Source organism: Sinohyriopsis cumingii, unplaced genomic scaffold, assembly GCF_028554795.1.
Source record: "Sinohyriopsis cumingii isolate HCF-2022 unplaced genomic scaffold, ASM2855479v2 utg000552l, whole genome shotgun sequence".
Lineage (NCBI taxonomy): Eukaryota > Metazoa > Mollusca > Bivalvia > Unionida > Unionidae > Sinohyriopsis > Sinohyriopsis cumingii.
Window position 1 is genome coordinate 1359772 of NW_028315908.1, and position 129226 is coordinate 1488997.

The following is a 129226-nucleotide window of genomic DNA, read 5'->3' on the forward strand; positions in this document are numbered from 1 at the left end:
TCAACTGTACTAAGTCTTACCTTTGAACTTTAGATTGTAAAATCAATAGAGAAGTGCATTTATTCAAGTGTAGTCAATCCATGAAGTCTGGTGAGGACTGGACACAGAAAACTTTATTTATCACATGGATGCTGAAACTATAACAAACTTCGTGCCCCCCCTCCCCCAAACAAATAGGGTTCTTCCTACCTAGAGTACAGAAAACCCCACTTTGAACTCAAATAATGTAAAATCCACCCCAACTACAAATGGATGGATGAATTCATATACAGACATTGCTATCACTATGCCAATATTCCCTGGACCTTTCAGTCTAGGTGGGAGATGAAGTTGGGGTAGGAGGAGTAAAAAAAGTATACATGACAAAAATAGCTATAGGGAACAATACAAAATACAAAAAGCAAACAAATGATATGTTTATAATTGTATGTTTTATAAAACAAGAGGCAAAATAAACAAGTCAATTATTTACAAATAATAAGCCAAAATTCATCTGTACATTAGTCTGATAGATACATATCATCAATGACCAGAATGTTCCATAAAAACAATCGTTAACATAATATAGCAATATAGTATAACATCCATGGCCTAACATCCCTTTACACGCTTTAGAGTTTGCTTTACAACATTTTAATGGCTTCAAATAATTTTCATTATTGTAATAAAAAAAGTCAATCCTCCAAGTACCATATATACTAACTTATTAGACAAAGAGAACTGCACACTGCACAGACCCAGACCTTCCACTGCATAACGCACTGGCAGATCTGCATCAATGCATATTTTTGGAGAATCAGTAGAACCAACAAAACAGACCCTCAGCTGTCAGTGCATAATACACGGGCAGATCAGGGTCTAGGTTGTTTGCAGCTGGACTTGAATTATAAGTGTGTATATATATGATAAAACATGCCCATGACAAATCATATGCAAAATAAGCACAGCTGTAATATTTGTCATACCACTTGGAACATATACAAAAACTGAAGCAAAGGAGACTGATTAAACCATTGTGAAAACAATGGAGGTCAATAAATAAAAAGTTTTACAGATATATATATATATATATATATATATATATATATATATATATATATATATATATATATATATATATAATTTTAGGACTGATAACAAATTTGTAGAATACAACTCGAAATACAAACATCTCTCTCTCCATGAGTCTCATATATATATATATAGAGAGAGAGAGAGAGAGAGACAGAGACAGAGACAGAGAGAAAGCTGTGGAGTTAAATGTTTTTGTAATACATGACTTGATGTAAAGAAAAGACACAAGCTGGCCTGAGATCATTCACCCAGGTGATATCAACATACAAGTCAAATTCAAGAGTAACTGGGTGAGTAGGTGCTTTCTGCACAAATTACTTCCAATATTACAAGATTTCTTTTTAGTTCTGATACCTCCATAAATTTTTGATCACATCAACACCATCTGTACAATACTCTGTTCAGCAACTTTCTAGAAACTGAACAAATTAGAAAGACCTTCATGCCAGGATGCTTTCTGTCAAAGTTTGTTGAATTTTGTTAGGAATTGTTGAAGAAACTGTTTAAAGGTTATTTTATTTTTAGCAATGGTAGCCATGTCTAATGGTGGATTGGCAACATCTGGAAATTTATTTTTGAAAGATCTTCATGCCAGGGTACTTTCTATGAACTTTGGTCAAATTCTGTCAAGTGATGTTTGATAAAAGGCTGTTAAAAGTTTCCTTTTTTGTTGCTTATATTAATAGTAATGGTCACCATACAAACATGAAAACTTTTGATGCCAGAATTCACCCTGTAAAATTATGTGTAAATAGCAACTATTGACATATTACGACCAATGGATTGATTGTAAAAGATGAACAATGGCCAACTGACCATAATATAACAATGGCCAATGGACCATACCATAACAATGGCCAGTGGACCATACCATAAGCTCACCTGGCTTATGGCCAGGATAACTGAACAAAACAACAAAACAAAACAAAATACTGTAACAGACGTAATAGTAAATGCCTAAGACAAATCTAAATTATGTTATGTATTAAGCTACATCCAGATGAAAAGAGCAAGGTTACACTGTCCACTACCATTTCAAAAACACTTGTTCTTTTTAATTTTCTTGGTTCTACATCAACATAATAGTAATGTATCTTCTTTTAATCAAACCCTCTGAAATATGTGACAAATATGAACAAGACAGACAAATCTTAGGCCTCCTTATGTATATCTGATGAATGAAATATAATTTGTTCTTACGGCAGATTTCATCGTACATCTTTGAAAATTACAATGAAATCACCTTGGGTAATTCATTTTGACTATTGCATCACTCCCTGGTTTCTGCAAACACTGCTTTCACCAAGACTTGTGACAGCTCCAACTTTAAACAATCATTTAACAGTTTTCTATTTTAAAAAATGTACACGAGGTAGGATGGTAAATATAGCAAAAACCTAAAAAGCACCTAACTTGTTACTGACCATAAATTTATAAAAAAAACTACATTACAGTATGTTTTGCTTTGATCAATTATATTATTTAACAATACAGATGACTGGCCAATCTGAACCATTTTCTATTAAGAACAATAAGACCTTTGATTTACATGATCAAAACAAGGTATTCAGAATGTAGTTTTTACTTTAACAAAAAAACAAAAAAAAACTTTTACAAAAATTTCCTTAACTGTTAAATATAGATGGAAATTATGAGAGTTGTTTAATGTAGATAATGGGATGTAAAACTGAAAGTTACAAATGTGTCCCTAGAACACAGCTACCCTTCCAATAAGTGCTTTGTTAAAATATGCATAAATCTAGACATGTTAGTAAGATCATAATGACAATCTACAAGTCACATTACTGAGTTTTTCATGATCATAATATCTAGGTTGTGCACCTAGGATTTTGTGACAGACATACAAATAGACAAACAGCTTTCAACCAAATGGTACATGCTGTCATATAAGTGGCAACGGCAAAGAAAAATCTGACATCTAGATTAAACAAAATATTCATGGAGCAAGATTACATCACTATAAACATTGCAATCATTTTGTTACTCCCCAATTTCAGATGCATTCATGTAATTATGCATATAATAGAGCCCACTTTTACAACAATAGTAAAATAACTATAGGATGATACCACCTATTCAATTTGTATCATATATACTCACTTATAAGTTGGATCCCAAATGCAAACTGCATAGACCCAGTTCTGCCATGCATAATGTGCCAGTAGATCTGGGTCAATGCAGTTTGTTAGAACTATTCCGTAGAGCTAAGAACATGTAGCCTGATCAACCAGCACATTATGCAATGACATACTGGGGTTTGCTGTTTAGCCTGATTTGTATGTGAGTATATATGGTACACAAAATTCAGCACTGGAAACTAATGCAAAATCTGGATATTAGATGCATACATAAAAATATGCAAATATCAAAATTAATCAATAATGGGACATTTAACTTGTAGGAGAAATACAGATACTAACTTGGTAAAATAAAATTAGCAAACATGTATCTTTTCTGCTAAATTCTTCTTATTTTAGCAGACATAACTCTAATTTCCCTATATATTCATATTGCTGATATTCACAAAACCCAAAAGATCATTCTTTATTGCAACAGAAAAAAAAATGCCCATCTAAACCAGAGGCTACCCTGTTAAGCTTGCCAAATACAATACTAATATGATTCTTTTTATATAAATTATATTGTGTTTAACATGAGAAAAGAATATGTGAAACCACCTTACAATTTCAAATACAAGTAGCACTTCTTTCTGAACTGTATGGCTGAACTTCAAATGGAACAGTAAAATTCTGTCAATGGCCACATTAGGTCACAGCACCCTAGATCTATTGTGTAAGACATTTCATCCAAATATGCACTCAGATTGCAAGTTTGAGTTCCATACATGTCCTGCTTTAATAAATATATTCTTTAACTTCCTGGCCTGGTAACATTCTCCAATTATACAAGAGAAATTTACACATGACTTTCATACACAAATTCAAATAAAATATATTTTAAAAATGTGCTATACTGTGAAGACTAAGAAATCAAACTTTAAAATAAAGGCAAACTGAAAGAAAAGTTTACTCAGCATTTTTACTGCGACAAATATGAATGAATATTCAACAAATAATGTTTGACCAAAATGATGTTTAAAAGTATGAAGCTGATAAGTGTAAAAATCAGTGTATATAATCACAGAAAATATGTATAATGGTACTGATGAACAGTGAATAAAGATGCAAAAAAGTCCCGCTTTCAGAAGCTTAAAAATGAACATCTAGTTATACCTTAGTTGTTTAACAAGAGTTGAAATTTTTGACTTAGTGTTCATCTTGCTACCAAGATCTCTGTCCATACCTGCAGAATATTTGTTTAATTTCTGTCAATATTATGAGATTCTAATTTTGACAACCGCAACATGGCAAGATTAATGGCATCTAGTAAAAATACAAAACTTTCGCTACAAATTGTTGTGGTGAAGGCTTGATTATAACCATATCCAAAAATAAACCTAAAAAGGTCAATTTAATATTTAGTTTCTCATCGACTGACAAAAAGAACATTCTCATATATTTGCAACGTGAATGAAAGATACTTGGAGATAATTCAAGGAATATGCCATAAAATATTAAATTGTTGGCAGATGAACTTCCAGCTAGACAAGCAAAAACAAGGTCTTTATCATGAAAGGCAGGCTTTGAAAATAACATTTGACAATGTTTCAACCACTGACAAAATCTATGAACATTTGTTTTTTAAAAACTAATTCCTGCAACTCTGGAATGAAGATATCAGTCAGTTTCAATGGCATCAAAATATTGCTCACATTACCATGGTGATGACATATAATTGAGGCATTGTAATGTCATAAACTTTGTATGATATTTTAATGTTATAAAAACTATGGGCAGTTAAAACATGATTATTATTTATATCCCAAATCTATATATGATTAAAAAAAATATAACTTAAATACAATCAAAATGTAAATTCCCTATCTTTCATGGGAAAACAGTATTCATGGACTTTTGGCTGCCACAGACCATTAATTAATAGGCTCAATCAAAGATGACCTTTCTTTGCAAACAATAGTATCCATGCCCAATTTACAAGTTTAAATAACCACTAATGCAATGGTCCCTGATATAATACAGGTATGGGGATCAATCCTATTTATACAGCTTTCCATCACCATAATGTGGTAGCCATGGTATATGACTTCCAACCATGTTATAGACCAAACCATGGTATAGTAAGATTGATGAAGAATTAGATGACTGCATTTATATCAGGAAGTTAAGAGTCTACGTTAAGTACTGAACCTGAAAAAAATGGGAGCGATGAAAAATTGCATGCATGACGATCCAGGGTTGGGTGGGGTGAATGATTAATACTGTTTTAATAAAAAAAAGAAAGATATAACACTAAGCTTCATGTTGTTTTCTTTTCACATATCCAATGGACCAATTCAAATGCCATGGTTTAATTTTTGTATAGAGAACAATTGTTTCTGGTGAAACTTCTGCATATTTTACATACCCAAACTTCTGCATATTTTACATACCCAAGAAAATATTTGTTATTCTCATTTAATTATTTGTGCAGCAGGAGAAATATCATTAAAAGAAAATGCTCAGATCAAAGTACTGAGAGTACTGAAGACTTGGAGGCTGAAGTAATATAAATTTACACAAGATGGAAAAACATAGTTCCAGAGATAATGATATTCAGGGTCCTTTCACTTTTATAAATTTGATGCTCAAAATAATTTGTACAATATTTTCAAACCGTTTTCATGTCACCAGAGAATTAATATTAAAATTTGAAACACTATCTGATAAATTATTGTGGTGATCTACTTTTAAAAAGCATATTCAACTACTATTTCAAATACAACCACAGAGATCCCTATCGGGTCAAAACAGTCACCAAAATTTGAGTTGGCTCCCTTGACATATGAAATTGCCCTGAAAGACCACATACTTTATACTGTGTTAATAATTTTAGTGGGAAGCAACAGCATTTCACCTGGTAGAGCATTAGAGTCTTCATTCAAGGGTTATAGGTTTGGTACCTGTATAGAAGAGCCTGGATTAGCAGCCTGTGTGCCCTTGGCAAAGCACTTAACTCTATTTCTTTGGCATGATACAGTCAACAAGGTATTAAAAGTGTCATTAAAATAAAAAAAACATAAAAATCTATTACAAAAATAAAATTAAATAGGACCATGAAGCCTGTTACTATTATTAGTAATGAATAATATATTTGGTAGAGATAATGGACACTGTTACAGGCATTGAGGGATTGAAATTTAAGTCAAAATTTAAAGACAATACTACTTTTTTCAATGTAGTGTGCCCAAGTACAGGGTTGCCCCACCTATAACACACTGCACTATTGTGGCTTCAATTGAACTCTGAGGAACCAATGCATGTGATTTTGTTCCATCCCCAACTTTCATTTCGTTACTGGCTCTCCAGGGTCAGTTGTTGCCTGAAGTACTTCCAGACTGTACTTATTTTTCTTCATAGATTTTAATGGCACTTTTAACACACTGTTGGCAATATAATCAGAGGAAACTGGAATAAGTGCCTTCCCATGGAAACACCAAGGCAACCAAGTGAGGCTGGCCTGGGTGGGTAGAGAACCTGCAAGTCTTTGATTATGAGTCCAAGGCTCTACTAAATTACCATGGTTCCCATAAAGTAAAGAAGGAGGACCATTCTAATGAAGATTTCATGCTGAATGTTGATCTCCATGGGAATTGGAAAAAGCCCAATCTGCAGCTGAATAATCTGAATGCAAATTTCCATTGCCACAGCTAACACACATTATATTATTTATGGACAAGGATGGTACACAGTGAATGAAACATTAGAGGCGTAAAGGAGAAATAACTTTACAAAATTTATTTTCTTCCTACTTAACTGTGGTCAGGGAGAAAAGGTCTTTCTTCTTTGTTTAAATATAGTAAGGCATCACTACACTAATTCAGATCCTGAAATATTTCTTTAATTTTACTAAACTGATGAAATCCAGTACATTATTTGTAAGTTCAGATGCATGAACAATATTATTTATGTTAGACACCAACTTAGACTCAACTTACCAAAAATTAACATGGGTTACATTACTTTTCCTGGAAATAGTTTTATTTGAATGAAATGTTGAGTGTTTTGTGCCAGTGACCATTCCTGAATAAGTCAAATCACACGTGTTCATTCTGTCATCTAACAGAAAAAGCAAAGAGGCAAAACTTAATAAATATGTCATTTTTTGGCTTGGGCTTTAATGCCCACTTCTACTGAATGCAGGTAGCATTCTTCACTTTTAGCAAACCTTCAAGAAAGTTCAAGTTTTTTTTGCTCTTCTTATGGAAAATATAACTCAATTCACACAGCGACAGCCAACTGACTCAATTAGCACACTCGGAGCTCATTGACTCAATTATCACGCTCACAGCTCATTTACTCAATCAGCAAAATGACTGCTAATAACCTGGAATATATGAACAGGACTTATAAAAAAAACTGTGTCAACAGAGCTGAAGAATATGAATAATAATTGTGTCACCTGCTCATTACAATCCACAGGACACAAGGCAGTATATTCTTGTCCAGGTCACATCAAGCTCAAAATCTCAAAGATCCTTATGTTGAGAACTGTTACACAAAACCATGATATATCTTTAAGTACAACAATAGGCACTAATATGTATTTCACATGTACATCAAAACCCTTGACGGACACAGAAAAAGCAATTTTTTTTATACTTCATATCCTTCTTACTCAACTGCAATCAAAATATGAAATAATGCAATCTTTCAAATGGAAGATAAGAAAATGCAAGTCATGTGAAGCGACATCTTTCTGGATTTGTCTGTTGTTTTTTCTGATTAAAAACATTCAAAACTTTAATAACTACCATGAATCTTCCCAAATAAACTAAATAACACTTACATGTTGCTTCTTCATTTTGGGTTATACAATATCTTTGAATATAAAAGAACATGCAAACAGTTTCAAAATTAATATATCACAAATAGCATATGTGGCAAAGTTTCAATGAAATTAAGTTACTGATATTGGAAGGGAACCAAAAATTGATTTTAGACAGAATGATTGGTTGGTTGTTGTTTGAATGTTACTTTCAACATATAACTGGTATATTAGGCATGGGAAACCTCTTCCAGCACACAGGCTGGATAAGTGATTTTTAAAACCACATCCAAAGAAGTCAATTACTGGATAAGGCCAGGTCAAGGGTCCAAATCTGACCCACAGACACATTGCTTGCCCACCACTGGGCTATATTATATCAAGGAAATGTCACTCTGAGCCTGTCCCAAAGATGCACAAATGCAGCCAACCTGATCTTGTCTGGGTGGATATGGAAACCTGCAATCATGAATTACAATCCCAATGCCCATCTAACCCAGCTACTGCAGCTCAATGAAGACTTTATTAAGATATAGTTAAAGCATTAAATATCAGCTTACCTATATTTACATGATAAAATGAATTTAAAGTTCTTATTGTTACACCCAGATCAGAATATCATACATTAGCTTACACCCACTTCTCATCATAAAATATTTATTTTTTAAAACACACACAAAGCCCAAGTTATGCAGCCATCTCTGGGAAGCAGACAAAAATGACCTTGAAAGCCTCTTGGCTGCATAATAAACTTTTTTTTTCTTAAAATTTAGTTTTAAAACTGAACTAAATAGCTGTTTAAAAAAGGGTGATTTTTCCCCACTGGCACAAGTGACATTTCCAGCAGTTTTAATTACTGGGCCAGCTACCACTATCATTTGGTTGACCATGTATGAAAAAATGTATTTTCACCAGTCAAGTCATCATTATATAATGAATGTAAATATTCTTATCAAGCAACTTCTAACCTTGAAGTGAAATTTCAATCAAGGAACTAAACACAAACAGCAGATGGACCACTAAGCCAGACAGTTTAGTTTCCATTCCAGATGCCCATTCTAAATTATGAACAAGCAATCAAAACTTTTGGTTAATGTATCATCATGTATGGAATGAAGCATAATTAATGCTGATTTTTTTCCATCATTTTCATCCTGTTATCTTGATCAAATCATTCCTTCAGAGTAATAACTAAATCCATCAATCATAAGTAATTTCCAAAGCTGAGTTTATTTTGCATCATGATAACTGGCACTGTGATGTCATTTCTAACACAGAAAGGTAGGCCACTTTCACAGAGTATCTATTAGCAAACATGTAGAAGAAAAACACCCAACAAACCAACAAAGTAAACACAACAAACTGTGTTTTAACCAATTTTTTTCCCTAATGATAAAGAGAACTCATTCTAAAATACAAATTAAATTATTCACGATTTTTGTTTTTAAAAACTCATGATAACTGGTAGCTGACCAGTATACATCAAGGACACATCATGAGAACTAGATAACTGGTAGGTGACCAGGATAAATCAACTATAGGCAATGATAACCAATAGCTGGCCAGTATACATCAACTATATGACATGACAACTGGTAGCTGGTCAGTATACATCAAGTATATGACATGACAATTGGTAGTTGGCCAGTGTACAGCAACTACATGTTATGACAACTGGTAGCTGGCCAATATACATCAAAGACTTGTCATGACAACTGATAGCTGGCCAATATACATCAAGTACATGTCATGACAACTGGTAGTTGGCCAATATACATCAAGTACATGTCATGACAACTGGTAGTTGGCCAGTGTATAGCAACTACATGTCATGACAACTGGTAGCTGGCCAGTATACATCAAAGACATATCATGACAACAGGCCAGTATACATCAACCATATGTAACACTGGTTTATCATGATATTATTAAAAAATAGTCTGTAACTATTGCACATCTTAACACCCTATCAACAAAAGCTGGCAAATAACTCCTCATCAGACATCAATTGTGTGAATATTCTTTCCTGGTTTTGGAGCCAGTTTTGGTGGAGGGTTTCCATCTTTACCTCTCGAATTACTTCGACTTAATTCTTTTTCACCTACATTTCCACTAATCAGAGATTTTTTCTGATCTTCAAACATTTTCCTTAATCCTGCTACACTAGCAGCCCCAGCATTTGCATCATCTTCAATTGACTCTGTGGATTCTTTCCTTGTGCTAGGCAGATTTTCATTGGAGTCGGAGGAAGATGATGATGATACCAGTGAACTCTGTCCCATTTTGGGAGAAGCCTTACTCAGTTTTGGGTTAAAAATAGGTTTATTTGCAATAGTCCACTGGCCAGCATTTGACTTTGGGTCAGATTTAATCTTAACAGCTGGTGACTTATTTACTACCTTAGATTCACCTGATTTAGTGGCTGAAGAGTCTGAATTAGTTCTAAAAACAGACATCTTAGGTAAACCTTTTTTCGACTGTGTATTTAATTTCATCTGATTACTTTCTGGTTGAGAGGTTTTCATCTTAGGTTCAGAAATTTCTTCCATTTGATTGCTTTCAATAGTAACATCAGTCTTCATTGGAGGGGGTGGTGGCCTCAGAGGCATCCTTGATGCATTGACCATAGATTTTCGATCTTGTTTAGAATCCTCTTCCACATCATGTAGACTCACATTATCCTGTGGAGGCAAGGATGTTGGTCGTGGGGGCAATGGTCTCTTTGACATGGACCTGTCTGACTCACTTCTATCCACCGTCTTTATATGAGGTGGAATGGGCGGGGGGATAATTTCATGAGCTATCGTGCCATCGACCTTGATAAGGTGTTTTGATCTACGATCTGTTGTACTGATCAGAACTGGGCTTGAAATTTCTCGCTTTAGCTCCCTCTTTTGAGCTGGTTGTGGGGATTCATCTGCTGTTGCTGATAACACTGCACTAAACTGTTGGGTCAGTTCTATTGCACCTTTCATTGGTGAAACTGGTCTGGGAACTGGTGGGTTAGGCCGTAATGGCACATTAGGTCGTGGTTTTGGACTTGGCTGAATGTCTGCATGGGAGTCCTTATTGGTACTGCCTGTTAGAACAGGGTCTGATATCTCAATGGAAATATTGCCATTTTTCATGGGGACCTTGGGTCTCTTGCTCTGTGATGTTGTGGACACATCTGAGGGTGCTCTTTCAGGAGTTCTTGTAGGACGTGGTGGTGGTCTACTGGGACGCTGAGGTCGACTAGGGCGGCTGAAAATATCCATAAAAAAGAGTTTAAATAACAGGGATAAATGAGTCATATCCAAGGATACCATGCTTACTTTTGCACTTAAGTGACATATGTGTGTGTGTATATATATATATATATATATATACACACACACACACACACATATATATACACACCTTACCCTCATACAGTCCACTAAACTAACAAGGCATGCCAAAAAAATAAAACAAGAAAATAGAACAAGAGCCCCATGTAGGCCTGGAATAGTTCACCTGCTTTACATATGCCTAAATGCCAAAAAAAAAGGGCAATAGGCCAAGTAATCTTGGGTAGTATGTTTCTTTCTGACACGGAATCTTTTTTATTTTTTACTATCAGCAGCTTTACTAAATGACAGAACTTTTGTGCAGACTTAAAGGGACTGATGCTACGAGGTTTTCTGTGAAATCTTGTAAAGTTCTCTTGATCTTTTTTGAGAAATTACTTAAAGGTTTATCTATTTGACAAAAATGCCACACTAAAAGCAGATCACATTATCTGTACAAACATACATGTCCTTCTTGCTACAATGTTTCTGGATAATTTGGTCAAATTATGTTCATCAGTTTTTGCAAAACTGATTATAAATGTTTTTCTATTATTAGTAACAGTGTTGATATTTGATAGCAGATTGGCATCATTTGTACAAACTGAAATGCTTACACATCAGAATGCTGAAAATTTTTCTCATATTTTATTCAACAGTTTGTGAGTTTTTCTATTTTTCGTATTGCAAGTTTATTTTTTATGACTGATCCACAGTTCCTGTATAAATTTAAAAGGCCTGAATACTTTCTGTCAAATCTGGTCAATTTCGGTTCAGTGCTTTATGAGAACGTCTTTTAAAAATTTTGTCTCAATTCAAGCAAGGGTGGTTTTATCTAAAGATGGATTGGTGTCATTTGTATAAACATTGAAGGTCTTTATGCCAGGTTGCTTTCTGTCTAATAAGCTTTTGAAATAAAGCTTTCTTTAAAAGGTTCTTAATTTTTAGCAGTGTTGGCATTATTTTATGGTAGATCAGCAAAATTTTACAAAGTTTACAAGACTTCATGCCTAGATAGCTTTTGCCAAAGTTGGTCAAATTCTTTTTAATGACTTTGGGGAGGAAGCAGTTTAAATATTCATCCATTTTTAGTAATGGTGTCCACATCTGAAGGTGGATCAACAACATTTTGTACAAAGCTGAGACGTCTTCATGCAGTCAAATTCTCTTCAATGGTTTTCAAGAAATTATTGCAACATTTTGTATTTGAAGTAAAAACAGCAATATCTGATGGCAAATACATGTATATTATATAAATCTTCATTGTCTTTATACAGAGATCACATGTCCATTTCAGTGAGATTATTTGGGTGCTACTTATGGTGTCCCCTGACAGACACTGCAGTCCTTTGCATCTTGCAATGCTTCTTTAAGTGACATTATCATTCCATGAAGTTTTCAAGCCAGTTCTTGCATTGGCATCCCCATTTCTTTTGCCACTGACAGAAACTTGTGAGAGGGAATTGGCCATTACTGATGATGATCATGTGATGTGACTAAACCAATGGAGCTTTCTCTTATTTATGACTGTTATGAGGTCATCATGGTTGCCAAAGGCTGACTGGATGGTGTCAAACACTTTCTTTGTTTTGCAATCAGTTGTATCTTTATTACCATGGTTCAAGAAATCTTCTTCTATCAGTGTCTTTGTTTATCATTCAGCACATTTACCTTTCAGTGTCTTTCTTTAAAGTCAGGTTTCACAGGCATATGGAAATACTAACAGTATTAGTGTCCATAAAAGTCTGACTTTGTTTCAGATAGTGATGAAAGACTTTGTTTTTAAGTAGTGATGAAAAGTGTGATCTTGTTTCAGGTAGTGATGAAAAGTGTGATCTTGTTTCAGGTAGTGATGAAAAGTCTGACTTTGTTTCAGCTAGTGATGAAAAGTTTGACTTTGTTTCAGGTAGTGATGAAGGACTTTGTTTTAAGTAGTGATGAAAAGTGTGACCTTGTTTCAAGTAGTGATGAAAAGTGACTGTTTTAGGTAGTGATGAAAAGTGTGACTGTTTCACGTAGTGATGATAAATGTGACTGTTTCAGGTAGTGATGAAAAGTCCGACTTTGTTTTAGGTAGTGATGAAAAGTGTGACTGTTTCAGGTAGTGATGAAAAATGTGACTGTTTCAGGTAGTGATGAAAAGACTGACTTTGTTTTAGCTAGTGATGAAAAGTGTGACTGTTTCAGGTAGTGATGAAAAATATGACTGTTTCAGGTAGTGATGAAAAATGTGACTTTCAGGTAGTGACGAAAAGTCTGACCTTGTTTTAGGTAGTGATGAAAAATGTGACTGTTTTAGGCAGTGATGAAAAATGTGACTTTGTTTCAGGTAGTGATGAAAAGTCTGTTTCAGGTAGTGATGGAAAATGTGACTGTTTCAGGTAGTGATGACAAGTATGATTGTTTCAAATAGTGATAAAAATGTGACTGTTTCAGGTATTGATGAAAAGTGTGACTTTGTTTTATGTTGCAATGAAAAGTCTGAATGTTATGGGTAGTGATGAAAAATGTGACTGTTTCAGGTAGTGATGAAAAATGTGACTTTGTTTTAGGTAGTGACAAAAGGTCTGACTTTGTTTTAGGTAGTGATCAAAAGTGTGACTGTTTCAGGTAGTGATGAAAAATGTGACTTGTTTTAGGTAGTGATGAAAAGTGTGACTGTTTCAGATAGCGATGAAAAATGTGACTGTTTCAGGTAATGAAGAAAAATGTGACTTTCAAGTAGTGATGAAAAGTGTGACTTTGTTTTATGTAGTAATGAGAAGTCTGACTGTTTCAGGTAGTTATGAAAGGTGTGACTTTGAGGTAGTATGAAAAGTTTGACTTTGTTTTATGTAGTGATGTCAAGTGTGATTTCCTTTTAATTAGTGGTGTGACTTTGTTTTTGTTGTCAGCCTTGCTTACTCTGTATCTCAGCCTGCAAATCCATCAATGCAAAATGGAGGCATGTGATGACTCATCCTCAAAAAATGCCACTTCCTCTGTGGCTACTCTAAGACCTCTGTTATGATGTTTTCAAGTATTCTGTTAAACAGCATAGGGTACAGAAAGCCTTGATGCACGTCCACTATTGCCAATAAAACAAACCCACTCCCCAACCATACCATTTATGAGGATTGCACTTTCTGAGTTTCTGTATAGTTCTTGAATGATATTTGTGAAATTATTCTCCATGTTAAACATGGTCTTTTCCATGTCAAACATGGTCAAGAACATCCCTAAAGTGTTTTAATATAAGGAACAGTTCAAATTGGTGTCAAGCATATTTGTCACAAATCAAAAATTTCTTGAATATTCATTCCACGTTGCTTCTTCCTACAGTCAAACCTTCATGATCTTCAGCAATGGCTTCCTCTCTCCATTGGGGTTTCAGTCTGTTCTTGCAGGGATGGTTCAGTAGTCTAAGCAGTGATGCCTTCATGATCTTTAGCAATGGCTTCCTCTCTCCATTGGGGTTTCAGTCTGTTCTTGCAGGGATGGTTCAGTAGTCTAAGCAGTGATGCCTTCATGATCTTTAGCAATGGCTTCCTCTCTCCATTGGGGTTTCAGTCTGTTCTTGCAGGGATGGTTCAGTAGTCTAAGCAGTGATGCCTTCATGATCTTTAGCAATGGCTTCCTCTCTCCATTGGGGTTTCAGTCTGTTCTTGCAGGGATGGTTCAGTAGTCTAAGCAGTGATGCCTTCATGATCTTTAGCAATGGCTTCCTCTCTCCATTGGGGTTTCAGTCTGTTCTTGCAGGGATGGTTCAGTAGTCTAAGCAGTGATGCCTTCATGATCTTTAGCAATGGCTTCCTCTCTCCATTGGGGTTTCAATCTGTTCTTGCAGGGATGGTTCAGTAGTCTAAGCAGTGATGCCTTCATGATCTTTAGCAATGGCTTCCTCTCTCCATTGGGGTTTCAATCTGTTCTTGCAGGGATGGTTCAGTAGTCTAAGCAGTGATGCCTTCATGATCTTTAGCAATGGCTTCCTCTCTCCATTGGGGTTTCAGTCTGTTCTTGCAGGGATGGTTCAGTAGTCTAAGCAGTGATGCCTTCATGATCTTTAGCAATGGCTTCCTCTCTCCATTGGGGTTTCAATCTGTTCTTGCAGGGATGGTTCAGTAGTCTAAGCAGTGATGCCTTCATGATCTTTAGCAATGGCTTCCTCTCTCCATTGGGGTTTCAGTCTGTTCTTGCAGGGATGGTTCAGTAGTCTAAGCAGTGATGCCTTCATGATCTTTAGCAATGGCTTCCTCTCTCCATTGGGGTTTCAATCTGTTCTTGCAGGGATGGTTCAGTAGTCTAAGCAGTGATGCCGTCATGATCTTTAGCAATGGCTTCCTCTCTCCATTGGGGTTTCAATCTGTTCTTGCAGGGATGGTTCAGTAGTCTAAGCAGTGATGCCTTCATGATCTTTAGCAATGGCTTCCTCTCTCCATTGGGGTTTCAGTCTGTTCTTGCAGGGATGGTTCAGTAGTCTAAGCAGTGATGCCTTCATGATCTTTAGCAATGGCTTCCTCTCTCCATTGGGGTTTCAGTCTGTTCTTGCAGGGATGGTTCAGTAGTCTAAGCAGTGATGCCTTCATGATCTTTAGCAATGGCTTCCTCTCTCCATTGGGGTTTCAGTCTGTTCTTGCAGGGATGGTTCAGTAGTCTAAGCAGTGATGCCTTCATGATCTTTAGCAATGGCTTCCTCTCTCCATTGGGGTTTCAGTCTGTTCTTGCAGGGATGGTTCAGTAGTCTAAGCAGTGATGCCTTCATGATCTTTAGCAATGGCTTCCTCTCTCCATTGGGGTTTCAGTCTGTTCTTGCAGGGATGGTTCAGTAGTCTAAGCAGTGATGCCTTCATGATCTTTAGCAATGGCTTCCTCTCTCCATTGGGGTTTCAATCTGTTCTTGCAGGGATGGTTCAGTAGTCTATGCATTTCATTATCACTGTTATGATGAGGAAGTGACTCTGGCCATTTCCCTGTCTTCCAGATTTCACTGCTTATTTGAACAATGAATCACTCATGGCATAACTTCTTGCTCCGATGAGATCTGCAGGAATGATGTCTATACCTGCTTAGCTTGAATGACTACATTGATGCCTCTAGCTCTTTTCTCCCCAGATGATGAAGTTTGTGTCTTTCAGTGTAAAGTAGGGTACACTGGTCACATATGAGCCACCTTTTGGAAACATGAGTGTAGAAGAATTAAAGCATTCATTCATCTCTTCAGTATCTCAACTAGTTCAGTTAGAAGGCTTCTTGCTTTATCCTGTATCACTGACTTTTTTAGCTGTTGCTTCCTTATAAATGTTTGATAGTTTGGAAAACTGTTTGCCATCATTTGTGTGCATTCCTTGTTTTAATTATCACATTTTTTGCTTATCAAGGTTTCTTTAGCTTTCCTCATTTTTCTCCTCATCAAGCAATTTACTGGTCTGTTGTCTGCTGCAGCTTGATGGTCTACTTTCTTGGTCTGATTAGATTGTCTTTTGCCACAATGGTCCAACATATCATTGTTGATCCATGTTTTTTTCTTCCACCTTCATTTCCAAGTAAGTGATATGCTACTAATGAATTGTCACATAAAATTCCTCTGTGAGGCACTTGGCATTACATGAAGGGCCTCGTTGAATCCTTCTGTGAGGCACTTGGCATTTCATGAATGGCCTCATGAAATCACCCTGTGAGGCACTTGGCATTTCATGAATGGCCTCATGAAATCCCTTCATGTGGCACTTGGGATTTCATGAATTGTCTCATGAAATCCCTCTGCGAAGCACTTGGTATTTCATGAATGGCCTCATGAAATCCCTCTGTGAGGCACTTGACATCCTCCTGCAGCATCCTCATAAGTAAAGTTCCAACCAATTTTTGGTGAAAGGCTTCATGTACCAGAGGGTTCTTCAGCTTCTCAAGGTCATACTTAATCATTTGGATTGAAAGCTTCTGTATTTTTTTAAGTTTCAGCAAAAAACTTAACATTAGCAAGGCATGGTCACACCAGTTTATCAATGGATTCACATTGTTTCAGAACCTGCAATTGACAAGAATGCAGTAAAGTTGGTTCTTATCTCTGGTGTCTGTTGAACGCAGAGCTGCCAACCCTCCAGACTCGCAATTAGTGAAACGTGGGATACAAATTAGTGAATTTTCAACACAATTAGTGAAAAATTATATCATGACACTAACTCCATCCACTTTGATGGTCAGTAATACATTATATGAAAATCCTCCCAAAAAACTAAAACATATTATTTACACTGAATACATGAACTACTATATTTGCAGCCAATTTACTGAAATTACACAACACACTATTTGTCATGATATGATGCTGTGGCAGTCTTGAACTTCCTCAATCAGGCTATGGTAAATTTGGTTTCAAAATAGTTTAGACTTCTAGTTAATCTTGGTGATTAAATTGCTGCAAATTTTCAGCACCTAAAGTTTGTCTTATTTTTTCTTACAATAGGAAATAATCTTTCACTGTCACTGTTGCTGATTTCCAACTAAGAAAGACAGCTTATGTTCACCAAGAAAGCTCACAAACAATGCTTCATCATTGGTAGCATGCAGGACTTGAGTAGGTGGCTTAAAGTACTCCAAAACTGAAATCTGCTGTGGGTACTATAGCTGTTTCACATCGTTCTGCCACATACCTCAAATGGCTCGTTTTGTTGCTTACAATTTATCTTTCATACATGTACTTATAATAATATTACTACATGTACATACATGACAGGTAAATTAAAAGCAACAATACCAGCCCCTGTGCATATTCCCAACTGTAAAATTCTTGGCACACTACTGTGTGAAAAGCATAATGTACATCAATGTTTGATGGCTGAACGCTTGGCCAAATTTTGGTGTACTCCAATCTATACTTCACTTTTTGTGGAATACAAATCTTTTCCCTTAGAGGTCAAAACATTTTAACTGCACTGTAGTTTAATTACTAAATGGTATTAATCCAGAAGATGAAACGTTGAACGGTGAACGATTAGTGGTGTCATCGCATGCATGGAAAACTCAAGCAAATTACAATATATGCTAATCTTTCAATCTAAAAACATTCCAACACTCAAAAAAGCTGTCTTCATAGTTTCCCAACTTTTAAGTGCTTTTTGCTACCAATGTGCTTCCTCACATTGTCTCTGCCACCACGCCCAGTGCTAAAATTTGTGGCACACTGTGTACAAAAAGCATGATGTATATTGGTATTTGATGGCTGAATGCACGGCAAATGTTTGGTATATTCCAAAGTAAACGTCACTTTTTGTGCAATACATTTTAAAGATGCAATGCCAAATAGTAATTCAAACCAGTGTTGGCAGCACATGCATGGAGAAAAAGTCCGGTTTGGCCCCGGTTTCTTTCAAAAGCATTTGTAAAACTACTTATACATATAGATTAAAATACGCTAAAATGCATGCTACCGGGCCAATGGTACCAATTGGCTATAGTTCTACTAATATCACGACTAGCAGTGCCAAACTGTTTTGGCAACGGCTAATATCACGACTAGCACTTAATGGGAAAATATAAAATAATTGAGAATTGGGGAATTTGTGATTTTTTGGCATGTGACGTGAATTCATGAATCCTGTAGAAAGTCATGAAATTCATGCAAAAATCATGAGGGTTGGCAGCTATGTGAGTGCCACATCCATCATCTGGATTTGAATGGCTTCCTGGAAATAGTGTGATGGCAACAACCAAGAGGTTACATTTGGCAAATTCCAATAGTTGAAGGCCTCTGTCATTTGACTTTTAGAATGCATAATGGCCATGAGTTCCTGCCAAAACTACATGGGATTTGGGTCGTATCTCAGAAAACCTGCTCCCTTGAACCATGAGGTTGTTCATCTTAGGAACCCTGTCAAGCAATTCTTATAGCTGGTGATAGAATTCTTTAATGTTTTCATCGTAATGTTTTCACACTGGTGCATGTGCCTGTACTATGGTGATGTTGAATAGTGTGTGTGTGATTTGGATATTTAACGTAGCTTTAACAAATTTTCAGTCATATCACTACAATGTCTGCAGTGTGGCAGTTTATAGTGATGTTTAGCACTGGGGAATCATGCCACAGACATGTGGCATGATGTCCCACCCAGTTACATTATCCTGGCACCAGGCTGAATAGTCCTAACACTAACCTATTAATGCTGAGTGCCTAGCAAGGCAGCTGTTAGTACCATTTTTAAGTCTTTGGCATGACTCGGCTGGGGATTGAACCCACGACCTCATGCATCTGAGGTGGATGCTCTAACCACAAGGCCACCAGAACGGTCTGTTGAATAGTGAGACTGAGAGAAGGATGATTCCGTTCAAGATTGGTCTATAGCCAATTTTTGGATTATTTATGTTCTCATTCACAAGGAAATCAACCCCATTTAACAAAATACTGTTGACACATCAACACTTTATAAGCCACCACAGACACATCATTGTCTTCAGTTTTTGGATTTATTCTGGGCTTTTATTTAATTTTATTTAGGACTTTAAATTACTAGGACTTGTGTCTGTAATTCTTGGATTATTTTGGGATTTAATTGGCAATACTGTAAGTTCTTTTTTCTTCTTTTCATTTTGTATTTGAGGGAAAAAAATTATTTGTTGAATTTTACAAAGCTTGTTGTCTTTCACTCTTTTCTGTTACTTATTTTAATACCATAGACTCATATCATGACCGTCATTGGTTGTATGGGTGTAACACTAATAAGGATGTATACAATGATATAACGGAATGATTTTAATATGAACAGTCTAAAAAAAAAAAAAAAAAATTTTAACTAAAGTCCGTGAATCAAAATATGGGTCACAAGAGATGGATAATTTTCATACATATTTTAAGTGACCTTGTGGTTCATTTCATTCAATGGAACCAAAGAGACACAACAACAACAATTAAGTTCAGCAGAGTTTACATAGTTTCAATTCATGTTTTGATTCAAGTAGCATCTTGTAGTCTAAAGGAAGATAGTTTGATTTACTGATGATCACATCCTATCAAATCATCTCTAATTAGTTTCATGATCCTGGACTCCGAAGGAAAAATTTCATTATTAGAATGAAATAAAAAGACAATCTAACCATCTGGATTTTTTTGCCAGCATATAGTTGAATGCTGTACTGAATTCTTTTATTTTGCATACATACGAGGCCTTGAACGTCATGATATGGACATTGCACCAGCTGCGAAGCTTCCTTCTGAAGTAATACACTAGGAATATGCTGATCCCCAGCAGTGGTAGCACAACCAGGAAAAACACCAGTAGTCCAACAAGCAGGGAATTGGAGCCTAAAATGTACCAGAACAAAATAATGTAACAACTGTATCAATTATATCGGATTCAAATCCACAAAGAATAGTTTGTAAAATAGTTACGATGCTTAATGAAATAGTAGATGCCATATTTACTCTTTTACATCCATGCATATAGTGACGGAGTTACCCTCTTAGATAAGAACTATTATTAGCATTAGACTATTGATATTTTTCTATTAAAAAATATCGATTGAAATTCTATCACAAACGACCGTATCATTCATTTCTTTATGTTTTAGTCAACTTAAAATTTTACAAAATTAGACCAAGAATGAATCTTGCATGTTATTTTGTTAGTTCACTTATGTATGAATGAAAAACGACCAACAACATAAGGACTGTAAGAAAAGCTCCATTTTAATATTCCAAAATAATGTTGGAATCTAATTCATTCAGACACAGAAACTATGTATTTAAAAGAAAAAAATATATCATATTCAAATACATTTAAACCTTTAACTATTTTATATGCTGATTTTGTAAATAAATACTAAGAGCAAAAGGTAAAAGGCATTGTATAATCTTAGATCAGTCCCAAAATCCCAAACTTCCTTTCTTTCATTACAAAATTCATCCAGTGTCCACTTTCCTCAATTTTAAACAGGAACAAATCTATAGATTATTTGGGGACATAAATTCTCACCTTTTCACTTGAATATATAAATATTTTCATATCTTTGTTTAATCAGAAGATTAAACATCTTAATGTTATAACAGCAGGGAGAAACTTGAACTAGCACCTTATTCATAATTATTGATTACTTCTTATTATATATTACTGTTACAGTAGTAATTATTTCAACAAACAAACAAATAATTTTATGATATATTATTAAATATCAGAGTCCACCATTCCCCAACAAATACTGAAGATTTTCAAGAGTAATGCATATTTATTTGAAACTAAATAAAAATATTTCAACTTCATAGGGATGTTTGTTAGTAGTCACCACAAGTTTCTACCTATACAAATCAAAATCAAATCACTTCAAACAACACTTACAAAGTTAGTCACTGCAAATAAAACTTTAAAAATTAAAATAGGTTATCACAGAATTAGCCTAAAAATATAAAGAGTCCCTCAAGGAACAAATGATGCTCTACTGGCTGAAAATCATTTGCAGGAAGTCCATTTCTTTCCAGAATTTTAACTGATGAGTATTAAATTAAGATATTCCAGATTTGCATCTGAGTTAACATGTTCACAAGTGCAGTACAAAAATCTTTGTCATCGCCTTTGGGGGCCCCGAGAGGCTGAGTGGTCTAAAGTGCTCTCTGTTACGGATCACTGCCATCTCACCTCTGTCTGCGTGGGTTCGAGTCTTGTATTCGGCCAATGATGGTATGTGAGAAAGCTTGCCAGTAGCTTCTTGTGGGTTGGTGGTTCTTTCTGGGGTTTTCCCGGGTTCTTCCTCCACCAACTAATACTGGCCACCATGTATAGCCTATCTTGTGCTGAAAAATGGCGTTAAACCCCACAACAACAACAGTCATTGCCTTTGACCGTAACTTCATATTATGGACAGAAAGTCTTTAAGCTTGTCGAAGCCTAACAAGAAGACATATCAGCTTAAATTTGGTTCAATCCATAATAGCATTTTTTATAAACCTAAGTTACTGAACTTGACTGTGGTGGTCATGTTTGATGCTTGAAAGGCACCATTTTCGTTTAGGACCAACTAGATCTTGGGAAACTGTCTATGACTTTCCTCGAGTCAGGTTATAAGGAGCAGCAACAGCAAACAGCTGTTAATCGATGGTGGACTCTGAATGCCTGATGACGGACATGGGACCCTTATCCTGTTAGAACTTTTTCTTCCTTCCTTTTCAGAGAGGGTGAAAAATGATGACTTCTTGAATTTGAAACAAATAAACTAACTGCTCAAGATTGATGAATTGATATTGTGGATTACCCTTTACTAATTCAAAAAACTAATATCAAGTTGATATGGCAGATCATATAAAGTACAATGTTCCAAAAATTCAGAGTTAAATTGAAAAGGCAGCCACAACTTATTACATACTGCTGGATATCCAATTTTAAGTAATCTAATCTTATATAAAGGTGAAACAAAGCAATTAAATTGAATACAAAGTTTTCTAAGCATTTATGTGTGTCTAGTCATCCCTTATATAAAGGTGAAACAAAGCAATTAAACTGAATACAAAGTTTTCTAAGCATTTATATGTCTAGTCATCCCTTATATAAAGGTGAAACAAAGCAATTAAACTGAATACAAAGTTTTCTAAGCATTTATGTGTGTCTAGTTATCCCTTATATAAAGGTGAAACAAAGCAATTAAACTGAATACAAAGTTTTCTAAGCATTTATGTGTCTAGCCATCCCTTATATAAAGGTGAAACAAAGCAATTAAACTGAATACAAAGTTTTCTAAGCATTTATGTGTGTCTAGTCATCCCTTATATAAAAGTGAAACAAAGCAATTAAATTGAATACAAAGTTTTCTGATGTTGCCCTATGTATGATGAAATTTACTAATGCAGAATTTAGCGAATATCAGTTTAATTTCTGAAGGTAATGAATCTAATTTTGTGTTAAAGCATTAAAATTGAATGCATTTTGTCCATTCTAAAAGTTCTCACATTGTAATCAGTAGCCCCTCATTGTAATGCCACCCATAGGATCCATCAATTGTTCTGCATTATAGTGAAACTATCTTATAAAGAAACACATTAAACACAATTTTACTGCCACTTAATAAAACAGGATCCATCACAATATCCACTTTATAGAGGAACTTGGTAATATGAACAGCCTTATTTCAGAAACCTTGATAATATGAACAGCCTTATAGTGAAAAAAGTACTGGTACCATACTGAGTAGTTTCAGCATCATGGACAGTGTCTTGAAGAGAAACTTTAATACTAAAACTAATATTCATAGAACTCTTCTGCCTTTTCACGAGGTTTTATTTACCAAACTGGGATTCATGAATCTTCTTCCTAAACTGACATTTCACTCAATACTCCTGAGGCATAAATTTAACAATTACAGCAAATGCAGTATTATGTTAAAAAAATTCTGGTTATAAAAACAGAAAAGTGTATTAAAACAGAAGAGAGCTAAGCTGCTATGAAAAGCTTCTGTTTATAACAAAGAAAACTTGAGTAAAACTAAGCAAACATATTAATATAATTGGATTATGTAGCTGAATATTGTTCAGATAAGTCCACATGAAATTAAAAAATGAGTTTGTGGATTTTCAAAAGTAATCCTTTCATTGCAAGCAATATGCTTGCTACACACACACACACACACACACACACACACAGTGTGAACCCTATAAAAAGTGCCTGCTTCTCAAAAATGGGTGTGAAAAAGAAAGAAAAAAACAGTGACAAAAACTGATGGATCTAGAACATGACCACTGCTTGTCCAGCCAGAAACAATCTCACATGACTTTGAAAAATTAAGTAAACTTGACAAAAGTCAGAATAGAAGAACCACATCTTCTGCCTGACCTACATGGCCAAAGGTAAAATGTTTATTAACAGAACCACCACAGGTTCTGACTGACCTAAATGGTCACAGGTAAAATGTTTATCAGAAGAACCACCACAGCATCAGACTGACCTAAATGACCGCAGGTAAAATGTTTATCAGAAGAACCACCACAGCATCAGACTGACCTAAATGACCACAGGTAAAATGTCTATCAGAAGAACCACCACAGTTTTTGACAGAACTACATGGCCACAGGTAAAATGTCAATTAGAAGAACAAAAGTAGCTTCCTGCTAACCAAAATGGCCAGAAGTAAAATGTATATTATAAGAACCCTACAGCTTCTGACAGACATATATGGCCACAGCATCTGACTGACCTGCATGGCCATGGGTAAAATGCCTATTAGAAAAACCACTGCAGCTTCTGACTGACCTACATGGCCACAGGTAAAAAAAATCAGATTAGAAGATCCACCACTGCTTCTGACACACCTACATGTTCATGGTAATAGGTTTATTAGAAGAATCACCACTGCTTCTGACAGACCTGCATGGCCATTTTTTGCTCTTAAAACACACCACACCACTGAAATGGGCTGATGTAGGCAGGATTAAAACCTGAGACATGTTGGGTTGCGAGTTTGTCGAAATAACCACCGAGCCATCATGGCTCCCTAACTTCAATACCTTGTTTTTACTACATAATCCTCATCCAACTGTCATAGGTAGACTCCTATCTGCCATGTTGTATAGTGTGTTAGCAGATCAGGGTCTATACTGTTCTTTTTATGCATAGTTTCAAGTAATCAGCTCTGACAAAGATATGCTTCCACATTATATGTGTCAATGCTGGTTGCAACTGGGTACAAATTAAACACAGATATTAAAATTAAAATAAACACAAATATTAAAACTGAAATTTTATAATAAATTAAGTTAAATAAGCAATATGCAACCACAATACTTTCATGTCACTAACATTGTGTGCCTTTTGTACTTTTTTTACTATGACATCACCTTTTAAAGGAATTCCAACTGTGATTTATATAGGATTTTGGTTGCAAAGGTGAAAATGATAAAAACATGGATTTTGCAGTGTAAATGCATTCAATAATAATAATGTTTTCCACAGCTGAGGCAGCTAATATTCATTTCTATTGAATACAGTGTTCAGGCCAAGAATTGTGTTTCTTTGGGTTAAGATTGCTTATAGGTCTAGAATAAAAGGTAATTGTCACAGCTGAGGGGCCAACAGAATATAATACTGCATCATAATAGTATAATACTGTAAATACATGCTTATTAGTCAAATCCAACTGCAAAGTGAACAGACGCAGGTCAGTTACCGTCTAATGCACTGGCAGCAAATCTGGGTCTATACAGTTTCTTAGAAGCAATCCCCAGAGCAAAACAGACCCTAATCTGCTGGTGCATTATGCAAGAGCAGCCCAGGGTCTTTTGTTGCTTTCAGTTGTACTAAACTTAAAAGCAAGCATTAATGGCAATGTTATTCTATATTAATGTCTTATACAGTCAGCAGGATCACCTAGTAAACTAGCTCAGAAATGCCGTCAGATATGGGGGAGGAGGTACCTCACAACTACCTCCAGAGGTGGGGTGAGATAACATTACTGAATGACAGCTGAAAGATGCACAACAAGCATTTAACGACTTTGTTCGCCTTTCACGTGTCAAGATTCTGAGATGCCAAATAATTTTTGCATCACCACATTCTGCTCTTTTTGTCTGTCTGGGTGAGAACATTCGATCTATGCTCCTCCAAAGTATTGTGCTCAAAGTATGATCTTCCTGTCTCACCCACTTTCCAAAAGAAAACTAACAACTTATCTCAAGTTTTGACATGACTCACAGCTACTACTGACCTTTCATATTCTGTACATTCCTTCACTGCTATCAGTGGATCAATTTGCAAAACCCACTCTGGTGGCCTAGTGGTTAGAGTATTCGCCTCAGATTTGGGTTCAAAACCCTTGCAGAGTGATACCAAAGACATAAAAATGGTACTAACAGCTGACTGGCTTGGCCCTCAGCATTAAAAGGTTAGTGTTAGGACTAGTAAGCCTGGTGTCAGGATAATTAAGTCAGGGTGGGACATCATGTGTATGTATGCAGCATGATGCCCCAGTGCTAGACATCACCATAAACTGCCACACTACAGACATCATACCGATATGACTGAAAAACTGTTAAAGCTACGTGAAAAGTCCAAATCACATACACACACATACACTCAATTTGCAACAACCCTCTAAAGTCTCAGAGTCTATTCAATTGGAATCTCCTCAATAGTTACTGCAAAAACCATACTCGTTTTCAATTGTACAAGAGCTTGTAGGCAAACATTAAACAACATGTCCTCCATGAGCTTAATAAAATTGCATAAATCTCATTCTGTGAGAATCTCATGATCTGAAGGCTTGGCAGCATCTCTGCTGACATCCTTGCTAGCCAAGGTTCTGATATAATAACCCTGCCTACACCTTGGCATATCGTGCAGATATTTCTGTGCTTCAGGTCTGTGAATTCCATTGGATGCGGTGGCAAGCCACCGCATCCAATCAAAATTAAGTTGTTCAGATCTGAACACTGTTCCAACATGATCGAGACAAAGGGAACACGCAGCTTGAATGGACTGATACATAAGCAACTTTCCACTGCTGTCCATGTTTGTACAAATACGTTTCACTCAAGTACACCTGTAATGGCTTCCCTTTAGTATGTAGTCACACTTTCGACGTTAAACTTACAAAGTACACTTTTTAGGTCAATTGCTTCCACCATTTTTGACTGATGTACAATATACTACTGTTACATGCTACTGGTTAGTTGGCATTACATACTGTGGGAGGCAACTCATGACAAAGCACTAAAATATCTGTTCAATCTGCCAAGGTGCAGATAGGGTTATCATATCAGAATCTTGGACAGCAAGATGCTCTGCTTATTTAAATAATACAAAAGTTCTGTGTAATAGTAACCACAACCACCACCTAAAACAGCTGCAGTGGACCTCTGTTTCATTGCAAACAATATGCTTGCCACAAAGTCCAGTTCTAATTGGTTCTAATAAGGAACTTTGCAACTGGATAAGAGCAAAACCAACCAACCAAAGGGATCAAATATAGACACAACTGTACTAGCAACTCCTACATGTGGTCAAGCCATGAACTTGCAGCTATTTTGTGAAAGAAATTTGCAACATACAAATAGTGTAAAGAGCAAAAGACTTGCACCTAATTTTTTGGCTGCTCCAAGTTACATACATATGAATAACTGTTAAAAAAAGGTGAGAATGATCTTGCCAAAATGTACTTTGTGCTGAAGCAACCATAGATGGTAACCAATTTAAGTTATGGAAAACTTAAATAAAAAACACCACTGTGAGCTTTTTTTTAATAGCTGTGAGTAAACTGTGGTATTAGAAATGAAGTACATTTTGTACTGATTCATTCTGACCAATCAGAGTTAAGGGCATTGAGTTATCTCCCAAAAAAGTGTGAATGGCACAAAGGCATGACCTGGCCTGAACACTGAACTGTCTGGTCTATGCAAGAATTTTCTAACATGGTATGAAAAAAATGCACAGAATTTTGAAGACAATGAAACTGAATTTCTTGTACATCAACTGAACAACAGTTATTATTTGCCTTTGTTAAAAACACACATTTAGTCCAAACAGTGAGAACAAGTTTAGAATAAGCAACAGGGTAACTGACATGTCCATGTGACAAGCACAGGTTCCCCACACCTCGGTAAAATGATCTGTCCTTGCACAAACTCTTCTGTGGTGACACTTGTTTTTAGCGTAATTTTGTCACAATGGGTGAGTTCTTTTGATTCTTATCTTTCATTTTAACAACTGAGACATAACTATCAAACAATCAAATTTTAACTGTAACATTATTTCTTATTGAATGCAGCCCAGTTAATGATACCAAGGCCTTGGAGAAAGGTGTTGATGGGATGAAGGTTGAGAAAGCAAAGCATTAGCTGCAGGTTAGCAAGTTCTGTACTTGCCTGACATGTCTCCGCCTGCTTTGGCAGCAAAAATATGACAAAGTGTAGAAGAGCAAAACAGTGTAGTATATACAACATGACAGTATAGTGTGTGTGTGTATGTATGTATGTGTATATATATATATATATATATATATATATATATATATATATATATATATGACAGTACAGTATATACAGCACAACAGTATAGTGTATACATGACAGTTTAGTCTATACAGCATGACAGTATAGTATATACATCATGACAGTATGTTTTATCCAGCATGACAGTATAGTACATTCAGCATGACAGTATAGTATATACATCATGACAGTACAATATATATAGCATGACAGTATATTATATACAGCACAACAGTACAGTGTATACATCATGATAGTATAGTCTATACAGTATGACAGTATAGTATATACATCATGACAGTATAGTCTATACAGCATGACAGTATAGTGTATACATCATTACGGTATAGTATATACAGCATTACCATTCAGTATATACAGTATGAAAGTACAGTATATACAGCACAACAGTATAGTATTTAAAGCATGACCATACAGTATATACTGCATGACAGTATAGTACAAACAGCATGATAGTATAATATTTACAACATGACCAAATAGTGTATATGTCATGACAGTATAACATATAGCATGACTGTACAGTATATACATGATAGTGCTGTATATACACCATGACAGTATAGTATTAGTCTATACATCATGACAGCATAGTCTATGCAGCATGACAGTATAGTCTATACATCATGACAGTATACTATATGCAGCATGACTGTACAGTATATACAATGTAACAGTATAGTATTTATGGCATGACAGTATAGTATACACAGCATGACAGTATAGTATATACAGCATGACAGTGTAATACAGAATAAGCGCTGACTTCAATAAAATATTTTATACATTATGCATATGACTTCCAATGATTAAGACCATTTCACATAACATTCATTGCCAGTTTGCCTGTCATTTACTTAGCCACCCCAATTAAAGCATATAGTACAAATTTCTTTCAGTAAAGACTTGTCAATAACAATACAAAATATAAGACTGAAGTAGTTGTTGGAAAAAAAGTCTATCTAACATAACATCTTTCTGGAATTATTAAAGAATTAAACTAAATAATTACTTTGTGTAATTTTGAAAGAAAAGAATACATAATTATTTATTTAAATTTGTGTCTTAAATGTTTTAGAATAAAAATGTCCATGTGCAAAACTCACTGTGCAAACTGATTGGTCCACTGTCTATACTGCCTCCATTTCCTGGAGTATCACAGTTTGGCGGGGCATATCCTTCATTACAATGGCAATGCCCTTTGGAATTGCAAACCTGGAGATGACAAAAACCAAGATAAATCTTCAATTAATCCTTATTTCATCAGCATCCAAGCAGTGTGATTTAAGATTCTGGAAAATGGACACAAATCTCTTTTTGACTCAGTTTTCTACAAATTTTTGAACAAGAATAGAAAAAGAAAATTATTGGGGTTCTGATGAATGGACAAAATGATTGATGTGAAACTGGTTGCAGAGCAAGGTTTCAGCTGAGAAATAAGACCATCTTCTATTTGAGTAAGGAATTTTAAAATGTTTGGGTCTTAGTCACAATGTATAGTCTATGGAATTCAAAGCCATGCATAGTACTATTTGCTGTTGTTGTTGTAGGGTTTAATGCCATTTTTCAGCACATGACAGGCTATACATGGCGGCCAGTATTAATGGTGAAGGATGAACCCAGGAAAACCCTGGGAAATAACCACCAACCCACGAGAAGCTACTGGCAAGCTTTCTCACATACCCACATTGGCTGAATCCTAGACTCGAACCCACACAGACTGAGGTGAGATGGCAGTGATCCGTAACGGAGAGCGCTTTAGACCACTCGGCCACTCGGGGCCCTGTACTATTTGCAACTTTAAAAAAGGTTTTAATAAACTTTAAGGATTATAATGCTGATGTGACTTTAATTCTTTGAAATGAGACAGACAATGGAACAAAACTGATTCTGGCATCATATGAGAGTGAGAAAGAATGCTATCCAATTAATACATCTGTTAAATCCATTCCCATGTCATGCAAATAAAAAATGTACCTGTGTATCTTCCATGATGGCTATATTTTAATTCTGGAAAATTGTATTTGTATACTGCATACTGTGAAGTTGGAAAGGAAGACGAGGAAAAAAGGCATTTATTCTCAACCATACACTTATTGTTCATCATGACCACTAATAGAAAAGTTAATTATCCTAGTTAAAACAATTCAGCATCTACACCTACACATGCCATCTTCTGTCTGGAGAACGGTCTCTTAAAACATGTGTTCCATTATTACAAATTCTGTATTAAAAAAACTATTAGAATTACTAACACATTTATAAGCTAAACGAGGAACAGCACCAAAAATATCACATCCTGCATTATCTGCAATTTTTTCCAAGTTTGCAAATGTTCTTGAATCAGAAAAGAAATCAACAATATGATGATAATATTATAAAATGTAAACATAAACAAAAGCCACTTGCTGCATCTATTATCAGTGTCAGAAGAAGGATTAAACAAAGGGAAACAACTTTTATGGCTGCTTATGGATTCTTCAGATGTATATGTTTCTTATTTTCTTCTTTTAAAAAAAAAATGAAATAGGTATTAAAAAGTTCTTTTATATATTTCTTCATATATATGTTCCAAATTTTTGTTTGAAATGATGATTCAGCAAATTACCATACATGCAAACTCTGAGAGATGTATAATCATAATTTTTGCTAACACAAGTTGCAAAAAAGCATAATCTGAACATAAAAAACAAAATTGATGTATTTCTATTACTAACATTATGGCCATTACTTTGCTGAGGTTACAATATCGTAGCTAATATATTACATGCCATAATTACAGTACACTCTATAAAAAATATAAATTATTTTTACTACTAACCTGGATCTGCAGGGCAAAATACTTGGCATAAATGGGCAAAATCCATGTGGATTAGAACCAGAATACAAACATAAAAATATACTGAAAAATTATTTAAATTTAAAGCTCACTTTAGCTAGTCTACTTGTCCATAACTTTTGCCGAATGAATGTAAAGTCCACAGACTCTGTCCTCAATCTGATTGCTGTATAGCATCACTCTTATATTCTTCATTACAAATTTCTAAAGTAGTAATGAATTATCCTTTTTAGGATAAGTTCTGAAGTTTAAAAAGACCCAACTGCCCTAAGGATTTTCACCCACAAGTCAACCTGTCAAAATCCATTTCACTTAATATCTGGCTCCATTTTCTTTACAAGAAAAGACTGGTCCGCTACATAAATGCATTATCACTATAAAGAATCTGTGAGGTAAAGTTTCAAATTAAAGAAACCTATCTGTTTTCTTGGAAATGGGTCATGTAGCTGCTATAAATAAAAAACTAAGAAAGTACATGTAGCTCTATGATGGACAAATTAGCTCTTATGCTATTCTTATGCATCAGTCTTTCTTTTTAGAATATTCTCAACTTTTTATGATGACTGGAATTAAAGATAATATAAATTACTAACACAACTTTTATTGCTTTATTTTTATTTATGAACATACTGGAAAAGCATAATCCACATTCAGGCGAGCATAGGATGAAATTCGGTGAAAAAAATGTAATGATTATGCCAAAAGTGTAATGGTTGGCATGTATGGAATATTTCTTATGAACTTCTACTATAATGTATCTTAAATGACTTGCAAAATTTACTATGATGTATTTCATGTTTTTTAAACTGTACTATTATGTATCCTGTATGACTTGCAATTATACTATGATGTATCCTGTATGACTTGCAAACTGTTCTACGATGTATCCTGTATGACTTGCAAACTGTACTACAATGAATCCTGTATGACTTGCAAACTGTACTATGACATATCCTGTATGACTTGCAAACTGTACTAAGATGTATCTTGTATGACTTGCAAACTGTACTAAGATGTACCGAATTTGGCATGCATTTAAGTAATTAAACTATTAACATAATGCCAGATTTTTTATGCACTTGAACTATAACATAATGCCAAATTTGGTATGAACTTGAACTATAACATAATGCCAAATTTGGTATGAACTTGAACTATAACATAATGCCAAATTTGGTATGAATGTAAGAAAACTAGAACATAATGCCAAATTTGTTATGAACTTGAATTATAACATAATGCCAAATTTGGTATATATTTTATCTGTAACATAATGCCAAATTTGGTATGAATGTATGAAAACTATAACATATTGGAAAAGTGAAAATTCAAGAGACACTTAACAGCATTGTGAATTAAATCCCAAATGAGTCCAAAATTATGGAATGTTCCAAATGATTTCCAGTATAAATCTTGAATGTCCTGATACAAGACAATGATTCAATCCAGAATGATTTTTGTGCAAATTCACAAAAATCTAAAGTAATGTACTAGTCCAAAAGTCAATAAGCACCTTTAGTTAGTAACTGATATGCACACTTTAAATAAATAATTCCTCTCAAATTATATGACAGATTGGTCTAAAACAGGACTGAATTATTAGTTTATCAAATTCCTATTTATACACATTTACAATTGGCCTAAATCATAACAGAATGTGAAGACTTCCAGCAGAATAATTTAACTATAAACAAGACTAGCCTTGAACTTTTGCTAGGTAAACAATCTGTTTACTACTTACAATCATTGACTAAAGTTAAGTACAAAATAAATATACTTAACAACAAAAGTTTTCAAATTATAACATAATACCATATTTTCCTTAACCCTAACCTCACATGGAGAGAAGTTATAGAGAAAACAATGTATTTGAAAGTTTATAACGAGTTCAGTTTCACTCAGTTTTTGTGTTCTGATGGTCTCCCCAACTACATGGCATGGATCCCAAAGACAAAATGATATGAGATCTGATATAAAAATGATACCACATTCTTGCTATCTGTAATAATGTAGGCAAACAAAAAGGATGTTTGAATTACACTTACCCCTTCATTACAGCCATTCGGGCAACTTGGCAAATTTAAGTGACTCAGGTAAACACACTTCTTGTCCTTGCAAATCTGAAACATGTCATGCAAAAACCTTCAAGGATGTTTTGTAAATCCATCTAACTTCTTTTATACTACTCAGTAAGCTCATCACATTACATGTGGTATGAACCTAACAATAACATAATCCCATTACATGTGGTACGAACCTAACAATAACATAATCACATTACATATAGTATGAACCTACCAATAACATAATCCCATTACATATGGTATGAACCTACCAATAACATAATCCCATTACATATGGTATGAACCTACCAATAACATAATCTCATTACATGTGGTATGAACCTACCAATAACATAATCCCATTACATGTGGTATGAACCTACCAATAACATAATCCCATTACATATGGTATGAACCTACCAATAACATAATCCCATTACATATGGTATGAACCTACCAATAACATAATCCCATTACATGTGGTATGAACCTACCAATAACATAATCCCATTACATGTGGTATGAACCTACCAATAACATAATCCCATTACATGTGGTATGAACATAACAATAACATAATCCCATTACATGTGGTATGAACCTACCAATAACATAATCCCATTACATGTGGTATGAACCTACCAATAACATAATCCCATTACATATGGTATGAACCTACCAATAACATAATCCCATTACATGTGGTATGAACCTACCAATAACATAATCCCATTACATATGGTATGAACCTACCAATAACATAATCCCATTACATGTGGAACAAACCTACCAATAACATAATCCCATTACATATGGTATGAACCTACCAATAACATAATCCCATTACATGTGGTATGAACCTACCAATAACATAATCCCATTACATGTGGTATGAACCTACCAATAACATAATTCCATTACATGTGGAACAAACCTACCAATAACATAATCCCATTACATGTGGAACAAACCTACCAATAACATAATCCCATTACATATGGTATGAACCTACCAATAACATAATCCCATTACATATGGTATGAACCTACCAATAACATAATCCCATTACATATGGTATGAACCTACCAATAACATAATTCCATTACATATGGTATGAACCTACCAATAACATAATCCCATTACATATGGTATGAACCTACCAATAACATAATCCCATTACATGTGGTATGAACATAACAATAACATAATTCCATTACATATGTTATGAACCTACCAATAACATAATCCCATTACATATGGTATGAACCTACCAATAACATAATCCCATTACATGTGGTATGAACATAACAATAACATAATCACATTACATATGGTATGAACTTAACCGCTAAAGCATTCGATGGGAGACACATGACAGCATTTCAGCTTATTCAGCAAAATATTTAGGGTACAGTTTTTTTCTCATGAAAGGAACAGAGGGACAGCCTAATAAATTCATTTAAAAAAAACTTGGAGGTGAGCTTATTATCAAAGGTATCCTTGGTAAATATTCTGCCAATATTTTGTAAAAGATTTTGCTTGTGTGGTGGTGGGGGGGGAGGGGTTATCATTGCTTGTGATGAAAATGTTTCATTAATGCACATGTCATATCAATTTTACAGAACCCATTGACTGATGTAGGGGCTTTGGTAACCAAAACTTACAAAAAGGGAGATTTATAAAAGTGTTTAACAAATTTTGTATGAAAAAAGCACCCACATAAGACTGTAGGACAACTCAGAATTGGATTAAAATATAATTTCAAATGTTATGTGCTCAAGCATTAGATATAAGACAATGATTTATCTTTGCTCAGCTAATCCTCAAAAATTAAATGAAGTTATCTGTGAATACTTTCAGAATTAATGCTTATTTGTCTGCATGCTTGAATATATATGGAATTTGAAACCTTAATTTATTATGGAACAACTGTTACAAAATAGAACACAGTCTGTGCATCCTGTGAACAACAGGTATTCACATGCACTGTGAACATTTTTCTACAGACCCTACAACTGAATATTTTACCAAATCTGCATTTCATTTGTGCTCATTTTGCATTTGTGTTCATTTTGCATTTCACTTATGTTTATTTGCATTCAATTTATATTTACGTTTCAGTTTGCATCTCATTTATTTCAACATTCAAACTAATGATTTATCATCAATATTACAAATACATTCTGATTTTACATTGATCACATCATCATTTCCTTTCCTTTCTTTTTTTCATTTCAAATGGGTTTAGCAGAGTTAGGATTTCTATTTTTCATAGCATAAAATGGAAAGAACTAATGTTTTCTAATTATGACTTATTAAATGTGTGCTTTAGTAAAACAAAAGTCTTAAAATTCAAGACATAATTGAATTTATGATAAATAAATATATAATTGCAACTGCAACAAATGTATAAATATAGCTGCAGAATGACTGTCAGCAAATTTATTTCTATTCATTCAAATAAACATTGTACAGATGACAACTACCAGTTATGACATCATTACATTAATTGTGGCTATTACAAAAATTTTACAGCCTGTTATGTTGGGGAAATAGTAGAACAGTATAAAGAACCCGATTTCGGATTATCATGTAAAAGGGGTTTCAGTTCCAGTCTGAAATACATGTAAAAATCCTTTCACTTAGTTTTGTTAATCATTCATCATTTTGCATTTTTCTTTTTCATTTGCATTACCTGTTTCATTTACCATTTTATTCAGAGGTCTTAGGTGGCTGAGTGGTCTAAGAAGCTCACCTTCACAGATCACTGACATCTCACCTCTATCCTCATGGGTTTGAGTCTTGTACTCAGCCAACGTTGGTATGTGAGAAAGCTTGCCAGTAGCTTATTGTGGGTCTGTAGTATTTATAAAGAGTTCTTTTCCACCAGATATAATAGTTGCCATGTATAGCTTACCATGTGCTGAAAAATGTTGTTAAACCCACAAAACCACAATTGCATTCTCTCTCCATTCCATTTACATTTCACTGGTAAAACTATTTCAGGGTATGTGCAAGAATATTAATCAGTGGAAAACAGCTGACATCATAAGTTGGTTTATATTTGAACTGTAACTTACCTTTCTGTCTCCACACTTGGCCCCATCAGGGACCATTCCTGGATCAGGCATGTCCAATCCCACATCCAGCATGGCCCCACGACATATGTATGTAGTGGATCCAAGGGTGAGGAAAGTGGCAGGGGTTGCATGGGCAAAGTTATCCTTCCAGAACATCAACTTTTCATTCTGATGAACACAATGTAGTAAACCACATTCCACATCACTGGAAATGAACACAACCATAATAATTTATGTCAGAGTAAAGGTTCAAGATCAATAGTTTTGTTCTAAAATTTAAAAATTGAAAAGAAACTAACCCAATATTCAAACAGGGGTTGTAAAGAGTATTGTATCTTACAGGTGACCCAATCAATAATGCATCACCCATGTATCTATCAAAACATCCTTGTCTCCTTCCAAAAGAAGCTGAACAACTCAAATACTATCATACTTGGAGGTAATCGAAATGGTACTTCACACAAACATAATGCTCTGGAGGATAAACATTTGGTCAGAACAGGTCATAAAAAGCTTGGTGTTGAAAATAACACTTAATAATGTTTCAACCAAAAATGAAATACTTTTGCACTTTTAATTTGTACTGTTGCTCCTGCAGCGTTTTAGTGGGGATAAAGCAGCAAAATAAATCACTGGCTTTACATTTCTAGTAGTGACGACACGTGCTAAAATCATTGTGAAATCAATGAAGATATTACAAATGATAGACTTGTGGACAGGTCAAAATGGCCACTATTTACATTTAGCTTTTATTTTAGCAAGCTATCAAAATGTCTGATGACATTCAAATCATCACAATGAAAATTAAGCCAGTGGAATGTTAGACTTTGTTCTCACTATGCCGTAATAGGAATGCAAAAAAAAATAAAACAAGGATCTAAATGCAAAGCAAACAGTGGTAGAAATTTACAGCAATTTGATACATTGGATAAATTTATAAGTGAACAAAACAAAATTGAGGGTCAGAAATCTTTAAGATATTTAACTTTTGTGGATAAATGTCTTGCTAGATGTGAAAAGAATAGATTTTCACTGAGAGATCAAACACATCAGTTTCAATAGCCACAAACTATTGTTTATGTTGTTATTAATGATGCCATGGCATCAAGTTGATGTGATGTCAGTGAATTATTGTGATAGCATAAATCATGGGCTTTAGGGTATTTCAAAATTACCACTAACTACATTAAGGTGACTTTCTAGCATGATGGACAAGGCTGATGGCATCCTAACTGTCACCCATGAATAGCATTATCATGATGTAACTTTCTATCTTTTCAACTAGACAGGAAATCCGAGCATATCTGAAAACCACCTTTAGGCATAGAGAAATATAATATCAAAGATTCAATTAAATACAACTGATGTATAAGATATATGACTTGCCAAGAGAAACGATTAAAGACAAAATCTGAAACGGGAACAATATAATCATTTTTTTTGTCTGCACTGTTTAAGAGTGGACTTTATTTTTTTATCTTTTCATATTTGTATCATTTTGCAAGATATCGTCAGCACAGGATTGGAAAGCTGTATATTACCATTACCATGATTGTCATGACCACTGTTCTATGAACGTTGATATATGTGTAAATGTAATCTTGAGTTCATTCTGAAATTTTCAGTTTAAACTTTTCACACTCTATCTTAAGGTATTGAAATTTTCAGTGGATGTTTTGCTATTCTAAAGATCCTTCAGTATTCCCAATACATCATTTTTATTTCCTGTCATCTTTCATTCCAGAATGTGAGAAGAAAATCCTTCATAAAGCATCAGTGTTGGACAAGAAAATTCTGCCCATGGGATCAAATACTGTAATATACACTTAGTATAAGCCTTATGTATGCTGCAAACTTTTGACCCCTGTGTGAACTTTTTCAATCCAACATGTACTATATAGTATGTATCTTTCTGTGCTATGAAATGTTTAGCCTATTTGGCACAATTTGAAAAATGACAAATTTATATTCTGCCCAATAATTTTTCTATAAAACTGTAAAAATCAACATACACTCAGACCTACAGATTCCATCACTCCATGGCCAAGATTGGAAATTTTAACAGAAGTAAATATATGCCCTTCATTCTTGATGAATTCCTTTGTCCAGTTTTGATGCTGTTTTAGCACTGCTCCAGTGGCCGAAGTGGTTAGAGTGCCTTGAATGTGGGAGGTCGTGGGTTTGAACCCTGGCCAAGTCATACCAAAGACATAAAATGGTATAAAATGGTATAAGCAGCTGCTTTGTTTGGCGCTCAGCATTAAGAGGTTAATGCAGGACTGGTCTGCCTGGTGTCAGGATAATGTAACTGGGTGGGACATCATGCTACACGTCTGCGGCATGATGCCCCAGTGCTAGACATCACTATAAACTGCCACACTGCAGACATTGTAGCGATATGACTGAAAATTTGTTGAAGCTTTGTTAAAAATCCAAATCACACACACACTCATATATGGCCTAGACTGGCCAGTCAATAACATAGGCCACTAACTATTAAAATGTCTTCTGACTGGTTAGTTAGTGACATCATCTACACAACAGTACAGACTATCCAAGAAACCCTTTCTGAAAATGTAGGGATAAAGCAGTGCTACTTTTATACATATAAAAAAGTGTTTTTTTAAAAACAAAGCACAGAAAATGTAGGGCCTAATAGTCACGTTTTATAAATAAAAATAGTTCCAATTTATGCAAATCAGAAGAAGGAAAAATTTCATGACTTACTTTTGTACACTTGTACAATAACATACTCTTATTCAGATACTGGCTATATTTTTAATCAAGGTTGCCTAAACTGTCTTAAAGTTCATGTGCCCATTTTGGTCACAATGAGCACAGAAGAAACTATAAACTGTAATTAACTGCAACTAATAAGAGTAACTAGATTACATTATTGTAATTATAACTATGTAAAAAATTGAAAACTCAACTGCCACTAGAATTAGAAATTTAATTTTGTTTAAGTTTCCAAAAACTTCACCCAAAATTGACAAAATTCACATTCAACTTTGAACTGTCCCCTAAAAATGTAGTTGTAAAGCTGAGGTTACCAACTTCAATATTAGTGACAATTAAGTTTTGAAACCATTATGATATGAAAATGTCTGTGCATATGTTCCCACATACATACACTGGGGGCATTTTCATAATATCTTTAAAATGTTTATACTTAGTCATTTTTTTAAACTGTTGTATAAAGCAAACAAACTTAAATTGCTGCTTCTATTGGCAGTTTATTAAATATTTGTATATTTTTTATTATAGATATATCTATCAGTTTTAATTAATTGCAATGTATAATTTCTTTTCTGCTCATCTGAATTCATATGGCCCAAATACATCATAAATGATCAAATCAGCACATACACTCAGCTCCACATCACAGAGGTCATACCTGAATTAATGTCACTATGGCCAATCATCCAGTATGCAAATAAATTTACAACATTAAAACGAACATAAAAACAGTAGGAACTGAAGGGACATTTAGAAAAAATGTAGAAAAAAACAGGCAGTCTGACAAAAAGTAGAAACAGTGGGAAAAAGTAAGGTCATTGGAAAGACCAGAGGTAATGCCATTCTCATAAATGACGGTTTGGAAACCACCCTGAATGTCAGTGATTGGTCGGCAGCTTCACACCAGCATGACATATAATAGTGAGAAAGTACAAAATGTTTGTACTTTTTTCAAAGATTGTGGTTGATAGTTATCTGTGGTCTCAAGTGCACAAGAAGTGTAAGGCATTTGTCAGCAAACGCTGTTTTTATGTTAAGCGGACTTGTAGTAATGATTGGCACTTTTAGAAATTAGCATGTAGTTCAAAATGTGCTTGAATCCATCTTCATTTGTGAAGCTGAGTAATACAATTATGCTCTTTGCCCTATTTTAAGTTTAATTAAAATTACAATCTTTGGGAATGTAGTTAAGTTTTGTGACTCCATTAACAGAATGTAAGCATACAAGCTGAATGTAATAGTGTCAACTGCCAAATTTTGAACTGCTATGATTGTTTATACCATTTGATTCCAAATCCATAAAATTTTCAGGCCATAAAAACACAATACTACGAAGTATGTAATGTCCTGGGGAAACCACTTGTAAATAACTTACTCTCTGTCACAACCCTTATATGTGTTGGTTGTCCAGTTGTAGCCACAGTTGCCATGCTTACTGCCATTGCCATTCAGATGTTTAAAACAGACTGGATCTGACACCCGTCCTGTTGATCCCCACAGTAACTTACACTGGCTTGTGTGCGTCTTGCACTCACCATTATAGCAATAGGACTGGATCCAGAAAAATAGTGAAAATAGAATATACAATAAAACAATAATTATCATGACACTGATTATCCAAGTTTTTAACATGTATGGTCTACTAACATGAACTCAGAAATGTTTACTTATTATAATATACATTTAGAATGTAACTAACTTGCTGATCAGGATTCCAGGAGAGATTAAAATAAGAGAAATTGGAAACAAACACAACTGAATATAATTGCAAAAATGGTATAATTACAATGGCATTATAAATAACTATTATCTTTTCAAAGAAAAAGAACTGTAACTGTAAATAGGTGCAAGTAAGTGATAGAGGGGGAGATACAGAAAGTGAAAATGTATTCTTCCAACCAATTGCTGTCAAGTACCAATATGGCAATATGGTAGTTGTCATAAAGAAATCCCAAGCTAATCGATCACGATTTAAGATGTATCATAACTTAAAAACCAGTAAGATTAACTTGAATGGACTGATGCTCAAATGGACAAAATGAAAACCTAGGAATTCAATGCAAGACCATTTCTTCCTTTGAATTGCTGAGTGTTGAAACTCTAATATTCTTCAGCAATAACAAGATTTTCAAATTAGCAGCTGTAGATGTCAGAATGGCACCATTTTCATTCAGGGCCAACAAGAAATCATAAAAGTCTTCTGGTAGAAATGGATAATGATATGGCATACCATTCTGGAGAAGTAATAATAATATGATTTACAAAAAGGCTGCCATGATGGCATTACTGGATATTCAAATTGGCACCATTTCCATTTCTCCATGCTGATATGGCTTTCCAGGTTACTACTGTCAAGCTTTCTCACACTGACCAAGCCCAAGACTCAAACCCATACAAACACAGGAGAGATGGCAGTGATCAGAAAAGGCAAGTACTTGGCCATCTGGGGCCCCTTATGGGTAGTGTTAAGATTTTCAAAGTCAATGTGGCTGCCATATTGGATATCTGAGCAGCAACATTTTCATTTAGGATCAACTAGATATCATAAGAAGTCATTTAGTAAAAATCCCCCTTTGATACAACCATCCTTTCAGGAGTAGCGATAACAAGATTTTCAAGATGTCCACTGTGGTGAACACATTGGAAATGCAATCAGCACCCTTTTCATTTAGGACCAACTAGACATCATTAAGAAGTTTTCTGGTGAAAACCCAGTGTCAATGTTGTTGCTTTTTATTCAAGATGAGTAGCAATAACAATATTTTCAAGAAGGCCATCAAGTGGACAACTAGACATGAGAAGTTTTTCAGTTAAAACTGTTATCATCATCTATTCAGGTAGAGTAGTAATAACAAGATTGTGGTGGCCATAGTGGATAATAGACTGGCACCTTTTTCTTTTTATTAAGGACCATCATAAGAAGTCATCTGATGAAAATCTTATGTCCATACAGCATTCCATTCTGAAGCAGTAACAATAAGATTTTCAAGATGGCCACCATGGCAGTCAGAGTGGATGTCTCATTAGCACCATTGTCATTTAGGACCAACTACACATCATACGAAGCCTTTAAGTTGTTTTTTGTTGTTGTGGAGTTTAACACCATTTTTCAGCACACGATAGGCTATGCATGGTGGCCAGTATTAATGGTGGAGGAAGAACCCGGGAAAAGCCCGAGAAGAACTACCGACCCATGAGAAGCTACTGGCAAGCTTTCTCACATACCCACATTGGCCGAATCCTATACTCAAACCCACGCAGACAGAGGTGAGATAGCAGTGATCCATAAAGGAGAGCACTTTAGACCACTCGGCCACTCAGGGCCCTCAAGCCTTTAAGTGAAAAACCCCATACTGATATGACCATCCAATCTAAAAAGTAACAATATCAAAATTTTCAAGATAGCCAATGTGACAGCCACACTGGAAGACAGATTGGCACCATTTTCATATAGGACCAACCAGACATCCGATGAAGTCTTCTGGCAAAATCCCATATCAATATGACTTTTAGTTCATTCTGAAGTAGCAATAACAAGATTTTCAAGATGGCTGCCATATTAGATGTGAGATCACTATCGTTTTCATTTAGGACCAACTAGACATCATAAGAAGCCTATCATGAAAACTCCAACTTAATATGACCATCCATTCTGAAGGAGTAGTGATAAGATTTTCAAGATGGTCACTGTAGTGGACATATTAGATGACAAAGTATCACCATTTTCATTAAGAACCAAGAAGAACATGGGATGAAATGTGTGTATCAAGTTTCATGACAATTGTCCAAGTAGTTTAAGAGAGGTAATGATAACAAACTTGAGCTAACAGATGGACAGACAATGGAAAATTGACCATCCCATAAATTCTTCTGGACAATGACTATTAGAGCTTAAAACCATGTAATACACATGAAGAAAGTTCATATTTATAATCCAACTTGAGTAAGTTTTAAAACTGGTAGGTTTATCCTATACTTTTCACAAGTTTTCACACTTATGGGCAGTAAAGGTATACTAAACAAATGACAGATATTTCATGTTGAAATTTTTCTACCAGTGATAAAGAAAATTCTACAGACTGATGTAATTCAAATGCCTTTTTGTTTCCTGACATGATGTGTAAATATGGGTGCAAGACCAGCTTCTTACCTGTCCTCCAAGACATGGCACACTATCCTGAACAAACACGTCATTTCTTACCTGTCCTCCAAGACATGGCACACTATCCTGAACAAACACGTCATTTCTTACCTGTCCTCCAAGACATGGCACACTATCCTGAACAAACACGTCATTTCTTACCTGTCCTCCAAGACATGGCACACTATCCTGAACAAACACATCATCAGGACAAAACTCCTTATCTCCCCAGCAAAACTCGGACAGATCACATTCCCCTTTAGATGGTCTACACAATGTTGCTGATGCCTTATACTGAGAATGAAAGAAAGAAGTGTCCATATTAAACTTATCAAGGACCAGGCTGAATTTATGTTAAAGACCTGGCTAAATTCATGATAAGGACCAGGCTAAATTCATGTTTTGGACCAGGCTAAATTTATGATAAGGACCAGGCTAAATTCATGATAAGGACCAGGCTAACTTCATGATGAGGACTACCAGGCTCAGTGGCTTCACTAGGGTTGGTGTCACCCAGTGCATTAACTCATGGTGTCACCCCCATGGACCTCCTTCCTGCACAAAAATTCACAAATTTTATAGTCATTTTGGTGTCACCCAGTGTGGTCCACACCCCTCCCAGTGACACCACTACCCTGGCTAAACTCGTATAATAAAATGTTACTTTTTTCACTTAACCTTTAATATGTTAAGTACTTTATGCACCTCTAAACTTATGTGAATCCTGAGGCCATCGAAAAGATCAGATACATAAAATTCAACAAGATCTTAGTAACCATTTTTAACAATAATTTTGAAGGCTTGTTCCACTAATTTAACTGAATTAAGCTTGACAAATACAGGAGAAGCCAGCTCAAACTTGCTTCATATAACACAAAATTATGATATAACATGGTGACGTCATGGCTTCAGATATGTTTATTTGTTTGTGATCCTGATTGCAACACTAATCATAATGATAACAAATAGATCATCAGCAATAATTTGTTAAAATATGAAAAATATATATCTTTCAGATGATAATTAACATTTTCTGCTGTCGATATTTACAGAGAAATGGCAAATTATTTTGGAGCTAGGTATTGTCTTAATCTCCACTGTCACATAAAATTAGCACAGTGACTGTACTCAATCAATGGCTCAGTGCCTCTGTACAAGAACTGTGCCAAAAGGAACTCATACAAAGTAACCTATCACACATTCTGCAAAAACAAGTTAACACTTGACACTCTCTGTGATTTCCAAAGATAATCCTTCTAAAAATGTCCTTCATATAGTGGACACCTACCTGACATGGGCAACAAGGTTTTTTTGGTCAACAAGCTATGTATAACTGACATTATTTCCACATGTGTGTGCAGATTTGTCTTGGCTGTAGCTTTTCAAAGGCAGTTTCAAATGTATGCAGGTTTGTGAATACAAGCTTTTTTCTACAATTAGAGAGTCCAGAAATGCCAACCCTGATGAGTTCATCTCAGTAAGGCAGTTGATTTTTTTCCATAAGTTTGACCAGTTTTCAGTAAGGTATAACAAAATATCCTAAACTGCTACTGTAAAGCTGGAAAACGAAATTAAAAGTTTGGTATTCAAAACATGCAGCAATGATAAACATTATGTTCAACTGAAAAGTTTGTAAAATATGTGTTGACTTTATTTACCACTAGTACAGTTGCACAAACTTTAGTTCCAAACCCTGTGCAGCTCAATGGCTTGTTGCTGTCTCTCAACTTGATGCAATTCTTGGAAATTCTTTTTCCATTTCACATGACGATGGCAATCATATCTCCTGCCATGAGTCATACTCAAATTGGCATGTGATGTCCAATAAACATAATTGTGTCCCTTCCAGCTTTATTCACAAGGATCTGAATACATTTATTCTTCTGTGTTGATTATTAACATTTTCAAGAGACTTATTTTCCCTTTTATCTTAAACATGCATCACTTGCTGGACGCCATTTAAAAAAAAAAGTCTATATCAACAGTTTGATCATGCAGACACTTCGCATTAATAAATAGGTACAGTTTAAAGTGTCTGAGGAACTGCTATAAAGTTAGTCTGGTTCCCTGGCTAATTTCACTATTTCTAATATGAAATTCGGATCCAAATCAAACACAGATACACAAAATTTTCGGATTTTTATGCAATGATCATTTCCCCGTAATGTTTGATTTTATGCCACAAGTTAGTATTTTAAGGGTAGTTTTCGTAAGACTTTTGGCAAAATCATAAGAGTTGGCAGGTCTGTTAGTCATTGGATAATAACCAATTACAATAGCATAACAAGAAACTCTGCACAAACACCATGGAAAACTAAATTATAGACTCCCTTCAAAATAAAATAAAAAGTTGTTTCATGGAAATGTCGGTCTCCCTCATTTTAAAATTACTTGCTGACACAATTCCAAGTTAGTTTATCATCAAAGTGGACTCCTGGGACTACATTAGATATGCAGTACATTCTTGATTATCCAAAGTTTGCAGGACCAGATAATATTGGGGTCTGAACAACCCAAGGTCATGAAGGTTCAAGTGTAAATCAATACATAGAAATAAAACAAAGTACCATTTCATTAGTCTTGTTTTCTGTTTCCTTACTATATCTCTATGAATTTTTTTGCAAAACATGATCATAATAAAGGTCATCATTTTTGTGTGCTCTCATTAAAAAAATGACAAACTTGCCCAACTTCATGTTCTTTATCACATCTACTTGTTTGCCAATAATATTAGTGGTGAAGTCATTTCATGTGCATACAAGTGTTCACACAATAATTAAGGCATAATAATTTGTTCATTTTTTCAGCAAATATTATATCACACATTTCCCTTTTCATAACAAGTCTATAAAAATAAAATCCAACAAATACATAAACTGTATACAAATATTCACATAAATTCACTTGTCTCCACATACACATGCATGAACGTATGCACGCACACACACACACGCACGCACACACACACATATACAACCTGTTGATAGAGATCTTGCTCTTTTTGCAGCCTTGGAAAAGATTTCTTTTGATTTCCTTTTTGTAACCACTGACTTCATTTATATCTCAGTGTTCAATTTTTTTCTTCTCCTTATTATGCACAACAAGGTTTTTTCCTTTCAAACTCCAACATGTATTGTCAACATGCATTCACATATTCTGACACAGGGTTGCATCTGACCTCTCACTTAAGAAATCTTTCTTTAAATAATGTATTTAACTTTTCCCAGCTGCCTTTAGGCCATATTTGATGTTTTATAACAAGTTTCTGACTTGGAATCAATAATACAATTTCTGACATTGAAGGATGATTCTTTTTGTGAGTCATAAAAACATGAATATCACTGATAAACAAGAATATCTGTCAACAATATCATCAGTTCCCCACCAGTGATCTATACAATGTACTTCCTTTAATTCTGGAAGGGAACCAGTCTGGAACCTCCAAACTTACAAATCGTACAGGCCCAACTCCTTCTTATTTAATACACATTAGATACCAGAGTTGTCTTTATCATATATAAAAAAAACTTGCTTTCACTGTGAAAAATGTAGAACAAAAAATACATATCACCAAGAATGTAATTTGTGCTTCTAGGTTTCAATCTGTCTGTAGGCAGCTTCTTTTACAGATACTGCTCCTAACTGTTCCAGATATGACTGGAGTAGTGAAATATCTTTTTAGCACAGATCACAAAATTATAGTCCTCTGGCATTCAGTTTTCATTTAAACTGACCAATGTGTGTTCAGCCATTGCTGAGAGAATAAAGTTTGGTTTGAAATTTATAAAGTTTGTAGGGATAATTCTCAGCTTGACTGTAACTTCTAGGGAAGTATTTTTGAAGACAGGAGGTGGAGTGCAAATCATAATGTACCAGAGGCAGAAACCTGGAAATTGGTATCTAAACCAGCATGTCTTATCAAATTAGAGACAGTGTGGTGACTGGTTAACAAACCAGGCTCACAACACAAAGAATGTGGGTTTGAACAATAAAATCAGCCTGGCTTGGATACTGTGGTGTATCCTTGGACAAGGCATTTTACTACAATGGAAATGAATAACGTATTAGTATTGCTGTGCCATCAAACGCCAAAAAACCAAACCAAAAGCTATCAAATGATTAACCCCAATCAAAATAACTTTATTTAAAATCATTTAAAATTCAAAAATGCCCATACTAATTGCTCCGACTCTGGAGGGAGGGGAGTACATAGCCTTTTATCTATGATTTTCTGATGGGGGTAAGCAACTCATATAAATGCTAGTTTCCTTTTTAAGTAGGGATCTGGACAAGTCGAAATATCAATTAATAAAATCAATATATGTGTCTCAGCAACTGATGATGGCCAATATTACTAGTTTCCTCATTAGGCACAGATATGGACATGTCCATAAATAAACAAACAATGAATATTTATGTCTCACTAACTGCTGATGGCCAATATTCCTAGTTTCCTCATTAGGCACAGATCTGAACATGTCCATAAATAAACAAACAATGAATATTTATGTCTCACTAACTGCTGATGGCCAATATCCCTAGTTTCCTCAATAGGCACAGATCTGAACATGTCCATAAATAAACAAAAAAGGAATATTTATGTCTCACTAACTGCTGATGGCCAATATTCCTAGTTTCCTCATTAAGCACAGATCTGAACATGTCCATAAATAAACAAACAATGAATATTTATGTCTCACTAACTGCTGATGGCCAATATTCCTAGTTTCCTCATTAGGCACAGATCTGAACATGTCCATAAATAAACAAACAATGAATAGTTATGTCTCACTAACTGCTGATGGCCTATATTCTCAGTTTCCTCATTTGGCCAAGTCTGCAAATAAACAGAAAAATCAATATCTATGTCTCACTAAGTGCTGATGGTCAATTTTCCCCATTTCCTCATTTGACATGAATCTGGACATGTCCACAAATACACAAAACAAAATCAATATCCATGGCTCACTAAGTATGGATGGTCAATATTCCTAGTTTCCTCACTCGGCAGGGATCTGGACATGTCCACAAATAAAAAATAAAATCAATATCCATGACTCACAAGGTATGGATGGTCAATATTCCTAGTTTCCTCTTTCGGCTGGGATCTGGACATGTCCACAAAATAATAAAAAAATCAATATCTATGTCTCACTAACTGCAGTTGGTTGAGTGCCTACCTTGCAGGTATTAAGATCACAGCACTGTCCCGTGGCACACTTTGACCCCGGGGTAAGCTTACAGGTTGTAGCATTACAGCACTTATTGTCACAGCTCTGTAACAAAATGTATTTACTATGAGATTACAACTGCATTTAAGGTACTCAATACAGAGTGAATCAGGAGATAAATTATGAGATCCATGTGAAAGCCTATATTTCAATCAAAAAAAACCCCACTCAACAGAGATTTATTTAGATACTGGTTATACAAAAAAAGCATCTGATCAACATTGCAGTCTCTCTCTCTCTCTCTCTCTCTCTCTCTCTCTCTCTCTCACATATACACAAATACATCCTTAGTCCAGCATAATACTTCACCCATGCCACCATAACACCATTTCCACATAATTGTTATTTAAACATATCAATTGGCTGAATTTGAATACAAAAGCCATTTTCCCATTACTCAGGCAGAGGTATGCACAGACTGACAAAACACATTACTACCTGGGGAATCCACAATCATATTCCACCCTGCCTCCATAGGGCTGTTGCCACACACTTGACTCCCACACATCATGTCAGGCCATTTAAAAAAACAATAGCCCTTTCCAACCTCTCATACACACAAACACATTAACACTTATAATCCAGTCACACTATTCCCCTATTCCTTAAGGCTACTTCCACACACTAATCAATTACATGCCTTGTCTGGCTGGTGCAAACACTTCTAGTCCTCCCCAACCTGTCAAACAAACAGATAAGCATGCACTATTACACTTGGAATCTAAAAATCACATTATTCCCATGCCACCAATCTACTCGTATCTCACACACCTTCTCTGGTAAGTTTCTATCATAATAAGTCCATCCCCATCTCTAAGTCAGAGAGTCAAGGAATCAAATACACTATTACTTTGGGCATTGAACAATCTGATGGCTTCCCTGACTGTAAGTCCATCTCTCTGACAAACAGGGATGGACTAATGTCTTCAAGGGTGGTTTGCATACACTTGAGGTTTAAAATCCATTGCCATTTCTCAGACATACATACATATACAGTGACAGACAGATACACACATTATTACCTCTGGGAGTCCACAATCACACTCCTCCCCTGTCTCCATGAAGCTGTTCCCACAAACTGGTCCCTCAAACACCTTATCTGGCCTATTCTGAAGACAATAGTCCATACCCATATCAAATGCCTCACTCAAGGCCACATGGGAACAGGATGACCAGTTGGTGGGACTTGTGTGCCTTAAATAAATAATGATTATGTCATTCAAATGTTGATGTATGTTTATCTATTTACTGTTTCCCTACAGCGAATATGTGAAGTCACCTGATGCTTGTTTCCATAGGAAATAAGAATTACATTTCAGGCACAGTCTCAAATCTTGTGCATAGAGGTCTTTATTTATAAATAGTTTAGAACAAGAAGAAAATAAACCATGTATCTTAAACCTTTTGTTCCCTTAAGGTACACCTCCACCTTGATAATTTGTGCACAGCACAGTTCAAACACACAGACCGCAGTATAAATGAAGGTACAAGTAATCAATGGACCGCTGAAAATTAAGGGCATGCCATCTCAGCTGGACATAAACAATGAGAAGACAAGGGGGTTGGGGTACTGTTTAATACTTATTTTATGACTGCATCAGGAATAATTTTCAATAAAAATTTGTTTCTAATGAATTTGTTAAATTTTCTGTATAAATTACCATAATTTTTAAGATAACCAACCTTGAAAGATCATTCAACACATTACTGCATGAAGTTTCAACAGACAAGTGCAGCTGCAAAAACATAAGTGTCCATGCTTTTTGCACATAAAATGTGGATATATCTGACTGTTGGTGTTCATAGTCAATAATACTTATTTTCAAAAACTAGGGATATTTAATTCATGAAAACAAATACTAATAAAAAGAGTGATATATCAAAGTTTCACTTAACAATTTTGATCATGATTTTTTTCACATTTAACAATTAGTGGTAAATTATTTTGATACTTTCTTGGGCAAAAAATGGGATCCACCTGTCATGTCTGCATGTTAGGTAGGTTTGAGAATTAGCCGGGCACAAGTTATCAAGTGAAAAGTGAAGTCTGCTTCAGAAAAATTAACCCTGACTGTGCAGCTTCAAATGATGTATAGTCAAACTCACTTATCTCAGCCTTGGTTACCTCGAGAACTGGAGTATGTCAAGTGTTTCGGTCTGGTCAAGAAAAAAAATCATTCTTTGTTCTGTTTATATTTCCCCACGAATCTCGATCCCTGCTAAGTCGATAACCCTGTCATCTTGGGTGTATGTTTCAGTTCTCAGTTACATCTAGACCCACTTATTTTCATGAAGTGCAACTTTTAATGTCCATCTCGGAGAAATTTTTACAAGAAATGATCAGCAAAAGCAATCTACTTTCATGCACAATTTTGGTCAGTTACAATTTGCTACTAGTCACAAGTCAAAATTAATTAAAAAAAAGTACTTTTAACTCTAAAGTTTCTAATTTGGCACGTAGGAAGAACCGGACAATGTCAGCATTAATCTTACATCCAAAGTCAGGCTGTCTTTAAAAATTCAGATCCAGTGCTGAATATCGTCAAGTGAGTTAAAATATACAAATAATACAGTTTTAGCCTCTTGAACATTCTTCTCCGTGACTCCCTAAAAATCACAATCCTGCTAACAAACTAAGTTTTCATTTCCTGGAACTTCATTGCCAGATTAAATATCTTAATTCACTCATAAATACTGACAAGGATAACTCATTTTTAAATCTGATTTTACTGAAAAGTTACACTTAATTGTTTGAATAGACCTTATTAGCTACATTATGCAAATAAACATCTCTTCTGGGGGGGCCCGAGTGGCCGAGTGGTCTAAAGCGCTCTCAGTTACTGATCACTGCCATCTCACCTCTGTCTGCGTGGGTTCGAGTCTCAGATTCAGCCAATGTTGGTATGTGAGAAAGCTTGCCAGTAGCTTCTCATGGGTCGGTGGTTCTTTCCAGGGTTTTCCCAGGTTCTTCCTCTACCATTAATACTGGCTGCCATGTATAGCCTATCGTGTGCTGAAAAATGGTGTTAAACCCTACATCAACAACAACAATCTCTTCTGGGCTGCACTGCAACAGATTACAGAAGGTAGCAGCAAGTACAAGAGACATGCTGCCGCTAATCCTTTCTGTGATCTGTTTCCATGTATTAATAACCACTGGTCGACAATATGCTGGTCGTCTGTAAACTTAGTGTGCTGTGTTTACAGAGATGAAGTCAATGATCTGCTGAGGTGGCTTTAGCACTAAAGGCAAATTTGACAGTCATATGTGCTTTAGCCAAATACAATAGCTGATAAGGACCAAGGACAAGTATGGCTTATTAGAGACATGGGTAACTTCAGGTGTTTCAAAACCTTTTTAAGAAAACAATATCTTACCTTTCCTAAAAACAAAAGTGGCTAATTGGAGCTAAATCGTAAAAACACTTTTTGGTAATGTCCAAATCAAAAACAGTTTCTTTTTCAATTAAAACATCTTAATAATAAATATAAATTTAGACCACATGTGTGCATCTCAGAACCCACTGGAAAGAAAAAAAAACTGATCATTTCATTTTGCCTTTACAGTGTATTAGGTAAGGTCCGATGTTCATTAACATGCTTTTTTTAAATTCTGAGTTTGTCTTCTGTCCATACAATTTTATTACATCGACACATTACAGTGTATCAATTTCCATGAAATAATATCTCTAGCAGCTGTAGGTACATGCATATTGTATTTTGTTCCCATAGGCAAAGACACAAGCAAATTCATTTTGCATACACAGTGGTGGTAAAGGTTAGATCGAATTTTTTAAAATATTTCTTAAGGAAGTAAGGTTATTTTATTTACTTAGGAATACTGAACAATGATTATTTTACTGCAAAATATACATTGACTGTAGAAGTAAAAGAGAAAATAGAGTACATAATTATTGTACCTTTATTTCAGAGAGCACACATACATGTACACGCATGGGAGTACACCTCTCCCTTGATAACTTGCGCACATCGGGGTTGCAAGTTACTGATGGACCCCCAAAAGATCTGCTAGACATCAAGAGAACCAGGGGTTGAGGAAGGGGTGGGGGAGGGCTGTTTAATGACTAAATCAGCTTTTTACAATCACGTTGAGAATAACTGTCAATAAAGCACTTTTTCCGATGAAGTTGTTTGTTCTTCTGTATAAATTACATTTATTTTCAAAATGTTCAACATCTGAAAGATCGATAACATGATTCCACCTGGTTTCATCAACCAAGACAGTACACTAATGTTTTCATGTATTACATCACGTCCTTTTGTTTTGTTAAATAGTCTAGGTGATGGAGTGGTCAGACTAACTGTCAGATACACTACCAAACAAGATTTCTTTTTATCAAAAACACGCAACATTTATTTTGTGAGACAATCGTCTACATTGAAACTCAATATTTTTATTGCTCAATTAGTAAAATATGATGCCGTAATTTCATTAAAACTTTTTATCATTCATGAAGATATCTCTATGTGTGAATTCAGGAATTCTCTGAAACTCATTTTCCCCACAATGGTCCATATCTGTGAAACAAAGTTCTTTATTTTACAAAGTTTTCATTTCACTTGGTTGTCTTGCTCTCTTTGATCACAGTTATAAATGAGTCAGTTATTTTAAGGTATTTTAATTAGTTTACATACACAATAACATTTATAACAGTGTTCGATTGATCAACTGAAATGAGGTAACTGACATACGACTGTGGCCGCTGGTTTTTATGCATGTAGGTATTGTATGCCTTTTAACGTTTTTTTAAATAAAAAAATATTTTTATTTTTTTCCTCCTTTATTTGATTCAAAAGACATTATTAACATGATAACAGAAAAGGAGGCCAGCTTTTTATTTAGTGCAACAATACAACAAATGCTTCCGCTAGTCCGATATCAAAACACGGTAGGTACTTAATTGGGTTCTCAGAGAAATGCTAGCAGAAAAGCTGTTACGGTAGATTACACATTTTACATTTAATTACAAGAGGACAAATTGCATTTATGATGATTACCTTTAAAAGGAACTAAAAGACAGAAAAAGAACACAATTTTCAATTGATAAAAAAAAATTATGTTGGTATTTATTTATTAAAGTACTGCCTACACAAGGTGAAAGTGACATTTTCGTTGATCAAAATTTCCTTGAATATCGATTAATTACTATATACACACATGTACTAAGAATGTCATTTGGGAAGAAAATGTAACAAATTATATGACGTGTTAAAAGTTGATATTTCATGATGTTGATAAAAATTTGCAGGTCCTTTTTACAATTTTCAGTGATAAAACGAGCGACATATCAAAGTTTCCATTTCCAATTTTGATCATGATTTCTTCAAGTTCAACAAGTAGGGACAAATTTTGATGGTATTTTCTGGTTTAAAAAATGGGATCCACGCCTGACCCCACAATATAAGTGGGTTCACGAGTCACATGGGCGCAAGTTATCAAGGGTATTGTGTAATTTGTTAACATCACTGATCTTTTTGTATTGTCTGCTATATACAGCGGAGTTGAAATTCTGTCCCAAAAGTTACAAAATACTGCTATATACAGCAGAGTTGAAATTCTGTCTCAAAAGTTACAAAATCACAACACACATTACTAAAGTAAAACTGTATTTAAAAAAATAAAGCAATAATTAATCTTGAAACTATGACCTACTTGTTGTGAACGTTCCAGTCAGCCGAAAAGTTACAGGAATAAAGGTCAAGGACATCTTTAAAACTATGTTACCAGTTTTTATGAACCCTGATATTTTCGGACCCGGTTATGTCAACAATTTTTTTTACATCCCTGACATAATCAAGATAACCAAGTTTGACTGAAATTATTACATTATGATGCCATCTACATGACCACTTTATTTTACCTACTTGTACCTTGGCAATGTGAACAGTAGGAGAGAATGATTGTGACTCCTGTCTCTTATAAAAATAATAAAAAAAGGAGTCCTGTGAAAGAAAAATAAAAACAACAAAATATATACGAGATATTCTAAAATATTTAGCAATTTATAACTTTTTGTAAATCAATCACACACGCTTTCTGCAGAAGAACTGATACAATCTCTATGAACACTCACTAACATAGCCTTTTCTTTGAGCAATTTTACAATTTTACATTTTTTGGACATGTTCAAATAAGACAGAAAAAATAAACTTCATTTCAGAAATTTTGAGGTCACTTGCATGTTGTTTTTTTTCTTCTGTGTACTTTTGATAAGATAATTTGGTGATAGGGGGTGGTTTTTTGGGGGTACGTGGCTGCATAAGAACATGCCTAATCATGAAAAAGGAAATAAAACGGACAAAGCTTACTGATAAATTACAGTTAAAGTAATAAAGAGAACCAAAAGTCAATGATTTGCAACCAAAAAAGGAATCAAACTAAAATGTTTCGTAAATATAATCATAACCAATGTCAAGAAGTAAGTACTTGGGTACAAGAAAATTCTTTCTTAAGTTTTAGTGAAAAGAAAGGGGCAGGAAATGTTTAAAAAAAAAGGAATGCATGGCCAATATCTCTGCAAGATGCATAAACATTTCTGTGATTTAAGGAACGCGTCTCCTTCATTATAAACCAACATCCTTTGTTGTTTTTCTTATACATGTTTAACGAGCAGTGGAAATACATGCATGTACAATGAAGCGATACTTATCTAAACACATCAAGTAATAACGATTCTGTCCAGTAAATCAGTCATTCTTATAACTGATTCAAATCAAAAGCAGATTTAAATTCTGGGAGAATAGTATAGTCTAAACAAACAACCCAGATTACTGGTGCCATGGTATTCAGCTCTCTACTGTAAAAAAAAAAAGAGGTCCTGAGCAGTACATACAAGAAAACAACAAAAAAGCTTTTCACATCAAAGATTATATATTTTGTGGATTCCTTTATTCAGCAATCTCCATGCATACAGTGAGACTTCATAATTCTAAACATATTTAAATATATCATAACATGCAGAAAGACATATTAAAGGATGTGAAAATATAAATAATGGAAGATGTAAAACTTACAGATATCTAAGCAGACACAAGTGAATCTAGATTTGTAGGACTCTGCAAGAGAACTAATACAGTTGCTTTTGGCCTGTATTTCATACACTATTGTATGCAAATGTGTCTGACAGGAAAATTATGGCCACATTTGTAGCTATGTCAACAAATTTTATGTACATGTACATTATATGAGAAGAAAAAAGTCCTTGACCTGCATATTTGTATAAAACAACTTTATTTACTGTTCATTTGACTACTCAACTCCAAATTCTTCATGTGTGTGTGTATTTCATATGACCAGTGTATCATACTATGCTACTTCAATGCAATGTTCATTCTCCTTCCTCACCCAGCCAGTATTTTACATCCCTCTGTTGGCTGCCTAAAGGATGTTGCAGTGTAATTACTAAAAAACAGTAAAATCTATCCATATGGGACATTTAATGAAATACAAAAATGTATCCTTTCTGAACAAAACATCTTTTATATTCATATGAAAATCAAATTTTAGAAAGGAGTTCACAAATGTCATTCCTCATGTTCCATTGATATAAGGTCTGAAAATGTAAGTGGAGTACGTACTCAAAGCTGAGATATTTCCAGAGCAGGACCTTATGGTAAAATATTTCAGTGTTTCTCTTGCATATAATATTCCATTTAATTACATTACTCCTGATGTTAAAATTTCAGGTAGAGTGAATGCATTTGTCTATTACTGAACTTGATTTATCATTTATACTGGATTATAATGGAAGTGATGGGTACACACTATTTCGTAATAATACTGAACAAAGATTTCAGACTAAAATTAGTTTTAATATAGAAAATAATCTTGTCTTTGTCAAAATAGTTCTGCAAGTTACACACACTGATGACAAGTTCAATATCAAAAGCCAAGCAATGTGTCTTTCATGTACCAGTTGATTTTTTAATTTTCTGAAGATGGGTGGACAATTTAAAATTTACTAAACCCTAAGCAGAAGAATTCCATGGAATACAATGTTTCTGCCTTCTCTGTGTGTTTGGGAATCAAAAGCTAAATGCTAACCTCAACGCTGACAACACTGAAGATCACAATGCCATTTAATCCTTTGCACCATGTATCATTATGATTTATGAGATAGTTGTTGTTGTTGTAGGGTTTAACGCCATTTTTCAGCACACGATAGACTATACATGGCGGCCAGTATTAATGGTGGAGGAAGAACCCAGGAAAACCCCAGAAAGAACCACCGACCCACGAGAAGCTACTGGCAAGCTTTCTCACATACCCACATTGGCTGAATCTGAGACTCAAACCCACGCAGACAGAGGTGAGATGGCAGTGATCCGTAATGGAGAGCATTTATGAATAGCATTCAGACCCATATGATATATACCAGGAAGATCTAAAAAGAAGTCAGGATTCAGACCTATTTCAGATGGGCCATGAGAAATACAGGATTCAGACCCATTTGAGATATACCAGGAAGATGTATGAGAAAGGATTCAGACCCATTTGAGATGAATCATTAAGATTTATGAGAATAAAGGATTCAGGACCATTTGGGATGTATCATGAAGAGCATGAGAAAGACAGGATTCAGACACATTTGAGATGTGCCATAAAGGATGATTTTTGCAAGCTGTTTCAGATAAAGACTTAAGAACCTTTCACACTGAAATCAATGTCCAAGTGCTGTCTATCAAGTGACTTGAATGCATCTAAACACTGAACATAAACATGCAGAAGGCATACTGACTGTTCCATGGTAACCATTTTCAGTTAGGACCAAAATACTCTGGGATGAAGGTTTGTAAAGTTTCAAGGCAATTCTCCCTATAGTTACCAAGTAGCAATACATAACTTGTATTTATGGATGGACAGACACTAAACAGGCCATCACATATGTTCTTCTAGTCTTCAAAAAGCAGAGCTCATAATAAAGCTTCTTATGAATGCATGTGTGTGAGTGTATGTGTGTGAGTCAGTTTATAGTGATACATAGCACTGGAGCATCATGCCACATCATGTCCCACCCAGTCACATTAACCTGACACCAGGCCAACCAGTCCTAACACTAACCCCTTAATGCTGAGCGCCTAGCAAGGTAGCTGTTAGTGACAGTTTTATAAGTCTTTGGTATGACATGGCTGGGGTTCGAACCTGCAACCTCCTGCATCTGAGGCAGACACTCTAACAACCAAGCCACCAGAGTGGTCTTTCTCACAAATGCAGAGAACTCAAATAATTGAGGTGTGAGAGTAGCTTGCACTGTTATTATGTTCAAATGTAACAAAAATGGTCATTTTCCAAAAAGCAATTTCTTAAAAGCCACTGATAGAAGGTTTTTTACTTTGTTTTCACTTGACTTTCTGCCAGTGGTAAAAGCAACAATTCATGTCTGCATCACAGAATATATGACAAATCAATAGAGAGAAGCAAGTATGTTAAAATGGGATGAGGTGTAGAGAAGGAGAGAAATAAAATACAAGTCCAGATGGGTAATGTGAACTTGATCCATATTCTGGTGAATTGACAGCATACATTTATGAATTAATCAGATTTGTAGATTAATATTGGTATGAAGTTACGTAAGACTGGAACAATACTGTAACGAGTGATGCAAATGGCACTTGATATGCAGTCTCTTGACCGTTTTCTACTAATGACCTTGACCTTTCAGATAGGGACTTGACTACTGTATTACAAGGTGCTGACTTGTTACAACTTTCATTCAAATATCTTTTGGACATACAAGTGACAGCCTGGAAAAGGAAAGAGGCCACTGACTTGTATAAACATGTGACCTTAATCCTGAAGTAGGTGGCATGACTGAAATACAAGACACTGTCAAGTCACAATATACAGCTGGCTATAGTTTCATCAATATATTTTAATAGACTCATGATTAACCAGCAGTGCATCATAATGGGGTTTGGGGTGGATATTTACTACTGCATGTGAATTCTCCATATGTTATTAGAGATTTTCTTTTAAGATATTAGTGATACATGTTTAGCTCATTGGACCTTGGGCAGTGCAAGAGCATGTAGTTGTGGCAAATTAGTTGCTTTGTGGTTACATGAATTTTAACATATATCTTCTCCCTATTTTAGATAATGCGCCACTTCATAGGCATGTTCTCAGACTACCTGTGGTCTATGCAGTCAAATTATACTGAATTACTAGTTGGGTAATCCCATATTTATTATGCCTGTTGGAAATCTCTGTCAATACGTTTTAGCTATTACCATGTTGAAATTATATTACACTTGGCTTGTCAAGATTTGACATTTGACATTTAGTACCGGTTTCTTGCACAAATTACATGCCTTACCTCATTTAATACCAAATGTGTTTCTCCATCATGTGGTTGCTTGATGAAAACATAACGACACGTGTACTAAACATGAAGTTTCAGGTTGTTCGTGTTTTGCGGTAAAAGAAGTTTTCAACGATCGAGTCAAGTTCTTATGATGCCATTTTTGTTCGTTTGTGACCCATGACCTTGATGGTTTGATATTACAGGTATGTGGATTCACATACATTTACACTCAGATGAAGTCACAGTGAACTTACTGCCAACAATAATATCTGAAATATACAGACTTTATACAAAAATTGTTACAGTTATTGAGTAATGCAATTTGTTTTGTGCATAGCTGAAATCTTCCTGGCAATCCTTTTAGTATCATTATACCCTGTCAATAGTTTGTCACAGTTTATCCATTAGAGAACTGTTGTTCTGCTACTGAAAATTATACAGACAAATTAGGATATAGAGTTTTTGTCTCAGAGTTTTGTACACAGTAAGATATAAGATGTGAGAATATTTTATATGCTGGAATATATTGAACCTTATTCATATGTGGTTGACATTGCAAGATTTGCGCTAGACTGAGGTTTGCCAGTTTGCCACATCTCATTCGTTGGCAGATTCGGTCAGCTAATTGTGGTTAAGTACTGTCACGTGGTATAAAATTAAAGGTTATAAATTGGAGTGAAAAACAGTACTTGTCAGATAACTGCAGAGCATGGTCACGTTCAAAACCAGAAGTCCAACACCCCTTTTAGGTAATGACATATAAATTGCTAAATAATAATAATAAATAATAATAATAATAATAATAATAACAATAATAATAATAGTACAGGACTGACAAAGTAATAATAATACTCTGAATTATTTGGACATTATTTAGGTGAAAAGCTAGTAAAATAAGCAATACTTCGAACATTTGAACGTCCGAGTTTTTAACAATATGCAGAGAAAAGCATTTTCGAAAATTACGTAGAAATGTTAAGTAAGTAAATTAATCTTCAGAATTATTGTGCAGTTATCTCCCACCACATTGGTAACCTGGGTTAAACGAATACAAAGCAAATCTTCAACTCTCATCTGTTGGGGTCACTCTATGATTTCCAATTATTATTTAATTTATTTAACATTGAAACAGGCTATTATGTGCTGAGACATTCTATTGAAATGATCCTGGAACAAGACATCGAAACTTATCAGTATCTAATTGTTACAATACAAGAGTGAAAGCAACGAGTGTTTCAGGAGTATATTTGTCTTATTCCAATGAATATTATGTACTGGTGATAGCTTTCCAGTTTCTTAGTTCTTTACTGTTGAGTGGAACTTTTTCAATGAACCCTCCCTAGCAGACAGGAGGTAGAGGTCACTTACAATATCTTCAATGGTTTAAAACTATCATATGTACATGGATTGAGGTCACTGATGTGTATTTTCTCTTGCCATGACATTGACCATGACGTTGAATGCGAGTTTACTACATCAGACATGGTTAATAACTGGTTCAAGTTTCATTAAAATCAGAGATGCTGTAGAAATTGTGTTATGGATAGGGGTAACTCATCTATCTCCAGAGGAGCAGAGTATCATTGGTAGTTTGGGAAGAGAGAACGAAAGAGAAAACATTTAGCAGCCACTAGAGTTTCCCTTCCAAAATCTGAGATGATGACCATTATCTGCATTACCATGTTCTGTTCTTTTTTCAGTTAATGTCCAACCATCCAATCCTCTTCCAGCATGTTAACATGAACTGACAATCCTCAACTTTCCCTGAGTAGTCAGTTTCAACAGTTCTGTTACTGACCTTTAGCACTAAATTTCCACACTGCATGATCAATTTGTTATACCTCTCTAGGACAATTTGTTATACCTCTCTAGGACAATTTGTTATACCCCTCTAGGACAATTTGTTATACCTCTCTAGGACAATTTGTTATACCTCTCTAGGACAATTTGTTATACCCCTCTAGGACAATTTGTTATACCTCTCTAGGACAATTTGTTATACCTCTCTAGGACAATTTGTTATACCCCTCTAGGACAATTTGTTATACCTCTCTAGGACAATTTGTTATACCTCTCTAGGACAATTTGTTATACCCCTCTAGGACAATTTGTTATACCTCTCTAATTTGTTATACCCCTCTAGGACAATTTGTTATACCTCTCTAGGACAATTTGTTATACCTCTCTAGGACAATTTGTTATACCCCTCTAGGACAATTTGTTATACCTCTCTAGGACAATTTGTTATACCTCTCTAGGACAATTCCATCATATGGCCATCAGACTATCTGCATAAATCACATCATAGCTAAATAATATAAGTGCTTGCATGCATTTTTTTTAGAAACCCGTGATCATGCAATCTTGTAGCATCTCTGTAAAATATCTTCAGTGGCTCAAAAGTTAAGTTCCACACAAGGATGCAAGTCAGACCTGCATCTGCCCTTAGTGTGACCTTCACCTTGAGAAAGGTAACATGGCTATGGTATGTAACACACCATCTAGTCATGAGAAGGTGAACAAAGTTTCATTAAAATATCTTCAGTGGTTCAAAAATTAAATAATGGACTAGGATGCAGGTCAGAATTACATTTTACACTGCAGTCAACTTCACCTTGATGAAGGTGAATGGCTGTGGTATGTGACCACCATCTGGTCATGATTTATATTTGGGCCAAAGTTTCATTAAAATGTCTTCAGTAGTTCAAAAGTTATACTCTGGAATGGAATGTAAGTCAGAGAATTACATATTCTTTTGCTGTGACCTTGACCTTGAGGCAGAAGATATGGCAATGACATGTGACACATAATCTGATCATGATCCATGGGCAATGTTTCATTAAAATATTTTGGTGGTTCTTAAGTTACACTCTAAAGAAGAATGCAAGTTGGAGTTACATCTTCCATTCATGTGGCCTTGACCTACAAGGATACTGCATGGCTATGGTATGAGACACATCATTTAGTCATGATACATATTTGCACACAGTGTGGATCTTATAACACATTCAAAGATAATCAAAGTACAAACCATCCTGACATTTTATCCGCCTTGCAGACTAAATTACTACATTCAAAAATTTTGTTAAAGTAACAAATTTAAAATAAAAAGTTCTATCTGTTTTGACAGTTATGGGAATAGAAAGTTATGACATTTCAAAGATAATAATATATTTTAAAGGTATCTCAAGGATGTTCAAGGAAAAAAAACTTACTTCACACAATTTAACTTTCACTTTACTTCTTTGCATCAATTTTACAAAAAGTTTTAGTAACCTAAATACATGTAATTCTCTAGAGTACAAATTTAGAACCATTATCTTTGTTACTTGGGGAAAGACTGACCAGAGATGGGCAATCAGTGGCCTTAATGAATGAAAGCATCAAAGACTAAATTTGGGATTTAAAAATGATGAGTCAGCATATTTATCAATGCCATGCACAAAGCCAAAATTGCAGCTGATGCAAACTGTGACACTGATGCAAAGAAAAACTAATCATTTTCTACTATTTCTTTTCTAATTTTCTTCAACTAGACTCTCACATGGCTCTAGATGTTTTCTGTCATATGAGGGTCTCAAAAAATGCTTCATTAATCTCTGTTACCAACAGAAGGCACTTTAGTAAAACTCCACAGAAGTGAAACAAGACATAATTATCTTCCTAACTCAAAATTTGTCTAAAATATTTTCTGAAATTATTAAAAACAAACTGTTAAGGAAAAACTTGCAAGGATATAGTTTAACCCCCAATACAGGAGGTGTCTCAATAGCAAATGAAAATGGCATCATTCTACCATCATAATAATGAAAGATATCACTTCATATCATCAGCCAAAGAAATCGCTTTTACAATTTTTGAAAAAGTCATTTTCTCACATAAAGAGAAGAACTCCAGTTTGTATCAGCCCATCATATGGTGGATATCTCAGGAAATCATGAGAGAGTCTGGTTCAATGAGACTATTTCTTTTCCTTTTACAATACACACACAGGATTTCTGTAGTCCAAATGCTTATCAAAGCATGTATGTTAATCAATCAAAGCTCATCTGCCAGGACAAAAAACATAAACATCTAGGTTACAGAGTGAAATAATTTGTGAATTCACTTTTAGATTCTTTGACAATAAACAGTGGAGAAGAAATTATCAAACAATGTTTATGTTGCATATGTACTATGACAAGTAATTACCTTTTGATGATGACAGAAAATTACATTTGAGGAATATGGAAAAGTAATTACATTTAGATGATGGAAAACTAATTACATTTAGATGGTGAAGGAAAAGTAATTACATTTAGATGATAGAAAACTAATTACATTTAGATGGTGAAGGAAAAGTAATTACATTTAGATGATAGAAAAAAGCAAGCTCATTAAGACATGTGGCATGTGTTTCAATGTCTTCATTTCTTAATATTTCCTCTTAATCTTAAATAGCTCACACAGGCATCAACAAAAATATTTCCATAAACGTTTTGTAAATTAAAAACAAATATCACCATTAATAATAGGAATTTTACAAATAAAATTTCACAAGATAAACACCAATTTATGATTTTGCTATTTGACCTCAAGAGTTAAGAAGAAATGGTATTCAACAAATAACAGTCCATGCTGTATAGCATTTGACTGATGATGAGGCACACTATACTGTATTTATGTTGTAAAGATGTATCCAACTGAAACAGACTGTTCCGACCAAGATTTCATGATCTGGAATGTTCCAATTTATTCACAAAACAGCTCTGGTGAAACAAGACAAGTGGTAAATTTTCACAACAACTTTTTATGTTTTACTTCTGGAAAGAAAAAAAAATATGCTGCATAAACTTTAATCATTTAAAATGTTTAAATATCTCTTTGACTGTTTGCAATGCGCTAGAATCCAGAATGCTCACCTACCCACCATCTTGTCATGTTTTCGTAACTGAGGGTAAGGCCCAGTTACACCTTAGTCAGAACGATGATGTCACACAACAATAATCAAGTTGCTAATGATGTCAACCAATGACAAATAGTCTGGTCAATCGTGTCAATGAGTGAAACATTGTGTATTTACATCATTTTAATTCCAATTTTCTTTTACTCTATAAACATGCTTGTAAGACAAGCCCGACTGGAAAATACAGAGAGGCAACTCTGCCATCTGCATAATACACCAGCAAATCTGGATTACTCCAATTTACAATGAGTAGTCAGTAGAACAAACAATATAGACCCTGATCTGCTGGTGTGATATGTTGCTTGCCGCTGAACTCAACTTACAGGTATGTATACACAGTACCGTATTAGTCAAACGCAAATATCATAAATAGGTATTTATACCATGAACTTCTTTTATTCGGAAATGGAGAAGCACAGGACTTTTTCCCATTGCAGTATAGCTTTATACTATTGCAGGTGTAAAGTTATATAACACAATTTGTGGACCGGCAATAGCAAATAAAACTACATCACATCTGATTGTTCACCTTTTAAATGAATATGTACACATGAAACCTGTTATTACAACAGACAATGTTTGTAAAACCATTCCCATAGTTAGAGACAAAATATATGTGAGAAGATGTTCAGAGGCATTGAAAAACATAACAGAAACTTATGGTACCCTTTCCAAAATAATTTTGGTACTTACACTGAATATTTTCATTGGGAAATTGCAGATGAAAATGCTAACTGAAACTAATGACATAACTTTCTGGTCAGAAGCAAGCAAAGTAAAGGACAGAAAAATCCCATTACCACTGAAAAAATGTGAATTCACAAATGATTAGATTCATTTCAGTTTCAAACATGAGTGTCAATCAAAAAAGCCTTACCGTTGGTCACTTTGGCTGAAATAAATTTAGGATGAATCTAGGTATTATCTAGGTTGCATGAACTATAAGCTACAAGTAAAAGCAACTTCTTAAAATACATTTTGAATGTATCCATTTTTGAAGTCTTTATGGAAATTATATTTTAATCAGAATGTAAATTTGTTTTCAAAGAAGGATTATTATTCATTTCTTCTTTAATTTATGGTTTTTATAAACTATAAAATACACGAAAATTGATACCCCCAAGAAAAATAGTTAATTTACAGTAAATCCATCCCATGTGTTGAGTATACTCTGAATTTAGTTTCCTTTGTTTTCACAATGGCTCAGAGGCATTGCATTAGTGAAAAGTTAAATAAATATTCAATAATTAAATCTTGTCAACGAAAATCTGGGGCGAGTTTTTTTATTTTTTTTAAATAGCAAACAAACTAGTTATTTTTTGATCTACAAGATATCTAAACACTGAGAGAGGATAAATTACTTGGACAGTATTGTACAGTTGACAGGATGCTCTTTAAAGGGTTTATCAATCTGTAATGAAACATTCAAATGAATCGCTCATTAGCGAGATGAGTGCTAATTAAGGAATCAATTTAGAACAACTCTAGACCTGAGTCTGTAAAATATGTATGCCCCAAACACCCACTACAGAAAGTCATTTAAAAAATGGAACAAAATGCTGTGAGTGGCATGAGAATCTATTCATGTACATACATATGCATATATACAAACATGCCTAACAAATTTAATTTCTGTCTGTCACTTGGTTTTTGCATAATAATGTAAACAAAGTTTTCACCAAAGAAACGTCTAAGTCCAAATATTTTCTAAAAAGAGTTTTAAAAAAACAACAACTAAAAGTAATCGTGTTTTAGTGGAATTAAAACTGAGTTCAGTTCCACATGAAAACATGTCAAAAAATCTCATTGTCACTGGTTTTGAGGCAGCTGTGATAAGCTTTCCACCAAAATATGTCAAAAGTTTAAAAAAGTTCAAAAATGTATTACAATAAGAGTTGAACGGCACCCACAGGATTAATAGTCCTCAACACAGACCCTAGTAGCCATTTCAAACTCTGGAGATCATGGATCAATGGGTCTCAATGATGTGGACCTTTGGTCAAAGTATATGGTCTTGAGCCAGAGTTACTGTGCAGAAACCATTGTTACCTTATCAGACTTATTATGAATGCCTGACCTCTTGATTCCAGAATCAATCTGTATTTTTTTTATTACCCTATGTGCATGTCATCCACAAACCTTGGTAAAGTTGTATGATTTAAAGTTTAATTTTTTGTGGAATTGTTTTCTTTCTTTGAGTCAGTGAACTTAAACTTTGATGACCTTCTGACCCTAAACAAAATGCTTCTTCCTTGCCCCAAGTGCAAGCTATCCACAAAATGTGGTTCAGATCTGTGATGTAGTACTAATGTCATTATGCTGAAACCATTCTTCTTTTTTCAAGGTGACCCAAAAATCAATAAACTTTGTTCTTTACCTCAAGAGCTATGCACAATGCAGCGTCCATATATGTGATGCAGAACTAATGTTATTGTGAAGAAACCATACATTTTCATTCAGTCACTGTGAACATTAACCTTCGACCTTTTGGCCCACAAATCAATAGGTTTCTTCCTTAGACCAAGTACAAATCATCCACTAAGTTTGGCCAGATCTGTGATGAGAACTTATGTTATTGTGTAGAAACCACATTTTCTAAAATCTGTCACAGTGACATTTGACCTCTTAACACAGAAATCATAGCTTCTATATGTCTTAAGTGTAATTACTCCATAAAGTCGGGTCCAGGTATTAGAGATAAGACCAATATTATTGTGCAGAAACCATTCCTCTCCTTTCAGTCAGTGACCATGACCTTTGACTGTTTCCATCTGAAATCAATACACTACTTCCACACTTCAAATGCAAGCTGTCCACAATGTTTGCTCCAGGTAAGTGGTCTTAATGTTATTGTGTAGAAACCAGTTTCCTCCTTTCACTCACCGTGACTCTGACCTTTGACCTTTTTGTGGCCAAAACTCAATAGGTCTTATCATTTACAGTGCTTGCAAGCTATTAACAATGTTGATCCAGATATTTAAAGAGTACCTACTGATATCATGCAGAAACCATCTGTCAGTTTTCAGTCACAGTAACTTAACCTTTGGGTCCTGAAATCAACTGACTTCTTCTTTACCCCACGTGTAAATCATCCACACTACCTTGTAACTGTAGATGTTAGAGAACTCAAGTTATTGTGCAGACAATAAAAAGTTAATGGACCAAGGGGCAAATAGATGGATAGACAGAGTCATAGCATTATACACTCTGCCCATAGGTAGGCTTATACAAATACAAAACAAAAAAAAATGTTGTAATGTCATGAAAATCTAATAAGGTCACACACACACACACACACACACACACACGCACATATATATATATATATATATATATATATATATATATATATATATATATATATATATATATATATATATATATATATATATACACACAACAAGAAATTTGTTTAAACAAGACTAATACACCAGCCAATATGACACAGCTGAAAGGCAATGTTCTATGTCAAACAGACCATAACATTTTGCCTCTAAACAGTATCTAATTAGGTTTGAATCAATAAAATGTTGCAAAATTACCGAAGTGGAAATGCAAATTTAAGCTGGAGCCATCACACTGTAAAATTCTACCAAAGACTGTTAAAATCAAATCAGACGTAGGTCATCCTAATGTAAAGCCAAATATCAACCTCTTTTAAATCCAAGAAATATTTCAAAAACTATTAAATGGAAATTGAGATGCAAAGCTCTTTTTCAAAAAGGGGTCTTCAATCTATGAGGATTTGTTAGAAAATCAAAGCTGACTTAAGTCTTCTCAATTTAAAGCCTCATGCAAAACTTTATTTAAATTGAACATCAAAAGTTATCAAGAGCAAACAAAATTCATGACAGGTGACAGGATGGATGGACATGGAGAACTCAGTAAGCCTTCTCCACAAATATGGCATAAAAATGACAACCAAAGTTCATTTATCTACATCAAGTACTTTTCATGCAATCATGGTAATGAGTTGTGGATAAATGGACAAAAGGGAGCTATCAAGCAGTAGGAGCATACAATCAAACAGGAATAATTATGCCCTCATGAAGATCACTGCCACAGATGGTTATACTGGATGTACAAGCTGGACTTTAATGTAACCCTACTGCCAATAGAATCTTATGGAACTTGCAAAATGTTCTTAAATATGGAATCATTGATTCTTTATGGCCATAACTTCTGTGTGGTTATGCAAAATAAGAATTTTTTTCAACCATGAAATCAAGCATAGTTCTATATTTTTAAAAATGGGCCTCACAGATATTTTACAAAAAGAAAATAACTGTTTTAATTACATATACAAAGATAACAGACGGTGTTGAAGCTAACAGTTTCACATTCTGGTACCTTTTTTACCTTTGCTGGAATGCTGACTTTAAGCTAAGCTACCAGCACAGCCAGGAATTGTCAGATAGGTTGTATCATAAGATGCATCAAATAAATGTATCCAACAACTGTCTTTGATACAATAATGTATTATACAATATGTATCATGAGAGTATCACATTCACAAATGAACTATAACAAATACACATGCCTCCAAGATGATCTTTTTCTTGTAGCCTTACTACTGGTCTATTTAAATATTTAAATCTGAAATTTTCTGGACACTGATAAAAGGCTTTTTGTGGATACATTTGGAGGGGGACATAAATTCCTTGTTGGATCATTAAGTTTGTGGTTGTAGCAAATTACAAATCTCATGGAAACAACCCACAAATAAAACAGAATCTATAACATGGTCAGCATTTTCAAACTTGCTTTACCTATACAAATTTATAGTGGAGCATGTTACTGGGTTATACAATTATATATTGTGCATGGCAGTCTATTCTATTAGGTGATATGGCTAGATGGGTACATCTCCTGTTATAGAAGTTCAGCCACTCTGCCCATTTGCCATGATAATACCACACAATGCAACTTACCCTCCACTAGTGGCAGCCATGATGCATTTCTCCTGTGGACATTTGCAATAGGTGTAGTTATCATGGTCCATACCAAAGTTATGACCCATCTCATGTGCAACTGTGGCTGCTGTCTGTACAGGTGTGCCAAGATTCTGACAAATTAAGAATTACCAACAATGAATTAGGCTCCAAAAACTCAATTCTTCATTGGTCACAGAGAGGTGTGATTAAATGTTATTACTAGACTGTGAGCTTATCAAAGAAAAGTAAATCTCACTGAACATGCAATGTCTGGAATGTATTGTCTTTCTTCTAATATTAAATCAATCAATAACACACTTTTCTTCTTCTTGAATTTTACAGCTGATAAGCGAACAATCAAGATAAAAATGTAGTTTTTAACTACAGCAACTCTAATTGCTTACTGCTGCGAATCACTACATTTTTAATGCTTGTTCCACCCTAACCCCAACCCAAACTCACAGACAGTGACAAAATCTGCCACATATATACTACATTTTCCCAGTGAAAGCACACAGATAGTTTTAAACAAATGTAAAATGACTTTGTAATTAACACTTTTACATTTCATCTTTGACCCCTTCACAGGAAACCAATGGACAGGGAGCCAAAAAGGAAGGATAGCAACACAGTTTCAGGAAGTTAAGGAGAAGATGTGATAACAGACAGATGAATGGTATCACTATATCTCCAAGTTCCATGCTATGGTATATAAATATCATAAACCTCCTTATAAGTTGTAATTGCAACTTGGAAAGGCATTGTTTTGCATCTATGTACTGTGAATATATTATTTTTGTAGATTGCCAATTTCTGCAGATTTTGTGGTTTCCTTATACCACAAATTTAAATATTCAAAAATAAATTATCCTTTTGTCCAAAACAATAGGACTCTTTCCCCAATCCATAAATTTAGATGCCAACAAAAAAGTCATTTTTCCAAAAACCATGGAATCTGATACTCACAAATATAAACAAATTTGCAGTAATGTCTTCAATCGTCATCTTCAACTTAAAAATGATCGGGGTCTTCAAATAAAGTATAAGAATTGCCTAACCTGTAGTCATCAATCTCTAATTGTGTTTAATATTCATTTCATTCAATCTGTCCAAAAAAAAGCAACAGTATCCTGTATCAGTTCTTTTAATTCTAACATACTGCCTTAGTCATGGATACAAGAAAATTATATATAACTCACAATGTTGACACCCCCTGAGTACTGGAAGGTACATATTGTTCCTTTGATGGCCTTTCCAACCACTCCATTTGTGAAAGTTGTTCCACTAAAAAAAAAGGAAAGGAATACTTTGAAGAAAATCCTACAAGCAAAGCTGGTGACTCCAATTAGTTCTTTCACTGGACTGCAGCAAATCAAAGTTAAGCTATAAACCATTCTTAAATCGTTTATATTTTTAGTTATTTTCTGACTTCAGTTGGATTAATGTCTTTGGGTTTCTTTTGCTGGCCTCTCCCACACACTTTTAAAATCTGGAATTAAATATTATTGTATAATAAGCCGACTTTAAGTTTTTCGATGTACTTCTGCTTTCAAGTAAGTAGAATAGACCCAGCCCAGACCCTGATCTACTTTTGTATAATAACAGAGTTAAAAGTGAAATTAAATTTTGAAATTTTAGGTTTATTTTAGGTTTTCCAAAATAAAACATTTGTTTAGGTTTAAGACACAAAGCTGCTAAAGATTATCTCTACGGTAACTGTCATACAAATTCTATAAAGCATGCTTTTGAGTTTTTTCTAATAAAATAAATATAAAGATTGAGTGAAAATTAATAAATAATTAAAAAATAAAAGTACCTGCAAGTTCAAAGAAATTTCCACTACAATGTCATCCTGAACACCACCCAGCAAATAATCCATTAAAGAAATTTAAACATTTACCAAATGACATCTTACAGTTTTATCAATCAATACACAATACACTGTAGACTAATTACAATATCCTATATAAGGACCTATACATTTTCTTTTAATGGATTTTTAAGTTCTTGAAGCTTCTCATCCAGCAACTTTTCAGGAGCTTTGTTTTCCTCTTCTTTATCCCTTGCACTTTCTATTTGCATCACCCACATGTAAAACAAAATCCACTGTCACTTTTGAACCATCTAGCATAAAATGGTTTTGAAAGCCAACTTAGTTGGAAAGGAGTTTTTCTGTTGCTACCAGCTATGCTCATAGTAATTTGAATTATGCATGTTTTAGTAACAATGTTAACTTTTCTGGATTTACCGGGGTCTCCTTATTACACATTTATGTTTTCCCCCACATTAACCCTAAAATATCATGCAAGGAGCTGATCAAAAGTTGACATCTAAATATAGCATGTAGTCAAAATTTGAGATCAGCAGTCTTCTTGTCAGTGGGGGATTTGCAAACATGTCAAAATATAAAACATTTTTTATAGTACCATAAAGAAAATAAATGTTGTGATATTCCATATTTCTTCAAATGAAATAAAAAGAGAGTGATAATAATATGTATCTTCCATGCTTTTCCTAAATCCCTATCCAGGGTAATTTGGGGTAAATCGTCCCCAATTGTAAATTTGATTTCCCCTCACTTTAACTCTGAAATAAAAACATAATCCATGTGAATAAGAGAATGTACATTCATGTTACTACTCTCTGTTTCAATTGCAAGCATTCTTGCACCTGAAAAACTGAGTATTCATTTAAAAGTTGAGATAATAATCAAGAACACTTCTCAAGAATATGAAAGGGTTAATCTGTGCTAATAAATCAAGGGGTTGGTGCTAACAATCACCAAATGTGCAGACCTATTAAAAGAACATATCTGGTGATGGAAAAGTTATGAAACTGTTTTTTGTTGTGTCGATTTTGGTCCAAAAGTTTACATACTTTTGCAGTGTAACATATTTTCAAGCCTTTAGAATGATCACTAACTATATGTACTACTTCTGTCATTCTGGCAATGCATCTTCCGGTTTGGATTACATGCCTGACTCATTTAATTAAAAACACAATTTCAGGCAAGGGGTATCAGTTAGAAATTTTCAAAAATATCTTTAAAAAAGGTACAACTGTTCCTCTTTCCAGAAATGTTGTTATTATTGTTGTTGTTGTTAAAGGGTTTAATGCCATTTTTCAGCACAAGACAGGCTATTCATGGTGGCCAGTATAAATGGTGGAGGAAGAACCCCAGAAAGAACCACTGACCACTGACAAGCTATCGGCAAGCTTTCTCACATACCCACATTGGCCGAGCTCGAGACTCGAACCGACGCAGACAGAGGTGAGATGGCAGTGATCAGTAACAGTGAGTGCTTTAGACCACTTTGCTTCTAGAAATGTCAACAATATGCTGTTATGGGTCTATCAATCAATGATGGAAAAAAATGACAAGATGTCTTTAACTTGCATAATTCACGTGCTTTCTTGACCACCTAAAGAAACACTGTGTGCACACAAAAGAAACTGTAGTGTCAGGGTAGAGTTGTTCATCACTGTTTTTTTTCTTCAGTTTTTAGATTTTGTTTTCATATTTAGGTTTCCTTCCATTTTTTATTGTCTGTTTTTTAGATTTATTGGGTTAAAAAGAAATTTTTGCTTGTCTATGATCCACCGCAGACCCTGTATGAGCAGCCAATTCAGGGTCTACATTGTTTGATCTACTACTGTTTTCAAGTGAACAGAACATACCCAGACTAGACTCTTATATAATATGCAAGTAGATTCCCCCGAATGTTTGATCTATTTCTCCTTTTAAGTAAACAGAATAGACCCTGAACTGCCTGTACAATATTCAATGGCAGATCTTAGTCTGCACTACTTACAGATGGATGTGTATTGAACAAATGATAAGAAATCTTTATTATTGTGATGTGAACATAAAAAAACAAAACAATATATAAAAATATAAGACCTTTTACTGGGTATGTAAAAGGAATATAAATGTGTATAAATATAACTATCAACTGATACTTTGTTGGCACATGCATAAATATTATTATTAAATGATACTGTATTCATTTTTTAAATAAAATTAAGTGTACAGTTTAATATTTTTAAACTGACTGTACAATAAACAGCAATTTCCCTAAATTTATTGTTCATGAATAATTTTTAGTTTTGGAGAGCACTAAATGCATGAAAGTTTGTATTTTTCTCCCTTGATTTCTTGAGAAAGTTTTGCACATGCATTAAATACGGTACATGTATCAATACCTGATAAGCTGAGCATTATCATTTGCATGATATGGATTTATCCTCTCCTTTCTATAGTGCAGGAAATTCTTGAGAGTTTCATCAGCATCATATGTAATGGAAATTTGATCAGCAGAAGTCCAGTTCTCTATTCCCACCAATATTATGAAGATATTCAATGGCTGGTACAGCTGAAGGCATGGATAATACACAATTATGATTTCATTTTGACATCAATACATTATTTGAGCTGGAAAATATGATATTGTCCAACATAAAGCCTCAACCAATATCTCTATTTCACAGCTAAAATAGAACACCAATGTTCTTAGTCAAACTAAAGCTGGTAACTGTTTCATTACTTTCATATCCTGATCTAAAATTATAAATGCATGAGCACTATACTTTCTTTTGTCAGCCAGAAATCACTGTGAGGAAAAATGCTGCATTAATATTGAGTGAGAATGACCTGGATCGTCAATCGTAATTGAGGATAATTGTTATGAAAGTAATAATAAGCCACATTTATTCACTCACAAATTGAAATCCATTCGCAAACTGCACAGACCAGATCTGATGTTGCATAATGCAATGGCAGATCTGGGTCTAAGCAGTGTGTCAGAAGTAATGAGATGAACCAACAACACAAACCCTGAGATCAGGTTTTGTGTTGTTTACAGTTGGAATCAACTTGTAAAAGAATATATATAGTACAATTACTTACCTTCGGAAAGCTAAATAAAAAGTTTTATGAACAAGTACACCTTACATGGAAGAACATTAACTGGAGATTAAATTGACTGGTTTGCTGGGTCATAAGACTTCATATTTATTGAAACAAAGGTCTATAATCAGTACAGGATTTACTGCAACATTTTCTCATTTAACTTCTTTCAGTAAATCAAAATAGTAAATTTCTCAGAAAATTATGCTTCTCTAAGATAACATAGATGATCACACTAAAGTTAGAAAGATGCTCCACTACCTCTTGAATCCTGTAATCATGCAATTCCTGTCTATATTTCATACAAAGGGAAAAAACTCTTCCTAATTTTCCCCTTACCACTGCTAAGAGACATGGTTGTTTGCCCGTGTTTACTCAAGTGATATCTCAATCAGGTTGCTCAAATTTGCAGGGAGGTTAGGGAGGATTTAATATTAATGTGATTGGGAAAGTATTCTAGGAGAAACATAATTTACTGAACGATTTGCTTTCTCATTTGAATACATTTATCAATCATATTAATGTTAGGCAAATAGGTACTAGGAAGGGCAATGCTAAGCATCTTGAAGAAATAAGCTTTCTTCCTTGTATAAATGTAAACTGCACCTCTAGTATCATAACCACACAATGGACAGTTGCATAAGCAACAACAACAGTAACTGAGTAAGAGAAAAAGAAGCAAAGACCTTTTCTTACTAAATAAATCACCAGGCAAATCCTGTGAAAGTGTTGTTAATGCCTGTAATAAGGCTGTGCTGACATTAAACTGGTCTGGTGATGGTCTGGGGTAAAGGGACATAACCAGATTCATGCCTTGTCTCTGGTGATGGTCTGGGCTACAGGGACGTAACCAGATTCATGCCTTGTCTCTGGTGATGGTCTGGGCTAAAGGGACATAACCAGATTCATGCCTTGTCTCTGGTGATGGTCTGGGCTACAGGGACATAACCAGATTCATGCCTTGTCTCTGGTGATGGTCTGGGCTACAGGGACATAACCAGATTCATGCCCTGCCTCCGCGAAACTAGATCACACAGTTAAAATCTTGAGAAGGATGACTGTATGCACAAGCCAACTGTATCTATTATGTCTCAAATCATCATGTTCCATTTCAAACATGAGGCCTGCTGAGACAGCTCTGGTTTCATGAGCTGAAACTTTCACAAAGCATACTTAATCTCATGAGATCATGAGTGGGTAATATGGTCTGGACTCATTTGCCACTGACCTTGTTGAAGTTAGGCTATATATGGGTTCCCCAAAAAATCATAATTTCCATTTAGGTCTTTTCTACATGAATTCCAACCATGGGTCATTGTTTGTTGTGCCAGTGGCATAGCAAAGAGAGAACTTCATTTGTGATCATGATTTTCTAATCTAGGGATGCCATTGGTTTATCAGGGTCATCTGCAAACAGCACATAGCCAAGGAGAATAATATATGCCACCATGCTGATTAGTCTGAGGAACTGAAAAAATCTCAAGGAGACTAACTCCCTGTAGGAAATTGACTTGGTGAGCTCAATAAACCGTGCCAACTGCAACTACATGAGTGAAGCAGTCTGAGGTTTGTGAAAATTCCATGCCTAGGTGGACATAATGCTGGGATGGAATAAGAACTGACTTTTTTGTCCCAATTGATTAGAAAAAAACCCAAAAGGGAAAGATCATTTCTGCCCTTGAGAAAAGATAAACTTTTCATTTGTCTTTGGAGGATGTCATCAGATACACTCCCATCAATGCTGACAATGTTGACCAGAAGAGATGATACAGTTATCGATCTTGGTGAACGCTTATTGGATGATACTGAGCACAAACAGGAGAGTGTAACCTTGATAAATGGTTCCTTGGAAGCTAACTCAAAACTACTTGCAAAAGGATGCTTCTTTAAGTCTACACTAATCACAAATTTAAAATCCTAAGACAAAAATCTCCCCAAAAATGAATCATCCTTGTCCAGAATTTCATCTTTAATTATAGTCAGTTTTAACTCAGTACACCAAATGAACTCTAAGCTGAAAACCATTGCAATTTTCAGACCTAAATGAAAATTTGACACTAAAATGAACCCCACAAAACTGAAACTGAATCGGAGCATGTGGCCAACCAATGGTCTTCAAACAGCTCAAAGTCAGGCATATTAAATTAAAATTCAACATTTTAACACACACTGATGCAATGAAATCCTATTTACCATATCTATCTACTTATGAAAACTAACTATTTATTAATTTTGTAGAGGAAAAAAAAACCAAACAACATGTAAACATTAAATTGTATATCACTGGACACCTAAAAGCATAAAATTTTTATGTTTAAATTATGAACCCCAATAAACCAAAGCCATCTAAATAGTACAAAATTTGTATTTGTCTCAAGGGAATTTGATCTTGAAATGTTTAACTGCATTTACACATATACACTATATCCTATATCCAAATCATAACTATCCCATGAGCCAGTGATATATTCCCTAATTTGTTTTGATGCTCTAGTATAGTTACATATGCAATTAACAAAACTAATGATTGATTAATGATAGTCAATGAATACCTAACCAAAATAATATTTCCCTTAGTGTACAGTATTTTAGAAAATTTCACAGACCATGTACACAAGTCAGTAGAGGTAAGAAGAGTACAAATGCACTCCTAAATGATGCCTGAAATTTAGACATAGCCCAGAGGAAGCAAAACGTTTACAAACATACGTCAAATACACAAAAAAGTTTCCAGCATAAAAGTCATTATTGTGGATAAGGAACAACAGTTTGAAATTGTGAGAAAACAAACAAAGCTTTTTAAATGAGACTGGATTCCACTCAAACATTACCTTTATCCCTACATAATGATAGACAAACAAATAATTTATCATTCTGACAATTTTAAGTTTCAAGTCTCTTCCATAAAGGATACTATTCACTTCACTCTAAGCCTATTTTTGCATATTAAATAGAATATCATTCTATTAAGAGGAAATTACATAACTTGTTACTTACCATACTAACAATATTGGCAATAATCTGTGACTGCTGAATCAATCTTCTTTCATCTCTGCCTAACTTGTCATACTAAAATAAGATAAATGCCAGATATATGGAGCAAGTCTTTTCTACATTTCATGAGGGCTGATTCTATATTTTTTTAAAAAGATCTTATAATTTTTAATTTTGATCAAATTTGTAATCTATCATGTATAAAACATGAAGCAGTCAGACAAGCAGATGTTACTTGCCTTTCACCTACTAAGACCTTAACCATGTTTGTGGTATACAATTACCCCTATAGATGATTATTTTCCTCTTCAGTTGTAGATACATATTTGTTAAACAAGGCCGACAGATTTTTAATTTTATCTGAAGAATAATTTTGTCAACTTCTGCACAGCAATATATATCTTAACCTATTCATTTTTCATGCAGCACAAACATTTGTTTGCACAAAGTTCCAATTACAAAGGCATTCTGAGCTGTATTCATTATGTAACTCATAGGAACATACTAGAAATCGGTCAACATGATACAGATGCTGCCACCACTAAGATGCAACTGCAAAAAAATTTCGGATCAAACTCAAGGGCCTTAACTCCATATAATTTGTAGAAAATCGTGAAAATCAAACTTCACCTGCATCTTCTTTACAAAAAGCTTCATAACAAATTTGGTTTAAATGCATTAAGTTCTTGGTTTGAGCAGAAACAAATTTCTGATGTAATTTAAGGGCAATGTTTTATGCTAGGAGCCATAACTCCATTAAATGTTGCTGGAAAGGGTGAATATGAAACATTAGTTTGGTCTTCCTAATGTAAAACCCCAAATCAAAATTTGGCTTGAATAAATCAAATCTTTCAAAATTTATAAGCAGAAACAAAATTATAATGTCATAGAAATGCAAAGTGCAGCCAAAGAAGGGCAAAAAACTCTTTTACATTAGGATGGAAAATTGTAAGTACTGAATATGACCTCAGTCTCCTTAATATAAAACCATACTAAGTTTGGTTTGAATCCATAAAGTTCTTCAAAAGTTATTTAGTGGAAATGAAATTATGATGCAACAGAAGGACACAGTTCTAAGTCAAACAGGGGACACAAATCCATCAAATTTTGTTGGAAGTTGGTGAAAACTGAACTCGACTTTGATCTTTTCCTTATACAGCCTCAGTCCAAATTTGGTTTGAATACAAGAAGTCCTTCAAAATTTAAGTACGTGAACAAAATTTACAATGGGATTGAATGGGACAGACAGACATGTGAGAATATGGATCTGGCATAAAAAGCAGGAAATTCTATATTTACTGCATACCCATTTCCAATCCTGAATATTTTCTATTGACATCATACACCATCATATTTTGCCAGCTTCTCATCATGCTTTAAACACCTAACATCATTTGAAGGTAAATCTGAGTCTCATACAATATGAAAGTTTAAAAGAAATTCAAGGCAAATATTTGAGAAAATAATTTATAACAATTTTATCAAAAGATGATCATAAATGCAAAAAACAAAAAAACATAAGAAAGTGACAATGAAGTGGAATCAGAATAGAAAAGAGTGTTTTCTTACTTCAGTTATGGAAAAATCACATGTAAGTAATTAACTAACTTACTGTTCTGTAGTCATTGACTAAAAATAATTCCACATATCTGGTCTGAAGGTTGGAATTATAAGGCTGATGTAAACTTCTTTTCATCTGAAAAATATAGTTTGGTATACATTTTTTTCAAGGCAACATTATACAGGGCAAGGTAACTGCAGAATGACTTGTATCCTCACTAAATGAAGATTCGTGTTTCTAGTTCAACCACAAATGGTGAAAATTACTCCATACATAACAGGTAACACATGTCACTGTAGATCATGATGGTATTCTGACTGGCACTGTCATGTCTTAATAAAATTTTGTCACTATGTGACATAATGGTATTCAGAGTGGCATTGTCATGTCTTTATAAAATTATGACACTGTAGATCAATAATGGTATTCTGACTGGCACTGTCATGTCTTTATAAAATTATGACACTACAGATCATAATGGTATTCTGACTGGCACTGTCATGTCTTTATAAAATAATGACATTGTATATCATAATGGTATTCTGACCGGCACTGTCATGTCTTTATAAAATAATGACACTGTAGATCAATAAAGGTATTCTGACTGGCACTGACATGTCTTTATAAAATAATGACACTGTAGATCATAATGGTATTCTGACTGGCACTGTCATGTCTTTATAAAATAATGACACTGTAGATCAATAAAGGTATTCTGACTGGCATTGTCATGTCTTTATAAAATAAAGACACTGTAGATCAAGGGTCTCAAGCACACAACCCGTATCCTGTGGGCCACAAAATGATTGGCATTACAAAGTGTCATGAGAGATAACATCGAAAATGCCCTCATGTGGTCCTCAGGGTGGTTTGAGTTTGAGACCCCTACTGTAGATCATAACAGCATTTACACACCACATAAAGCTACAGAAGACTAAGAGTTTTTATGGATGAGCTATATACATGTACTTCATAAAACATTTGGTTATGGAGTAAAATCAACTCCATATATTAGTCTCTTTATAACAAATGCCTTAAGCACTTTTTCTCTCACAGAATCTACAACTTGGAATGATGTTATACATACATAAATATTTTAAAGTGTACTTACTCTGTGTAAAACTTCCCTGGTATGAAGTATCTGACTTGTTTCATTAATGTTATTGGAATGTCCATGTGGATGAGCACCTGCAAAATAATTATTTAAGAATTAGTCCCTTTCCAAGAATTTTGACAGACAATTAAAATCCATTTCCTTATTGATTCTTGTCTAGTTTTCAAAGGCACTCTTAACACCTAATTGGCTCTATCATGCCAAGGAAATGGGAGCTCATAATCCTTCCCAAGGACACACCCTGACAACTGAAACAAGACCAGCCAGGGCAGGTATTGAAACTGCAACCCCATAAATATAAATCCAGTGCTCTACCAACTGAGCTACTGCAGCTACCCAATCTCATCTGAATCCAATTACTGTAAACATTAAAAATTTTGTTAGCACAAAATAGCCAGTTTGGTGAGGAAGCTATATCTGCAGACATTTGTTTGACAAAAGTAATACACTTATATGACAGGCATCAGTTTCTGCCAACCTGGGTATGTTAGAAAGCTTGCCAGTAGCTTCCCATAGGTCAGTGGTTCTTCCCTGGGTTTTCCCCGGTTTTTCTTCTGTGAAATATTATTACTGGCTTCACATATAGTCTATCATAATCTGAAAAATGGCATTAAACCCATAAAAACAACAGCATCAGTTTCTCCATAAAACTGCATGTAGCTTAAATGCTGAAGTAACTGCTATGGTAAAAATTTAATGACACCAACATATTTTAATTTAGTGTAACCTCAAAAACATCCTCTTATCTGGTTTTAAGATACTTATATATTCCTGATTTTGATATAACCATTTGCCATGAAATCTAATACTCATCTCCAGGACCAATATGTCTATATCCCAGGAGCTGTGGTGATTCAGTAGTCAGTGTGTGACTGAATGGCCAATGGTTTAAATTCTACCATCAGATCAGCCCAGGTTGGCTACCATGATATGTCCATGGGCAAAGCAGCTTTCTTTAATTGTCTCTGCACAAAATAACCTATTCATTTTAAAAAAATTTTATCCTGTAAGATTTCATTTGATGACAAAGACAACAAATTGTGTTTTGAAACTTAAATGTAGATCTATAAATATCAATTTGTGTTTTAGGAACAGAAAAGCACTTTCTAATTTTTTTAAAAAGATTTTACAGTCTTGTTGCATTTTTTTCAACATAAAATTAGTTAGAAACTGTAAGTGAACATGTCATAGGGTAATAATGGCACACATCGCTGTGTCTAGGAAGTATCTGTTCTTTAAATTGTCTGTTTTCGTAAATCACTGGGCAAATAAATTAAGGAAAATATACAATGCATAGAAAGCAAAGTCAAAATATGTGACTGAAGAGTTAGCCTAAAGTAGAATTATGTTGGTCAGAAACATATAGGACAATGCTATGTTGTAAAATTTGAAAAGTAATGTACGGTCAAGGCTGTTTTTGGACAACTCACTTTTGTGAAAATACAAAAACAGCAGTGAATCAAATAATATCTAACCAATACATGATGTTACTACAAGTACACAGACAAATAATAAAACAACATATTTGTAATCTATCGATGTATTGTTGTCATGAAGCTAGAAAATAAGCATTATATTAAGGATAGCCTTGTTTAATAATACATGCATCAACATCATGCATGTCATGTGCCATATTCGTTCTCTTCTGTATCCATTCAGTTGAAAAGAATGATCTAGTTTATTCATATATTGATTGTTATAGATGAGAAGTTATGGTAACATTTTATCAGCAACGATGAAATTAGAATGAACAATATGGCATGAAGACACATGCGCTCTATGTGTACATGTTTAGTGGGGTTTTTTTTCACATGCCATGTTATAAAGAAGCCTTAGAAAGTAAAAAAAAATCTTGTTTAAGTGGTTGTTGATCGAGCATTTTACCACCTTCCAGTCCCAATAATTTAGTCCAGGTACTCTGATAAGAAAAAATTAACTACAATGTATAGTTTCCACTGTGATCTTTTAGAGTCACATGGCCAAAATATACTGCACACATCTCTCCATCCAAACATACACTTTCAATGTGCTTACAATATATATATATACAACACACAGAATTTTCAACTTGAAGATAAAGTATTCTTTAAAACCAATGTTGAATGCAAATATGAGTATTAAGAAAAAGAGGACATAATTCAAATTAGAGAAAGACAACCAAAGCACACACAAATATATATATATATATATATATATATATATATATATATATATATATATACACATATCATTTCTCCTTGTTCAGCTCTCACTTCTCAATAATCTGTCCAAATGGATATGTCACTTATCCCTAAATTTCAAGTAAAGTTTGACCCGTTCGAAATCACAGGTACAATAACTTCTGCCCTACCATAATACAACTGGAACAAGACATAACTACTGCCCTACCATAACACAACTGGAACAAGACATAACTACTGCCCTACCATAACACAACTGGAACAAGACATAACTACTGCCCTGCCATAACACAACTGGAACAAGACATCAACTACTGCCCTACCACAATACAGCTGGAACATGGCATCAAATACTGCCCTACCACAATACAGCTGGAACATGGCATCAAATACTGCCCTACCACAATACAGCTGGAACATGACATCAACTACTGCCTTACAGTAATACAATGATAACAAAACAATAACTCTATATTAGCATTGTAAATACATTTTTATGGGTCTTTAAATAAATAGAGATTAATAAAAGATTGAGATATTGCAAAAAACATGTTTACCACAACGAAGCTGTGTATGAATCATGTCTGAATCCCTGTACAGTCTATGTGCAAACTCTGGCAGTTCGGGGTCAAAAGCTGGTTCAATGTGATATGCCTCATCCCCCGTACCAATATAGCCACTGAAAGAATGAAGAAAGATTAAATATTGTACACTGGCTGGGAAAGAAATCTTACAATTCAACATATACCTGGAAATATAGATCACCTTCTGAGATCAATCACATTTTGTTTGTATCAAACTGACATATTTTTTTTAAATGTTTGGCACCATTCAAAATTAGGCAACTTTCCATATGAATGTAAAATTTCCTTTCATATCAGAGCTCCCAAATTGTAACATTTTCTAGCGAAATCAAAAAAGGTGTCAAAAGTATATTAAGTCATCTATTTCTTAAACTCTGCATGAAGGAGCCATTTAGCATACATTTCTTCCAATTAAATCTATTTGTGAAGTGCAGATGATTGACATATTAAAACATAGTATACTTAGGAAAAAGCCAAAGTTGACAAAAATTTGGTTTACAGCACATTACATAATGCATCAGGTTCATTTACTAATAAAGCTGACAAAAAAACTTTTTGAACTACCAGTATGTAATATATCTTTGGAAAGGATGTTCAACAACAGAATATTTGATGAGTAACACTTAAAAAAAAAACATTGCTTCATGTTTGTAAGCAATCCTATGGTTTCCCATCACTGCAGATACTACAAGAATAATGCACCTAGTTAATTAAAGTGCAGGCCACAGACAAATGAAACTAGGTCAATGAGAATGATGTTTCAGCGATAACAAGCGCTTCAAAATAGCTGCTGCTGTGCACATACTGGATGTCAGATTGACACCATTTTCGTTTAGGACCAACTAGACATCATTTTTAATTTATGGCCAACAATACAGTATATTAAGTCTTCTAGTGAAAACTACATGTTGATAGGACTTTCCATTTTGGAGGAGTAATAATAAAAAGATTTTCAAGCTGGTTGCCATGGTGAGCATACTGGGTATCAAATGCACTAGATTTCCATTGAGAACCAAGAAAACATCATCATAACTCTTCTGGTGGAACACAATATTGATATGACATGCCATATAGGATAGGTAACCATAATAAAGTGTTCAAGATGGCCATTGTGGTGGCCATTTTGGAAGTCGAATCAGCACCATTTTCGTATATGACCAACTACACATCATGAGATCTCATGCTGTTATGATCAGTCATTCAGGATAGTAATGATAGCAAGATTTTCAAGATGGCCACTGGTGGCATTATTGGATGTCTGAGCAACACCTTTTATATGCAAGACCACCACACATCAAACAAAGTCATTGAGTAAAATATTCATGTTGATACAACTATCAACAGAAGTAGCAATAACAAGATTTTAAAGATGGCAGCTATATTGGATGTATGAGTGGCACCATCTCCCTGTCAACCTTTACAAAAAACTTGTGACTGTCTGATATTCCTCCTATTCAGATTGTATGTGACATGCAAAGATGATATCTCTCAATGAATGCATGTAAAAATCATCATTTGCAATAACAAAAATAACTACCATGCAAACCATAACCATCATGGAGATTTTGTGATTCAAGCACTAAAATTAAACTGAAAGTGTAAGAAAAATGAAAATCTCCCTTAAAGTAATCAAGGAATTCTTCATTTACAGCGTAAGAAATCCCCAGGAAATGAACAAATCTACCAGAAGGCTGTTAAAATTTTTGTAATATGTATGGCTTCTCTGGTTTTCTCCTCTACAAAGGCCATGCCATGCTACTGACAGCATTTTAACCATTAGACCCTGGTGTGCAATTGCAAGCAGCTAAGTATTTTTCTAGATCCTTGGGTCCCAGACTTTGAATCAAATTTATACTACATCCAGACCTATGTCAACAGGGTCCCAATATTTAACTATGATCATGCCATGCCAAAAAATACATTGCATACTATTCTAAATATTATTTCCAGCTAATTCCCATTGTTTTATTTCTCCTTTCTGCCTATATCTCATCTACAAAGTTTGGTATGCCTACTATAAAATTCAGCTAAGTTCACCAGACACTTTTGCATAAAAATTGCTGGAACCAAAGAAAAAAATGTGGGCCCCAGACATTTGGCTTAAGGAATTTTCAGTCCTAAATTCATACACAAAAATAAAGTCTACATGTTTTTTAACACTGATAACCCTCGCCAATTACCACTCAAGCCCTACCCTGTTTTTCTGGTCAGCAAACCCTCAAGTTTAATCTACAGTAGTATCCACAAAACATGAAAGAATGCAATCAAAATGTATTAAAAGCATGTCCCCATGGTCCCACAAAAAGGTGGAGTAAGCCAAGTTTATGGTTTCATTTTATCAGGTGATAACTGCAGAGAAGTTGTGTGCCCAGGTGTTTATGATGTCAGCTTTCCTGTTCTTGTGATGAAAACCATACTATTTGTACTACCTTGACCTGCAAGGAAATCTGATACTCCATTATCTGGCATGCACTGCTATGGATCAATAGCAGCATGCAAATTTGCGGAGATTAATGCATATCCATGTTTATCTTCTAACTTCTAACAAGCAACAGATTGTTGTTGTTGTTGTAGGGTTTAACGCCATTTTTCAGCACATGATAGGCTATACATGGTGGCCAGTATAAATGGTGGAGGAAGAACCAGGGAAAACCTCGGAAAGAACAACCGCCCCACAAGAATCTACTGGCAAGCTTTCTCACATACCCACATTAGCCGAATCTGAGACTCGAACACGTGCAGACAGAGGTGAGATGGCAGTGATCAGTAATGGAGAGCATTTTAGACCACCCACCACTCAGGGCCCCAACGAGCAACAGGAACGCAACTCAAGCATTTAACTTTGAAGTTCTGTATTAGTTCACAGAATGCCGATGAAGTAAGTTATAAAAGATATGAGGAAGAAATCTGTATCTAATATAAGTTGTTAATTAAACACTAACTATATACATAAGCGTGAAATACTGAAAATTATTGGTGAAATATTTTACTTATTTTATTTCATGCTTTTAACATGTTAAACATATGTATCCTCCTATTTTCACACATCATGTCATGTGATTTCCCATCGTGTCATGTGATTTCTTCATTGTGTATACCAAGATAAATGAAAATTACATCACCTTTCAGGCATAAAATTAAATTTTGTTAAAATGACATACCACTTTTGTTTAATTGTGTCCCCAATACTTGTGACCTTGTCAAAATGTTAAAATATAAGTGTAATGCTTTAATCAGATATAAAAATGTAATTTATTAAAACAGATTATGTCAGCCCTATATCTACTGTCCTTGTAAACTAAAGATATGTTTTGGAATAACTTCAGAATTCGAGTGAAACTGAGCCAAACATGAAACAGGAAGAAGAGGGTTAAACAGCCTGATTTTTTAAGCTCCGATTCAGGAGCAAGTTTAATATAAAATACAAAGAAAATTTTCTTTCCATGCATAAATACAGTTACATATTTTATATACTTCATCTTGTTGTATGCAAAATTGTATATTTTAACTACACCACTTATGAAAATACCAAATTTTTGCCCCCACACTATGAAAAATATCTAGTAATAACATAGGAAAAGAAAATATCCTCTATATACAAAATGCGGAAACATTTTTGAATACATATAGAATAAATCAAACAAATCTTGCATTGTCTCTTTGCCCCTCCACGTACCTTTTAAGCCCATTACCTCTGACCTTCTGACCATGGGATTTTGACTGCAATTCACCCACACAAATCAAAACCATTTCAGAAAGCCTCAAGTTGACAAATGGATCGATGGATAGTCAAAGAGGATAGAAATTTGGACTGCAATGTCCAGCCAGCAGCATCTGTGTTTTATTTTACAAACAGATAAAACTTACATCATACTGTTTTGGTATTTTCTTTTGCAAATAAGGAATAATTATACTATACTCTTTTGGTGTTTTCTTTTACAAATGAAAATACTCATTGCAGTTCTAGTTTGTTTTTCTTTTGTTCATGTCAATTTAAGATAAATGTTCACGAAAGTGTAAAAAGAATTATATTGTTTCTAATAGAATAATTTTTGGTGGCAAGATGAGCATTCCCCTTGTCACAAATGTAGCTTCAAATCAAAATAATGTCAACATTAAATAAATCAGGTGTGCAGTACTCCTTACAATTTATTGGCTTCTAAACTGGAAAGGAAAAATGGTTCAAATCTTACTTTAGCATTTATTGAAAATAAACATTAGTCTGACCCTCTCCACATACTATTCCGTGACTAGAAATTATTTAGATAAAGTGACAGAGTGGTAAAAATACCGTAACACTTTGGAAAGATATAAAATTCAGCTGGTGGAAAGATAATTAAAGCCCATGAGTACAAGAGGAATTGAGACTATAATTAAGGCAATTAAAGCAAGAGGAACTGAGACTAATTAAGGCAATTTAAAGCAGATTGAATGTCTGATGGTTATCTATTCAATCATCTCTTTTTGAGTATGGGTAAAACTCATTTTAATTTATGTTCTAACATGAATTTTCTTATGGCTGCTTAACACAGCAAATATGGAGTCCAGAAATTGCATGTACTATTGAAAATTAGTATGAGTTTTTAAAATATGGTGTCCAAAAAATTGTAGGGTCAAGATATTTGGGTAAATGATGGTAATACAAATTAATATTATTCCTAACAAACTGCATAGAACCAGATCTCCCCACACATTATGTGATGGCAGATCTGAGTCCGTGCAATTTGCAGTTGGACTAATAAGTTAGTATATATGGTAAGTAAATAAAAATATTTTAACCAAAATGTAAAACAAAGTTCTATTACTGCAACCTGAACCTGGCATCAAAGGGGTTAGCGTGTATGTCACTGAACAAATTGTCTTAGCTTCATTGTGATTTTTAGGTCAAGAATGAGAATCTATTATGACCTTTACCACAAGGTAAATGGGATGAGTGAGAATTTCTAATTATCACTGAATTAATTATCTTGCTTTAACAATGATTCATACCAAGGAGGATGAAAATTTGTCAAGGTTTATTTTAGATGTATGCAAAAAAACCTTTACACAAAACATTAAACTGTTTCACTGACCCCTGAAAAGTGACTGCATTATCTCAACAAAAATTTACTCATTATTCACTCAATACTGTCAACATCATATTGAATTTTGCGGAAATTGGCATGTTAATTAAAGAAAAACCTGTTCAATAGTTTGACCATAAGAAATCTCTTTCCTCAACACCCAGATCTGTTCATGAATTTTACATGGACAATGAGGTCAGAATCCATCTGGCAGTTGATGCAGGTGCTGAAGCTCTATACAAGACATTATATGTTACATGCCCCAGGTAAGTGAGAATCTTCAATTTACCTGGCCAGGTAAAAATGAGAAGGTATCAATTACATTATTAGCTGGTAAATCATGCACATCCTATGTTGACAGCACAGACCCATATCGGCTGTAACACAATGTGCCAGCAGATCAGATATATTATAATGTTGCCTGCCCCTAGTGAGTGAGAATGTAACATTTACCTGGCCAGGTAAAGGTAAGGTTTCAATTAGCTCATTAACTGATGTACAATGCACATCCAGTGTTGCTAGCACAGACTTGAAACTGCTGTCACATAGGATCTCAGCTTCATATTTAAAGCCTAGATAGAATGAACACATACTCACTGACTAGTTGTGGCCAACTGCAAAGAACACAGACCCCCCCACCTGCCATCACACAATGCAGAGACAGATCAGAATCTATATTATTCATTCTACTGATTACTCCAAACAAACTGATGAGACACTATGAAATGGCAGATCTGGGTCTTTCCAGTCTGCAGTTGGACTCAACTTACAAGTGAGTACATATGATACAGTGATAAGCCCTCATATTATTCTACAATAAATCAAAGTCTATGCTGTTTACAGATGAGGAAATAAAGTGTTTGCCACATGTAAGTAGTCTTACCGAACTCCATCACAGGTGCTAACTGCCACCATGGAATGTACTAGACCCTGCATATGACCTGTGTAATGACAGTGATTCTCTTTCTGAAATTAATAGAAAAGTGATATTTAAGTATTTTACTGTGAAATACTTCCAATGTTTTTTAATTATTTGCAACATAAGGTCAGCTTGATCCGAATAAAAATGCATGCTAAAAGAATCAAAATCATTACCTCCTAACGAAAATGGATAATGTCATAACCTTTTGGGGCATTATTTGTATGTATGGAGATTTGATCAAAAGACAGGTACATTTATATAAACAGTATACAAATTAGTCAAACCTTTAACAGAAAATTAACTTGTTTAGCTATATGTTTTTATACATGAAACAATGAATATCTCTTTTAAAGATATGATTAATTTTGGAAAAATATTAAGAAATTTAACAGATTAAAACATTTCACCTATTGCAACCAAAGATCCTTAACTGTTCAAACAAAACTGCTTTTCACACAAAGGTAGTAGCCTACAGCTGAGCTCTTTTGACCCAATTTTTTCTATCCAAAATTCGCCTGTGGCCGGAATCTGATTTTGCGGCCGGATTTTAGCCATTTTGGCCTCAGATCTAAGGCAGTTCGGTCTGAACTGCACACAAACAGGCCAACCTTTGTAAAAAGAAGGATAAGATGGGCATTTGGAATAAAGAGTAGTCTCGATATGAAAATAATGGGTCTGTTAAGCAAAGAAAAAAAAAAAAATCCAACTTTTACCCTTCTGCTCGTGCACGAGCCAAATAGCCAATGAAAAACGATGTGTCTAACACAACTAGGCAGCAAGTTATTAGAAGATCACCTGGAAGATGGTGTTTTCGGATGTATTCAGAAATAGCTTTCAAAATGTGTTTCCTACTTGAATTTCAGATGAAAACAACAAAAACCTCCAGGGGTTAATGTCACTGGTCAACAGTGAAATCATTACTGACTTGAAAAGGCCCTAATCTGTAGTATTTTGGTGTGCCGAACACGAATATAACCGTGAAAAATTTGTATTGGCTCTCGTTTTGAAGATATTCATATACCTCATTTTCTATGTTTCACTGTGTAAATTTCTCCAGTAGGACTGCAGCAACATCCGGAATAATGATGTAACATTGCATAATACCATCATGCTCACATCATCCACAGTTGATTGCATCATTTTCTGATGCAATGCAATACTAATGCCATGCGGCTGCTGAAGTAAGTTGACGTCAGCAGTGTACTATACATGTGTAGGCCTATTATACTAATGCCAGGCGGCTGCTGAAGCTGACGTAAGCAGTGTACTATATAAAGCCCAATCAGATAGGTTCAGCATTTAAAATATTTTAGACGTTGTGCGAGACAGTTCAAGCTACTGTTACATAAAACTTATTATTTTATCCATTTACGTACAATAAAGAACAGTAATGCCTCGAAAGTGTGTTAATACCGCGGACAATTTTTGCTATATTTGTGGGGAAGTGACATTTGCCAACCAGAAGAAAAGTATCAATTCTCAAGTGAAGAAGGCATATCATCTTTACTTCGGATGCAAGGTTGGTGACCAAGACAAGCCTTGGGCTCCGCATATATGCTGTGCTACATGTACAACACAGCTTTCACAGTGGTTGAATTGCAAAAGGTCATCAATGCCGTTTGCAGTCCCAATGGTGTGGAGAGAGCCAAGCAACCACCTAAATGACTGTTACTTCTGCTTGGTTCCTCCTCTTTCCGGCGGAATAACGAAGCGAAAGAAGTCGAGAATAGTCTACCCAAACATTCCGTCTGCATTGAGACCAGTTCCACATGGTGAGGGACTTCCTATTCCAGAACCTCCAGCAGAATATTCTCTTGATTCATCTGACGAAGACAAAGGTGAGTCGACCTGTTCTTCTCCTGGTCCATCAGCATGCAGTGATCCAGATTTTCACTGTGGTGCATCATCAACCCCACACAGAATAACACAGGAAGAACTAAATGACCTGATTCGTGATTTGGACTTATCAAAGAACAAGGCAGAATTGCTAGGATCAAGACTCCAACAATGGAATCTTCTAGAAGAAGATGTCACAATTACTGCATATCGAAAGCGCCACCAGCAATTGGAGCCTTTCTTCAGAAAGGAAAGTAATCTGATATTCTGTTCCGATATTGAGGGCCTCATGAATGCTTTAAAAATCACTCATGACCCACAAGAATGGAGACTATTTGTGGACTCTTCGAAACTGAGTCTCAAGGCTGTGCTTTTGCACAATGGAAACATTCTTCCATCTATTCCAGTAGCGTATGCTGTCCACATGAAAGAGACATACGATAACTTAAGGCAGCTACTGAATTCCATTGAGTATAACAAGTACAGCTGGCACCTCTGTGGTGATTTGAAGGTAGTTGCCCTTTTAATGGGACTGCAGCAAGGATATACAAAATACATGTGTTTCTTATGCGAGTGGGATAGCTGAGCAAGGGAAATGCACTACATGAGGAAGGAATGGACTCACAGGCAGAATGTAGCCATTGGAGAGAAGAATATCCAACACCCAGCTCTGGTTGAGGCTCAGAAAATCTTGCTACCACCCCTTCACATCAAACTAGGTTTGATGAAGAACTTCGTGAAAGCCATTGACCGGACTTTGCCAGCATTCCGATACCTGCATGAAAAATTCCCTCGACTCAGCGAAGCAAAGATTAAAGAGGGAGTTTTTGTGGGTCCTCAGATTCGAGAGCTTTTCAAAGATGACCGGTTCAACAACTTGCTGGAAGGTGACGCGAAACAAGCATGGAATGCTTTTCGCCTAGTTTCTACAAACTTCCTCGGAAATGTTAGGGCAGAAAACTATAAGGAACTAGTAGAAGACATGTTGATGAAGTATAAGAAACTTGGCTGCAATATGTCTCTAAAGATTCACTTCCTTCATTCCCATTTGGATTCTTTCCTAGCAACTGTGGTATTGTTAGTGATGAACACGGCGAACGTTTTCATCAAGATATCGCAACAATGGAACAAAGATACCAGGGAAAATGGTCCACTACAAAGCTGGCTGACTACTGCTGGACACTCCTCAGAGATGCTCCCGAACAGCTGTACAAGAGACAGGCGAAGAAATCTAAGATGTAGTCAATGACTTGATTTTTTATAGGTAGGCTATTACAGTTGACCTTTTACTATTGGAATGCATTTCGTTATGTAAACATTAATTTCTTGCAGATTACAAAAAAACTAGAGCCAATTTTGCAATTTGACTGTCATATTCGTGTTCAGCACATAAAAATTGATAAGAATTGACTAATTTTATTTCAGTAACATGACTTTTGTAAAAATTTGTTGTCCAGTGTGTGTTAAGAGCTTGCAAGCTACCTATTTCACTAGATAGCAAACAAGATTGTCTTTATGCATGATAGGTTTAATACTCTGGAATATTCTTGTCAAAATACTTACATATTTTGGAGGTCTGTGTAATTTTTGTCCTTCTAGCGTTAAACTCTTCTCAACATATGATTTGGCAAATAAATATCTAAAAAGAAAATGAAAGTAAAATTATGAAACAATTTTTTTACAAATAACAAATGCATTAACCCAAAAATATAAAGTTATGCAATGGGTCAAAAAGATTAAACTATTAATACAAAAAGATTATACTGTTAATACAAAAAGATTAAACTGTTAATACAAAAAGATTAAACTGTTAATACAAAAAGATTATACTGTTAATACAAAAAGATTAAACTGTTAATACAAAAAGATTATACTGTTAATACAAAAAGATTATACTGTTAATACAAAAATATCTGGCTAAGAAACTAGCAGTCTGCAACACTGTAGTATTAGTACTAACCCCTGGCCCTTTGAGGTCATCTTGTGGTAAGTAACATCCTTCAATTTCCTACAACCTTCTCTTAGGTGAGATAAGGGGAGTCTACATTTTTACAATGAACTTTAAATCTGAAATACTGTTTTGAGAACTGAGGCTTTCGCTCTCTTGAGAAAATGTGAGATAAGCGGAGGGAATTTCTGTACATCTGACAAAAAGTACATAGTTATTAATCCCTCAAAACAGGCTGACTGCACAAATCGGCTTTATCAATAAACATGTGACACAACTTTTGAAAGTGAAACATTCTCTTCTTTTAAAGGATGTTTTTAATGTCCATAGTGAGAAACACTGATCAGATGCATCCCATTTTCGAAATATTTTTTTAATATAAAATCTGTATTCATCTTAAAGAAAATATTGTATAACTTACAGTGACTAATAAAACTGCAATTACCAAAGGTGAAATTTATCATTTAATACCTCCAGGCTCCAACGTCCAAGTTTATTTTCTAAAGTACCACTCCAGATTAATAATGTGCCTATTCCTTTTGCAAAATATATCACTTGTTTGTATTCCCAAAATGTGCTGAAAATGAGCAACAAAACTGACAGAAAATGCCTGGATAAAATGAAAAAGTACTCTATACTTATTTCTCTATTAACATATTCCAAAACACTGCCTCTTTTATTACTGAATATTTATGTGCAATTTAAAAAATGCAATTTACAGCCAACATCATCAGAAAACTCAAGGCAATGAGAAGTCAGATTTTCTGAAGCTGGATTTGTCAGATAGGCACCACTGAAGTAACTTCCATTATCATCACATCATAAAAAAAAACAGACTTTCTTCAACTGACCTTTGATTTCAATGGTAACTTTCATATAAATGCATATAAATCAGCATTGAATTAACTTTTGGGCATGGCAGGTACTTTGTTTTATTGTGAACATACAATTAGTCTAAACTGTTGCCTTAGTTGTTCATGTATTTTTTTTCCATACATTAATGTACAGTGGCAATAACTGATAGATAAAAGTCAACAATCACTTTTGGGTGTCAATTAAATCCACCAGTAACCTATTTTCCTTTTCTAGGGTAAGTGCCCCTCACCACTTTCATTCCCAATCTAACATGATTGTATAAGTGCATGAAAAATGTTGGGAATAATTAACTAGAAGTATCATCAATCAATATATTAAGAGTCACCCATTTTCATGGCTTTGATTGAAAGTAACTTTCAACCACATCAAGGGAATAGTTACACAAAAAAAGGTGATTCCTAAATGTAAAGACACAAACATACCCAATTTTATTTATATTCACACTGTAAAGGGGCTGGAAGAAAGGTGGATGGGGGGTCATCCATGAACTTACAAAATTATTTCAATTATTCAGTTACACCTGTGTGCCCATGTGCAAGTCTTAGCTACACCAATGCAGAAAACTAAAATGTTTTATATCATCTACATTAACTTAAGCTGCAGTATTTGATTAAAACCTAGGAGAATCTATGATGAGGTTAAGAAAAACATTACAAACACTCTCAACATTTATAACTCTTTTTCCTACTTGAGGATTGACACAGGGCACTGAGAACAATTTCAGCTATTAAAACAGGCATGGTCAATGTCTGAGACTAATCATTGCTATTACAAATGTAAACTGAATATAGTTCAGCAATTTTACAACTAGTGACCTTGACCTTTAATATGTTGATCACAGGCTCAACAGGAAACTGCCCTATCTCAAAGTAAAGCAACTATGGTATGAAGTTGATAAAAACTGGTTGTAGGGAAATCACCAATGTGATGCCTAACCATGAAATTTGATCAAAAGTAGGCCAAGGAAACTGGACTTATCATGCAGAAAGAAAAATCATATTTTTAGCTTCAGTGACCACAATTAAGAGACAAGCAAAACCAAAATCAATAGACTTCTGCTTTTTTCCGCAGGGTAAGAAACATACAAGTCTGAGAGAAAAATACCACAGCAAAGTAAGGTTATGTTGAGCAAACTAATCATTGTATGGCTGGATGGAGAAAGACTACAGATTACGGACATCATTATTACCCCCTGGAGTCTGAGGGGGATACACAATTAATATGCATTTGTCAAAAACTAACAGCTCTCCCTCATTATAACACAGTAGTATGGATCCATTACAGCTGACTGTGTCACGTACTGAACCGTACTATACAAAGAACTATGATAACTACAAAATTGAGATGTACTGATTGTTGTTGTTGCAGGGTGTAATGCCATTTTTCAGCACAAGATAGGCTATAGGTGACCAGAATAAATGGTAGAGGAAGAACCCGGGAAAACCTCAGAAAGAACCCCCAACCCATGAGAAGCTACTGGCTAGCTTTCTCACATACCCAAATTGGCCAAATCCTAGAATCGAACCCATGCAGACAGAGGTGAGATGGCAGTGATCTGTAACAGTGAGTGCTTTAGACCACTCAGACACTTGGGGCCCCAAGAGATATATTGAGAATAGCATAATAAATGGAACCAAGGTATAGTGGGTACTGTCAAAACTTGTTCAATAAATGTTTTGAAAAGGAAATGAAGATATAGGACCAAATTTTACCTTTTTGCTTTTAACCCTTATACATTAGCATATTAGTGTGAATTTGGTTGGTTATTGGATATATATATATATATATATATATATATATATATATATATATATATATATATATATATATATATATATATATATATATATCTGAGGTAGACAGAATATAAGAATATGATCTTACAAGTTAAGAATTTTGTATTCATCCCCAATGATAATTGAACCCATTTCCATGGGTTAAGGTACCCATCATCTTGCCTGCAACCAAGCTATAAACTCTCACCTAAATGTACAGTCACTCTGGATTCCTCTGACAGAAACAAGGCATACAAAAGTTAATATAGGAAGTTAAATATCAGATAATGTGTAAAGTATTCTGGACCAGAAAGAGGATGTAAATAAACATAAAGTGAAATTATATATGGAGGAAGAATATTCTCCTACATGTCAGAGAATGTTTAAATTCATTTCCATTTGTCTGCTACACAAGAATACCTATATCCACAAGCTGGTTCAATCCTTCCATGGACTTGGGTTTGATTCTCCACAGGGGGTGAGTTAAAATATTCTCAGGTCAGGTAGCAGAGCATCACTCATAATCCATGTGTTGTGAGTCTGACACACACCTAAGGCCAGCCTGGGTTAACCACCTTGAGTGTCCTTGAGAAAGGCACTTAACTCCCTTTTCCTAAGCATGATAAGGCCAATAAAGTCTTAAAAGCCATTAAAACCAAGCAAACAACAACCAATCTACTGAATAACAATCCTTTGATGAAACAATAAAACTCTTTTACATGGGGGGGGGGGGTGGGACCAAAAATATAACATCAATGAAAATAAATGAATTTACATTATTGTTTACCCAACCAATTCACATACCACTACACTTCCATCACAAGGATTTAAATACATGTGCATATTTTACAACATGTATCCTATGAGACAGCACCTGGGGAATTACCAATATATTTTGGTACCAAAATATGGTACAGTATGTATCATATAAGAAACAGAGGACCAGTCTAATAGATTGTGTACAAAAACAAGGGTACAAAAAGTATCCTATGATAAAACCAAAGGACCCAACCAAATAAATTTCTACAAAAAAAAACCTAGCATATAGTAGGTACCCTACCAGGGGGCAAGTATAATAATTTTGTATAAAATTAGGGTACAATATATATCTGATGATAAGATCACGGGCCAGTTTAACAACTCTGTACAAAATTAGGACACAGTATGTAACTTATGAGAAGATGAGAGAGCCATCTTAACAACTTTGTACAAAAATATGGGTATGATAAGTATCCAATCAGGGGGCCAGCCTAATAACTTTGCACAAAAATTTGGGTACAGTAAGTAAGTATCCAATCAGGAAGCCAGCTTAACAACTTTGTACAAAAATATGGATACAGTAAGTATCCAATTAGGGAGCCAGCTTAACAACTTTGTACAAAAATTTGGGTACAGTAAGTATCCAATCAGGGGCCAGCCTAATAACTTTGAACAAATATTTGGATACAGTAAGTATCCAATCAGGGGGCCTGCAGCCTAATAACTTTGTACAAATATTTGGGTACAGTAAGTATCCAATCAGGGGGCCTGCAGCCTAATAACTTTGTACAAAAATGAGGGTACAGTAATGTATCTTATGAGAAGACCAGAAGGCCAGGTTAACAACTTTGTACATAAATTATGGTACAGTAAGTATCCTACCAGGGGGTCAGCTTAACAACTTTGTACAAAAATACGGATACAGTAATTATCCATATAGGGAGCCAGCTTAACAACTTTGTACAAAAATCTGGGTACAGTAAGTATCCAATCAAGGGGCCAGCCTAATAATTTTGTACAAAAAATTTGGGTACAGTAAGTATTCAATCAGGGGGCCTGCAGCCTAATAACTTTGTACAAATATTTGGGTACAGTAAGTATCCAATCAGGGGGCCTGCAGCCTAATAACTTTGTACAAATATTTGGGTACAGTAAGTATCCAATCAGGGGGCCTGCAGCCTAATAACTCTGTACAAAAATGAGGGTACAGTAATGTATCTTATGAGAAGACCAGAAGGCCAGGTTAACAACTTCGTACATAAATTATGGTACAGTAAGTATCCTACCAGGGGGTCAGCTTAACAACTTTGTACAAAAATTAAGGTACAATAAGTATCCAATAAGGGAACCAGCTTAACAACTTTGTACAAAAATACGGATACAGTAATTATCCATATAGGGAGCCAGCTTAACAACTTTGTACAAAAATTTGGGTACAGTAAGTATCCAATCAAGGGGCCAGCCTAATAATTTTGTACAAAAAATTTGGGTACAGTAAGTATCCAATCAGGGGGCCTGCAGCCTAATAACTTTGTACAAATATTTGGGTACAGTAAGTATCCAATCAGGGGGCCTGCAGCCTAATAACTTTGTACAAATATTTGGGTACAGTAAGTATCCAATCAGGGGGCCTGCAGCCTAATAACTTTGTACAAAAATGAGGGTACAGTATGTATCTTATGAGAAGACCAGGAGGCCAGGTTAACAACTTTGTACATAAATTATAGTACAGTAAGTATCCTACCAGGGGGTCAGCTTAAGAACTTTGTACAAAAATTGGGGTCCAGTATGTATCTCATGATAAGAACAGGGGGCCAGCTTAATCAATTTGTTGAAAAGTAGTCACTGTTCTAATTATCAAATCCAAAATCTGAAGACAAAAAGATGGGGTGAACTTATCATAAGATAAAATAAATGTACATGATGTGAGAGGTGCTGTCAACTTTAAGTTGTGAAAATTACCTATGTGCACATATATACTAAAACATGCACACGCACTGAATGGCCCTTTCTGAAAAGTGGGGGGGGGTCAGTGAAGTCATAAACTGACAATAACAACAACTTTTCTATGGGTATTTTGCAATAATGATTAAGGTAAGTATCCAATTTGATTAAAATTGAGATCTAGGACATAAATGAGATCTGACACACACACAAATGGGATCATGTGCTGCAAACCTTTAATTCACCAATCATATAACAGCTTTCAAATTAATGAAGTAACAAACATCACTGGAAAAAGCAGTTTAACTGATAGGTCTCCTTAATGTAATCAGATTGGGTTACAGGCACAGAAATGTGCACTTAAGATAACAGTGGAATAGCATATATTTACTGGCTCAAAATGATGCAATGATAACTGTTTTGGAGTATTTTGAATTTATTTACATGTTTGGCTGTTCCTTACACATTTTAATTTAAAATGTATATAATATATGTACTGTAGTGAACATAACATGCAGTGCCAGATTAAAGCCTTCCAAGGCCCAAAACACCGAAAATACTCAGTAATATGATGCACCCCACCCATCACTTACAAAATGTGAAACTAAAAAGAAAAATGCAATAATAAAAGCTAAAATGGTGGAAAAATAACAGTGATGCTATAACTCCAAATCAAAATACTTCTGTGTATGTGTGTGTATGTGTGTGTGTGTGTGATTTGGATTTTTAACGTAGCTTTAACAATTTTTCAGTCACATGGCTATGTTGTCTTCAGTGGCACTTTATAGTGATGTCTAGCACTGGGGCGTCATGCCACAGACATGTAGCATCATTTCCCACTCAGTCACATTATCCTGATACCAGGCCAACCAGTCCCAACACTAACCTCTTACTGTTGAGCACCTAGCAAGTCAGCTGTTAGTATCATTTTTTGTAAGTCTATGGTACAACTCGGCCCGAGTTGAACTCGCGACCTCCCACATCCAAGGAGGATGCTCTAACCACTAGGCCACCGGAGTGGTTGGTGCCCCTGTTGAGCTGGTGCCCTAAGCATGTGCTTCGTGTGCCTAATGGGTAATCTGGCACTGATAACATGCAATCAAGATGAAACAATTTCGCATTAATTTTTAACAGACAACTTCTGTATTGTTAAATTGTTGCAAATTTTCCATTTCGAGAAGACAGTGTGCTGCATTTTCATGAGGATAAATTTGTGATAAGTTGCAAATATAATGAAAATTTGTAAAATATACTGTAGGTACACAGAAAGGTTTTCTTTATTCAGGTGTACATCAAGTGATTTTTATTTGTCTTGCATCCATATTTTAATGTTTTTCTCTATGCAAAAAATGAACCATTAACTCCTGAATTACTTATACTGATACGTTTAAAGAGTCTGGCTCTCTTAAAAGTATATGGTGGAGGGTCTGCACCAGATGTCATACAGAATAGGTTACCTCATGATCATTATCTATTCTTGACTCTGTGCTGTATGTTCTGTACAAAAGAAACAATTTAACATAAAACCTAAGCTTCATTGTCTCTGCATAACAACTGGTGCTCAGCCTCTAAAAGTGTAAACATTTGCAAACTAATTACAAGCAGTGTACCTTCAGTCGGAAAGTTTCAAGCAATGTCCTTCAACATTTGGCAAGACTATACTTTTTGAGACAGATAAACAGCCTTGTTCCATGTTAATCAGGTATCTTTATAGAGAAAATAACTCTTAAAGATTTTCAATAAGCATTAGAAGTTCTGATCCTATGAATATATGTGTTCTTTATGTGAAGGTTATACAAAGGTTATCCTTTACAGCAGGTCCAGAAGAAATGTTTTGAGTCAGTATGCTACGTAAAAATAGGTGAAATCAGTCATTTAAAGCACAAAGTATCGTAAAAGCATTAAATGCAATCATTATCATATAACATGCCCGATTGCTCAAACACCCCATGAAACATTAAATGCATTTTAAAAGAAAACCATCTATGAACAGAACACTGTTTACAGCTATCATGCATCTTCCCAGTGCTTTACAGGACTTGCGGTACTAGTTCGTAATAAACCTATGCAATCACCATGATATTAAAAATTCAATAACTACATTTCTGAATACTCATCATCAAACCTATATTTATCAGTATACACACATCCTTGATGACTGCTCCTGTGTAGAGAAAACCATATGAGCTACAGCATTTTCTGAATCTACATGTGTTTGAAACATGGGTTTTCATTTCTGCACCAAAAAGTCAGATGCTAATTACAGAAATGTTTTCCAAACTCAAGTCTGTAAAAGGACTGAAATTCCTTAGATAAAATAATGTTTCTATTTTCTTTCAGTTACAACTAGGATAAGCTCCCAAAAGATTCTTTTTACTCAAGTCATTAAAACCCCTGGCACCACATTTGTGCATCAGGATTATGGTACTTCAGCTCTGTAATATCAAGGTCATTTAAGATATACCAAAATGGGTGGTTTTACATAAAAGTAGACAGACATAGCTCTACAAGGATACCAAATAATACAGTGGGAAAAACATATTTTTTGAGATCTCACCCATTTCTACCATGTCATAAGTACAACAAGTCCCTCAAACAGCCAGAATAGTCTCTCAAGCAAACTCTTGATTATTTTTTGAGCAGTCATATATCACTTTTCACATTCCCTACAGGGGCCCCGAGTGGGCAAGTGGTCTAAAGTACTCTCCGTTACAGATCACTGCCATCTCACCTCTATCTGTGTGGGTTCGAGTCTTGGATTTGGCTATTGTGGGTATGTGAGAAAGCTTGCCAGTAGCTTCTCGTGGGTCGGTGGTTCTTTCTGGGGTTTTTCCGGGTTCTTCCTCCACCATTAATACTGGCCGCCATGTATAGCCTATCGTGTGCTGAAAATGGCGTTAAACTCTACATCAACAACAACATTCCCAACAAATCAATAATTACTAACTCTAAAACTCTATCTTAACTATATTCACACAAGAAAGTCACATGTTTCTTGGAAAGTTTTTACAAATATATACATCAATTTGATCAGAAATATGGGAGAGAGTAAACTATACTTAAAACTTGTGTCATGACAACTTGTATCCTAAAAGCCAAATATTCTGCCTCATTTTATTTATTTCATTACTCATTTATTTTATTAAAATCACCTTGTAACATATTTTATTATTGAGTAAATTATATGTAGTAAGGCTGAGCACTGGGTATTTATTGCCCAAGTTCATTTCCAAGCTAAATGCAAAAAAGTGAAGCAATCTACATGCCTGTGATGATTGTCACAATGCTTTTTAAATTGTAGTTTACCATAAGTCTGAAAACATGACATGGTTCATGTGTTTTAATTCAATCATCTGCTCTGGAAGATATTTACTGCACCACAATCAAAGCTAGCTTAAGATTGTGTGTTATATATACATTTTCCATGGACACTCATAGACACATTTTCACTGTTTATAGAAAGTGCACTGAAACCCTGGAAATAACATTTTAGTTACTCGAGATCGTCTTAACAACAGTAAATAGTACCTTGTAAACCCATTCTGTCCAGCACTTAAAACTAAATTTAATGAGCTGAAACCACTATTGTCTTGTTAAACTTACCATGAGCATGACTTGACCTGACCAATCAAAATTTGTCTGTACAATGTACAAGTCACTGTCTTCACAGCTCAAGGAAGAATAAAAATGCAAGCAACGACATTTGACTTGACCCCATGGTCAATATGGTCTGTTTTTCAAACTCTTTCACAAAAATACATATATATATGCTGGCAGTCTGATCTGCACTTTTGATTAGAAGCAATTACATGCTGCTATAATAATTTGCATTATCAACAGATGACTTAAGACATGCTACTGCATCTATTGCCAGCAGAGCAACAAAAAACGATTTTGTAAAAATACTCCTTCCATCACTGAATACTTTGACAAATGACACCATAAACCATGGTTTGCATATGCACCTGTTGCAAGGATTGATTTAAAAGTAAATTTAAAATAAATAAAGAATGGCACTTTCCTCAACCTTGGATAAGCAAAAGATTTACAAGAAGAACAGTACTGCAGAAGTGTGAATCTCTGGGTGGAAGAAGCATACCAGTGAGTAAACTTCACCTACCAAATAATCTGAAACTTGGTTCCTACCATGTACTACCCATATTGTACCATACATATTGTTTGTTACAATATGACTGAATTTAGGCAATAATATTTAACCAACAGGTTTCCTTAAATAACTATTTGAAGCATCTTTCACATAATTCCCTCTCTCCCTCTTTTCAGTTTCAATATTTATAATGCTAATGTAAAAAAAAATGATAAATTTTGAAGTGGCTCATCCTTCTTTCTTTATTTGGCATGGTTCTGGAGTTCATAATGTCCAGCATGACATGAACCTGATAAAAAAAATAACCAGTCTGAATTGAAAGACATGATTCTTGATTTTTAACATTTCTGTGTTAGCTGGGACAATCTGTGTCGGAAGTACACAAGTTAAATGAAAACAATGTTCCTTTCTGACGTGGTCTTCTTCTTAAGTGAATGTAGTGTCTAAATAGACCATCTACATAACACAGGAAACTATCCTGACAATGGGTGTAACACAGGAAATTACCTAGTAACTGCAGCAAATTTGTGCAGTTTTGTTGAGTACTTCTGCTACACAAGCATTCAAAGATTATCAGATAAATTTATAAAATACAACCTATAATGTTACCATCAGTCACAAAGAATCACTCACCTGTAATATTAATTTGATATAGATAAGGCCAAATTTGAGTTCATTACACTGGACAACAAATTTTTACAAAAGTCATGTTACTGAAATAAAATTAGTCAATTCTTATCAATTTTTATGTGCTGAACACGAATATGACAGTCAAATTGCAAAATTGGCTCTAGTTTTTTTGTAATCTGCAAGAAATTAATGTTTACATAACGAAATGCATTCCAATAGTAAAAGGTCAACTGTAATAGCCTACCTATAAAAAATCAAGTCATTGACTACATCTTAGATTTCTTCGCCTGTCTCTTGTACAGCTGTTCGGGAGCATCTCTGAGGAGTGTCCAGCAGTAGTCAGCCAGCATTGTAGTGGACCATTTTCCCTGGTATCTTTATTCCATTGTTGCGATATCTTGATGAAAACGTTCGCCGTGTTCATCACTAACAATACCACAGTTGCTAGGAAAGAAATCCAAATGGGAATGAAGGAAGTGAATCTTTAGAGACATATTGCAGCCAAGTTTCTTATACTTCATCAACATGTCTTCTACTAGTTCCTTATAGTTTTCTGCCCTAACATTTCCGAGGAAGTTTGTAGAAACTAGGCGAAAAGCATTCCATGCTTGTTTCGCGTCACCTTCCAGCAAGTTGTTGAACCGGTCATCTTTGAAAAGCTCTCGAATCTGAGGACCCACAAAAACTCCCTCTTTAATCTTTGCTTCGCTGAGTCGAGGGAATTTTTCATGCAGGTATCGGAATGCTGGCAAAGTCCGGTCAATGGCTTTCACGAAGTTCTTCATCAAACCTAGTTTGATGTGAAGGGGTGGTAGCAAGATTTTCTGAGCCTCAACCAGAGCTGGGTGTTGGATATTCTTCTCTCCAATGGCTACATTCTGCCTGTGAGTCCATTCCTTCCTCATGTAGTGCATTTCCCTTGCTCGGCTATCCCACTCGCATAAGAAACACATGTATTTTGTATATCCTTGCTGCAGTCCCATTAAAAGGGCAACTACCTTCAAATCACCACAGAGGTGCCAGCTGTACTTGTTATACTCAATGGAATTCAGTAGCTGCCTTAAGTTATCGTATGTCTCTTTCATGTGGACAGCATACGCTACTGGAATAGATGGAAGAATGTTTCCATTGTGCAAAAGCACAGCCTTGAGACTCAGTTTCGAAGAGTCCACAAATAGTCTCCATTCTTGTGGGTCATGAGTGATTTTTAAAGCATTCATGAGGCCCTCAATATCGGAACAGAATATCAGATTACTTTCCTTTCTGAAGAAAGGCTCCAATTGCTGGTGGCGCTTTTGATATGCAGTAATTGTGACATCTTCTTCTAGAAGATTCCATTGTTGGAGTCTTGATCCTAGCAATTCTGCCTTGTTCTTTGATAAGTCCAAATCACGAATCAGGTCATTTAGTTCTTCCTGTGTTATTCTGTGTGGGGTTGATGATGCACCACAGTGAAAATCTGGATCACTGCATGCTGATGGACCAGGAGAAGAACAGGTTGACTCACCTTTGTCTTCGTCAGATGAATCAAGAGAATATTCTGCTGGAGGTTCTGGAATAGGAAGTCCCTCACCATGTGGAACTGGTCTCAATGCAGACGGAATGTTTGGGTAGACTATTCTCGACTTCTTTCGCTTCGTTATTCCGCCGGAAAGAGGAGGAACCAAGCAGAAGTAACAGTCATTTAGGTGGTTGCTTGGCTCTCTCCACACCATTGGGACTGCAAACGGCATTGATGACCTTTTGCAATTCAACCACTGTGAAAGCTGTGTTGTACATGTAGCACAGCATATATGCGGAGCCCAAGGCTTGTCTTGGTCACCAACCTTGCATCCGAAGTAAAGATGATATGCCTTCTTCACTTGAGAATTGATACTTTTCTTCTGGTTGGCAAATGTCACTTCCCCACAAATATAGCAAAAATTGTCCGCGGTATTAACACACTTTCGAGGCATTACTGTTCTTTATTGTACGTAAATGGATAAAATAATAAGTTTTATGTAACAGTAGCTTGAACTGTCTCGCACAACGTCTAAAATATTTTAAATGCTGAACCTATCTGATTGGGCTTTATATAGTACACTGCTTACGTCAGCTTCAGCAGCCGCCTGGCATTAGTATAATAGGCCTACACATGTATAGTACACTGCTGACGTCAACTTACTTCAGCAGCCGCATGGCATTAGTATTGCATTGCATCAGAAAATGATGCAATCAACTGTGGATGATGTGAGCATGATGGTATTATGCAATGTTACATCATTATTCCGGATGTTGCTGCAGTCCTACTGGAGAAATTTACACAGTGAAACACAGAAAATGAGGTATATGAATATCTTCAAAACGAGAGCCAATACAAATTTTTCACGGTTATATTCGTGTTCGGCACACCAAAATACTACAGATTAGGGCCTTTTCAAGTCAGTAATGATTTCACTGTTGACCAGTGTTATCTGAAATGCAGATGTTCCATTCTATAAAAAAAATAGGGTATTCAGTGTACAGATGTAGAAATAGAAAGAAAATGCAGACAGTACAGTATAAAAGCACACAACAAGAGTCATATGAAAGAAATGACATTCTACTGGGTGAAATGAATTTCTAAAAATCCAAGATAGTTTTGTTTTATTCTGTCCTTTCATGCTTTTTAATGGCAAAATTACTGAAACCATCACTGATATTAATGGTTAACTCAAACACTCCAAATATGCCAATAAAAACAATACAGTTTTGTAAATTGACCCCTGTCAAAATTTCTTAACTTAAGACTATGATGTGACATTTTTGGGTATTATGGTCTAATAATTAAAGATTTTTATATATTTGTGAATTGGTTGTTTTGGGCTTGTGTTGTTCTTGAAATTGATGTGAGGCATGTACACATCCCATAGCTACTTTGCAGTATGTAGACAGTGAAATACTTACAGTTGGCTAGGAAGATGAGCTAGTCACCCATAGAAGAAGACACATGGGCTCAAGGCAAGAAAAATATCTCAAAAACAGTCGAGACAGCAACCTTTTTAAAATAAATTCATCAAGCTGTTTAGTACACAATGTTTTTCAGAATTATCACCTAATGAAAGGGGTCACATTTGTACTGTGAGCATCACTTGATGTCAAAAATGACCTTTGGACATGAAAAATGAAATATATATTTGGGGTGGGGATGCATAAACTTCTTTTGCTATGAATTGCCATTGACTTGACATTACAAGGGAATAATATCTTTATGCTCTGTATTATTATAATTATCTAAAGATATGGACTTTAGTGATCTCTCTTGTTATTTTATTTATCATGAATTTTTATCTTAGGCAAATGGATGTGGCATTAAATTTCCTTATAAAAACTGTCCCTTGTAACCTTAAGAAGCACTGCTATCATTTTATTGGCAGTGTCCATTACACATGTTATAATTTTGTGTTTCTTTGTATGTAAGTAATTTGTATGCATTGGTCTCATTATGCTACCTTCATTTTTAAACACACCACTCTCTGTTGTATGGCAGGCTCAGCTGATGGGGAGATAACTGCATTTTGCACCTCTATTAAAGAATAATATCCATCATGCCAAAGAATCATATTTTGGGCTTAACATAATAGATATGGGAAAATAATGGGGATTATATTGTATTTTGTTTTGCTGCTTCTGTAGGTGGCAAGCTATGCTTTCCTATTTTAATGAATATTGAATATTATTCACATTTCTGTACAGACACACAAAAACAAGTGCATAACTTGTCATCATGCATTCTTCAAAGTAACTTAACTACACAGGAGCAGATATGCTTCAGAGAAATCATAAATAAGCATACAGTTGTTAAAGGTGAATGCACCAATGGAAGAGTCTTGCAAACAGTGATGAGTATAGCATTTTGCAAGCTATATATTTTGGGGGAGAAGAATGAGTTTTAGCACATCTACTTCATTTCTAACAAGACCCCACTGTAAAGATGAAATCAGAGATTCATATCTCACATTTAAGTGATAATGAAGAATGTATCAATGTTATACATATATCTTGAAAATTGTAGGGTCAATTATCACAGGAGGGAAAAAACTAAAAAAATAAGCGGAGAATGCATTGGACATAATGGTTGAGCCAAATGTATCCTGTATGGTAAATATTCTGTTCAGTTTATATTATATGTATGTTCATTGCTTGTTCACGGTTCAGCAGTCCTGTGAAATGAGCATGCATATTTCGTTTATACTTGCGTGTTGAGTCCAACTACAAACTGCACAGACCTAAATGCATAATGTGACGGCAGATCTGGGTCTGTGCAGTTTGTTAGTAGTAAAAGCAGAACAAACAACAAAGACCTAGATCTGCAGGCACATTATGCTATGGCAGATCAGGATATTTGTTGTTTGCCGTTTGACTCGATTTATAAGCAAGTATATACAGTAATTTCCTGTTAGTTTGCTTCTTTTACTGGTACACCAATTTTACTTTGTACCAAAAACTTGACTTCCTCAAAGCAGTGTACAGAATCAACAATTCTTTTGATAATTAGAAGTATATTGTCGAAAGAGATGATCATTACTGAGTCCCCCATCATCACCAGCCAGGTTCCGAAAACCCTATCTACACCTTGGTAAACTTTACAGCTATACTGGTGCTATGTCCTAGCGACATCTATTGGATTTCATGTGTTGCTTCCCTCATCATATAATGCCAACTAACCAAAAGCATGGTGCATTGTTCATCTGCTAAATCCACTGGTTGCAATTAACCTAAAAAGGACACTTTGTTTATCATCATAAGTATGACTATGTACATGGAGGAAGCCATTACAGGTGTATTTGAGTGAAAAGGTATTTGTGCAAACATGGACCAACACTGGAAAATTGCTTATTTATCAGTCCATTCAAGTTGTTTGCTCCCCTTGGCTTGATCATGTAGGAACAGTTTTCAAATATGAACAACTTAATTTTGATTGGATGCACATGCCTCGTCTTTTATGGTTTTCACAACAAGACATATATTTTCACATTCATGAGATTGAGACATTCTAATTAGTTCAGAAAGTTTGCTGCAGTTAACAACAGTTTTTCCTCCGAAATTCTCATGTTTTCCCCAACACATTAAAAGTGTACCAGTATAACTTGTGTCTTTTCTTTCTGCAGGCCTCAATTTGTATGGTATCTTATTAGGATTAATTGGTCAGTCATGCTGATAGAAACACCAGCTTGAACTTCATCCACACCAAACTGTACAAGAGACAGACTTCTGCAAGAGTTGTGTTTTGTGTTATCATGTGTAACAGCCAAGCAGCTAAAATGCTTCTTAACTTGAAATGAATTTACCACTGTAAATACTTGCTCTATACCTTATCATGCTATTTACAATTTTTTGTTAACTCAAAAATATCAGTAAAGTGAATGGGTGTCTGAGAAATAAAATTAATCTGTTAAAATGTAACAAGTGTGTGTGTATGCATGATCAATTTCAGTGGTCATTTATCATTGGATTTATTGATATGTCACTCTGTAAGCTAGTAAGCTCCCCAACAGCAGCATACATGAATTAATGTTAGCTGATTAAATCTTTGTACTTCCCACTTTGCTTGACTGTTGTGATTGACCACACCCCAAACACCCACACACCACTGCTGCAAGTACTAGCACCATAAAAAAACAATAAAAATGAAAGGCTAGGAACTGCTTTTTTATAACAGGCTAAAATTAATTCTAAAGCACATTATTTACTAAATTATATTTAGGCAATCTGTTAGTTTAGCTAGAACGCTTAAGACAATCTTTTCAGCTTTAACAGTAAAGCAGTTTATAGTGATGTCGCACACTAGGGCATCATGCCATAGACTTACAGCATCATGTCCCACCCAGTCACATTATCATGACACCAGGCCAACCAGTCCTTAACACTAACCTCTTAATGCTGAGTGCTAATCAAAGCAGTTGCTACAGCCATTTTTATAAGTCTTTCGTATGAATCGGCCAGGGTTCAAACAGACGACCTCCTGGAAATCTGTGGCGGACACTCTAACAACTTAGGATATCAGAGTGGTCACTAGATAATTTCTAAATATGTGATATGGACACAACTTTTGACATAAACTAATTTTGGGCAAAATGTTTAAGGTGGTTAGGGGATATTTTCATAAATTGGGCATTGTAAAATTTCTTAAGGTTTTGATGTGACTTTATCAGCTATTATTGTTGAATAATTAAAGATATGGATATATCTGTCAATTAGGTGTTTCAGGCTTATAGTCTTCTTGAGACTGATGTGAGACATATGTATATCTCCCACACTTACTTAGCAGTAAGTAGAAATACTAGTCAGGAAGAAGAGCTAGCCCCTCCCCCACAGCAGTAGATCTAGGTCAAGGGTATATTTTGAAGCTTTGTTTTATTACATCTATCCAATGATATGGGCCTTTTTGACCTCACTTGAGTATGTTATTTTTTTTATTAACTTTTATATTAAGCACATGAATGTGACATTAAACTTGTGTATAAAACTGTCCCCTGCACTCTTGAGATCTTAACATAATGTTCAGAGTAATTTTCCTTTAAACCTGCATTTAATTGATGTGGGGAGAACAAATAACCAACTATATGTCAATCAAAATTAAAGTTTTTCACAATAAATTCTTTGTCTATACTTACCTATTAATTTTTAAATCTAATGAAAAAATTTGCCCAAAAGCTGTGAAATTAATTCTGATGCCATCAACATGTCCTCCCTGCAAAGAGAAAGAGATAAATATGTTATAAGCAAACTGATTTTGAGTTTATGTATGTTTAATAAACTAATGGTGACCTTACTGGATTTGGATAGATTTGCACTATTTCCATACAATACCAACTAGACACAAAACATAATTCTGGTGAAAACCCAGTGTTGATACAACTTTCCATCTGGGAGGAAGAGCAACAAAATTTTCAAAATAGTCACTAAGGTGGCTTTATTGTATATCAGCTTGGCAAATTTTTTGTCCTGCTTGACACAAGAAGAAGTCTCCAGGTGATATGTTGATATGGCTTACAGTTCAAGTACCGGTATACAGTAAAACCTGTCTTGAGAGACCACTGCTATGAAAGACCACCTGCCTTGACAGACCAGGTTCTCCATGTACAGATTTATTGATTATATAGTGTTATGACCTGTTATGAGAGACCACCTGTCATGAGAGACCATTATGTTTTGGCAGAAGTGGTGGTCTTTCAAGACAGGTTCCACTGTAATAACAATGACAAGATTTTTATGAAGACTAATGTGGTGGTCATAATGGAAACCTGATGGCACCATTTCCATATTGGGCCAAATAGACCAATGTGGTGGTCATAATGGTTGCTTGGATGGCACCATTTCCATATCGGGCCAAATAGATTAGTGTGGTGGTCATAATAGATGTTTGAATGGCACCATTTCCATATTGAGCCAAAATGACTAATGTGATGGTCATAATGGATGCCTGGATGGCACCATTTCCACACTGGGCCAAATAGACATCATACGCAGTGGTCTGGTAAAACCCAAACTGATAAGACTTTCCATTCAGAAGGAGTATCAATAACAAGATGTTGGGCATGGTAGCCATAATGGACAATATTTAAGCACCATTTTTCTTTTACATGTATGTCCAACCCGACATCATAAGATGAAGTTTATTTGGAAAAAGCAAAAACAAGATTTTCAAGACAGTTGCTGTGAGGTCCATACTGAATATATGGATATAAGCTCTTTCATTTAAGACCAAACAGATATCACAAAAAAGACTTCTTTTGAAAGCCCTATTCTAACTGGACCATCCATTCAGAAACATACTAGAAGCAATGAAAAGATTTTCAGGACTGTCACTGGATGACCCAGCATAACCATTATCATTTACAATAGGCTTGACATCATAAATCTTCCAATGAAAATCCGAGGTCAATACAGCTTTCCACTCAGGAGAAGTAGTGATAACATGATTATCAGGAGAGCTTCTATGCTGGCCATATTGGATAATTGGGCAGCCCCCGTTTCATTTCAGACAACCTGACACTGGGATGAATTTTTGTGTAAAACTTTCATGGCAATCCTTCTAGTAGCATAGGCAGAGTAGCAATAACAAAACTGTGCTAATAATAATAACATTAGAACAACAACAACAACAACAAAAGCATGCAGACAGTTAAGGAAGTAAACATTATTAAGTCTTTAAATCTGTACTAGTTGTCGAAAAGAGCCAGTTTAAGAGCACTCTTGATTGAATGAGACCACAGTGCCCTTGTGTCTAAGATCTATGGGCAATTTGTTCCACATAGCTGGGCCCTGGTATGCAAAAGAACATTCTTATGACTTAGTGTCAACAGTGTGAACAAGAGAATGCAACAGACAACAGGCTATTGCATAAACTTTCCTGGATTAAAACCAGTGAAGCAAACAATAATGAATATAAATATCATGAAAACTCAGAACTGATAATACCATACAATAATGAATATAAATATCATGAAAACTCAGAACTGATAATACCTTATGTTGTATTGGTCGTTGTAATTTAATATGAAACTTCACAGTGTATGATAAAAATGTCTAACAGCTAGATTAAAGTGTCTGAATATTTTGGTTTGATGTTGTTGTTGTTGTTGTTGTATGGTTTAACGCCATTTTTTAGCACACGATAGGCTATACATGGCGGACAGTATTAATGGTGGAGGAAGAACCTGGGAAAACCTCCAGAAAGAACCACCAACCCATGAGAAGCTACTGGCAGGCATTCTCACATACCCACATTGGCCAAATCTGAGACTCGCACCCACACAGACAGAGGTAACGGAGAGCGCTTTAGACCACTCGGCCACTCCGGGCCCCGAATATTTTGGTTTATACTTGCCATGATCCTGGAAACCTTTGTTAGGTTTTTTTTCTTCTATCTACTGTGTTAACCCAACAGATTTCATTCCATTTTTCAGACTCTTTCGGGTTAAAAACTATAATTGCACCCTTCCAAGTGAAAGCACCTGGTATCAAACAAGAAACCCTTGAGGTACTAACTATTCCTTTGGACCTATGCAACAGTGCTTGGCAGCTTGCACTGAAATTTGTAGAGTTCTTCATGAAATTTAATTCCATTGAAATGTGTGGAGTTCTCATGAAATTAAATTCCACTGAAACAAGTGTTCTTCATGAAATGCAATTCCATTGAAATGTGTGGAGTACTCATGAAATTAAATTCCACTGAAACAAGTGTTCTTCATGAAATGCAATTCCATTGAAATGTGTGGAGTACTCATGAAATTAAATTCCACTGAAACAAGTGTTCTTCATGAAATGTAATTCCATTGAAATGTGTGGAATACTCATGAAATTAAATTCCACTGAAACAAGTGTTCTTTAGGAAATGTTACATCCACAGATATTTGTAGATTTCTTCAGGAAATGTAATTTTAGGTTTATTGCTGAAATTTTTATGCACAAAACGAAAAGTGAGGCTTAATTTTTGGAACAAATTTTAATGCTGCAGTAAGGACTCATGCAAGATAAAACACAAAGAAGAGTCCGGATCAATCATGAAATTCCATCAGACTGGGACCTGTGATTTTTATGAGTACTTTTATCAGCAGTCACAGCATGAACCAGCCCAATATCAGTGATTTTTCTGGAACTACTCGGCTCTCTTCTGAGATCTTTGTGCGTACAAATGTCCTAACACAATAGCATATCTTTGATGGAATAAAATGATACGTACAAGTTATATACTATGGTAGGATCTGTCTGATAACAAGACCATCACTACTGTGGTTTTGTGACAAGACATTACACTATTTTAAGTATATGCTTTAAAGACCTGGTCTCTCAAAATAGGTGGTCTTTCACTGTAGTGGTCAAGAAAAGTTTTATTGTATATTTACTGCAATCAATTAAAAAATTATTCTCAAATTGTAGCCAAACTTATACACAACATCTAACTTTTATTTTTATATCAATGACAAGAACTATTTTTGCAAAATCTAAACTAAACCAAACTACCTGTAACATCTAATCAAAGCATCCTGTGCATTTTCTGGGGAAAAATTTTCAGAATATGTATCAAAGATAGCCACTCTAAATTTCATTTGTGAGTGGATTATGTGAAGTAATACTAAATCAAAATGTATTTGAAAACTAAAGTACAAATTCATTCTCTTTTTAATTCAAAGGTTACTCTCAGTTAAAAATAAAACTCTTGGTCCAAATATTATTTTCAAATGTTATTTAGTCCATATGTCTTCAAAAAGCTACTTTGCTATAGAAAAATTCTGCATTATATGGATTGTTTTTTTAATTATAAATTAGAGAGAAGAGGCCAAAGCTGGTCCCCCTGTTGTAAATTTTTATTTATAGTAACTGATTAACAATAATATTATCCTTTCAACAAATGAAATTCAGTGCAGCAAAAAATTTTTTTATATGTTACATAATAAATAAAGGTAAAAATCCAAATATGATTCTACACTTAAATCCATTTTTTAAAAATCCATTAGTAGAGCATTACTAGTGTGTGTGTGTGTGATTTGGAGTTTTAACAGCTTTTACAGTTTTAGTCATATCGCTATGATCTCTGCAGTATGTAAGTTTATACTGATGTCTAGCACTGGGGCATCATGCTGCAGACACATGGCATCATGTCCCACTGAGTTACATTATCCTGACACCAGGCCAACCAGTTGTAAAACTAATCTCTTAATGCTAAGCAACAAGCAAGGCAGCTGTAAGTACCATTTTTTATAAATCTTTGGTATGACTTGGCCAACATTCAAACCCGTGACTTCCCACATACAAGGCAGATGATCTAACCACTTAGGCCACTGGAGTGGTAGAGCAAGAATTAAGACAATATAAAACGCAATGTGTGAGAGAAAAAAAAGCAACAATACTGAGAATTTCAAATTAAATTATTTATTAAACTGTAAATAAATATTCTGGATTGAACAAATTTTTTTTAGTGAACTAATAATATTCAGCATACACTGAAACCATGACTACATTTGTAGATTCCTGTATGACTGGGCTGGTTTTATTAGGTTCTGATGTTCAGTTCTGTTAACATCTGTCATACTCCCCCTGCAGGTTCAGGGATATAAAATTGGCTCGATGTGCTATCCTGCATATAAAAAGATTTAACTATAACAGAGGCAACCTTTCTGACCTGGGATGCATCACATGATCATGTTCTTGATGAGGTCTTAAATGTGTTATGAGTTAAAACGGTAAGTTTTACGAGATGTATCAAAACTCAGACTTTGTTTTTTTTAAGGATTTTACCATTTTCTGCCTTTAAATTAGTTTTGTATGCCTTTTATGAAGTGCCGAAACATATTTGGCACTATACAGCCTAGGTTGTACTAATGAGCTGTTAAATCCTATGAATTCATATATATGCAGCCATATTCAATATCAGAACTGCAAATGCTTCCTAATCATTTCTTGTTTGCTTTCAGAAACTCTTCTGAAGGTATTTTATTGTTGTTGTAGGGTTTAACGCCATTTTCCAGCACAAGATAGGTTATACATGGCGGCCAGTATTATTGGTGGAGGAAGAACCAGGGAAAACCCTGGTAAGAACCAACGACCCACAAGAGGCTACTGGCAAGCTTTCTCACATACCCACATTGGCCCAACCCGAGACTTGAACCAATGCAGACAGAGGTGAGATGGCAGTGATCCGTAACGGTGAGTGCTTTAGACCACTCTGCCACTTGGGGCCCCTTCTGAAGGTATTTAATATGTATGCAGAATCTGTCAAAATTGAAATGGTATTGTGTCCAATAAATGGGCCCTGTATGTCCAAACACTGGTAAGAATCATAAATGGTCTTGTGTCCAATAAATGGGTTTTGTGCGCCCAAAAACTGATAAGAATCATAAATGGTCTCATGTGTCCAATAAGAGGGTCTTCTGTGTCCAAACATTTGCAACAATCATAAATGTCTCATGTGTCCAAATATCTGCCAGATTTTGGAAAATACATGGGGCCCTGGATGGCAGAGCGGTTCAAAGTACATGTACTTACTTTTCAACCAATTACTGCAATGTCACCATTGACCACATGGGTTCAAGTCTTGGGCTTGGTCAATGTGGGTATGTGATCGGTGGTTCTTCGTCCACCATTTATAATGGCCACAATCAACAGTCTATCATGTGCTGAAAAATGGCTTTAAAACCCACACCAACAACAACTTGTAAAAAAACTTTGAACCTTCATGTTTAAGCTCTTCCATTACAGGGGATAAACATTTTTTTTCATTCCCTGCTTCCAGACATGAATCAAATTTATACCGGGTCTGATCCAATTAATAATGTATTTAGGTTTCATCTGCCCCTAGGTCCATTTGGAAATCCTGCCACCGTGCAACAGCATAAAGTTGAGAGACAGGAGGAACAGAAGTGTCGCAAATTGTGAATCTTGTATTCAACAACTTCTTGCTAATGTCGTATTTGCTAAATACTTTATCACTTCAGCAGTGTTTTTTCTTTTTCTTTTTTGAAATGCCACTAGATATTTGCCACCATAAAGCTGGGGCTAGTCAGCTTGTACGGAAAAATGTTCATGGGTCTGATCCCAAGGTAGCTGAGTACCAACATTCCATTGAAGTCACACAAAGCAGGTGCATTACGCAAAAGCTGATCTGTCTGGGTCTATTCTTATTGCAGATGCATCTGACCTTGTATATTAAGCACTATCAGAAAATGATCTGATAGCATATATGAATCTCCCACTGCACATATTATGTGTAGTACATTTTTTTATAATAGTAAATATATTTTCTCATTGGAGTCCACTGTTTACTTTCCCAAGGACCTGGGATTCTTGTGTGAAAGCATTACCACCCCACCCCCACCCGGCTATAAAAATAGCAGAGTACAAACAACTTTAGCACTTTTCTGCACCCGCTTGTACTTATGTTATGTTCCATTAAAGGCTTGCAAATAGCTAACCATGTACAAAAACCCTAAAATATTTACAAAAAAAGTCTGATTCATGGTTAGTAACCATAATTTACTGAGATGAATCAGAGAATGTTTTCATAACCTTTGGGCCACGGCCCTTAGAAAATACAGACAAATGATTAACTTCAGTTTTAAGTTCAAGTGACCTAGAAAAAGTATATCTCAAAGTACCTGGTATCTTCTATCAAAGATCATGAGCTATATGTTAAAAGATAAATTATGGGATTATGGGGTCATCAAGCTGATAGACTCATAGCATGCTATCAGATCATTTTCTGATAGTACATAATGTAACAGTTCACAGAACAGACAATACTAAAAAGCTCAAATACATGCATGGGCCTGTGCTGTCCTACAAAATAAGAACTATTCAAACTGAATTGTGGTGTCCCATGAAATGTGTGTGTGTGTGTGTGTGTCTGTGTCTGTGTGAGAGTGTGTGTGTGTGATTTGGATTCTTACCCTAGCTTTAACATTATTTCAGTTGTATCGCTATGATGTCTGCAGTGTGGCAGTTTATATTGATGTCCAGCAATGTAGCATCGTGTCACAGAGATGTAGCATCATGTCCCACCCAGTCACATTATTTTCCGTAAAGCCTTTGGCTTTACATGTATACATAGCATGTTACTCTGCCATTGGCAGGAACAGGCGATCCTCAAAAAAAAGGAAACTTTTTTATCAGTCAAATGATGTGTCACCTGAAGTATCCTACATAAACTGACACCTGAAGTATCCTATATAAAACAATCCACCCGCACAAGGTATCCCACAGTTATTCTGGCGTTGTAGCGGAGTGATAAATACAATAATAGGCGTGTATTTAGGTGGTGTTGTAGCCAGCTTAGGATGTAGTCCAAGCTATATGTGTTATTTGTCAAAGTTTCTTTTTGTTTATTTGTGATGGCTACTGAAGAGGACAAAGTTCTCTCAATTACTGACCTCGAAGCTGACTCAGAATTTTCGGGTTTCGGGCCTGAGGGTATTACAGCCTTTTGCAAAGTTGAGGCAAGTTCCTCAAAAGGAAGAGGAGTTATGAAGAAACAAAAACAGAAAAATAAAGAAAAAATTGAAGTCTGTTGTGACTAAAGTGCAGAAAGTGACAAAACACAAGCCTGTTATGGCAACTAAACAAGCAAAAAATGTCGGACAGTCGAGGATATTCAGTCTCAGAGATATAAACCTGTCAGAAAAAGATATTGAGTTTTTGAAGAAAAAATTGGGTCTAAATGAAATGCAGCCTGTTACGGCAGATGACAATGAAACTGATGCCCTTTTTGGTAAGCACTTACCTGAATTACATGTAGAAGTTGAAAATGAAGGAACATATAGCGATGTTGATGTTACCCCAGCAAAGGGTGATGAAAGTAGACCACTCAAGTAAATTTCTTTGAGTGGAAAAATAAATGGGGCATTGTTTGATACTTTGCAGCCTGATTACAGTTGTATTTCTACTACCAATGCTGATAATATGTGGCAGTTACCCAAACTGAAAACTCCCCAAAAAGGAGAGCCAGTACCTAAATCCTTAGCAGAGCTGATTAGTACTGCATGCACTTCTTTATGTGCAAACAGATGATATTGTACAGAAGTACAAAATCCCAGACTACTGTGATAAGTTGGGTCCCCCACCAACGTTCCCTCTAAGCTGCGCACGTGCGGCCGTGCAGTTGCTCAGGCATCCCTGCACAGCTGATTTGTTCTCCGCGCAGCAGATCAAAATTACCAATAATTCAATCCAACATTGATACTCAAGTCACCGTAATGCTTGCACAATGCAGCACGCATAGCGCGCACATCTACCATTCGCTTAGAGGGAATGTTGTCCCCCACTTGTCAATCAAGAAATCTGGAATGACCTTAAACGAGTTCACTCTTATGACAAAGCCTTTAGGGATATACAAAATCTTGTTGCTGCAGGAATTATGCCAATTGTCCAATTAGCAGAATTACTAAAGTCTCAGATTGCCACTAATGAAAAAGCAAAGATCCTTATTTCAGATGATATTACCCTTATGGGTGAGGTGCAATATCATGTCTCCCTAAGAAGGAGGTACATGTATATGATCTGACCACATCTGAAAAGGAAATATTCCAATCTTTGTAATATGCATATCCCCATAACATCCATGCTTTTTGTGGATGATGTGGCCAAGGAAGTTAAAAGATGTGACACAGGGTTTGCACTTACGAAAGAAAATTTTGTCCATATTCACAGAGGTTTCAATAGAGGCCATGGTGCTAGAGGCAGTGGACCCATACGAGGTCCAGATTTCAATCAGGACAAGATTTCAATCTCAACCTTATAGTGCTCAAAATATGTACAGGTATCAATACCAAAATTCCAATAGAGGAAGGAGACCTGCCTATACTAGTCCCACAAACAAGCCAACAAATTTAAATCTATAGAGATAAGTTCCATGGGAAAACGTAAACACTGTATATGGAATAATTTTACTTGTGATCCGTGAATTTTGCAAACAGTTTTGGGGTACAAAATAGAGTCTGATTCCATGCCTTTCCAGTCCCTTTTTCCAAAAGAAATTCCCTTTTCAAATGAGCAGAGAACCATTATATCCAATGAAATCACTGAACTTCTACACAAAAGAGCTATAGTTCCATCCACATGTGAGAGTAGTCAATTTCTTTCGAATATTTTTATTGTTCCCAAATCTAATGGAAAATTTTTGCCAGTGACTGACCTAAAACAGTTGAATAAAATTGTTCATTATGAACATTTTAAGCAAGAAACATTTCAAATTGTTTTAGATCTCATCCAGAAAAATGATTTCCTGACTTCTGTTGATCCAAAGGATGTTTATTTTAGTATTCCAATACATACAGATTATCAGAAGTTTCTAAAGTTTACTTGGAGCGGTCAACTTTTTCAGTTTGTGTGTTTACCTTTTGGGCTTTCATCTGCTCCAAGAGTTTTCACAAAGATTCTAAAACCCATTTATGCTTGGTTTAGGCATCAGTGCATTAAGTGTTCCTATTATATTGATGACTCATTCAATCTAGATGGTGATAGTCACTATCAATCTCAAAAAATCAGTGCTTATTCCATCTCAACGAATTACCTTTTATGGTTTTGTGTTACACTGTACAGTTTAAGGTTTTTCATATTGAGGAGAAAGTGGAAAAGATCCATGTTTTTGCCAAGAAGCTCATTGATAGAAAGTATGTTAGAGTACAAGAGTTGGCATCATTATTGGTATGCTTATTAATGCCTTTTATGCAATCCTGGAAGCCCCAATGCACTACAGGTATTTGGAACATGATAAAATAAAAGGCCATAGTAAAAACTAAAATTTTGATAGTACAGTACAGTTATTTCCACAAAGTATCCAGGAACTTAAAATGTGGTATCTAAATGTCGCAGACAGGAAAGGGAAATCTATCAGACAATACAAGATTGCTTTCACTATTCAAACTGATGCATAACTCTCAGTGTGGAGAGCTTATGCACTCAATTTAAACAGATCAATCTCTGGTAGATGGGAAAAGAGTGAGACCATTTTTTTTCATAAAATACCTAGAGTTGTTAGCAATTTATTATGCCTTACAAGCTTTTCATTCAGATAACAGAAATGTCCATATTGAGATTCAGTCTGATAACATATGTACTATCGTGTAAATTAATAATATGGGTGAAATGGCATCAATTTAATTGGATCAGCTAGCTAGATTTGGGAATGGTGCATGGAAAGGAAAATATTCATATCTGCAGTCCATATTGCTGGCAAACATAATATAAGAGGCAGATTATCTGTCAAGGAACTTTTCTGACTCCACTGAATGGATGCTACAGAAATAAATTTTTCAATGATTGTGTGCACAGACTTTTGTCCTAGACATAGATCTTTTTGCATCTAGATTAAACTGTCAGTTAAAGAAGTTCACCTTGTTGTTTCCAGAACCATGTGCTTTCAAAATTGATGCCTTTTCTTTCTCCTGGCATGATTTAACCCCATACATTTTTCCCCCTTTTAATCTTGTTGGGAAAATAATGAATAAAATTATTGCTGATAATGTTAGTAAAGCACTCTTAATTGTTCCACAATGGACATCACAAACCTGGTTACCTTTACCCTGGTCATGTTTATTTTCTCTTCCAATTAGACTTCCAAGGCACAAAAATATACTGACTCTTCCACACAATGGTCAAACTCATCCTCTAGGGAAGACGCTATCTTTAGTCACAGTGTCTGTATCTGGACATTGCTCCAAAACCAACGACTTTCAACAACAGCTGTGGACATTATTAACAATTCATGGAGACCAGGAATAACTAAACAATATAATTTGGCATGGAAAAAATGGAAATTTTGGTTTAAGATCAGGGAAATTAATCCCTGTTTTGTCTCTGAGGTAGCAGTTATTTCATACTTAGATTCTTTGGTAACTGAAGGTCAATACTATCAAGGCAATGTTACTTACTACTTCGAGGATGTTTGATAATTCATGGTGCCTCAACCCTATGTTGATTAATAGATACTTGAAAGGACTGTTTAACAAAAGTCCACCAAAACCAAGATATGTTGACTCCAAGAGCACAAACTCTAAAATCTTTGACTTTACAAAACATGACTCTTATGGCAGATAAAATAGTATTCAATTTTTTGGATTTGATGAAAACTTCAAGACATGGTAAGATTTTCCCGTTGGAACTACTACATTATAAGGATGAGAAGCTTTGTGTTATGCATACTTTGTTGCATTATCTTGACAGGACTAAAAAATCAGCGGAAATCTACTGAAGTTCTGATATCTTGTTGTTCCTATAGAGCTGTGACATCTGGTACTATTGTAAAGTGGTTAAAAATGGTTTTAGAACAATCAGGAATTGATATGTCTAAATTCAAAGCTCATTCTTACAGAACTGCTGAAGCATGAGCTGCTTTCAGACAAGGCAGTTCCTTGCACAATATACTGAAAACAGCAGACTGGACATCAGTAAAGACTTTACACAAATTTTACCTAAGGGATATTCAAACTAATACTAAGGGTTTTGCTGAAGCAGTTATTAATAGCATATAAATAGTAATTTTTGTTTGATTGTAATTTATAGGTTAACACTCATTTCATTTTTCCTACTGATATTTTTAACATATTTTGTTGTCAATTTTTTAAGATGCTATGTATACATGTGAAGCCAAAGGCTTTACGGAAAATAATGAACCCCTCATCCAAGCATTTGTGAAGGATGAGGGGCACTACTGGAATAAAGCCAGAGGCTGAGCATGTATACACCCACCCATTCTTCGTTGCAAGTTGAGGTTTTACTACAGTGGGGTTTTCCCTCCCTGTCTTATATAGACAACAAAACACTTTAAACTATGTGATACCTCATGCGGGTAGATTATATAGGATATTTCAGGTGACACATCATGTGACTGATAAAAATGTTTCCTTTTCTCTAAAGACCTCCTGTTCCTGCCAATGACAGTGTAACATGCCATGTATACATGTGAAGCCAAAGGCTTTACTCCAATAATGCCCCTCATCCTTCACAAATGCTTGGATGTGGTGTTCATTATCCTGACACCAAGCCAACCAGTCCTAACAATGACCTCTTAATGCTGAGCGCCAAGCGAAGCAGCTACTAGTACCATTTTTATAGATTTTTGGTATGACTCGGCTGGGGTTCGAACCCATAACCTCCAGCATCCGAGGCAGATGCTCTAAACACTTACGCCACCAGAGCCCCATGAAATAAGAACTTCTCATCACAGTGAAGTCTTGTGTCCCATAAAATAATAACTTTTGGTCAGACTGAACTCTGACCTAATAACAAAGTTAAAGATGTGGTTAAAATATCCATTTTTACATACCATATCTATTTGATAAAAAGTTAGACACAACTGTAAAAACGAACAGACACAGATCAGCTTCTGCATAATGCACTTGCAGATCTGATTCTATGCAGCTAGTTAGGATTAATCAATAGAAGAAGCATTACAGACCCTGATCAGACAGTACATTATGCAATGGCAGATCAGGTTTTATGATGTCTATAGTTGGACCCAACTTGCAAGTTATTATATATGGTACATATATGCAAGACACATGATAAAGTTGAGTGCTGTTGAATTATATACAACATCTATACATAAAACTTTCTGATTAAAAAACCAGTAACCATTTTATTTTTTGTTCCAACATGAATGGCCACCTCATTCATACCAAAGTAGTGTGCTGTATGGCATACCTTTTATGTGTACCCTTAACACTGCCAAAAGGATAGTCAAGTCAAGTAGGAGGCAATCAGTTCAAGTTGCTCTATTCCATACATGTATTCAGTTTACTGGTCCTTCAGGACCTATCCCCATATTCAGTTTCACTGTGACACACTCACAACGAATCCATTCTTAATGAGAAGCCCAACCCTAATTGTTATAAAAATGTAACTTTTACATGAGGCTTTTCCCCATATACAAATCCCAACCCCCATTGTTATAAAAATGTAACTTTTACATGAGGTTTTTCCCCACATACAAATCCCAACCCACATTGTTATAAAAATGTAACTTTTACATGAGGCTTTTCCCCACATACAAATCCCAACCCCCATTGTTATAAAAATGTAAATTTTACATGAGGTTTTTCCCCACATACAAATCCCAACCCCCACTGTTATAAAAATGTAACTTTTACATGAGGCTTTTCCCCACATACAAATCACACCCTACTCTTGCTTTTCATGAAATTTATAATGCTGGTCCACAGGGCCTGAATGCAGATAAGTACCATATATACTCTCTTAACCCAACTGCAAATATCAAGTTTTATGCTGTTTCTTGTACTGATTATTACTAACAAAATGTTTATTCTTAACAAACTGCAATGACCTAGCCTTTAAATGAGTATATACGATAATGTACTCTGCATGGTAGAGTTGCAGTCTGTAACCAGAATATTTGTACTTCAGTTCACAACCAAAGCAAGTTACTGATATTGAACAGTTCCCAAAAGATACAGGAATGAACCTATTCAGACTGCAAGTGAAGTTGATAAATTAGTATGTAACCTTTCTGGTAATATCTGACTGCTAGTCAGCCTGAAGACATTTATTTATTTGCAAGTCCAACTTATCAGTCCTGGGCCAAGGTGGACTGAAGACATTTATTTATTTGCAAGTCCAACTTATCAGTCCTGGGCCAAACAGCTTGGTAGTAAAATGTTTGATTGTTGTCCGGCAGTGAACATAACATCAATGATCAATACCATAGTGTACAAAGACCTGTAGTAGAAGTAGCGGCAGTAGCAGTAGCTTGTATTAGTCTAGACTGCAAGTTCCTTCTTGTCTGTTATTAACATTTCCACCATATTCTGATGCAAGTAAAGGATGTAAATCACAATTCTCACACTTGAAGAAAAAAGGAAGTCAACTGTTAATAACTTCCCGTTTCAGGCAAACGTATATCCTGCCACTATTTCCAGGTCCGTTACAGTACTTACTTCAACATGTGGCTAACTTCCACAATCCAACACAATATACATCTACCTACCATCCTGACATCATGCATTCACAGAAGTATATTGCTAATAATATAATATTCAGGATATTTGCGCAAATAAACTGCACTCAATTCAAGACAGTGTTCTCTTAAAAACACACAAATTCTCAAAATGTAATATTTAATGTCCAAAGCAACATTTGAACATTTTCTCTCATATATATATATATATATATATATATATACACACACACACACACACAATGAATAAAAATCATACTACACATAACTGATCTTTCATGTCACTAGCAGCCACCAATGGGAAAAAGCAAAACTGGCAAGTTCACGTTTTAAGACTTGTTTTTTTTTAACAAACACATGGACCAAATCATTATTATTACTGCAGGTAAAACCCACTATAGTGTGATTCATTATAATACAATTCCACTCATAACACGATGACAGCATGGCTCCCATTTTTTAATTTAATGTGACCTCTCTTTTTAACATCCTAAATACATGCTCTTGGAAAAGCTGATAATTCATATCCCAAGCAAATTTTTAATCCCAGTACCGCATTTAATGTTGCCTTAACTTACGAAATTTTCTAAAACATATTGCAGTGTTATATTTGTTAACGAAAATAAAGAAAAGCTATAAAGTTCAGACAAATTCAAATAGTTTTTAATACAGTCAGCACTGTTTAATGTTTGGTGGAAATAACATGTAGCTAGTCTGATATTGTCAGAGAATTTGTTAATGCGATCCCACTTATATTATGATGTTATTCTTTGGACCACAAGCATCAAGTTATAACAGGTTTTACCTGTATTATTAGTATTATATTATCAAGATGTTTATATGCACTGTAAAACAAAATCAGAAACATGTACGTGCTGTTTTCTCAAAATTTATGTTCCACACAAGATAACTGTATCGTGTTCATTTCACTCAACCATATACACAGACTTAAAATCTATATCAATCAAAGGGTATTCACTATTTAAAAGCAATATCTGGATTAGTCAGTTGCTCCACTGGCTGTGATCAAAAGACAGTCAACTTAAGTGACAAGCTTGTGGTGAATAGGAAATCAAAAGAAGCCCAATATAGCCATTCTTTGTGACCCACGAATCAAAACTTCACCTGCCTTTACAGACATGTTTTGAATAATGAATAAACCCTGACTCTAATATAAGAGTGTAACTTTTATCTGGCTGTGTCAACAGTCTACTGTCAAATGCTAATGTTTCTTGAAAAGAGGCTGTGAAAAGCATTTCAGACTTTAATTGCTCTTAAATATTACTTATTTTATATATATTCATGTGGAACTGTGATAATAAAGATAGTTTTCACATAAAACATGTGTTTGTTAATTATCATTTCCAAAAACAGGACATTCCGGACAGAAAAAGAATCGGAAAATATCATCTACATAAAAAAGATTACAATATCTCTTTATTGTCATTGCAAGTAAACAGAAAATATGGTGTTTGGTACAAATTTGTGTATTCTGATTTATAATCTTGCTGGTTGAAAAATTCTGTAAAAATTTTAATTTTTATCAGCCCACTGTTATATGTGATGCATCTGTCCAGTCAGTTATGTGATGATCAATTACTTGCCCTGTCATAATATTTTCTGTAAATTAAATAGCAAGATGTTCATTGTGGAGTGTTTATATATATATAATATTTTACAAATTTATGAATTTAGAGAAAAACCATCCGTGTCTGTCCACATTCACTGTTATGTGAGTAAAATGTTGAGTTCTATTTTTACCAAAACCCTAAACAGTTGAATACGACATTCAGTTTGTACATGGCACACTTGCTCTCCTGTTATGAAAAACCATCATGGAACCATCAGAGGTTGTTTAAAGTTTGAAAGGAAGCTTGCTAAGATGTCCGTAACAATGTTACATGATGGTTATGTGAATTGATATGTTATGTGATATGTAACAAAATTAGAGAATTCTTTAAATGTGTAGCAAATATACTTAACATAAGTTACAGGGGCTGCCTTAACAGGCAAAGTGGGAGACTAAGTTGCCAGAAAATTTAAAAAATTTGGAATTTTTAACATAGCTTAAACAATTTTTTAGACAAATCACTACGATGTCTGCAATGTGGCAGTTTATAGTGATGTCTAACACTGGGGCATCATGCCGCAGACATGTAGCATGATGTCCCACCCAGTCATATTATCCTGACACCAGGCCGACCAGTCCTAACACTAACCTCTTAATGATGAGTACCAAATTAATATTATTTTGAACAGAATATTCTGGTGACAATTGCCTCTTTTCAAATAGTAAGCATTGTAGTATTTTATTTTCGCCAATCGGTCAAATTTGGTATGCTTTTTGCTTCAATATTGGTGATGGAAACCACAGGTGCTCAGAAAAGCCAGACAGCATTGTATTTAGTTACTGTTTGTGAAATCTGCCCTGAAATTTGCTTGGAAGTAGAGTGTCTATTCAGTGAGAAGCGTGTATGGAATGAGTCACTTACTGGTCCAAAAACCTATTTTCTATTTGAAAAGTAAGGAAAAAATCCACTTGCCTGTGACAGCATATTCAATCTATTTATATGTTCAACAAAACATTTTTAAAAATTGATAGCAAAAGAGTAAATCCATATCTGCAATGCAGACAGGCCAATGATGCAACTGCCCATAGTGCCAATGAAGCAACTATACGCTGTATATGTGTATATATATAGGTCCAGCCTCCGTAATGAACATTAAATGATGAATGCCTAATTTATTATTTCTGAGAGTAAACATTACAAAATTTGCAAAAGAATGTGCAAATAAAAAGAGGATATGTAAGGAACACAAAACCACAGAAGTAAAGATGGAAACGGTTACCCAGTTACTCGGTTTCCCACCCATTAATAATAACCAGTTAATAAACTGAACAACCAGGTGCTCATTTTAAAAAAAGTCTTCCAAGTTCAGATCACGACTCAGATTACACATTTTGCCATTTTTGTTAGTAATAAATTATGCTTATACTTCTCTTGGGGGTTAGGAAGTATGTGTCAACCTACAACAAGGCAGGTTCATATTTAATACAATTTCCCTTTGATTGGGTACCTGCATAACTGATCCTTAGGACTGAAGGGTACTTGGTAGAAATTTCCGAAAATTTTGACATCTCTACAAATAAATGTTTTGTTCCCCAGACTTGTTTGCTACAGTGTAGGAACAGACATCTTGGCCTGAAGGCCTTGACATTTATATTCCATATCAAACTAGTTCCTTCCACCACTCAGAATATACCACATATGCACTATGCAGTTCTCTCTCTCTCACTTTATATATATATAAAAACATTACAACTGTCTTAGGTATTTTTCTTCCAAAAATCTTCTTAGTCTGAAGAAGGAACCAAACTGAAAATAAAAGACAGCCAACATATAGGGCACTGGACCTCGAACTCTAATATTGGGAATGATATTATGTTCAAAAAAAGGAAGCCAACACACAGGGCACTGGACCCTGAACTCTAATGTTGGGAATGATATTATGTTCAAAAAAAGGAAGCCAACATATAGGGCACTGGACCCTGAACTCTAATATTGGGAATGATATTATGTTCAAAAAAAGGAAGCCAACACACAGGGCACTGGACCCTGAACTCTAATGTTGGGAATGATATTATGTTCAAAAAAAGGAAGCCAACATATAGGGCACTGGACCCTGAACTCTAATATTGGGAATGATATTATGTTCAAAAAAAGGAAGCCAACACACAGGGCACTGGACCCTGAACTCTAATGTTGGGAATGATATTATGTTCAAAAAAAGGAAGCCAACACACAGGGCACTGGACCCTGAACTCTAATATTGGGAATGATATTATGTTCAAAAAAAGGAAGCCAACACACAGGGCACTGGACCCTGAACTCTAATGTTGGGAATGATATTATGTTCAAAAAAAGGAAGCCAACACACAGGGCACTGGACCCTGAACTCTAATATTGGGAATGATATTATGTTCAAAAAAAGGAAGCCAACACACAGGGCACTGGACCCTGAACTCTAATGTTGGGAATGATATTATGTTCAAAAAAAGGAAGCCAACACACAGGGCACTGGACCCTGAACTCTAATGTTGGGAATGATATTATGTTCCAAAAAAGGAAGCCAACATATAGGGCACTGGACCCTGAATTCTCATATTAGGAATTCTAAAAATGAAGAGAAAATGTTTAGTTTATCTGAATGCTTGTCTGATTGTTAAAGGAGATGTACATAACTTGCAAGTTCTGAACAATTACTCTACTACTGTAATTCAGCCAAGTGGAGATGACATCTTTCAAGAGAAATGAGAATCCAAGAACTTTTGCATTGCAAGAGCACTGAGAAACACTGCCTGTCTGAATATTCCATAAAGTGTAATCAACAATAGAGCATGTCATGGATTTACTGTAGACAGATAATTCCTCACCCTCAAAACAAGAAGAATTTAAAAAGACAGCCCACCTAGAGTCTCCATCTTTAACAGGAAAAATAATGTAGTAAATAATCTCAACATCTACAATCCAGTCATTACATGTATGTTATCTTCCAATCTAAAATTATCATGGTGAAGCTGTGTCATTTTTTTCTCCCAAATCTTAAAACCAACACTACAGGGCAATGTTTCATGTCATATCAGAGTGTTAAAGGACACATTATATGCCATTATCATTTTTGGGATGGGCTACAGTGTGATAGGGTCATCTGCTGAGTGTCAAAGGGAAAACATCTTTTACTTTGGTGTTTACTGTTTGTCTCTGTTTTGTACTTTTGCCTTTAACAAAGACTTGATGACTGTTGAAAGCAGGGTACTTAAAAAACTAACTGTTTTCATTTTTTTTACAATTATCTAAGTCAGTCACTGATAAATAATCCCTTGCTGGATCCAGTGCATTGGAAAGGACTGTTATTCGCAATAAGATTTGTCCTCCATCCACATATATACATATGTTCCCAATATATAGGAATATACCTGAATAGTAGGAATATACCTGAATAGTGTAACTGACCATTGGTCAGCAGTGTCTCTGAGGCCAAGTTAGCATTCAACAAGCTTTTTATTATTACCAGTACTTGATTATCTACAACACAGAAACAACATCACTTTAGCCTGCAGCAATCAACATGCCTTCATATGTGAATCCCCATCTACAAACATTTATCTTTCTTCAACTTCCTTTCTTAGTGAACTGGTACTGACCAATGGGATACAAAATACAAAGACTCCTGTAGATACATAATAGACATCATTATTAGTACATGTTGTGTGTGTGTGTGTGTGTGTAATTTGGATTTTTTAACGTAGCTTTAACACTTTTCATTCATATTGCTATGTCTGCAGTGTGGCAGTTTACAGTGATGCCTACCACTGGGGCATCATGCGCAGACATGTTACATGATGTCCCACCCAGTCACATTATCCTGACACCAGGCCAACCAGTCCTAACACTAATCTCTTAATTCTGAGCACCAAGCGAGGCAGCTGTTAGTACCATTTTTAGAAGTCTTTGGTATGACTCTGCCAGGGATCAAACCCATGACCTCCCGCATCTGAGGCAGATGCTCTAACGACTAGGCCACCGGATTGGTTGTCAGTACACATTGAAGTTTATGACAATTACAGCACACCCTCATTACAGGGCCCTTCATTATAACTCATTTCATTTTATGACGTAATTATGGTTATGGATCCCATTTTATTATGTGGAAGTAAAATTATATGTATATAGTGTACTTCATTATATTGTAGGTCCAATATATACACAAAACTACATACATGTTTTGCTCTGAGTTGACAGAAAGAATGGGTTTCATACTGCATAGGGATAAGTCGAGGCCCTCAGGGAAAGACCTATTCATAAGCCATATTAAACAAGTTCTATCCCCGACTCGTAACAAAACACAGTTTTGTATTTATTACATACCTCCTCCTTCACTTTCTTAAAATATTTTTACCTTTAATGTGTGACTGCAATTCAAAACGAATTGGGATTTATACATGTTTGATTCACCATGTCTAAAAATAACTAAGCGCAGATGTCAAAGAAGAAACAGTAGTTTGAATCTGGGTGTGATATGGAAATACGGATTGAACAGTTGTAGTGAAAACCAGATCCAGAATGTCTCATTTAATGGATATATAATAAAAATAGCACCCTCCATGGTTTGCAAAGCATTATAACAATTGATTTATGTCCAGAATCCAGTTCTTGTTAGGCTATAATTTACTGAATAATATACTTTTTCTGCAACAATCTGACTTGCCAAGTGCAGTTTTAAATTTTGAAAAGCCTTAAAACAAATAAAACTAAACCTTTGTAAATGTAGGATGCCATAGTTTGTGCATGCAAAAATAAAATAGATAAAAAACGCTCATTCAAAACTTTATGTGATAAAAAAATGCTGAAACAAATACATTTAACGCCAACATCCAAGATGGAGTGATGGTATTCACACGTAAGTTCTCTTTATTCTTCTTAATCAGGCTTTGAAAAGGAAAAAAATGCATTTCTGGTAGTGGTGTGGGGGAGAAAAAAAACAGGGTAAGAAGGCTGGAACTAATTTTTTAATCTTGTTGCTTTTTCATCCAGTTTATGTTAGTTAATGACTGTTTCCAATCTAAAGTTATTGGTTCAAACATGAGAAACTGGACACAGCTGGAACCATTTTTCTTTTGTCATATGAGATAAACTGTTATAGGATCAGAACCATTTGAAAAAGGCAGTCTGGTTTACCAGATCCACATCTTTTTTTCCTTTGGCCTAATTGTGCTATACAACTGCAGTAATTTCAGTTAGAACCAGTCACAAATGATCAATACCTGACTTAAAAATGGAAGACATAAATAATAAGATCATGTTTCAATCTAGCCAACTCTGGGCTTGATACATACAAGTACATGTAAACAAAACGATAACTGTAATTGAAGAAAAAATATTGATTCAGTACACTAAGTCTATCAAACAAATTTACACAAAGAACGTACCAAATTATGAGAAACTTCTTTCTTTTGAAGTCACAGTTTATTTGAAAGACTGCTGATTTTTCTTTCTT

At 35.1% G+C, this 129226-nt stretch overlaps 1 protein-coding gene and 1 pseudogene across 1 annotated transcript; one reads left to right on the top strand and one right to left on the bottom strand.

Annotated features, from left to right (window-relative positions):
• Window positions 1-412: 412 nt before the first annotated feature.
• LOC149773827 (disintegrin and metalloproteinase domain-containing protein 9-like) lies at window positions 413-109309 on the bottom strand. The gene is made up of 21 exons (XM_089945981.1): window positions 109040-109309; window positions 108375-108451; window positions 91263-91338; window positions 87825-87907; window positions 81852-81973; window positions 79112-79188; window positions 78052-78135; window positions 76443-76514; window positions 72743-72912; window positions 69739-69823; window positions 68537-68670; window positions 64483-64497; window positions 49358-49529; window positions 48285-48380; window positions 43267-43398; window positions 40339-40514; window positions 36225-36429; window positions 33127-33201; window positions 29349-29457; window positions 20421-20562; window positions 413-11223 (listed from the first exon to the last, which is right to left on the bottom strand). The coding sequence occupies exons 1-21, from the start codon at window positions 109307-109309 to the stop codon at window positions 9978-9980; spliced, it is 3618 nt and encodes a 1205-aa protein (XP_089802107.1). The 3' UTR covers window positions 413-9977.
• Window positions 109310-116014: 6705 nt separating this feature from the next.
• LOC149773828 (uncharacterized) lies at window positions 116015-116995 on the top strand (annotated as a pseudogene).
• Window positions 116996-129226: the final 12231 nt, after the last annotated feature.

Bases quoted from the DNA above. Each gene is read 5' to 3' on its own strand.
- LOC149773827 (XM_089945981.1), bottom strand. From the start codon at position 109,309: ATGGCTACCATGCCCAACATCTTGTTATTGATACTCCTTCTGAATGGA. The intron at 78,136-79,111 runs GTAAGTACACTT...TATATTTTTCAG, and splicing joins CCAGGGAAGTTTTACACAGA to ATGAAAAGAAGTTTACATCA. The intron at 76,515-78,051 runs GTAAGTTAGTTA...ATCTTATTTTAG, and splicing joins TAGTCAATGACTACAGAACA to TATGACAAGTTAGGCAGAGA.